The sequence below is a fragment of the Schistocerca serialis genome, chromosome 7, assembly GCF_023864345.2.
Source record: "Schistocerca serialis cubense isolate TAMUIC-IGC-003099 chromosome 7, iqSchSeri2.2, whole genome shotgun sequence".
In the NCBI taxonomy this organism is placed as follows: Eukaryota; Metazoa; Arthropoda; class Insecta; order Orthoptera; family Acrididae; genus Schistocerca; species Schistocerca serialis.
In genome coordinates this window covers 415,646,996-415,791,174 of record NC_064644.1, presented here as the reverse complement: position 1 = coordinate 415,791,174, position 144,179 = coordinate 415,646,996, and the positions used below count along the sequence as shown (strand labels likewise).

The following is a 144,179-nucleotide window of genomic DNA, read 5'->3' as shown; positions in this document are numbered from 1 at the left end:
ACCTAAATGCAGATGCCCATGGCCACTGCAAGACTCCTTGCTGTGGCCACAGAAGTGTCCATTTGGGTGTCTATCTGTAGGAGTGTGTGTACTATTGCTAGAAAAAGAAAGGACTTCTATACTTCTAAACACGTTATTAACCCTCTAGTTTTAAATGAACAGCAAGTTGTCTCCTTTACAGGATTTATGATCTGAAGGGTAAGAACACAGGTAACTTTTGCAAATGAAAACCATTTTTTGATGAAGAATTTCTGTTTACATTAACGAGTTAACTCTAACTTTGAATTAGCAGCAGTCCCGTAACTGCTGACACCAAATCAGAAAAAATTGAAACAAAAACACTTTATTCAAAAACTTTTCTTCTGTTACTAGTAGCCAACTTCTTTAATTGTTTATTCAGCTTTTAAATACACAGATGGTGAACATTACATTGTAAAACACTCAGGTAAAAATGCCAGAAAAATATCAGTCCTCTTCAAATGCAGAACAAATACTGACACACATCTATAGGTCTACGATGTATCCTTAAAAACACAAATTTATCAAAGCAAGTTCCATCTAATGGTTATGACAGTGAAATATTATGAAATCATAATATAAAATAAACTTTTATGATAGAATCCAATATTTAATCCAAAATCTCATTCATCACGTTAATACTTTGACTTTAAGGTGTTTATATTGAGACCATGAGATAGTTTCTGTCAACACTTTTACAGATAAAACATATTTTACATGGAATCAAACCTTTGATCATATGTGATGGCATCAAATCATCATACAAATTATTTGAATCACTATGCAGGATTTTTATATCAACAGAAAACTGTCCATCAGATAAGAATCAATAACAAATTTGAAGTTTGTCAAAATTACTTTTATATCTAAAACACTGACAATCTTTTGATTAAATGAAAACCAAACAGAAGTTTTGCCTTTACATTATGTGAAAACTAGTAATTTTCAACGAATTAGGTGACACTTTCAATCCTTTCACATAAAATTCAAACATTTTTAATCTGAGAGAAAACAGTGCATATATAAAATGAGCAGTCAAAGGATTCAGGCACTATATTCAGTTTTAAATGATAGAGTGCGTATTTTTACATAGCTGCAGTCCCAATAATTACCAGCTGTCCTAATTATTACTGCCTGGGACTGGAGGACTAAGCAAATGTAACAATTATATACAAGTGCTAAATAATATAATAAGACATACATATAAAAATAATAACAGTAAATTTCTTCATCCTTTATATACAAGAGTGATCACATATTTTATTAGGTGCATAGGAAATTTAAAATTTGTGCTTGAAGTTAACTTTCAGCAAATAATGAACGTTTACCTGCCCAACATCATATGCAATGTATCTGAAAAGTTGTTAAGAAAGAAAATAAGAAATCTTAACATTTCAAATCATAACTATAGTACACATCTGTATAACGCGTTACTGGAAATGCTCATTCACCTGTGCATTAGCAATACTGATTTACTACTATCTCATTTTTAAGTTTTATCTCAAACCATATAAGTCATTTTTCAAATGATGGGCTGAGGACAAATACTGCAGCAGAGATGACATCAAAAACTTCTTCAGAATACATCTTTCTTTCCACAGAGGGTTATCAGTTGTCGCGCACCCTCCTGACAGATTAGAAGCATCTGCTGGATTAGGACACAAACCTACACTCTTGCATAGAACTACAATTGAATTTTGACAGTTGAGATAGGCACTGACAGACAGAAGGAGTGGTGTGGGTTAACAACATATACCTGGAAAGACTCTGAAATAAGAGATTCATCCACAAAATGATTGTGACGTTCCTTCACAACTAATGTAAATGGAGTAACAAATGTTTTAAGATACATGGCTTAAAATACGTTTTAGCATCAGTTTGCATCACACATTTTGTAACCAACTTCTTTTTTTTGTGTGTGTGCAGTCTAGATGCGGCATATAAGCTGCCTGTCCATTATTTCCCTAAATTATCATGGATTGTTATGGGCTGTCAGCTACGGTCAAGATTCTGTCACTAAATATTACTAAGTGGTTTGGAAAAATGGACACAAACTTTTAGAGTATATAAAACAAGTATTCACATCCTGACAAGTCTGGCAAACTGAACATCAAAATGCAGACAGAGGTCTTTTCATTACGTTTCATACTTCGGTAACACCTTCATCCTACCATATAGGGCTTATGAACTTTCCAGGCAAGACAATGCATCAGATCAGACAAACATAAAAGAAATAAGTTGTATAATATAACATTAATGTTTAAAAAATAAGAACAGCACTGGGATATTTGTAGTGATTTTTCTCTGCCAAATAATAGTACTCTTATTTTATCAAACAAATAATTCAAAGCTATCAATGAAAACCAGTCAAAACTCCTTTGTGAGAAAAGCAATCTCTTCATCAGTTTCACTCAGTTCAGTGGCCTTTCGGCCAGCATCTGTGACTATTTGGCCTCCAGTTCTGAACCTCTTCTGTCTAGCTCTCTTGGCTTCTTTATTTTCTTCACGTTGCTTGTTCTTTAAAACCTCACCACACCAATATCAAGCATTGTGATAGTCCAGAACCATTCTCTTGTCAACAACAATCTTGAATACACTGCTAGCTTATTTCAGGCCATCATATACGTGACATATGACTAACAATGACTAGGTTTCTTCGTTGACTATCATACATTATTCATTAATGGAAAAAACATGCTCTACAAAGGCTTGACCATGGCTCAGAATGAGAACCTGCTGAAGGAAGCTATACAACTGTTGACAGGTGGTATCACTGTTCAATAAGTCTCTCCAAAAGTGATCAATTCTCATCTCAGTCCTCCTGTAGTTTGCACAGAGATCCCAAAATACATCCTTACCAAGAAGTTGCACAAATTCTTTCTCAACTTTATCACAGCCCTTAACACTTATTCAGTTCTGTAAAGAGAATTTCTGCAAGGCTTTCAAGATCCTAGCCTCGCTGGTTCTTGAGCTGCTATTTGTCACAATTAGATCACAAAAGCTTATGTATCTATAAATGCTGTACTTCAAAGGTAACTTTAGAAGGAGGTTTGAGCACATTTCAGTCAGAAAGTCCCTGCACTCAGTGCTGAAAGTTAAAATATCTTTGGCAGGCACTTTCACTTTTCTGAGCTCAGACCATACAGCGTGACCTAATTACATGTCTATTGTAGAACTAAGACCAGCTTTGTTTTCAAGTTTTATATCACACACAGATTTTGCAGCAGATAAATTTTCAGCGTTAACAACTAGCGACATCACATTAGCAAGTAGAGATAACAAAGCTCTGTACAGGAAAGGTGCCTTGGGGGCTGCACATTGGAATTCCCTCAAAAAGTGCATGACCTGTCCTGAAAAAAAAGGAAAAAAAAAATTTTGCTGGCAGCGGAGAATCTTTGAGGTACTTTAACATTGTTTGCCAGCTGCAAGAATCTATTTTAATCTTGTAGTTCTTTACGTTGTCCACATAAGTCTTTAGAAAGGGGATGATTTTTGCACACCAGTCGATGGCATCCTCATTTTCCACCTAGCGCATGAAGCAAATTATTTTAAGGAAGGGTGGATTTTCATTTTTATGAAATCTTTTATAATCAGCTCTTCTTGCAGGTATAGTCTTCAACACATTACAAATCGACCTCAGATAAGGTACAATGCCCAGTTAGTCTTTAAGGCTGCATTCTTTAAACTCTTATGAATTGTATGAAGACCACAAGATCCCATATCAATAAAAGGTGATGCACTGTCCCCGTGAACACTCTTCAGATCAAGATGCAAATCCTTCAAGAAAGCCCAACTGACATTAGGCCCATCCATTGATACCCATGACATGCTGGTAAAATTCAGATCAGAAGTTTCTATCTTAAAACCATCCAACATATTGGCAACAGTGATAGGACCTAAAAATGCATATGAAAAATAATGCATTTTAAATTGTTTGTTAACTTTGTGCCATTATCTGAGAGCAATATCCATTTCCTGCAACTCAGCCTCCTTGTTTAAGCTCTCATCAAGTAAGATTACAAAAGGAACATCCCCTTCAAGGTCTTAGAGGATATTTTTCCTAAAGTGGGAAGCTAGTCCATGAACAGTACTGTACAATATCTTGGTCCCCTCAAGCTCCATCTTACTAACTACATTATCGTTAGGGAACATGGCTGGAAACAAAGTAGTTTGCTTTCCTGTAGTAGAAAAGGACGCATGATTTTCAACAGTCTGCAAAGTTCACAATATTTCCACCCTTGTAACATTATCCTGAATCAGGTACTTTGAAATATGACTGTTAGTCAATGAAGTGTTAGTGGCTGTGGTGGAGGTGACAATATAACTGTTAGTGTTAGCTGATGCAGCCTTAGTGGCAGTGATGGAGGTGATACTGGGCTGCAACAGCAGGGAGGTCGACAAACCGACTGTCAACTGCAAGCTTCCCGACTCACAAATCATTATGATCTTATCAAGTGTAAGGGAGCATCTTCTTTATGCCCAGTTATCTCGCCAAATGACAAGGAACATGAACTGGGAGTACCAGCACCCTGAAAACAATCAAATAAGACGATGACATGAACCTTGTGATACTACATACCTGCCAATCTTTAAAATCCAAAAATTTGGAGATGTAGTTTAAAAAAAATAAGGAGGTACAAATGATCAAAAATCATGGCTCATTTTCAGTAGAATCTTGAAACAACTGATGTGAGCCTTTTCCTGTGACTTCAAAAAGCTGTATAATGGCTATAAAAATAAATAAAAACACTCGAACTAACCAAAGTGTCAATTCCATACCTGTTATCTGTAACGTAGTTCAACTGCAATAATAGGTTGGGATGTTTTTCGACCATTACTCCTACGATTGCGACATTTTTTGTTCTTGCAGAGCTGTATTTTTTCTCTATATTGCTAAAATGGTAACATCTTCCTGAACAGGTCACTCACATGATCAGTACCATTAACTGGCAAACTGTAAAAGACTTAAATAACTGTGTAAATAATTCTAACACCGAACTCAATTTTTTTGGATCAGCAAAGACAAGATATCTGTGTGGTGCAAAGAAGTGGCAATTGGCCCGAAATAAAGAAAAGTGTGCGGTCATTCATGTAAGAACTAAAAGAACCGGAAATTTCGGTTAGAAGATAAATCGCACATATCTCAAGACTGTCAACTAGGAATTACAATTACGAGCAACTTTAATTTGAAGGACCATATACATAATGTGTGGGGAAAGCAAACCAAAGACTGCACTTTGCTGGCAGAACACCCAGAAGATGCAGCAACTCAATTAAAGAAACTGCCTACACTACACATTGTGACAACACTCGCCTGCTTTATTTCTTCGTTGATCATCCTCAGTGTCGAGGTACTGGCTGAAAAAATAGGGGGTGGGAGTGCAGTACTGTCTACTTTAAATGATGTAGCTGACAGGTGCACATTTGTGTTTCACAATTATTTACTTCCACTATTCACAACCCCCCAATAATACACAGTTATATGGCCAGTGCACTGGTGCTTAACTTTCGATAAGCCTCATTAATAGCTTGCAGACAAACATCCACATACTGCTACAATAGCTTCCTGTTGAACATCTACGAGCAGTAAAAGCCTAACCACATAGTTCACATTTCTTGAACAATAAAAAAGGTACATAAAGAACAGACACTGCCATTGTTTTAACACACGGCCTAATTGTGTAACACTTATTTCACAGTTAAGTTGAAGCATTGTTGTTGTTCTAATCAACACAGGTTTCTCATCTGAAACTCAGCCGTGGATTGACTGTCTTGGGACCAAAAATTGGGCCCTTATACATCCTCACAATAATAGGTGCTGAAACAACACATTGTTCGAAGTTCAATTTACAGAAATTACAATTAAAACTTAACTCATTAAATTAACTGAATACATCGAAAAATTGGTTCTTTTTAACAGCTTCTTCTACTTCAAGAGTTTGTTTAAATGATGAAATTAACAGATATCATTACGCAAACAATACTTCTGACAAAACTGTTAATTACTTTGAAATTAATTAAGGGCTGGCTTTGCTAACAAGTTTTGAATAGAGCCAAATATATCCTTTAAGAATACTATTAGTTGTTCCTTCAAATATTTATAATTAGTACACAATTTATGTTTGTTTATACATTAACAATAGAATTTAAGTTACAAAACAATTACTGATTTCACCCTATAACAAAAGATACTAACTAGGAATAGTCTAAATGAATTAGAAAATCAATTACATACATAAAACTAGGCACAAAATTACATCTTGTGTTATATTCTTTAAAAAAAGAGGGCCAACCTTTCTCTTTTATGAAAATGCCGATTATACTGATGCGTGTTAATGAGAAATAGTCAAAAATGAAATTTAAGGAGGCAGATGGCAAAACAAGAGGGAAAGTAAAAATATCCCGGCTTGGTTTGTCACATCACCCCCTCGTTGGATTCACCAGATAGATATTGCAAATAGCTAACTGGGCAGTTCAATGACCACAGGTGACCCCAGACAGTGGGTTAAAAATCTACACACAAAAAATATTACATAAAAAATCTTATCAAAACTACAGTACATATGTTTTTTTCAAATTTATACTTATATGAACTGGCCATATGGGAATCCCCATATAACATATTTACATACAGCGTGTTGTACATTTACACAAAATATCTACAAGTTATACTTTTAACAAAAAATTAGGAGTCTCCATCATATGTGATGTCCTTTATGGGTAAGCAAAGATTACCTTTAAAGATACATATCATTTGATACAAGTACATAAACCCTCATGGGTTGCAAAAAAGCTTAATTACACAGCACATTGCAGTTCACTCTCAGGCACAAAAAATTCACTTGCTCAATGGTTAGTATTTTTCACAAGCACTTTCACATATTATCTCACCAAGTTGTCCATGCCTTCAACAGGTCCAAGTGGTAGTTTGCCAGGAAATGCACTACTATCAGTGCCCTTGGAGGTGGTTCTCCTCCGCCACAGTACATGAACAAATCAGATAAAATATCCTAGTTTATGTACACTTACACTTACTTCTAACTTAAGTCTAGGAAAAAATTGTTTAACACTAATGGCAAATGGTATACATTTCATCATATATAAATACATTACATAGTTCTCAAAACATTACAATAATTAGCACTAAATTTGACTATAGTTGAAAGGTGGTGACTCATGAAAGATTTGGGTCTCTTTCCCATTTGCAAACTAGCAAAAGCTCAAGATATGCAATAGCATAGATTTACTTATCATTACATTATGAAAAAAGAATAAGAGTCACCATTATGTAGCTTAATTACTATTCAAATCAAAATTAAGGGAATGGAAGTTGTACCAAATCATTGCCCCCACTTCCTACTCCACTCTGAGCACTATTCTCATTCAACCAGAAAATTAAATCCTCACAAAATGTTACTAAATAGTTGATCTGTCAGAATATTCAAGTCAGTCTAACACCACAGTTATCAGTTAATCAGCAAAATTACTGTTCTTTGTTCCAGTATTACCACTTTAAGCTGATAATTCCTCAGAACACAAACAGAAGTTTTCAGATAACCTATAGATATAATGATGCAGCATTATATTACTTGTACCTCACTAAAATATTGTTCTTTGTATTAAGCTCTTATTCCCAGCTGCAGTGTCGTGAATTGCACAATATGACAGTACCCAATGTTGCCTAGTTCAAAATTAGATTATCAATATAGTTACGTCACATTTATTTTTATACAGTTATCTTTTTCATTAAGCATGTCTGTCAGCTCCATTATTTTACTTACCTTTCTTACTTCCTTAGCTAGTGGAATGCAATCCCAAAAAATATCCCTACTGCAGAGACAGGCTCCCTAACCATTAACCCTGACATTATTCATTATTTTAAATATTTCATTATTGTTTCATTATGTAATAAATAAACACCTGCTCTGCTTACCTAATGCAAAACTGATTCTACTTAAAACACTCCACAGTGACAGATCCTTGTGCAAAGGCAAACTTAGCTCTCATTACTGAGTAGATGAAATGATCACTTAGAAAAACTTTTATTTCACCGTATTCCATCAAACTGCTTAAGATTCTAGCCTGAAGGGCAATATACATACAAACCTTGCTTATTCTTTCCACATATTATTCCACACAGATCTGTTTGAAGCTGTGATTCTTTAATGTTAGAAAAGGCTGTACCATGACACACTTCTATGGGTAGATAGTTATCTCAATACACTGATGGCATTGAACACGAACACTTCTATTATACCACCATTAATATTATGATCTAGTATTTATGGTGGTTTATACTGCATATTGCCTCTGCTGTTACACCATTGAGCTGATTACTTCAGATGTTAATTATCCTCTACATAAGCTGACACTTTTTATTTTGTTTACCTTACCTCTCTGTTTGACAGAAATTCTTTAATCACAGTACCATTTTACTTTCTTCCATCCTCTTATGATTGTATTATTTTATCACTAACACAACATGATATATATAAATAATACTAGAGAAACTTTTTCTAAAATATTTCTATACTAAAGTATCCTACTGTACAAATTTACCCGAAAATCGAAGACAGAATGTCTGTGATTGACTTACGAACTTCATATAGGACAGGAGAAGAGTCTGACTGCCTCAAGAAACATGAAAAATGAGACAGACAGCTGGGGTAAGCATTATCGCCATATAATGAATCCAACACAGAATCCGTTGAACCCCTGACTTGCTATTTGCACAAGAAATTAGTCCCAAATATTACATCAATGCTGAGATTTGGAATCATCAACAAATTTCACTCCCAACAGCTGTCCTGCCAATTCCACAGTTAATAGTACCTCTTGTTTCACACTCTTTGATAGCTTACCAGCAGCATCAATAATTTTTATTCCAGAAACATGCATCACTACTACACCCTCTGTGTTCTTAATACATTCAAAAAATGCCTGTGAAATGCCATTCAAATCACAACCACTGTCCAATAAACACTTAACATGTATACATTGTACACTAAATGATTAATGGAAAATCTCATATAAGATGTGAAACAAATACTAACAAAGAGATAGAGGGGCTGGCCAGTACTTACCTCAGCTCAGTACAGCCGATAGATACACATAAAACAGAACTGAAAATTTACATTCCTAGCTTTCGGAACTTTGTTCCTTCATCAGGGAGGAGAGAGGGGAAAAAAGGGAAGAAGGGAAAGTGGATTCAGTTACTCACAACCCAGGTTATGAAGCAACAGGGAAAGGTAAACAGGGAGGGTGGCAAGGATGGAGGCATGGTTGTCAGAGGGAAGCCAAAGATATTCTACTGTAAGTACTGTGCCAGCTTCAACCAAAGAGGATGCATACAGAAGTAAAGAGGTATATAGTATAAAGGTAAACACAACTACGTAGGATGAAAAGATGCGTGAATGGCTAAAGAGGAAAGGGAAAGAGGAGAAGACTGAAGAGTGAATGGGAGTGAGGTTGTTTAACGTAGGTTTAGTCCAGGGGGATGGCGGGATGAAAGGATGTGTTGGAGTGCAAGTTCCCATCTCCGCAGTTCAGAGGGACTGGTGTTGGGTGGGAGAAGCCAAATGGCACATACGGTGTAGCAGGTTCCTAGGTCCCTAGAATTATGCTGGAGGGCATGCTCCGCTACTGGGTATTGGGCATCTCCTAGGCGGACAGTTCGTCTGTGTCCGTTCATGCGCTCAGCCAGTTTGGTTGTTGTCATGCCGATGTAAAAGGCTGTGCAGTGCAGGCATGTCAGTTGATAAATGACATGTGTAGTTTCACACGTAGCCCTGCCTTGAATTGTGTATGTTTTACCAGTAGCGGGGCTGGAGTAGGTGGTTGTGGGCGGATGCATGGGGCAGGTTTTGCAGCGGGGTCGGTTACAGGGGTAGGAACCGCTGGGTAGAGAAGGTAGTCTGGGAATATAGTAGGGTTTAACAAGGATGTTACGGAGGTTAGGGGGGCGACGAAAGGCAACTCTGGGTGGTGTGGGGAGAATTTTGTCAAGGGATGATCTCATTTCAGGGGTTGACTTGAGAAAGTCATATCCCTGGCGGAGTAATTTGTTGATGTTTTCGAGGCCACGATAATATTGGGTGACAAGGGGGATACTTCTGTGTGGTCTGGGGGTAGGAACATTGTTGTTGGATGGGGAGGAATGTATTGCTCGGGAAATCTGTTTGTGGACAAGGTCTGCAGGATAGTTGCGGGAGAGGAAAGCACTGGTCAGGTTATTGGTGTAGTTGTTGAGGGATTCGTCACTGGAGCAGATACGTTTGCCACGAATACCTAGGCTGTAGGGAAGGGAGCGTTTGATGTGGAAAGGATGGCAGCTATCAAAGTGAAGGTACTGTTGTTTGTTTGTGGGTTTGATATGGACATAGGTGTGGATGTGAGCTTCAACAAGATGAAGGTCAACATCCAGGAAGGTGGCTTCACCTGGTCCTTCTCCAAAACCTGCACCATGCATCCGCCCACAACCACCTACTCCAGCCCCGCTACTGGTAAAACATACACAATTCAAGGCAGGGCTACGTGTGAAACTACACATGTCATTTATCAACTGACATGCCTGCACTGCACAGCCTTTTACATCGGCATGACAACAACCAAACTGGCTGAGCGCATGAACGGACACAGACGAACTGTCCGCCTAGGAGATGCCCAATACCCAGTAGCGGAGCATGCCCTCCAGCATAATTCTAGGGACCTAGGAACCTGCTACACCGTATGTGCCATTTGGCTTCTCCCACCCAACACCAGTCCCTCTGAACTGCGGAGATGGGAACTTGCACTCCAACACATCCTTTCATCCCGCCATCCCCCTGGACTAAACCTACGTTAAACAACCTCACTCCCATTCACTCTTCAGTCTTCTCCTCTTTCCCTTTCCTCTTTAGCCATTCACGCATCTTTTCATCCTACGTAGTTGTGTTTACCTTTATACTATATACCTCTTTACTTCTGTATGCATCCTCTTTGGTTGAAGCTGGCACAGTACTTACAGTAGAATATCTTTGGCTTCCCTCTGACAACCATGCCTCCATCCTTGCCACCCTCCCTGTTTACCTTTCCCTGTTGCTTCATAACCTGGGTTGTGAGTAACTGAATCCACTTTCCCTTCTTCCCTTTTTTCCCCTCTCTCCTCCCTGATGAAGGAACAAAGTTCCGAAAGCTAGGAATGTAAATTTTCAGTTCTGTTTTATGTGTATCTATCGGCTGTACTGAGCTGAGGTAAGTACTGGCCAGCTCCTCTATCTCTTTGTTAGTATACATTGTACACTTGCTGTTATTACAGGTTGACACACTTCCTTTTTACTTACCTCATTGCAATCATTATCGATAATAAATTTAAATACCCTATCTCATCACTACTGGATTCGTCACTGCTATCATCATTAGAATTACTATGTAAAACATTCTCAGTTTTCTTGCAGCATCAGTTCAGGATAAAATCTCGAGCTTTCGATGATAACCTCCATCGTCATCATCAGGAGCAACCGACTGTCATCACTGCTGCTGTGGTGGCGTTTTATAGCACACAGACGGCTTCTGATTGGTCGGCTTGTGATCGGTTGGCGAGTATGTACTGCTGTCACAGACGGTGTCAATGTGTGCACTGGTGACGCCACCGCTTCCGTTGGAACGTAAACCTTGGAAGGAATGTCTCTGCTGCTTCTCTGCATCGAGCACTCGTTTCCATGCACCACTCAGATAGGATCCGCTATCACGGTTAAAGTTCTTCTCGCTCATTCTTATTTCAACAGCCTCCTTAGTAACAGAAACCAGTATGTGGAGGCATGGGACAGAATTTTTGTTTCATCAAACAGTATTTTATGTTTGTTCATGAGGTTGTGCTCTGCAATTGCTGATTTCTCCAGTTCCCTATTTTTAAAATGGCATTGGTGTTCTGCACAGCAGTCAGAAACAGTACCATCAGTCTGACATATATAACTGCTTCCACACACACAGGGGATATTATAAATTCCAAGGACTCTGAGGCCGAGACTGTCCTTAACAGGGTGCATCATCTCCTTAATTTTCTTAGGAGGACGAGAAATCGGTCTTATACCCCGTCTACCCAGGACTCTTCCTGTTTTGCTCGACATAGCACCACAAAAAGGAAGAACTGCAATCAGTATTTCAACCTGTGAGTGTGCAGCATTTTCACGTTTCCTTTTTTTGGAGAATGCTGCCTTTGTATAGCGTGCACCATAGCCATTCTTTCGGAGCACGTACTTCAGATGGTTAATTTTGGACTTCAAGTGGTCCTTGTCAGAAACAGTTTTTGCTTTGTGTACCACAGTGTTCAAAACACCTCTCTTCTGAGCAGGATGATGGAAACTCTGTGCATTAAGGTATAAATCGATGTGTGTCAGCTTACGATATACAGAGTGGCCAAGACGCCCGTCCGCCTATCGTTGTACTAAAACATCTAAGAACGGCAGCCTTCCTCCTTTCTCCATCTCGACCGTGAACCGGTTGTTCGAATATATGCTGTTCATGTGTTCCATGAATTGTTCAAGAGCTTCTGCACCGTGTGGACAGACCATAAATGTATCGTCAACATAATGATAAAATAAGGATGGACAGAGGGGAGCCGAATTTAATGCACATTCCTCAAAATTCTCCATAAAAAAGTTAGCCAGTGATGGAGACAATGGAGAGCCCATCACCATACCATCCGTCATTTCATAAAATTTATTACCATACAAGAAGTAAGTGGTCATCATCACATGCTGGAACAACTTTATAGTTTCAGGAGGAAAAAGATTCACCAGCATTTTCAAAATGTCCTACACAGGAACCTTTGTAAACAGTGATACCACAATCAGGCTGACTAAAATGTCATTTGGATCAACTCTAATCTGTTTGATTTTCTCAATGAACATCTGGGAGTTTTTGATGTGATGTTCACACCAGCCAACTATAGGAGACATCAAATTTGTTAGGTATTTGGCTAGCTTGTAGGTAGGAGAACCAATTGCACTGACAATAGGTCTCAAGGGAACATTATCCTTGTGGATCTAGTCCGTACAACCTGGGAGGTCTAGTTGCTCGGGTTGGATTGTTTGGGGGAGGAGACCAGACAGCGAGGTCATCGGTCTCATTGCATTAGGGAAGGACGTCGGCCGCGCCCTTTCAAAGGAACCATCCCGGCATTTGCCTGGAGCGATATAGGGAAATCACGGAAAACCTAAATCAGGATGGCCGGACGCAGGATTGAACCGTTGTCCTCCCGAATGCGAGTCCAGTGTGCTATCACTGCGCCACCTCGCTCGGTCTAGGAGCTCGGACTCTGAGACTTTTCGTAACATCATCTGGCAGACCAGAATCCTTCAGTAGCTCCATGGTTTTTCTACTGTACGTCAAAGATTGATCCCGTTTTTCCTCCTGAAAGCATAAAGCTGTTCTGGCATATGATGACAACCATCTACTTCTTGTATGGTAATAAATTTTGTATGAACAGATGGTATGATGATGGACTCTCCATTGTGCGGGCTTTCAAATAATAAAGCACCTCCGACTCAGAGTTGCAATATTAAGAGTTTTGGCTGGTTTCATTGACTAGGGGCTGGGATACGTAGTTGCCGCATTACAGGCCAAATACTGCTGAGTCTACAGTATACGATAAGGATACACACATGAATCGAATGGTCGAAGGTTTCTATCACTCGGCAATTGCGAATTATGAAAATAACACATAAATTTATAACTGAAAGATTGCAATTAAATAAAATCTGCAGGTACTATCTTAATGACTTTAAATGATGGTCTAAATCATTAATGGAAAATCTCATATAAAGATGAGAAACAAACACTAACAAAGAGATAGAGGGGCTGGCCAGTACTTAACCTCAGCTCAGTACAGACGATAGATACACAAAACAGAACAGAAAATTTACATTCCTAGCTTTCGGAACTTTGTTCCTTCATCAGGGAGGAGAGAGAGGAAAAAAGGGAAGAAGGGAAAGTGGATTCAGTTACTCACAACCCAGGTTATAAAGCAACAGAGAAAGGTAAACAGGGAGGGTAGTAAGGATGGAGGCATGGTTGTCAGAGGGAAGCCAAAGATATTCTACTGTAAGTACTGTGCCAGCTTCAAACCAAAGAGGATGCATACAGAAGTAAAGAGGTATATAGTATAAAGATAAACACAACTATGTAAGAAGAAAAGATGCATGAATGGCTAAAGAGGAGAGGGAAAAAGGAGAAGACTGAAGAGTAAATGGGAGTGAGGTTGTTTAACGTAGGTTCAGTCCAGGGGGATGGCGGGATGAAAGGATGTGTTGGAGTGCAAGTTCCCATCTCCGCAGTTCCGAGGGACTGGTGTTGGGTGGGAGAAGCCAAATGGCATGTACGGTGTAGCAGGTTCCTAGGTCCCTAGAATTATGCTGGAGGGCATGCTCTGCTACTATGTATTGGACATCTCCTAGGCGGACAGTTCGTCTGTGCCCGTTCATGCGCTCACCCAGTATACTTGTCGTCATACCGATGTAAAAGGCTGTGAAGTGCGGGCATGTTAGCGGATAAATGGCATGTGTTGTTTCACATGTGGCCCTGCCTTGAATTGTGTATGTTTTATCAGTAGCGGGGCTGGACTAGGTGGTTGTGGGGGGATGCATGGGGCAGGTTTTGCAGCGGGGTCGGTTACAGGGGTAGGAACTGCTGGTCTGGGAATATTGTAGGGTTTGACAAGGATGTTACGGAGGTTAGGGGGTGTGACGAAAGGCAACTCTGGGTGGTGTGGGGAGAATATTGTCAAGGGATGATCTCATTTCAGGGCTCGACTTGAGAAAGTCATATCCCTGGCAGAGTAATTTGCTGATGTATTCGAGGCTAGGATAATATTGGGTGACAAGGGGGATGCTTCTGTGTGGTCTGGGTGTAGGAACATTGTTGTTGTATGGGGAGGAATGTATTGCTCGGGAGATCTGTTTGTGGATGAGGTCTGCAGGATAGTTGCGGGAGAGGAAAGCACTGGTCAGGTTATTGGTGTAATTGTTGAGGGATTCGTCACTGGTGACTTTTGAGAATGCGGTATATTTCTGCAAAACCTTTATTGGTGTCGATGGTCCAGCAATTAAATATAATATAAGTTGAATAACAGAGAAACAATAGATTCCAACTGCACATAATTAGTTATGAACAACAACATAGCTCGTGAGATATTCACTTCTAAACGCACACTACGTCTTCACTGCAGAAGCCACGGAAATCACACAAGAGCACAGGTCGGCACTCCGAAATATTTCTATCAACCGTGACCACGCACAAATTGCTCCACTGTCCAAGTTTTTCCACAGATTGTGCGCCTGTTGCGCCGTACTGTCCGCGTCCAGCACTCAGCCCCCTCTGTTCTGTCCCGTACCATCCATAACTGCCCACTGTTCAGCACTACCCGTGCCTCCTCTTCTGAACTTGCTTCCATCCAGCCTCCCCATTCACAAGCGCAGTGTTTGGCTAGAGCACTCGCGCCATGTCTTCAATCCAACGTACACTCACAAACACATTTAAACACATATGAAATACTGTAGTTACATTTAAATAAATTGAAATTAAATAAATATTCCTATGGCTGGACCACAAACATGCTCCAAAACACATTATTAGATACATAAACAAATTAAATAAATCTATACCAAAGGAATAGAACAAAAGGTAGGCCACTAGCCTAATGTCTCTGTGCTTTCTAAATATTTAACCAATTTCTTCATGAATAGCATATATTGGATGTAAATAAAGACATAGGTGAATAAATATGTTTATAAGCATGCTGCTACCGTTTTTTTTTTTTTTTTTTTTTTTTTTTTTGTGTGTAACTGTGGAATACTTAGGGCATGACGCGATCAACAGTAATCAGCCACTTTGACCTCCAATAACTCATGTACTATTCAAGTTACATGCCTGTAATTCATACCAATTTAGGTTTACACTAATAGCTTTCTAAAGACATGGCGATCGACAAAATTGGATGAAGTGTTTATATTTTGGAAACTCGTTACTGTGTGTTACTTGCATGATTTACAGTCAGATACTAAACTTTAAACTGATAAAGATATTGAAAATCTGATTGCACCATCAGAATCATCATGCAAATAATAGTAATGTACAAGTTTCTTTTTGAGGTACCACGATTCATCTGGTTACTATTAATTTCTATACAAACTGTGAAATGTCTGCCATGATGGTTTCACAAAACTGCCATCTTTAGCACTCCCGACGTGTCTCCTTCACTGACACAGCACCACTACGGAACCCCAGTCACACGGCTGATGGACCACGTGGTTTGACCGTTGTGCGGCATCACGCGGTTGCTAACAAGCCACGGCGTGCCCAGCGCCCCGAGCGGTGGCCACCAACTCTGAACTTAGAATATTTCCAGGGGACCACAACTCACCCGTTACCTCACACTTGTCTCCATCACTGGCTAACTTTTTTTATGGAGAATTTTGACGAATGTGCATTAAATTCGGGCTCCCCTCCATCCATCCTTATTTTTATCGTTATGTTGATGATACATTTATGGCCTCGCCACACAGCGCAGAAGCTCTCGAACAATTCATGGAACACATGAACAGCATACATCCGAACATCTGGTCCACTGTTGAGATGGAGAAGGAAGGAAGGCTGCCATTCTTAGATGTTTTAGTACAATGATAGGTGGACGGGTGTCTTGGCCACTCTGTATATCGTAAGCCGACGCATACCAATTTATACATTAATGCACAGAGTTTCCATCATCCTGCTCAAAAGAGAGCCGTTTTGAACACATTGGTATATAGAGCAAGAAATTGTTTCTGACAAGGACCACTTGAAGTTCGAAATTAACCATCTGAAGTATGTGCTCCGAAAGAATGGCTATGGTGCACGCTATAAAAGGCAGCATTCTCCAAAAAAAGGAAAATGCTGCACACTCACAGGATGAAACACCAATTGCGGTTCTTCCTTTTTGTGCCACTATATCCAGCAAAATAGGAAGAGTCCTGGGTAGACGGGTATAAGACTGATTTTTCGTCCTCGTAAGAAAATTAAGTCTCAGCCTCAGGGTCCCTGGAATTTATAATATACTCTGTGCGTGTGGAAGCAATTACATAGGTCAGACTGTTCGTATCTTTTCCAACCACTGTGAAGAACACCAACACCATATTAAAAATAGAGAACTGGAGAAATCGGCAATTGCGGAGCATAGGCTCACAAACATAAAATACTGTTAGATAAAACAAAAATGCTTCCACATGCTGGGATTCTGTTATTAAGGAGGCTGTTGAAATAAGAATGAGCAAGAAGAACTTTAAACATGATAGCGGATCCTATCTGAGCAGTGCATGGAAATGAGTGCTCGATGCAGAGAAATTCTCCTTCCATGGTTTACATTCCAACGGAAGCAGTGGTGCCACCAGCACATACACTGACACTGTCTGCGACAGCAGTACGTAATTGCCGACCAATCAGAAGCCGTCCACGGGCTATAAAATGCCACCACAGCAGCAGTGAAGACAGTCAGGTGTTCCTGATGATTATGATGGAGTCTATCATCGAAAGCTCGAGATTTTATCCCGAGCTGATGCAGCAAGAAAAACCGAGAATGTTTTACATATAAGTGCCATCGCAAAAGACTTCATTCTCATTACAACTACTGTCAGAATCAGACCCACTGTCACTTTCTCTATGCTTTAGATTTTGTACCTCTTCCACGTTTACCTCCATTTCAGTCAATTTTGAATCTACATTTTCATTTACTTTTACCGGTTTTTCTTCTACCACTACTGCACACTTGATTTCTACCTGTTTCTGAATCATTTATAATCTGATCAATTTGGTTCTCAAATTTAACCCTATTTTCAGCACACTGTTTCTCAAAAACCTCCACCTTCCTACTATTGTCATCACAAAGTTTCTCTCTCTCTTCTACACATTTACTACTCGATGTTAATTTCTCATTAGTATTATGTACTACTTTCTTTATACTATTTCCGAACCTCCTAACGTCTTCTTTCAAACTACTTTTCCAACCTACTAATGTCTTCTTTCGTACACATACTACTCATAATTTACCTTAACATCGCTTCAAATTTCCCAAAACGACTATTGTCCTGTGAATCAGTGCCCATTAAGTCTTTCTGTTTATTTAAAAACCTTACATCTTTGTTATAAATCACACTGTGTTGTTCATTAAGGCCATTCATTATGTATCACTTAATATAAAACAGCTCTGGCTGTGAAATTACCTTATTCTTATTCACACCCCTCAGTTCACTGCAGCATTGCAATCTTGATATGTCATCTACACACCTGTTGCAAGTTGTAATTTTCTCGGCGAGGCATCTTGTTTATCTCGGTCAGCTGTGTCCACCTGCATACCGCTTGGCTGCTCAATGTACTCAATGGCTGCTTCCATAGAACCCACTCGCTGATCGGCTCCTGTCCTACTGTGGTCACAAAACCCCAGCACTGATTGGTTGTTGCACCACTGCACTGTAAACCGGTATTGAGTTCACTGTTCAAATTTCACGAGTCCTTGTTTATTGTGGCTACCTACAATATTCCCCACGTCGGGGCAACATATGTGACGATGCTCACCTGCTTTATTTCTTCGTTGATCATCCTCAGTGTCAACGTACTGGCTGAAAAAATAGGGGGTGGGAGTGCAGTACTGTCTACTTTAAATGATGTAGCCGACAGGTGCACATCTGTGTTTCACAATTATTTACTTTCACTATTCACTACCCCCCAATAATACACAGTTATATAGTCAGTGCACTACTGCTTAACTTTTGATAAGCCTCATTGATAGGTTGAAGGCAAACATCCACATACTGCTACAATAGTTTCCTGTTGAACATCTACGAGCAGTAAAAGCCTAACCACATAGTTCACATTTCTTGAAGAATAAAAAGGTTCGAATGGAACAGACACTGTCGTTGTTTTAACACACGGCCTAATTGTGTAACACTTATTTCACAGTTAAGCTGAAGAATTGTTGTTGTTCTAGTCAACACTGGTTTCTCGTCCAAATCTCGGCCATGGACTGACTGTCTTGGGACCAAAAATCAGTCCCTTATACAGGGTTAGCAGAAAGTCTTGCCCTGATTATAAAATTTATAACAGAATAACCTTTTGATATAATAGGTTACATTTGATGCTGTTACATAGGTTAGTGTTACTAGTTGTTGTGACCAATAGATGGCGCTAGTGCTCTACAACACAAATGCTGTCTGTTAGGTCATGTTAGTTACTGGCAAAATGGCGTCGAAGCAGTAGAAAGCACAATGTGTGCTTTGGTTTAATGAAACAAAATCGCCCATCAGTGTTCAGTGTAAATTTTGGGCTTCTCATGGATGCAGCCCTCCTAGCGTTAAATCAATAAAGTGATGGTATGCAAAGTTTAACGAAACAGGCAGCCTTGAAGATCGTCCTCAAAGTGGCAGGCCTCGTGTGAGTCTTGCAACTGTTGATCGTGTTCGGCAATCATTTCAACTGGGTCCGTCAAAATCAACTGTTCAAGCATCACGTGAACTTCAAATACCGCAAGCAAGTGTGGTGAAGATTCTTCATGAAAGGCTTAGGTTGCATGCTTTACAAAGTGCAAATCGTGCAGGCCTTGCAACCGAATGATTTGCTGACACGTGCTGAATTTGCAACTGAGGTTCTCAACGGGATTGATAGCGCTAACAATTACTTAAATCACATATGCTTTACCGGTGAATCCACCTTTCATGTCAGTGGAATGGTAAAAAATGGTAAGTAGGCATAATGTCAGTATATGGGGTTCTGAGTCTCCACATGCTACTGTACAGTTACAGCGAGACAGCAAAAAAGTGAATGTTTGGTGTGGCCTCATGCATAACAAGGTTTCTGGACCATTTTACTTCACAGTATAATCCATTACCACTAAGATTTACTTAGACATTTTGCAACATTTCATTGCCCCACAATTAGAAGAATATCAACCATGGATAATCTTCCAGCAAGATGGAGCATTCCCTCCCCCCCCCCCCCCCAAAAGGGCTTTGCAGTGCGTTAATTCCTGGATGAAACATTTCCGGATCGGTGGATTGGAAGGAATGGCCCAACACACTGGCCATCCCGCTCTCCAGACATTACGCCCCTTGACTTTTTTTTCTGGGGCTATATCAAGGACAGAGTCTTCGTCACCCCAGTTGCTGACGTTGACGAACTGAAGGCTAGGATACAAGCTGCTGTGTGTACTGTGACAGAACACAGGTTACAAAACACCTGGCAGGAACTGGAATACCACCTCGACATTCTCCGAGCTATCAAGGAAGCACACGTTGAGGTTTACTAACATAAGTGGTCTTTAAAAAAAACTAGTAGCAGTAGCCTACTTAACTACATCAAATGTAAATTATTATGTCAAACAGTTATTCTGCATATATTTAAAAACAAAGATGATGTGACTTACCATACAAAAGCGCTGGCAGGTCGATAGAAACACAAACAGACACATACATACACACAAAATTCAAGCTTTCGCAACAAACTGTTGCCTCATCAGGAAAGAGGGAAGGAGAGGGAAAGACGAAAGGAAGTGGGTTTTAAGGGAGAGGGTAAGGAGTCATTCCAATCCAGGGAGCGGAAAGACTTACCTTAGGGGGAAAAAGGGACGGGTATACACTCGCACACACACACATATCCATCCACACATATACAGACACAAGCAGACATATTTAAAGACGTCTTTAAATATGTCTGCTTGTGTCTTGCACAATTGGCCAAACTACAAATCTCATCAAATACTGGAATAATTGGAAGGTGGGAGAAAAATTTGAAAACCACGAGTCTCCTGCGTAAATCAGGAGAGTTGGCAGGTATGTACTATCGGGGAAGAACAGTGGGCATCGCTAGGTGGATATGTCCAGTTTCAGAATGCATGTGCGACGATGAAGGGATTAATGAAATCAACCATCTCGTCTGCAGAGGAAGCTAGAAGAACAGAAACATTGAGAAAGCAGGGCAGTGAGGTGTACCTCGCCGATTCTCCCACTACATTGAAAAACCGGTGGCAAGTTTCAATAATGAATGCCATTCGAAAAGGACAAGTCACGTCAACCAGTGCAAGGGTATGTCGGTCACTTTTGAGTGCCACTCTGTTGGCAAGGTTTACCAGCTCGCCCGATGTTCCTGTTTTCCTTGCTTACATTTTAAAACATTTTTGGAATACCCTTTTAATGATCTAATGCATCACCAAAACGGCAGGGTAAAAAAAACAATGCAGTCATTAAAAATAAAATCCCATTAAGGTCAGCGAGATATTGTGCAGCCTTCAAGAGTCTATTCATCATTTAACCGTCGTAGCACCAAGGACTGGTGAAGGAGACAAGCATCTGCTGTCTTCTTGAGTGCAGCCATTGCCTTGGAGTGCTTAGCTCTTTCCACATGGCTAATTACAGCCACTTACCCATGTTTTTGAGAGTGGAAGACTTGCTGCATACTGTGCAAATGCCGTCAAACCTCCAATAATTTAGCCATTCATCACTGAATTTAACCTTGCTTTGTTTGACCATGATATACTACTAGAACACTGCGAGAGTTGTCACATGACTGAGGACAGAAAGTTGTTTGTCGACAACACTCCTCCAACAATTGACAGCTGGCGTACCTTCGAAAGAGAAATGCCACACAAAAAACAGATTTTCCTGACGAACCATGGATATTTCCAGCAGATTCTTTGATACCTGCAGCCCCTGCCCAGCATGACCTTGAGACTGTACCCACAGAATGCAAGAATAAAATATTCGCAGTGTCCCTCATGCCTCGCCTAAGTGGTCCGAGTTATCGAAACGAGATTTTGGCAAATGACAGCATGGAAATATTTCAGTATTTTTCTACATGATAATCATGTGGAATTTTCTTACCTACCGCATTATATGAGTAACTTCAGACTTAGCGGTGGAATGATGCAATTCTTTTAAGTCTCTGGTAGCTGCCAAAATGAGTATAAGTGTGGCTTTACAACAAGATAAGTTAAAAAATTATATATTTGCCTTTATACCAAAAACATAATTTTTCATAAATATTTGAACTGAATTGACTACATTTCCTCATTTAGTAAACCACTGTTTTAGGATTCTGTCACAACTGCAAGTTCAGTAGGATGTTGGTGAGATGACATTGTGCAAACTCCGGTTTGTTTTGTCAAAGAAAGTACATTTTAACAAGGAAACAAAAAAATGTAGCTTTTACTCGAAATTCATCACTTCTGAGTGAGTGGTTTTCAAGAGACAGCAAGTTTCAGTTGCTAAAAATAAATTAAGGGCTGGACCAATGAGTATATTGAAAAACATACAATTGTACCATGAAGCATGTTGTTTGTGAAAACTGACTCACGAACATTACACAAACATGAATGTAAAAAATAGTGTGTACAAAGAGACGGTTAAAAAATTTCTAGACAGTATTCTCACTGTGGACCAAAGTTTTGTTATAAAAACTAAGCTACAAACTTCTGAAATGAAGTTTCACAAAAAAAATTTTTGTTTGTGTGACCATATTGCCAGCAGCTGCTTAATTACACCTGAAGGTATTTTAAATCCATCTTTGCAGCTATGGTACAAGAAACAAAAGTGCCAAATGAGGAATTATCTTAAAAAACTAGCAAGCAGACAGCATTTCCTGATGTGAGCAAAAATGTTAAGCACTAACATCAACATCTTTACTAACGAACTATTTTTAGATGGAGAAAGCAAGCCAAATGGTATGTGTGTTTGATTTACACCACTGATATTATTTTATTTCAATAAAATTTGGTGACAAAAATACATATTTCCTTGGAGTTACAAGACAGATTTAAAATATCTTTACTGATTTCGGAAATAACCTCAGAAAATAGTAGACCTCTTGAAAGAAGTGTATGAACTGGTGAAGAGTTGTGTAAACCAACACTATAGGCAACTGCCAATAATATGTTGGTTCTACTATCCCGTTATTGTTGGTCATTACCTACTGTATTATGTCTATTATTTTAAAGGTATTGTGTGATTTTTCTTTCAAGGATTAATGAGTACATAGTGTACAAACTACCAGAACTGACACAATTTTGTTCTTATTATTGTCCCTACTTTCTAATATGTAAACTACTTTTGAAGTGTCAAAATGTACTAGAATAAATAAAATGTCTATAAAACACCACACTGTACAGCATACTTGTGGTGAGACAGTCGCAGTTCCTGAAATCCATTGCCTGGGGACTCTGGCCTGCCTAGGAGCACCTCTGTCCTGAGTTCACAGATAAACCACGAAAATATGCCACATTACCTCACACACAAACAGACCTGGCCTGCAGACAGATTAGTCACTAGATCCAGCAGGCAGGGCCAGCACATTAGTGGGAAACAACAGACTTCAGATCAGCAGGCCCGATCTGTTAGAGATACCCATAGAAATGGCCCGCAGTTTTAACCCATCGTGGAAATCCACTCACTGAATCACATACACTACATTGATGAAATGAGACTGCAATGATCAATCCATGCAACAGATAACTTGTGCAAATACTCTAAGAATCAATAATATTGAGGCTAGGTAGTAGCTCACCGTAAAGATGAACGCTGATCACAAATACAAAATTTCTGGAATTCATAACCATACTGATATTTAGATGTTGTCATTATTATGTAAGTGCAGTCCTGTGTCACATATTTAACAAATTCTTACATCAGGTATTTTCCCACTCCAATTAAAATACACATGCATAGAACCACTTTTCAAGAGGCGTGAGAAACTAACATAATAAATTACTTTCCTATATTCCTGATAACAAGCTTTTCTAGGAGAAACTGTTGTTCAGGAGAACTGTTGATCACCTGAACAGTCACAACATTCTCAGTCAACGTCAGTTTGGTTTCCACCAAGGCCTAACAATACATGATCCTATTTTCTGCTCCACCAATCACAGTCAGCAATCTCTTAATAGCAAATTGGCAACAGTTAGAATTGTGTGTGAATTATCGAATGCTGTCAACTGTGTAAACTATGAAATTCTGCTAAATAAAAAAAAAGCCTTCTATGAGTTAAGCAGAAAAGTGGGGACATGAGTTATGTCTAACTTAACATATAAAAAGTAGAGCGTAGCTATTACTGACATTTGTGGAAGTCCAGCTTTGCCTAATTGGGACACACTCAAACACTGAGAACCAAAAGCTTGACACGGGGGTCTCACTGTTTCTTAAATTTATAAATGTCTTCCCACATCTGTTCTACTGTAATGTTAAAACATCTTATTTTGCATTTTTTCAAAGTATTATGTCAAATGCAATTATTCTCTGCGGAAATTCAAGACATATTACTTCTGCATAAGAATCTGTAAATATACCCGTGTTAATCTATACAAAAAAGAATCTGCATGAAGTAAAAAGTAGAAATAATATTCACGGTCACAACACACGAAAAAATAAGTCCACACATATGTCATACCATAGACTATAAAAGACAATCAATAGCTGTGAGCTAATGGACCATAAACTATTTAATAAGCTTCCACAGAGGGTACAAGACCTTCCAGAGCATGCATTTAGGAAACTATTAAATAAATCACTTGTTGCCAATCCCTTTTATGAATTAAAAGAATTTTTTGACTGCAACATGCTAACAACTGACACCCTGTGTTGTTCTATTTATTAATGCAATGATTACACTGTATAAAAAATTGTCTGTTGCTGTAATGGCCTAATAACAATTAAATTATCTTATGTAGTGAGCAATTTCACCTCCTAGCTGACAGTGCTATTCTCTTAGTCTATAAAACAAGCAGCAGAAAACCTGGAAACTTCTGCTACTTGTATTTGATGATATCCTCAACTGGTTCAGTTGTAAATGACTCTCTCTGAATAAAAAAAAATTAAAAATGTACATTTTAAGTCACACAGAAAGAATATTAATTAACTAATTTTTCCGTGCAGGACTGGGTGTTGGAAAGAACAAGAGGACATCAATATGAAATGGACAATGAATACAGCATATGGACTCTGCTAAGATCTCGGGGGTGTAAACTGATAGCAAATGCCTAGCAATACCTAGATACAGCAAAAAGGCTTGATTTTGCAACATTGGCCTCACACATACTTGTATCAGCCACACATAAGGATGTTGCCAGCTTGGCTTAATTTGTACATTCCCATGCACTATTGTCTTATGGTATCAGATTTTCAGTTAATTAGCCTGCAGGGGATTTCATTGCTACAAGAGTGGTGTCCATCTGAAATTCTCTTGCATGAATCTGTTCTGGAAATGACCGATTTTCACAATGATACATCAACAGATCTTCTTCCTTGTATATTTCATTAATAAAATGTGTTACCTTTCAAAATCAATAATGCATATTATGGCCACAATACGAGGTCAAAACAAGACCTACATAGTTACCAGACTAACCTTGCCACTGTCAGAAAGGAGTAAATTACTGAGACACAAAAGTTTTCAATACACAACCCATAGATGTCAAAAGTGTTGTTCTTGAAACACCAAAATTGAAGAGCAACTTGAAAAAAATACCTGTTGCAAAACTGATTCTCCTCAGTTCGTTAATTTTTTTAGCACACATTAGCATGCGTATATGCAGTTTTAATGTATAGTTGGGATGTCTCCTTAATGCAGGTATAATTATTTTTTTTTATTTTAACAAATATGCCTTTGATTTTCTAGCATTACTATGATGAATGTCTTGTAGTGTATATGTAGATATTAATCCTACGTGTTATGTTAATACATCTTGCTTATTTTCATGTATTATGATATAACAGTAGTTGATATGAATACTATCCTATGAACTGTATAAAAAAAATTCATGATTGCAAAAATACTGACTTTTCCACATCCTGGCAACTCTTAACACTATTGGAATCAACGGAATTTGTAATAAAATAAGATTAATTTTTTAATTTTTTTTTTATGCTCCATTTTTTGACAGGGTTCTGCAGTTTCTTTCAAAGTTGTTGCTTCACACAGTTCTGTTCTGTTCTGTTTACACATTTATTTTGTATGTGCTTTACATATCTATGACTAGTGAACTACTCTCTGTACCATTTCTAATTTCTCATTTCCAAGTACAGCATCTTCTGTCACTAGAATTTACTGTTTATTATTCTCTCATCCTGCTCCAATGTATTTCATCTGACTCAAGATCCTCCATCATAATTGTACTTAATATCTTATTTGTCCGCTAAACACTTCCAACAAGATAAAAAACAAATTTTGGTTTTTGTAACTATCTGTGTGTAACTGTCTATGTCCCTGTTGCTAAGCAGAGAATGTTGCAGGCACAGCTGCAACACAAGCATCGAGTCGAGTCACGCTGTAGGACAATACCATTTTCAGCACCTTTCAACAGTTATTCTTCTCTGAAAAATGCAGAAGGGGAAAACCATTTTCACATTCACTCAGCTGGAAAACATGTAACTTACTGTGTATTACACTAAAAGAGAATTTACGCTAAGTAAATCCTGGCACAATATAGCTTAAAAATTTCCAAATTTATAAGGGTATTTGGAAAAAAATATTTCATGGATTATTCACAAACTAAAAGAAATACCCTCAAAATGAATGTTGATTACATGTGTGGTACATGGGGCTGACAAAAAACTATGGAACATAGGTTAAGAGCGGAGTGGGGCAGACACATCTCGACTGTCCTAAACAGATAATAAATACACCAGGACAAATATACTATCTGTATAAAAGTACAGCTTCTGTCTACATAGCACTACAACAAGATGGAAAAAAGAATCAGGATATCCTTCAGAGAATGTTCACCACTTGGGCCAACAAACACTGGGAAATATGCACAGACAATGGTTAAATGTTCACCACTTGGGCCAACACTGGGAAATATGCACAGACAATGGTTAAGTCGATCCTTACAGTAATTTTACATGCATATATAAATTATTTCCTCAGCATCTATATTTTTGATTATTTTCAACCTCTTTGTTCACAATGCTGCCCGAAGACTATTTAACTGCAGAAAGTTAATTCTGTTTTCTGTGTGAAATCTTGATTAATTCTATATCAACTGTTCAGTGTCATACATACTAGTAAAATACAAAATTTTTTTTCAAAGCCAAAATTACAAAAGAGCACTGGGAAAGCTGCAGGATTTAATGTTTGTATTAGTGTAACTGTATGCTCCTTTGCAAACATACGTTGGTACTTGGGTGTGCTGAATATACACTCTACATCATTAACGACTAACCATACAAAGAAACATAAATGTTGAAATTAGAAGCTCAGACAGAAGTTGTAAATGAAATATCAAGCACAATGTTAAGCTGAAATCACAAAAACAGAAAAAATTAAGATACACTTTAAAGAAGTGTTTGCATAAACATATGGAGTTCAGAGCACGTGTATTTCCAATGTAATGTGAAATTAATTCATGCCTCTGAAAGAAAACACGTTAGGGCATATAACACATTACCAACAAATCTACATGTAACGTATATTTAGAAGTACCAAAAATATTAAATCCAGTCCTATCTCACTTAACTGCAGAATGCTCAAGAAAGAATTTCCCCTGCCATGTTCTGTATTTCTAAATTTCCAAACACTCCAAAGAGTATGCAAGATGTGATAAACAAAACTAATGAACTTTTTGGAAAATGTAGGGTGTGATGTATTGGTAACCAGTTATGTATAAACAACACAAAAACAGAGGAAATTTATTTTAATCTGAAGGTACGGAAAGCAGAGAGTCACAGTGTCAAACTATTGGGACTAAAAATTGACCAAAGGCTCTCATGGGATGACCATATGAGCTATCTGACAGGCAAACTTACACTCATAATATGCTACTACGCATTCTTTCAATCACAGCTACAATACGGGATTCTGTTATGGGTTATTCACCAGGCACAAACTGTGTATTCAAATGGCAAAAAAGAAAGCAATTTGATGTATACGAGGATTGGTTCCAAGAGAAACCCGTAAGGGGCACTTCAGTATATTAAAATAATGACACTCCCCAGTCCCTATATAACAGCTTAATATACGTAAAAGAAAATATACAACAATTTAGACAGAGAAAGAATTTACATTTGCACTGCACTAGAAACACCTGCATGCTTGATATACCATATTCTAGGCTGTCACTGACTGACACACAACAGTCACAAACACCTAAGTCTCCAGTTATATAATAAACTGCCACAATCCATCAAAATCCTCAAAACCTATTTAAGGAGATATTAGGCACATGGCTCAAAAATAAATCATACTACTCAATTGAAGAATATCTTGGAAGTAACTTGGAAGGAATATATAAACAATGAAATAATGTAACTATCATTAACTAAATGTGTAAAATTGTATAATTAATTCTTGAATGTAAACTGTATAATGATTATTGCTGAAATTGGTTGATTAGTAAGAAGTTTATGTATATGTAAAATGATGATGTGAGTAAAATGTACAAATTACTAACTACTAAAACGATGTATGTATACATATAAGCATAATGTGTAATATAAAAATTAGTAATAACTACACTTTTATGAAATATGTATTTTGACAAAGCCAATTGCTTGGTAAACACGCTGAATGGCTAATAAATACATGAGTCCTTTCAAAAACAGGTTTGTATGCAATATTTAGTTATGTTATCTGCATAGTATAACAATTATTCAAAATTTCTTGGACCTGGTTTACCACAACATAATCACCCCAGTGTTTGCAAGGAACATGCAAGCATCATCATTATTACTGGCTACTGTTCTACAAAAAACTATTCCTGAACAGAGTTTAATTTCGATTTGTAATAGCTGCACACGGAAATGTCAAGTAATTTATTGCCTTCTGGTAGAAATCAGTGTTCAGCAATCTGCATTTACAGTTCATTGCAAGTGGATGATAAATAAATACCATATTTTGTTCTTTGATATCTATCCATTCGATTAAAACTATTGGGGATAATTGTTGTAAACTATAAGTACCCTTGTAAAAATTGTATGTTGGTTATTTTATTAAGTCCTCCAAACTACCTCTTAATCGAAATAAAAAAAATAGTTACATCTTACATTTCACACTTCTGCACAACACAGACACATTGCAGCATTCATACAATTCTAGTAACATAGACAAATGATAGGATGTACATTCCCTGCTGAGAAATGTACAAGTCACATCTGATTTAATAATTCTGTATATCAACTACAAGTGAAAAAATATTAAGAGCTAATTAGAAAACCTTGTTATATTCTAATACTTCATACAATTCAATGATTACAAAAATTATTTTCCTTGAATAGATAAATGAAAACAAAGCACTCACTCTGGAAGCTCTTATTACTAACACCAGATATGTTACAGCATATAAAAAGCAATACACTGGTTACTTTGTATAAAGGTTATTGGGCTACCTCTTTGGAAACAACATACAGCTATTACATTTTTGCTGATCATCAAGCTGCCTATTAATTAGTATATTTATTTTACAGGATTAATAGGTCTCTGTATTACTTGTTTGTAAACACTGATGAGTTAATTGTATAGTGGGGTAATCCGCCTACATCTTCTTCCTTTCTAAGTGAAGTGAAACAGTAAACTGAGCAGCTTTTTTCACTGATTCACTATTATATTGGATTCGGCGCTATCCAGTTTAGGACACTCAGGCATGTCTGAAACCCCAGAAAACATGAAGCGCTCACTGGAAATGCGCGTATCATTACAGGTGCATAGCCTCTGTACAATGATAAAATGTCGCCCTCTTTAGTCAGATTTGTCAAGGAGTCCTTCAGTCCTTTGAAACCCGAGCCAGGTGGGCATCCGCATTGTATCTTATCAACAATTATGCTCGCCGCTGAAAAGACAATACCTGCCATCCCACCTGCCACTATAGTCCTGAAAATACAAATGTCCGATCTTTTATGTTCTGGTACCATAAGATGCCGAAGGCCATCGTAAGTCATAAAATACAAACCAGTTAATGGTATTTCCTTGTAAAACACATGCCGCGAGCCGTCATAAACATTCCTTATTCCATTACGTTTTATAATTAACTGAAGAACTCCTTGAACATCAAATTTCTTTACTGAATTTCTCAATTCATTCAAAATATTATTATCATTTCTCAACGGGACGATGAGTGATTTAAGCAAACCCGAAAATGCGCCGGCAAGGAATAAACCAGGAAATGACAAGTCATCACTAGGTGTCTTCTGCAACAATCGTCTGCCCAGTCCATATCCAAAAAACGATAACGATGAAATTGAAGCGGCTGTTGTGAACCGTTTCTCGGATCCCCTGTATATTGTCTTAAGACTTTCGCTTCTGAAAGTTTTGACAAAATACGTGAACAACTCCGGCACGTTATTCACTGTTACCGGTACGCTTTCTGGAAGAGTTCTTATTCCCATCTCTAATGGATGATCTACAGCAACTGCACACATTCCACCGAAACCACCACACAGTAAGTATTTGACAGGACTGACTGCATTTTTTTCACTCATATTTTTATCAGTCTTCTCCGAATGACACTATATCTGAAACAATGTGAAGCAAACCACATGCATTGTACCTCCGATACTGTCAATCAACAGTGAACAGTAGCTAGCGGGCACGCCTACAAAGAGAATGCATAAACTCGCTGCGCCCTCCGTATTCCTAAATGTCAGAACGACACTTGAATTTATAGCTGTCTTGAGGAATTTTTTATTCTGTTGTCATACCTACTTCACTTGGGACTGAAATTTTCACATAAATCGAGAATGGGTTACAGATTATGGAAGAGTTGAATACACTCGACAATAATTTCCGTCTTCTATGGCGTCAAAATGCTGTAGGCCACATAGAACGGCCTTAAGGGATTCCAATTTCTCTAAAAACAATAACAAATATTTGTCGCAATTTATATCTTATTAGAACTCGAAATGGGAGCAGTCTAAAATCGTGTCCGTAAGACTCGTTTTCCATGTGCAACTAAAGTGACGCCATTTGAGCGCCACTCGAGCAGCGTCAGCAAAATTGCATGTGTAAACCCAGGAGTGTCGCTCTAATTGAACACTCGTACCACTGTAAAGATAAGTGAAATCAGTATTAGTGTCAGTGGTGTTGAGAAACAGCAGAAATCGTTAAAACCGAACAAAGCCCCATAGCCTGATGGATCCCTATCAGATTCTATACTGAATTTGCAGCCGACTTAGCCCTTCTTCGAACATTAACCTATAGTAGATCCCTCGTAGTTGGAAGGAAGAACAGGTTACACCCGTCTATAAGAAGTTTAGTAGAAATGATCCACAAAACTACCTTCCAATATTTTTGATATCGATCTGTTGTAGCAACTTAGAATATATTCTGAGCTCAAACATGCCCCAAGGAAGTGTATAGCGACTGTTGCTGTTCATTTTGTATATTAGTGACATTGCAGACTATATTAATGGTAACCTCAACCTTTTTGCAGACTTTGCAGTTATGTGTAATTAAGAACTGTCTGAAAGAAGCTACCTCAACATTCAGTCAGATCTTGAAACGATTTCAAAGTGGTGCAAAGACTGGCAGTTCAGTTGAAATATTCTGAAATGTAAAACTTTGCAATTCACAGAGCAAAAGAACGTAGTATTCTTTGACCATAATGTCTATGACTCACTGTTGGAGTCGGCCATTTCATGCAAATACATGGGATATGAAATGGAATGGTCACATAGGCTCAGCCGTGCGTAAAGTGTATGGTAGACTTCGGTTTATTGGTAGAATACTGGGGAAGTGCAATAAGTCTGCAAAGGAGATTGCTTACAAACCATTTCATGGAATCAGTTCTAGAACACTGCTCAAGTGTGTAGGAGCCATACCTAATAGGACCAACAGGTGATATTGAACATACACAGAAAAAGGTAGAACAAATGGTCACAGGTTTGTTTGACCTGCAAGAGATTGTTAAGAGTGACGCTGAAGAACCTGGACTGGCAGACTCTTGAAAATAGGCATAAAGTATCTCGAGAAAGTCTATTAATAAAGTTTTAAGTACTGGCGTTACATGATTACTCTTGGAATGTATTACAGCCTCCTACATATTGCTCACATAGGGATCGTGAGGACAAGCTTACGACAATTACAGCATGTACAGAGGCATTCAAACAATCATTCTTCCTGCACTCCATAAATGAAAGGAATGGAAAGAAACCCTAATATCTGGTACAATGGGATGAACCCTCTGGCGTGCATTTTGCAGTTGTTTGCAGAGTATGGACGTAGATGCAGATGTAGAGATACCTGTCCGCCACTCGAGAAATAGAGACCACGCGTAGAAGTGCATTCCTTCCAAGGCTCAATAGGAATCTCTTGCACTGTTTAGCATATGAAACACAGCTAGGCACTATGTCTGTTTCATTGTATAGAGTGTTGAGGTTATACTTCATGGCGATTTATATGCAGTAATGTCGTTTGGCTCCAAACAAAGCATGCTAAAATTTACAGACATAGAGAAGCCATAGGGAATGCCTTTTCTGAAGATTATTTGAATAAAAATTTGAGATGTGATGCACTGAGCGTCAAATATAGATAAAACGTCTCCAATCATATTACTCTAAGGACTATGTAGCGCTCTATATATAGGTTGATTCAAGTGCCCCTACCGATGTCGTTTAATGTAACCTGGCCTTCAAAAACAGCATGTGAGATTATCAGATTCTCTTGCTCGCTATGCACAGCGTCTTAGTCCCACAGAAAAAATTAACAGGACCATTTTTCTAGGAAAAATGGAAATGAGCGTGTGGCATCGTTGGCCGGGAGGCCCCTATCCGGGGAAGTTCGGCCACTAAGTGCAAGTCTTATTACAGTCGACGTCACATTGGGCGACTTGCGCACCGGTGATGTGGATGAAATGATGATGAGCACAACACAGTACCCAGTCCCCGAGCGGAGAAAATCTCCAGCCCGGTCGGGAATCGAACCCGGGGCATGCTTGCATGGGAGGTGAGCACGTTACCACCCAGATAAGCAGGCGAACTTATGTAGGAAATTTAATATAGTTAAATTTTTACTGGGTTGCGTTTTTGCTAGAAGGTGTTAGTTTTCGAGCTATTCAAAACAAACGTACAAAAGTCACCTTCAGGCGCACCACCACTGCCAAATTCAGCCGCCAACGGTCCGGATTTATAGTATATTGTTCATGGCACTGCCTACTACCACCGAACAAAAATTTACGACCTGACGAATTATTTCACACATTCGACCTTTTTTGGCCTTCACTTAATGGCCTTATTACGCCACCGGCTTAGTCGAGCACTTACAAAATGTAAAACTGAGGTTCGTGTAAATTTTACTTAACAGTTTTGTGAATTTTAACACTAAAAGAAACCGTTATTGTATTTATCAGACTTTCTGACTACGGAACTATTGTGCTAATAAAGATTAAGTTTGAATCGAATTGTAAACGTAATTATTTTTAGTGCAATGTTTACAAAAGTCGTTTTTCTTTCATTTCCCGCATGGACACCTTTAAATTAATAATGTTAACGAAATAGCCAACTGTGCTGGTGGCGTGACAACCCAACCAATAGAAACCAAAACATGTCGAATATCGGGAACAATTGATGTAGTCGGAAATTTTTGTTCAGTGTTAGTTGGGATCGAGTATGGACGTGAAGATGCCGCTTGAAGGTCACATTTGAATGTTTGTCTTGAATTACTCGAAAATCCTGGCCTCCAGGGCAAATATATCGCAGTACAGAATTTAACTACGTTGAATTTTCTGCAAGAAGGCCTAATATAGTCCCTGCTTTATACTTTAAATTGTTCCATCAGAATGTTCAGTCTCCTTCCAATAAACTGAATGAAATACAAATATTGTTAAATGATATGAGTGATATTTCTGTTTTACGCTTTACTGAGCACTGGCTAAATAAAGACATGATAGAACTAGCATACCTACCTCAGTTTAAATTAGCTGCCACATTTTGTAGAGAAGTACTCAGGCATAGTGGTAGCTGCATATATGTTCGAGAAGATATAGACTTCACTAACATAACCAAATTTGACAGCTTATCTAAAGAAAGAGACATAGAACTCTAAATAGTAGAACTGCCAACTAGCAATTCTGTAATCATCTGTGTATATAGGTCACCAGAGGGAGATAAAAAAGTTTTTTAGAATCATATGGGAGAGCTGTTAGAGGACTTCAACACCCTTAAAAAAATATTATCATATGTGGAGATTTCAATGTTGATTTCTCCAAACCCAGTAAATTTAAAGATGAAATCAAAGACTTACTGAAGTCCTTTAACCTAAAACCAACTATAACCAACCCAACTTGTATAACCACTACTTCTGCAACAACCATAGATCAGGTGTTTGTAAACACAGATAAATATATCTGCAACACACAGACTGCAAACACTGGTTTTAGTGATCACAATGCCCAAATACTAACAATCACCATTCCAGGAAACACAAAAGCCCAGAAAACTAGAACTATTGTGATGAAGTTTAATAGTGAAAACAGATTATTTTTGTTCTCTCTCGAGAAGAGAAATCTGGACTGATGTTTACAGTTCAAACAGCACAGATCACAAGTTTGATAAATTTATGGCCACATACAAACATTGTTTTGAAATAGCCTTTCCTAAACAAACGTCACTTACAAATTCTGTGCACAAACCAAATAAATGGGTCACAACAGGAATAAAAATATCATGCCAGAATAAAAGGAACTTATATGAATACTCAAAGCAAACCACAGATCCTTTATTTATCAACTACTTTAAACAATATAAACAAATACTTAGACAAGTTATAACAAAAGCAAAGAAAATGGAAAATGACAAACAAATAAAAAAATCCAGGAATAAGACTAAATCAACATGGAGTATCATAAAAAGAGAAACAGGTACTACATCATTAGCCCACAAAAATATAGAACTTCATGAAAACAACAATAAAATAAGCAACCCCACAGTAGTGGCTAATAAATTTAACAATTACTTTTCTAATGTTGCACACCACCTGATTACCAAACATTACAACTCACAACCAGACAGCAATACACTCCAGTCAGATACAAAAATTCTTACAGGAACCCTATTCATGTCTCCAACAACACCTGAGGAATTATCTGTCATTATAAAAAGTTTACGCAATAAGTATTTAGCAGGTACTGATGAAATACCAGATATTATCATCAAAGCAAGTGTAACATCTATCATAGAACCAGTAACAGATATTTTCAATTCATCATTCGTGAGTGGTATATTCCCGAAAAATCTGAAAATGGCAAAAGTGACACCAGTGTACAAGAAAGGGGACAAACATGAAGCTGCAAACTATAGACCTGTATCAGTATTGTCAGGCTTTGGTAAAATTCTTGAAAAACTATTTCTTAGGAGGCTGACCGGCTTTCTAAATAAAGAAAACATAATAAGTGATGCGCAACATGGATTCAGAACTGGCAGATCAACACAGCCAGCTATTTATACCTTCTTAAATGAAATTCTAACTGCAGTAGATAATAAGCAACATGTGTCTGGCATATTTCTTGACCTTAGTAAAGCCTTCGATGTAATTGATCATAATACTCTGTTGCAGAAGCTAGATAATTATGGAATACGAGGCCTGCCAAACAAGTGGATACATTCCTACCTTCATGACTGTCAACAGATCACACAAATAAAATACAAAGACATAAAAACACAAAAATTTGTAATTTTTACAGTAATGCACAAAACATTACATATGGAGTTCCTCAAGGGTCAGTCCTTGGGCCAATTCTTTTCATTCTTCATGTTAATGATTTGTCAGAAAAAATAACTAAAGGGACAACAGTACTTTTTGCAGATGACACAAATATCCTGATCAAATCACGTGATGAGGAAAGCCTACAAAAAACAGCTACAGGTATAATACAAAATTTGACACAATGGTTCAGAACAAACAAGCTAATAATAAATAATGAAAAAACAGTGACAGTCAATTTCTACAATTCACAGAAACTACATCCTGCAAGACCAATTTTTAAAATTGATGGAAAAACTGTCTCATCTGTGAGCGACACAAAATTTTTAGGTATACATATACAGCAAAACCTAAAATGGGAGACACATCTTAACCATGTAAATAAAAAGCTAAACACACTTACGTACGCAGTAAGAATCCTCGCACAAAATACAAGCCGTGCGTCTGTGATCACAATGTACCATGGCAGTATTCAGTCACTACTGATGTACAGCATTATCTTTTGGGGGAACTCCATAGGTACAAACAAAACATTTAGGCTACAGAAAAAGATTGTTAGAATAATAAACCATGCTAAGTACAGAGACTCCTGTAGACCAATATTTAAAAATCTCAGTATACTGCCTCGTTCTTGCTTATATATGTATGAAATATTAAATTTCACAAAAGGAAGTATTTTAAAAGATGGAAATATCTTCAAGTATAACTGTGATTACCACCCTCATGATACTAGGCAGAAGCATTACTTGCGTGTCAATACAGTAAGTACAAACATTTGTAAGAGAGGAGTGTATCATACTGGCATAATGCTGTACAATCACATGCCATCCTATTTGAAACATACGCAAAATTTACAAAAGTTTAAAGTGAAACTGAAACAGTACTTGCTTGACCACTGCTTCTATTCTGTTTCCGAGTTTTTAGAGTACCAGAAAAATGTAGTGTAATTGCTCAAATATTCTTAATAAGTCTATCATTTTATTTTATTACATTAAATTTGTCATGTATTGAATAATTTTTAATTATTTATCCTTTCAAAATAACAATGTGTATGATGATGTATATACTGTACCAACCTGACTTGTCCTACATCGTTTGTGCAAAACATGTACCTAAACACGATTTACAGGACCAATAAAGAAATACAAATACAAATTCATTATTTTTCTGTAGGGCTAATAATTCGCTTGTAGTGAGCGAGAGAATAGGAAATTCTCGCATGTGGTTTTTGAAGACCAGATATAACATTGCAGGCTGCATAAAACGACATCAGTAGAGGTAACTAAATCACCTTGTAGATGGGATACAGGATGTATAACAACACGATCTGTATCTGGATAAGCGCACAATTTATTCTCACAAAGATGGTACAACAGAGGTACATCCTCACAGCTTGAAGCTATTACTTGTATTACTTGAACGGTCTGTCGGAGATTGCTCATGCATGGTATCAGTCAATCGCCAGTAATACTGTTTACTGTCACAGAGTTGCCACAGAGCCCCCCTCCCCCAGTGGTACGGAGCACTGTGAGGGAATTTGTATAGTGTGTGAAAGGCGATGAGGCAATGTGGAGTCATAAAGGTTGTCCAGCTGCTGTGTGGATGCGATGGGCAATTTGTCATCTCCAGTGAAGCTGGCACAGGGAGGCAGTGTACGCCACTAAGTGTACATGAGATAGTCATGATGACAAGCCTGCATATGGGCTGCATGACTGCACGTTGGCATGATACACCCCAGATGTGGCAGAGAGGTAACTGAGGCTCGCCGGCCCGAGTGGCCGTGCGGTTCTAGGCGCTACAGTCTGGAACCGAGCGACCGCTATGGTCGCAGGTTCGAATCCTGCCTCAGGTATGGCTGTGTGTGATGTCCTTAGGTTAGTTATGTTTAATTAGTTCTAAGTTCTAGGCGACTGATGACCTCAGAAGTTAAGTCGCATAGTGCTCAGAGCCATTTGAACCATTTAACTGAGGCTCAATAGCACCAGTCAGGGTACATGATCTGAAGACAGCATGTGGAGAACCGTGATAGTGTGGAGACCATCAGCAGAGAAGCAGGAGGTGACAACAGCTGTATTAGTGTTGCGCAGTATCTTAACAGTTCTCTTCAAGGCTACTAATAGCGATGTCAGTGGTCAGACAGTCTGAATGTGGCCCCAACAAGGAGTTCATTGTCGATCAATGACGTTAAGGTCTTCAGGAAGAAAATTGTGAACAGCAAGGCGCAACTCCAAAGTTCTTCGCCAGGAGTGGATGAATCAACCAAAAGAATAGTGGATTGAGACTGGTAGGGATCAATTTTTCTTGTAAAACTTATTGCAGAGTCCATGCTGGCTTAAGATAATTGAGACACTGTGGCAGAGTTCCCATCTAACAGTACGTCAAAGCTATAGTCATCCTGTCAAATAACCTTGTGGGGACCTGAGTATAGGGGTTACAAGGCTTTCCACCATGGCAAACCACAATGCTGGTGAACCTGGACAAGAAAAGTGGCAGCTTAAAATGAGTTCTCAGTTTAGTAGGTTGCCACAGTGAGATCCATAGAGGAAAAACAGCAGTGCAGTTTGGCTCTGTATGTGGCATGAGGCCCAGAGGGAATGAATTTTTGCACAGTGCAGATGACACCTCGGCCAAAGCATGTGAACCCAAATCTGACCGGTCAGATTGATAGGCTCAGAAGTTAGCCCAGTTTGCATGTGACACCGAGTCAATAGCAAAATGACAGAGTAGGTTGTCCGATGCTCTCCATTGTTCAGCACTGTTGTTGATGGCTGGAGCACCATCATGAAGAGTGTCACTATCACTTTTGATAACCAGAAATGCATGAAGGGTGTTACGTATAACCCAGGTATTGTAGTATGAGAACTGCTATCCAGAAGTGTGAAATGAGGAGCAGAGTGGGGCATGACTGTGGCTCCACAATAACTGTAGATTTCCTGAACTGAATATGAACATGGTCTTTTTGATAGATCGCTGTTGTAGTGCTCTATTTGAGGTGGTATGTAGGGTGTACAATAACACAGTCCATATCTGGATAAGCGGACAATTTATTCTCACAAAGATAGCATAACAGAGATACAGCTGCACTGCTTGAAGGAATGACATGAATAATGTGCCAGAGATCACTCACACATGGTATGTCGATCACCAGTAATACTGTTATTGTCTTGGATTCCTGCAAATAAGCTATGTCATGAACATGGAAAAAAGCATACAAATTTATGAAGATTGGAGAATATTGTTGCTGTGGTGACTTAATAGCATAACAACAGAGGAGCCTGACATCTGAACAAAATAAAAGATGGGATAGATGGAACTGCTCAATATACTACTGGAAATTGAAACGGAGGATACTAATGGTATATATATATATATATATATATATATAAAAAAAAAAAAAAAAAAAAAAAAACTGAATTTGTAAATGCAGTCTGTGTTCTAGTAGATTCTGGTGTCTGCAACATTCCCAAATTTGTTGCATCTCAGGCTGTTTTTAGTCTGTTCATAACTTTCTCTGATTAAATTTGTGTAAGCAACTTTTGTATAAAATAAAAATTACTTATTGAGAGCAAATTAGCCTTTACACAATGACTAAGATCTCCATTAAGTACTGTTCAGTTTCAGGAATAATCACTGAAATGCTTTGTTCTGCAATGGGAAATAAATAGTTCGAACTCACATATAAGATGCCTATTATCAGCTAACAAAATGTTGTTGCCAGTCTTATCCCTGCAGTTTCCCAAGCAGAAAATCTAATATCTCACTGTGACCTGATATTTGCAAATAAAATATCACTTTCACTTTTATTTCCTGTACCTCTGTTATTTATATAGCTTTTTATCTACAGTTACCTTTATGTTTTCTTCTTATGTTGCTCGTTTATCGTAATAAATGGAGCTTAAACTCGTAAGCAAAGAATGGGATGCATAACAGACTCCTTGCACAATGAGGCAACATGTGGACTTGAGAACGCAAATGCGTAAGTGTATTCTTTCCACTAATTTTATTACAGGCACTTTTATTCCTGTGTGTCTGCGACTGTGGACAAGAAAAGAGCCATCGTGTGGACATACCCTTACAGAAAAAGAGAATTCATATGGAATGCCACTTCTAAAGATTATTTGAATAAAAATTTGAGATGTGGTACCCTTAGCACCAAGTATTAGTTAAAACATCTCCAATCATGTTACTGTAAACAATAACTAACTGCAAGTCTTGAAGTGGGAAAACAGAGAAGCAGCAGCCTTGCAAATCTATGAAAAATGTATCTGTATGGTATATGAAAACTGTGGACAAATAGTTATGCTGTGGCGACTTAATTGCATAACGACTGAGGAGCCTGATATCTGAACAAAAGAAATGATGGGGTAGTAGCTCCTCAACAAACTGCTATAAATTGAAGTGAAAGACACTGATAATGCAAAAAATACAGAATTGTGGCTTCTGCATCTGTGAAATTGCCGAATTTGTCAAGTTGAGAATGTTAATATACGTACAGCCTACCAAAATCTTTCTTGATTAATGCTGTGTTGACAATTTGTTTATGAAGTACGATACCAATGTCACATAATGACTAAGAACCTTTGTTAAGTCTTTCTCAATTCTGCAAATAATCATCCTCACCCAATGGTCCCATTGAATAATACCAACAATTATTCTTGATAATATAATGTCAATGGACAGAAAAAAATCTACTCACCAAGTGATGGCACGCACACACAAATGGATTTAACTTTCACAAGCTTTCAGGGCCAGTAGTTTCTTCTTCTGGTGGAAGAGTTGAAGGGGAAGGATGAGGGGTGAAGGAAAAAGACTGGAGAGGTTTAGGGAAAGGGGTACAGTTTAGAAAAGTCACCCAGAACTCCATATCAGGAGAGACATACCAGACAGGCATGCATGTTTTCTTTCCTTTTGCCCACAGTCTTAACCTCCCAACACAATAGCAGCAAAATGTCTTTGGCACCCATCCCTTGTCCTGGTCACCAAGTTTGATTTTAAGGTAAGCATGATAAGCTTTTTCCACAAAGTCTGCTATTTCTGCTTAAACATTGTACACTGAAGAGCCAAAGAAACTGGTACATGTGCCTAATATCATGTAGGGCCACCATGAGAATGCACAAGTGCTGCAACACAGCGTGGCATGGACTCTACTGATGTCTGAAGTAGTACTGGAGGAAACTGTCACCAAGAAACTCGCAGGGCTGCAGAGTAACAGGGGTGGAGATCTTTACTAAACAGCATGTTGCAAGGCATCCCAGATATGCTCAATAATGTTCTTGTCTGGGAGTTTGGTGGCCAGTGGAAGTGTTTAAACTCAGAAGAGTGTTTCTGGAGCCACTCTGTAGCAATTCTGGACATGTGGGTTGTCGCATTGTCCTGCCGGAATTACCTAAGTCTGTCAAAGTGTGCAACAGACACGAATGGATGCAGGTGATCAGACAGGATGCTTACATACGTGTCACCTGTCAGAGTCTTATCTGGATGTATCAGGGGTCCCATATCACTCCAACTGTTCACACCCCACACCATTAAAGAGCCTCCACCAGCTTGAACAGTCCCCTGCTGACATGCATGGTCCATGGATTCATGAGATTGTCTCCATATCCGTACACGTCCATCCAATCGATACAATTTGAAACGAGACTCATCCAACTAGGCAACATGTTGCCAGTCATCAACAGTCCAGTGTCGGTGTTGGCGGGCCCAGGTGAGGCATACCGCTTTGTGTCCTGCAGTCATCAAGGGTACACAAGTGGGCCTTCAGCTCCGAAAGTCCATATCAATGATGTTTCATTGAATGGATTAGCATTGAAATCTGCAGCAATTTGCAGAACGGTTGCACTTCTGTCATGATGAACAATTTTCTTCAATCGCAGAACGGTTGCACTTCTGTCATGATGAACAATTTTCTTCAATCGTCCTAGGTCCCACTCTTGCAGGATCTTTTTCCAGCCACAGCAATATCGAACATTTGATGTTTTACCGGGTTCCTAATATTCATGGTACACTATTGAAATGGTCATACAGGAAAATCCCCACTTCATCACTACATTGGAGATGCCGTGTCCCATCGCTCGTGCGAGTTCAAACTCACCTAAATCTTGATAACTTGCCATTATAGCAGCAGTAACCAATCTAACAACTGTGCCAGACACTTGTTGTCTTATGTAGGCACTGCCAAACGCAGCACCATATTCTGCTTGTTTACATATCTCTGTATTTGAATACACATGTGTGTAACAGTTTCTTTGGCATTTCAATGTATAATTTCTACAAATATAACAGAAAACATTTGGGTTCTTCACACGCTTGTATGCAGACATTGTCGTAACTACAAACATTAGTTGAACTGTTTTATTAACTCTGTCTTAAGTACACAGGATGATCACAATGTAGCACTGGAAATGCAGGCCTGTCATAAACACCACTTTCAAGGTCACACAATAACAGCTAATATCAACAAGTGTAACAGACTAAAGGTATACAAGACCATATTGACAAATTTCCTTCCAACAATATGCGTAACCTACAGGTATAGCAACATATCATTTAAGTGAAACTGTGGCAAAGCTTTACATGACAGGAAAAAACTGAAAGCAGATTTGGAATGAGCATAAAGATTTGAGGTACTATCACATAATAATTTTCAATCATCTGATACAATGCAGACTAGTGTTATCTCAGTCAGCTACTGGGTGCAGAATCTTAAAACCAGGATATGGATGAGAGTCCATTTGAGCCAACTTAAGCTAGGTAGTAACAGTGATGGTGAAATGAAAATGAGAAATCATAATGGTAAACTCCCCCCCCCCCCCCCCCCCCCACCCTTCCTGGTCTTGGTTTTGAGGGGGAAGGATGAGGCTGTCTGTGATTGATTGTCTAAGCTCTTGGGCCACACTATGCTCCCACCTCACTTGGAGGCAACAGTGTCATGATTCTGTGGAAATAAAGGAACACATATGACCCAGCTAAATGTGTCTGGATCCTGTCTTCTGCCTAGAATGCTCTATGACCACCTCCACCTTTGGCACAGATAACAGCAGTGATATGTCGTGGTATGGAAGCAGTGAGGTCTTGGCAGGTCACCAGAGGAACCTAGCACCACACCTGAACACAAAAGTCACCTAATTCCTACAAATTCCGTGATGGGGGGGGGGGGGATGAGCTTTGGCGCCACATTCAATCGCATCCCAGATATCTTCAATCGGGTTCAGACCTGCTGAGTTGGGTGTAATCACATCAATTTGAATTCGCCTCTGTGTTTCTCGAACCACTCCGTCACACGCTTGGCCTTGTGACATGGTTCGTTATCTTGTTGAAAAATGCCCCTGTTTGGAAACATTGTCATGAAGGGGTTATATGGTCTGCAACCGATGTAAGATACTCCTTGGCCGCCATGGTGTCTTGTACAAGTTCCGCTTGACCCAAGGATGGCTGTGTGAAGGTATGCCGAAGCATGATGGGGCCACTGCCAGCTTGTCTCCATCCCACAGTATAAGTATCAGAGAGCTGTTCACCTGGAAGATGACGTACTTGGGTCCTCCCATCGGCACAATGAAAAAGATATCGAGACTCATTAGACCATGCAGTGCTGTGCCACTGCACCAATGCAACACGTCCATTTCTATCGTAGTTGCTGATGTCGTGGTGTTAACATTGGCATATGCATGGGTCGTCGTCTGCCGAGGCCCATTGTTAGGAGTGTTCAGTGCACTGTGTATTCAGACAACTACTACTCCAGAATGAGATTTTCACTCTGCAGCGGAGTGTGCGCTGATATGAAACTCCCTAGCAGATTAAAACTGCGTGCCGGACCAAGACTCGAACTCTGGAAACATCCCCCAGGCTATGGCTAAGCCATGTCTCCGCAATATCCTTTCTTTCAGGAGTGCTAGTTCTGCAAGGTTCGCAGGAGAGCTTCTGTTAAGTTTGGAAGGTAGGAGACGAGGTACTGGCAGAAGTAAAGCTGTGAGGACGTGGCGTGAGTCGTGCTTGGGTAGCTCAGATGGTAGAGCACTTGCCCGTGAAAAGCAAAGGGTCCGAGTTCGACTCTCAGTTCGGCACACAGTTTTAATCTGCCAGGAAGTTTCAACTTCTACTCTGCCTGGCATTAAAGTCTGATGTTAGTTCCGCCACAGCTGAATACCTGCCGGCAAAAACATTGTAACCCTCGCTTTTCTAAGAAACTGGTTTGTCACATATAAAAGTTGTATGTGCCAAGAGTAAGGCATGTATGATGTTATGCTGGCAAACATGTACATTATGCGCCATTTTTCGTTTGTTTCCTACTTGTCGCGAGGTGCTCGGATGCAGAAACATTGTAAATGTGGAGCAGGAACGTTGTGTGATGTTAGGTCAGAGCATGTACGAAGATATAAATAGGGGACAGAAATGGAAAATTAAGTATAGTGAATGGAAGAGGAATGCGAAGAAACATAAATGGAATTCGGGGCAACCATATTTGGCCCACAATAGCAAACCAGTACCTGGGAAAATAACTGCTGAACAGGTGGGTGCATAAACGTTGTATGCTAATCTAACAATATTTCTGTGAAATGGGAGATTCCATACGTTATTCGCAAACATTATATTGTAATGCGCTGTCATAGCCTTTACCTTAGACGTTAATGTGGTCAACTATACTTACCATTACACCGTGCTCCTTTTATAGGTTGCTACCTGCAAATGTAGATACCAGTGTAAAACACTAAAAATGAAGGACAACAGAGAGCTGTTTCAAGAATTCTATGCTTTAGACTATAATGCACAAACCAGACATTTGGCTTCGTCATGCATTGAAATAGTAGACATCAAACGTAGGGAGACTGAGGAGACCATTTCGGGCAGACACTGCACATTCAGGGACTTTTTAAGAAGAGGAGCAGAAAAAAATTCAGGTATGTCAAAAAACGTTGTGCATGGTACATAGGATTACAGCTAGAGGTGTACAAATGCTCCAAGGAAAGATTAAATGTGGCGTGCCAATGGAGAAGACAGAAGGGGTAAGCATGTGAATCGTCCAAATAAGCTGCAGGACAGCTTGAAGGACGTGATAAGAAACCACACTGAAAGCTACCAAAACAAGAAAGCCACTACTCAAGACATAAGAATCAAAAGCTCTGCCTGAGATCAGATTTGAATATTTCTAAACTTTTCCGACTCTTTAAAGAAGATAATCCAACAGTGCAGTGCAATGAAAGAGCTTACAGAGAGATTTTCAGGGGACAATATAATTTTCGCTTTGGAGTACCACGTTCAGATTCATGTGAGTATTGTGACAGACTGTTCCTGCTGTTAGTTAACAGTAAAAAAGAAACAGAGAAAGAAAATCGACGAAGAAAGCAAACTGTGCCATTTACATGCGGAAGCAGCGTACTCAATGCTGGAGAAGTATACAGCAAAAGCTAAAGCAAACAAAACCTATGTTTTGATATGCACAGACCTCCAACAGGGGCCGTATTGCCCTACCCTTACCCATTCTGCAGTTTTCTATCAACGTCAGCTGTCAACCTACAATCAGGCAATACATAATGTTGGTGACAATAAGGTGTGGATGTGTGTATGGCTTGAAACTGTTGCTAAGCAGGGATCAGCAGAAATTACTTCGTGCCTTCTGAAGTATGTAACATCTACATTTTCAGTACTAAACCCATGTGAAGAAAGAACTTTAGTGGGTGGTCAGATCGACGCACAGGACAGAACACTGGCTGGAAAACTATTGTTTTGTATCAATATCTTCTGAACATGAAGTATTTCACCTCTGTGGAGCAAAAGTTTCTTATCACAGGACACAGCTTTTTGCCTTGTGACATAGATTTCGCATTAATTGAGAGAAATAAGAACTACTCTGTGTATGAACCATCTGAATGGGTTCAGGTAATAGCTACTGCACAACCAAACAACTCGTTTCTGTTGTTACATGGAGCAGGACAATTTTATTGATTTAAGTGGTATTGAAAAGCACGTCCACAAAGATCCAAAATGCAAAATAATGGATTATGTTTGGATGAAGATATCTTCAGACTCCCCAACAGTACCTCAGTGCTGAAAGAGCCATAACTACTTGCAGCCTTGGTACTCAGCAAACCACTCCAGGGGTAAAAATAGTATTACAGTTCTGCTGGTGGTGTTGAGCTTCAATGACCTACTTAGACTTTATGGTGATCCATTGCCTCTCTGCAAAAAAGAAAGCTTATCTGCTAGTTGTGCAGATATATTCCTGAAAAATACCCAGAGTTTTATGAGAACCTAAAGATAAAGCAAAGTCACAGTGTCACGATCGGTCACGCAAAACGTACGTTTGCAACAATACGTTGTGTGTGCTGTGAATAATCGTGTTACACAGTGCGAACTATTACTAATGTTTCATTTAAACTCCGTGTGCAGTATCGATTCTGTTTCATTATATTCTTGTGAAATGAAAATGTGAACGTTTATCACTGCAAAACCTTCTTTTGTAACAATATTTCCATCTTCAGTCAAACGCCCAGAAGTTCCGACATTGTATAATGCAAATTGCATTTATGCCTAATCAGAATAAAACCAATAAACAGTATTAGAGGTTAAATAATACCAGTGGTATAAACGTTGTAACTCACAAAAGTGTGCTACTCTCGTTAGAGTTACGTTTTTGCATGGATGCCGAACGAAAATCTGTAATATCTTGCTTTTCAGGACACGTATTGCCACAACTTGTGAACACATTAATCAGTAATGGACTCATTTCAAGTGATTGTGAATGCTATTTCTGCCATTCGTAAACCTATTGCATAGGTAATGGTTTTTGACCCTCCTGTACAATTTGTATTTTGAGGGTTACAACGTTTTTGCCGGCAGGTATTCAGTTTGCTGCCTGTCCTGTTTTACCAGTATGCCCAATCAACTATGTCAGACATCTGTAATGAGGGGGGCGACTATCCAACCCCATAATGTCTGGACATGGTTTCACCTCAGTTTCGCCATGTACTGAAGGCACTCACCACAGCCTTTCTTAAACACCCGACAAGTTGTGCAGTTTCCAAAATGCTCATGCCGAACCTCTGGACCATCACAATCTGCCCTCGATCAAACTCAGATACATTGCGTGCATTTCCCATTCTACACATGAAAGGTACTGTCATCTATACTATGTACACCATGTGAGAGAGAGACTAGTAGCCATTCCTTGCCAGGTGGTGATGCTGTCACCCGGATAATATCAGGTCAGTGGTCATAATGTTGTGGCTGATCAGTGTATGTGGTTATGGTGCTTGAAGCAAGTTATAAAAGATTAGAGGTAGCTTGTAATGCCTTGTGGCTGTGTCAGGTGATTGTATTGATCCAAAATTGAGTTTACGTAAGCTGCAAGTATTAAAATTCTACTTTAAGATAAAGTGTATTTCCTGTTAAAAATTTTTTTGTTGGGCATCCTGAACATAATGTTTAAGTTTTATTGTTGGTTCTTAAACTCGCCTAATTTAAATTGATTTTCACTTCAATATTGGCTACGTAAGTGTCAAGCAGGTTTCCTTTTAATTATGTTGAATGATTATTTGCCAATATATGTTTGTAATTTTTTAATACATGTGTGTTTTAGATTTTGCCTGTACCAGGCATAGGTTAATAAACTCTTAGAAGACAGTGGTCGACAAGCCCATAGAAGCAGTTTGTTTGAAGGCTATTCTATTCACTGTGCACCAATGTCATTGTCATTTGAAACTTTTGTAAACTATTCAGACTGTTATTTGTTGGTAATCTGTTGCTGAATAAATGCCTATAATTTGTGTGTGTTTCTCTAGGTTTGTGTCCATGTCTTTCCATGAATTGGGCGTGTTTAAAGTTTTTGTCCAGTAGCATGACAGATTGCTCAGGTACCAGCTACGAGAATATGTTATACCAATTGCTGAATGATCTAAAACACATGAAATATCATACACCGTAACTGTTCCGTAATGAGCATTATATCTGCAACACATGTTTATTAGTGACACAGGATCTACACTAGCTGGAATTTTATTTACCCATTTGCACATGTACACAAGTATTAATTTGAAGATGATGTGCAGCAGCACCAACTCACTTTTTATCTATAGTTTTTTCTGTGTTTATTGTGATGCTAAGAATTTTTGATTCGTATAGATGTAAGGTTATTTTCTCTGAGTGCAGAGGTGCTCCTTAGACTTACAAACTGCTGAATATCCCTACACTTTATGCATTTTAATACTATGAGATACATTTTGTGACGAGAGCATGATCAAACTTTTTAAACTGAATGAATAGTAAAATGTCAATGCTGTCCCATTGGTAAATGAAAACATTTAACAGATACAATACAATTTGTTTTGGGTACCATCTGAATACAATACAATTACATGCAAACATGTAATATACTAGACTGTTCACAAAGCAGACATAAGTAGTACACTCCCATAACAGACTACTCCACAACATGAATGGTAGTGTATTGCTGATGCAAAACGTTTAAGCAGAGGTTTTTCCTCTGCCGTTTTTGGTTGAGCATCTGTATTTTCTATTAACTCCAAAGGTGAAACTTCCTGGCAGATTAAAACTGTGTGCCTGACAGACTGGAACTCGGGGACCTTTGCCTTTCGCGGGCAAGTGCTTTACCAACTGAGCTACCCAAGCATGACTCACACCCCATCCTCAAAGCTTTACTTCTACCAGTGCCTCGTCTCCTACCTTCCAAACTTTACAGAAGCTCTCCTGCAGAGTGAAAATCTCATTCTGGAAACATCCCCCAGGCTGTGGCTAAGCCATGTCTCCGCAGTATCCTTTCTTTCAAGAGTGCTAGTTCTGCAAGGTTCGCAGAATGTGTGTCCAACACCAATCTTTGCTGAGAAAACTTCTAATAACATAAAAGCAGTGTAAAGCACCCAGTGGTAATGTCTGAACTAAGCCGCAGGTGAGCGAACAGTAAAATGTGGCTGTTTGCCAGATGGTTGTGCAAAGCACATTATTGAACATTCAAATGTACACACTAACACACACAAGTAAACAAGACATGGACATAACACTCTTCTTGTTGTTGTGATCTTCAGTCCTGAGACTGGTTTGATGCAGCTCTCCATAACACTCTTATGAATCCATTAACATTGACTTTTGTAAAGAAGCAGGATACTATCCCAATTTTAAAAAAGTTTCAGCTTCACCTAAATACAAACTGTACTTACGTATGAGGCAATGTCTAAGTCTCTCCCATTACATAAAATCAACTGAAACTGAGTCATTCCTATTGAGTACAGTATGAACATTCTAAATTCTCATTATCTATTGTTATAAAAGAAACATACTAATATTATATATGTATTCGTATATTTTCACTCACCACAGTAACACATTTTTTTCAAAAGACTACTGTCAAGATACAAATGTTTCATGAATCCCAGAGCTTTGGCACATATGCGAGTGGATAAAAGGATGAGAAGCAGTAAAAGTGCTGTGTGTACGCCATGGGGTGTACTGAGGGAAATACTGCCGGCTGACCTGTCATTACATGGGTGACATCACACAACCTGCATCTGACATCAATCCTCCACTGAGCTTGCGACCTACACTGAGTCACATACACAAATCAAATGTGTCTAAACTCTACTCTCAATCTTAGAACAATACTGTTGTTCACATGTCATTCTGACATATACCTGTCATCAAGCCTATGACAAGTACTAATGAATCATTCATTTATGGGACTGTTCTCGACAAACGTGCAAAAATATATGCATAAATTTTTCTTTTCTCTGTGTATGGGGAATCTATCACTTATATGAGTTGAAAGACATCTCACAATAAAGGAACAAACTGTTTAATAGTCATTCAAGGGGGTAATTTAAGACTTCCTTAATCCTCTTGCTGTGTATTTGTTTATGCTTATGTAAAGGAACAATGGCAGAGGTTAATATTATCTGTAGCAATAAAACGAAGGCACAATCTTCAATCCTTCTCCTTCAACCGCAGCGAGGAGATGCCTGGCTGTTTGTTTTTATCTTTAATCATCCCGATTTGTCATGTAAGCTTTGCTATCTGTAGTTCTGAATAATTTATAATATATGTAGATAATTTTCATTCAAAATGTGTTGGAAATCTTTATTAGCCTGAATATGTAGACCAGTGCTGTGATAATCATTGTGCTCCTACTTCCATTTTCAGCAGAGTGTGTGTGTGTGTGTGTGTGTGTGTGTGTGTGTGTGTGTGTGTGTGTGTGTGTGTGTGTGTGTGTGTACACGCAACACTTCAATGGGGCACTGATCCACCATTGGCGTGGTTTCATTGCTAATTTTCAGTTTTTGCCCCTTATCGAACAACCTCAACCCACAGTCATTCAAAGAAGCAGTCAGAATTTTAATCACGCAGCATACAGCTGTCACCAGATCATGATGTTAATTACGCACTCCGTCTTCAGGCCACGAGTGGCCTACCGGGACCATCCGACCGCTGTGTCATCCTCAGAGGAGGATGCAGATAGGAGGGGTGTGGAGCCAGCACACAGCTCTCCCAGTCGTTATGATGGTATTCTTGACCGAAGCCGCTACTATTTGGTCGAGTAGCTCCTCAATTGGCATCACGAGGCTGAGTGCACCCCGAAAAATGGCAACAGCACATGGCGGCCTGGATGGTCACCCATCCAAGTGCCGGCCACACCCGACATCGCTTAACTTCGGTTATCTCATGGGAACCAGTGTACCCACTGTGGCAAGGCTGTTGCCTCATGATAATTAGAATTTCCAAACATTCCATCAGTTTCCATTTTCAGTTGTGCTGCTTCCCAATCCAGGACAATTAAAAAACTTGCAACACTACAGTCCAGCAGCTGTTAGTACCATCATTCCTGATAGACAAGGTTGACTGTGAGCAGCACTGGACTACCTATTAGACGTGTACCGTGATGAAGAGTGGACACACAGACCATTGTAAAAAATTTTAACATATGCTTTACCTGTAGCAGTTTTTTTTTAATTGTTTCAAGAATTTTACAATTATACTGTAAACAGAAGAGCTAACTCGGTAGCAAATTCAGCATACAATCTGACAGGAATTCCATCGGGCCCAAGAGTTTTGTTTAATTTTAATGATTTCAGCTGTATGTCACTGTCAATCGCACTACTGTCTAAGTTCCTCATCTTGGTCGTGACACAATGATTAAATTGGGACTATAGTTCTGGATTTTCCTCTGTAAAGCAACATTTGAAAGCAATATTTAATATTTTTGCCTTTGTTTTGCTGCCTTCTATTTCTGTCAATTGCTGTCTCTTCTATTAATGTCTACACACTGACTTTGGTGCAATGAATAGCTTTGCCTCAAACAAGCTTCAAAGCTAAAATATAAGGTGCCCATATTCATTTTATACATAAAGTATGTGGAAACATAGCAGAGAGAGAGTTAAGTAAGAAGTAATTGTATAAAATCAGTCTAGCACTTCAATCTAACACTATCAAAAGGCTACATCCCTTACACCTACACACGAAAAACTTTCAACAAGAGAAGCCAGTATATTATTGTGACTAGTCCTACATCACGGGGGAGGGGGGGGGGGGGGGGGAGGAGGCAAAGCTACTGCTTTGAAATAATTATATAGTTGTTCAAATGACTAATCAGGTCATTGTATTTTTGGATTCCCAACAAATGTACCATGAATAACTGTGCAACATTGCACCTATTAGGGGGTATATGTGAAATATATCCGTGTCCATGAGTTTCTCCTTGTCATCAATATGCCCTACAAGTATTGTGTTTAATACAACTCTTTCTTACACATGCCAAAGAGATGACAATTTGAGTGAAATGGTTAAATTTGTGATGTTTGACATTGAAGGCCTAATGGATTTTACATATGCATTCACTGTGAATAGAAAGCCATGCCTATACTGATGCTATCTACAGGTCCATTCCACAAGAGCTTGAGCTTGGTATTATCTTTGGAATTAAGTGCCACAGAATCCTGTTATCAGAAGTGTTTCTACATTCTCTAGTGTTTCATGAGGCATGGTTTATGGATGTTCTTGAGATGCCTGCTCTCATTCACATCCTTAGTTGGCATATCCTACTAATCACCACCCATGCCAAATACTCTGACAACACACATGCAGTACAGTGCTGAAAAAAAATTAAGATGACTCATAAAAACCATTTGTTTTTCATTTCACAATGATTATTATTTATCATGCATTGAAAAGTGTTACATATTAATATAAAACTGTTTCTTGTATTTTATGGGTCCACCTTGGGCCTCATAGCCCAGTTTGACAAAGATCAAATCAGCTTCCTTGCACTTCTCCATAGGAACTTCATTCTACAGCATGTTGTTGTTGTTGTTGTTGTTGTTTTGGTCTTCAGTCCTGAGACTGGTTTGATGCAGCTCTCCATGCTACTCTATCCTGTGCAAGCTTCTTCATCTCCCAGTACCTACTGCAACCTACATCCTTCTGAATCTGCTTAGTGTATTCATCTCTTGGTCTCCCCCTATGATTTTTACCCTCCACGCTGCCCTCCAATACTAAATTGGTGATCCCTTGATGCCTCAGAACATGTCCTACCAACTGATCCCTTCTTCTGGTCAAGTTGTGCCATAAACTTCTCTTCTCCCCAATCCTATTCAATACTTCCTCATTAGTTTCTACAGCATATGGACTGCCAATCTCAAGTCATACAAGTTCTTGAGGTTTGCGTCTGACAAGACAATTGTCCATAGCGTTCCACAAGTTTTCAATTGAACTGAGATCAGAGCTACATGGCAGCCATGGAAGCAGCTCAATGTCTATTCCAAGACCATTCCTTTATGACAAATGGTGCATCTCTTGCTGAAAAATCAAGCTGTCACCTCCCAAACTGATTCAGAAGGTGTAAAACATGAGTGTTGCCAAAATAAAGTTAAAGCAGAATATTCAAAAATGCTGGAAAAAATTAGCCATTTTAAGTACCAAGAAACCCTAAAAATAGGTAATACAAAAGTAATTTTCTTGTAATGTGCTGCAGTCCTATGATTATCCACTTTTGAGCTAGACCACTCCCTACATCAAAATTAAGTGATCGTCATTTTTGAAAATATAATTTTTTTTTCAAAACATTTAACTATGAACACAGAATAAAACAAATTTGATACGAAGTAAGTTTATGGGCAGCACTGAGATAAGTGCTGTTAGGTGGTGGTCTTAGTTTTTTTCCAGCACTATATGAATTCCAAATGAAACTTTCCTGGTCTGTATTCTCAGTATAATACCTTGTTAACATCATACAAATACAATAAAAATCTATAAAAATGTGTATTCCATGTTAGAGATTCCGATGTTTTCAACTTTACACAATAAAACATAACATATGACCAAGGAGGTACTTTTTATTTACATGATGTGATTTTTTTTTTCCTCAAATGGTGCTTCATCACTCCAACTGCCAGTAACAGCACATACAAAATACAGTATTTCAGCTTTTTGAAATTATTGGTTAAGATATAGACATTTTCAGCCTATCTTACAACTTATGCTAACTGAGTACATGAACATAAGAGAAAAAATTTCTGAAAAAGTGTGAAAAGTGTGCACGCACGCATGCACACACGCACCAGTCTTTTTACTGAATTATATCTTCTGGTGTTCAGAAGATTTTTCACAACAATAGTAATAGAACACTGAAATAAAAAACCACATTTTTCACACACTGATTATCCATCTTTTTCAATTTTACTTAAAAGCATCTGTATGCGACCTGCCATAACAGGTTGACCACGTGCAGTTTTTAAGGACAGTTTTTTAAAATTTTCAGTGCGTTTATTTTTGTACTGTTTTAATCTTTCCTGTTTCTGCATCAACTGTTGCTCTACCATTTTCACCTTAGCCTCTTTTTCTCGTTGTTTCTCCTCAAATGTTTGTAATGCTCGTTTAAAGGCACTTGCTTTATGCTTCTTTAGAGATAGAGTACTTGAGTCCCTGAAACAATCATTATTACATTAAATTAGTACTCCTGTACAATGGTAATACCTTTTGTTTAACAAAAGGAGACAGTGCAACAAAGAATGGGGAGAAAAGGGGTGAGTGAGGGAGGGAGGGAGGGGGGGGGGGGGGAGAGAGAGAGAGAGAGAGAGAGAGAGAGAGAGAGAGAGAGAGAGAGAGATACCCTTCACAACAGAACAAGTGTTATCACAATGCAAATGAAAAAACAATCTGGAAAAGTAAATAAAAGTATATCTCCTCCCCCCCCCCCCCACACACAAACACCACAAAAAAACAGAGGCTCATACACATATGCTCCTATTCTGGATGAGTCCCACTGTTCTGCTCAGAAGGATTTCCATGTGAATGGTTTCTAAGAAGGCAGGTGTGTAATTAAGCTGCTGGTCACATTGACACCCATACCTGCCCACCAGTGCATTTAGACATACATGTCTGGCACTACACATTTTTGGCATGCTGCTGTTGTGCACACTCCTGCAGATTCTTCTCATCAGTAACCTACAGCATATACCCTGATTATAGCGGATCGCCACTACTGGACCAAGGATTTTGCGACAGTCTATAAATATCAATATGCTTTAAGGACAAATGTATGTGGAAAGTGACATCGTAACATAAATGAGACACCCAAATATAAATTAGAATTTAAAGACTGCAGGCTATGGCGAACTGTTTTACATACCAGTTTTTCTCAAAGCAAACCACAACTGTTGCAGGGGGAGGGGGGGAATAAAAAATATTACAAACTTAGGGACTCATTTAGAAAAGTAATGAAGAATGTTTGTGACAGTAAGCAAAGTGGCAGATCTTTCAATGACATTTATCGACAAGCTTTGAGGTACTACAATTTGCTTTTATTTGGTGTGGAACAAAAGTTGCCAAGTGCAACTTGGTCTAAAATAGATGTTTCTGTGTGTATGAATAAGATGTTAATGACTGAGGATGATGAGAATGGAACTGACCAAGAGGTTACTAGTTTTGGCGGTAGTCAATACAATGGCAATGTGAACAAGTTAAAAAATTTCTGTCACCCTTCCTTCCAATACAAAATGTGTCTTATAAACTTCGGAACTGTCTTTTGCTCTTACAGTTTGATATCTTGACACAGTAGAATGCAAGCTATCGTTCTATTCCACCAGTCACCCTCACATAATGTATAGTTTACATCATGACTATTCAATGCTGAAGCAGAAATTTAGCCTTTACATCCATCTACATAAAAAAAATAATTAAAAAAAATTGTGCAACACACAGATCAAAATGACAATTTATCTGATAAACTGCATTGTTTGTATATTTATAGACATGGGTAACACACACACACACACACACACACACACACACACACGGACTGGCTGCTGTGCTCAGCAGCCAGAGAATGATCATTTGTGTGTACACGCGTGTGCACATGTGTGTATGTAGTCTATTTCCAATGCAAGTCTTGTTGGCCGAAAGATTACTTTCTCATAGTCTTATTGCGCCTAACTACGACTCATCATCGCTACTATATGGTGAGTAGCAACTATCCTTTTCATAATACTGTCAATGTTATATGCTGTAGTCTATATAGCGTGGGTGGTTGTTCTTGTCTTCAGTCCGAAGACAAGAATAACTACAATGGGATGCATTTATAATTTTGTGTTAGACTGTATAGTGCTTATGTGTAGTTTAGTTTTGTGACCGCATGGTTTGGTCCTGTTTTTCTATTGCAGAATTTTATAGAGATGTATTAATGTTACGATATATTTTGCACCAAAGATATCAGTTTGTGTGTATTGTTTTCTGTGGTTTAGGTGATTTGAGCAATCATTCTTTGTTTATTGATATTATGGGTGATAACTTAGTAAAATGTATAAAATACAATTAGTATAAAATTGTATGTATTTTTTAAGAAGCTGCTCCATCTTTGGATGAAGACTTTTGTAAAATTTTCCTTTTTACGCCTGCTTGTTTAGAATTTTACCAAGGTCTTTTCTTCATGAGAGTAAAGATTTCTATTTCCTGAAGCAGTATTTTTCTTTATCAGCTATGTATAGAATGGATGTGCCATTGTGCTGTGTGTCATCTTGTGACACTGTTCTCTCAGATGTGTACTGAATGCTGATGGGTTACTTCCACTGTGCATGTATTCTTACAATCTTTGTTTCAGATTCCTTCCTGTCTTCCCGTCGTATATTTTACACAGTTTTTACATTTTAATTTATAAACTCCAGGTATGAAAAATAATGTGTGTCGTTCTGGTGAAAGGTACATGCATGCTCTTATTGTGTTCTCTGATCTGAAATAGATTTTTAACATATTGACTGCTGTGTGGTCGGCAGTGGCCAAAGCAGACATCACTGCTCCGCCGCGGGCTACTGGCAATCAACATGTAAATTTTTCTTTTTGCAGGACATGCTGGATTTTGTCTGATCTTTGACAACACAATGGTAAGACAATGTATTTGTCTTTTTTAATTTTCGCTAATTAGGTGTAATTTTTACTTATATTACACTATGACGATTGTTTACAACAAATACATAAATGTCTACACAGCTAAACACTGTCTCAAGCTCGTAAGTTTCATGATAGGTCTAAGTCCAGGTTTGAAATCCAGTCACATGCTTCTGCAGACAAATTGCAAAGGTCTTCCACTGCCCCTTCAAAAGCTCCGAGGGAACATTCAAATGTTATGTACTATTTGTTGCTCACCGACAAAGTCAGATTCAGGAGGGCACTTCCAGCCCCATTGGGACAGGAATGCTCCAAGTCTGCCACAATCAGTACTGATACGATTCAGTATGCATCAGTTTTCAGCTTAGATGAAAACTTGGTAGTCACTCACAGGGACTGTTGACTGGTTAATGATATAACACTGAAGGTTGCTCCTGCAATTGACTGCTCCAGGTTTACGTGTGTGCGCGCGGGTGTGTGTGTGTGTGTGTGTGTGTGTGTGTGTGTGTGTTTTTTTTTTTGTTTTAGGGCGCAAAACTGCTATGGTCATTAGCGCCCGGTCCGTGACTTAGGAAACGGTAAAAAACCGAAAATGGAAACCAGCAGCAATGGGAACGAAAGTCATAAAATTGGAGAAACGAAAGGCAGAAGGAAAGCTTAAAAATCCTCTACAGAAAGGGGTTGGTTGTCACCAAAAAGAGCTTCAAATGACTGACGTCATCTCACTGGCACTAATAAACTCGCTAACGCGATCGGCTGAGCGCGTGTCATCTGCTAAAATCGACGATATATCAGGCGATAGCTGTAGACGGGAGCGTAACGGATTAAAATAGGGGAACTCAATTAAAAGGGGTCTTACCGTCCACAGCTGAGAGCAGTGGGGACAGAGTGGGGGAGGATCGCCGCTTAAAAGATGTCGAGAGCTAAAAAGACAGTGCCCTATCCGGAGTCTAGTTAAAATTACCTCCTCCCGACGACGTGTTCAGGAGGAAGAGGTCCAAGCACAAGGAAGAGCTTTCACGTCCCGCAATTTATTATGGGGAAGAGTCGACCAATGCTTTTTTTTTTTTTGTGGTTTTAGGGCGCACAACTTCAATGGTCATTAGCGCCCTGACTACGTTAAGAATGCACAACAACTAAAAGGGAAAACACGATAAAAGACAGACTGACAGGCATAGGATTAAAAAACAGTATCATCAAATGTCCTTAGAGAGGTTTGTCAAATTGATAAAACGAAGAACGTGAGCAGCTGCTCGTGGGTCATCCGCTAAAATGGCATCTAGAGTGCATGGCAGGTTAAGATCAAGACGCAGTGTGTTAAAATCCGGACAGGACATTAAAATGTGGCGGACCGTCAGCAATTGCCCACATGGGCAGAACGGCGCTGGCGCAGCCGTCAGCAGATGGCGATGGCTGAACCGGCAGTGTCCAATGCGTAACCGGGCCAAAAGACCTCCTCCCGCCAAGAAGGGCGGGAGGTGGACGTCCAAGCCGCGGGAAGAGGTTTCAAGGCCCGAAGCTTGTTGTCTGTAAGTGCAGCGCAATCGGCATGCCACAGCGATAAAATGCGCTGACAAATTACCCTGCCACAATCCGACGAAGGGACACAACAAGAAGCTGTCCGAGGCTGGAGGACCGCAGTCTTGGCCGCGGCATCTGCAGCTTCGTTCCCAGGGATACCGACATGGCCAGGGACCCACATAAAGCTAACCGGAGAACCGACGTCCACCAGCTGCTGAAGAAAGCGTTGGATCCGGTGCACGAAAGGGTGAACCGGATACGGATCACTGAGGCTCTGGATGGCGCGCAGGGAATCGGAGCAGATGACAAGCAGAATGTCGGTGGCGGCAGATGTAAAGAACAGCCTGGTAGAGGGCAAAGAGCTCAGCTGTGAAGACCGAACAATGGCCATGGAGCCGGTATTTGAAACTTCGTGCCCCGACAATAAAAGAACAACCGACCCCGTCATTGGTCTTAGAGTCATCTGTATAAATGAAGGTCATATTAATGAACTTCGAACGAAGTTCGACAAAACGGGAGCGGTATACCGAACCGGGGTAACCTCCTTTGGGAGCGAGCTGAAGTCAAGGTGAACGCGAACCTGAGCCTGGAGCCAAGGTGGCGTGTGGCTCTCGCCCACTCGAAAGGTTGCAGGTAGGGAAAAATTAAGGTGTTGAAGGAGGCGACGGAAGCGAACTCCAGGGGGTAGCAGGGCGGAGACATACAACCCATATTGACGGTCGAGAGAGTCGTCAAAAAAGGAACGATAAGACGGGTGGTCGGGCATTGACAGTAGCCGACAGGCATACCGACAAAGCAGTATATCGCGCCGGTAGGTGAGTGGCAATTCGCCAGCGTCAGCATGAAGACACTCTACGGGACTAGTATAAAATGCTCCGATCGCAAGTCGTAAACCCCGATGTTGTATGGAGTTGAGGCGGCGTAAGATGGATGGCCGTGCAGAGGAGTATACGAAGCTCCCATAATCCAGCTTGGAGCGGACGATCGACCGATATAGACGAAGCAGGACGGTTCGATCTGCTCCCCACGACATACCACTGAGAACACTGAGGACATTTAAAGAACGGGTACAACAGGCAACCAAATGTGACACATGTGGAGACCAGCTAAGTTTCCTGTCAAATGTAAGACCTAAAAATTTTGTTGTCTCCACGATTGGGAGAGCAACGGGGCCAAGTCGTAAGGATGGTGGGAGAAACTCTTTGTAGCGCCAGAAGTTAATACAGACCGTCTTCTCGGCAGAAAAACGGAAGCCATTGGCGACACTCCAGGAGTAAAGACGGTCAAGAGAACGCTGAAGACAGCGCTCCAGGACACGTGTACACTGCGCGCTGCAATAGATGGTAAAATCGTCCACGAAAAGGGAGCCTGATACATCAGCTGGGAGGCAATCCATTATTGGATTGATCGCGATGGTGAAGAGAGCGACGCTCAAAACTGAGCCCTGTGGCACCCCATTCTCCTGGCGAAAGGTGTCTGACAGGACAGAACCCACACGTACCCTGAACTGTCGATCCATTAAAAAGGAACGAATAAAAAGAGGGAGGCGACCGCGAAGGCCCCATGTATGCATGGTGCGGAGAATGCCCGCCCTCCAACAGGTGTCGTAAGCCTTCTCCAAATCAAAGAACACAGCCGCAGTCGGGCGCTTCCGCAAGAAGTTGTTCATAATGAAGGTCGACAAGGTAACCAGATGGTCAACAGCAGAGCGGCGCCTACGAAATCCACATTGTACATTGGTAAGTAGGCGTTGAGACTCGAGCAGCCAAACCAATCGAGAGTTAACCATTCGCTCCATCACTTTACAGACACAGCTGGTAAGCGAGATGGGTTGATAACTGGAAGGCAAGTGCTTGTCCTTCTCCGGCTTAGGAATCGGGACAACAATAGACTCGCGGCAGCATGCGGGAACATGTCCCTCAATCCAGATGCAATTGTAAGTACGAAGAAGAAAACCTTTACCCGCAGGAGAAAGGTTCTGCAGCATCTGAATATGAATAGAATCAGGCCCTGGAGCGGAGGACCGTGATCGGCCAAGTGCTTTTTCGAGTTCCCGCATGGTGAATGGGGCATTATAACTTTCACGATTCGAGGAGCGGAAGTTAGGTGGCCTAGCCTCCTCTGCCTGTTTGCGGGGGAGGAAGGCAGGGTGGTAATGAACGGAGCTCGAAACCTCGGCGAAAAAGCGCCCGAAGGCATTGGAGACATCCTCAGGGGCCACAAGGACGTCATTCGCGACCGTCAAGCCAGAAACTGGTGAGTGGACCTTAGTGCCAGATAGCCGGCGCAGGCTACCCCAGACAACAGAAGGAGTAAAACTGTTGAAGGTGCTTGTGAAAGCAGCCCAGCTGGCTTTCTTGCTTTCTTTAATAATACGATGACACTGTGCACGTAATCGTTTATAATTGATACAATTCGCCACTGTAGGGTGGCATTTAAAGGTGCGTAAAGCACGTCGACGAGCACGTAAAGCATCTCTACATGCTGCGGTCCACCAGGGGACCAGTACGCGACGTGGAGAAGAAGTAGGGTGAGGGATGGAATATTCAGCAGCAGCGAGAATGACTTCCGTGAGGTGTGCGACCTGACGATCGCAGCTTGTGAAGGTTTGATCCTGAAAGGTCGCCCTGGAAGAGAAGAGCCCCCAGTCTGCTTTGGAGATGGTCCAACTAGATGAGCACGGAGAGGGGGTATGCTGCAGGAGATGGATAACACACGGGAAGTGGTCGCTCGAATATGTATCAGAAAGTGCATACCACTCAAACCGGCATGCAAGTTGGGGAGTACATATAGAGAGGTCTAAATGGGAATAGGTGTGAGATGTGTCCGAGAGAAAAGTAGGGGCGCCAGTATTGAGGCAGACAAGATTGAGCTGGTTGAAAAGGTCTGCTAACAGGGAGCCCCTCGGGCAGGATGCTGGAGAGCCCCAAAGGGGATGGTGGGCATTGAAGTCTCCAGTCAACAAAAATGGTGCAGGTAGCTGAGCAATAAGTTGCATCATGTCTGCCCTGGTAACGGCAGATGACGATGCAGTGTAAACGGTACAAATGGAAAATGTAAAAGTGGGGAGAGTAATGCGGATGGCAACTGCCTGCAGGCCGGTGTGCAACGTGATGGGATCGTAGTAAATATCATCCCGGACCAGCAACATAACCCCTCCATGAGCCGGGATACCTACCACAGGGGGTAGGTCAAAACGCACAGAGGTGTAGTGTGCCAAAGCAATTTGATCGCATGGGCATAGTTTCGTTTCCTGGAGGGCTACGACGAGCGGACGGTGCAAGCAGAGCAACAACTTCAAGTCCTCTCGGTTGGAGCGAATGCTGCGAATATTCCAGTGAATAAGTGCCATCGTAAGAAGAAAAGGAAGATGAAAGAAGGGGTCACCTCGAAGGCCGCTGAGGGCCTGGCTTCGAGTGAGCACTGCCGCCGCTATCAGTAGGCGGACAGTCATCGTCCATTGGGTCTATAGGTTCATCGGCCATCTTGGGAAGATGGCCGGGAGGGGGAGCTTCCTCCGCCGGTGAACGGCCAGATGTTCGGCTACCAGCGGTGCGGCCAGGCGAAACAGATGACGACCTGGGGCGGCAACCGCTGGGTGGCGCAGGAGAAGAAATGCGCCGTGGCGGAGAAGGAGAACTGTGCTTCCTATGAGCCTTCTTGGAAGGACGTTTGGTGGAAGTACCGGTCGAAGGCTGGGAGGTCGAGGTACGTAGGAAGTCTGCACAGGACGGTTCCTTCTTGAAGGCCCGTGCATCTGACTTCTGGGTCTTCGTCTTAGCAGAAGCTGATGAAGGGGCTGGTGTCTGTGGGGTGATGGGAGGAAGAGGAGACGTCGACCGCGCGATCTTAGCACTGGCCGAACGGACGACCGTGGTGCTGAAGGTCAGATCGCATGTCTGGGTTGCCACCTCTCTGGGAGTCCGAGGAGAGGCGAGGACAGTACTGTATTTCCCCGCTGGGAGCAGCGTGGGCTTCCTACTAGCCAATAGCTCGGGAGCAGCTGAGGTGGACACTTTCTCTTTGACCCGAATTTCTTGGATACAGCGTTCTTCCTTGTAAACAGGACAGTCGCGGGAGGATGCGGCATGGTCACCCTGACAGTTCACACAACGAGGAGACGGAGGTGGACAGTCACCCTCATGGGCGTCCCTGCCACAAGTGACACATTTAGCCGCATTGGAACAAGACTGTCGAGTGTGATTGAAACGCTGACACTGGTAGCAGCGCGTAGGTGTCGGGTCATAGGGGCGAACAGAAATAACCTCGTAGCCCGCCTTGATGCGCGATGGCAGCTTAACACTATCGAAGGTCAAGAAAAGTGTCCGGGTCGGTACAAGGTCATTGTTGACCTTTTTCATGACCCTATGGATAGCCGTCACGCCCTGCTCAGCGAGGAAAGATTGAATCTCCTCGTCAGTCAATCCGTCGAGGGAGCTAGTATAGACTACACCACGAGACGAATTCAAAGTTCGGTGAGCCTCCACCCGGACAGGGAACGTGTACAGGAGTGTGGCCCGAAGCAGTTTTTGTGCCTGAAAGGCGCTCTCAGTTTCTAGTAATAAGGTACCGTTACGCAACCTGGTACAAGATTTGACAGATCCGGCTATGGCATCTACGCCCTTCTGGATAACGAAAGGGTTGACAGAGGAAAAATCCTTTCCGTCCTCAGATCGAGAAACGACGAGGAACTGTGGGGCAGGCGGTAGTACTTTTGCCACTGGGGGCTGGTCATGTTTCCGTTTGTGGGCAGAAGTCGAGAGAGATGGAGTGAAATCCATTGTGAAGGAATCCCCCATGATTGCCAGCGTCTCCGATGGCGCGCTCCTTCCTTATGGGGACCCTCTCAGAGGGCACTCCCGCCTTAGGTGAATGTTTACACCTCAGGTCACACCTCCCGAGAAACAGACGGAGGGACCAATCGGCATGGTCAGAAGGTATCAGCTCAGGCAATCACCCCTCCCTGGGCCTGGCCTTTACCAGGGGGTACGTGCGTGCCTTACATGTCTACCCAGGGCGGGGAATTACACGTTACCCCGTCACCGGCTACGCGTGCGAACACATGGGTCGGCCTTCAGGCACGCACAGGGAGGAAGGAAGAAGAGGAAAAAGAAGAGAGAGAGGGAGAAAAAGGACAGACTGTCTCAAACGCCGAGGTGGAGACCAGAGAAGGCAAGGAGGAGGAGGAGGCAACGAGGAGGAGGAGGAGGCAACGAGGAGGAGGAGGAGGAGGAGGAGGCAACGAGGAGGAGGAGGAGGAGGAGGAGGCAACGAGGAGGAGGAGGAGGAGGAGGAGGCAACGAGGAGGAGGAGGAGGAGGAGGAGGCAACGAGGAGGAGGAGGAGGAGGCAACGAGGAGGAGGAGGAGGAGGAGGCAACGAGGAGGAGGAGGAGGAGGCAACGAGGAGGAGGAGGAGGAGGCAACGAGGAGGAGGAGGAGGCAACGAGGAGGAGGAGGAGGAGGCAACGAGGAGGAGGAGGAGGAGGCAACGAGGAGGAGGAGGAGGAGGCAACGAGGAGGAGGAGGAGGAGGCAACGAGGAGGAGGAGGAGGCAACGAGAAGGAGGAGGCAACGAGAAGGAGGAGGCAAGGAGAAGGAGGCAAGGAGAAGAAGACAAGGAGAAGAAGACAAGGGAAAGAAGACAAGGGAAAGAAGACAAGGGAAAGAGTAAGGAAGACAGTGAAGTGGAGAAGAGCAAAGAAAGGAACCAACCAAAGGAAGGAAGAAACGAGAAGTGAAAAAGCAAAATGACCGCAAATAGAGGTCGTGGAACCGTCCGTCTCCGGACGCAGGCGCTAACGACCCCCTTGAGGGGGTGGGACTCCTTTTAGTCGCCTCTTACGACAGGCAGGAATACCTCGGGCCTATTCTAATCCCCGGACCCGCAGGGGGGGTCGACCAATGTGCGTGCCATAAATGAAGAACACGACGACATAAAACGCTCCGTAGATCAGCAAAGGGAGTCGATCGAATAGCTGGCCGAAGAAGAGAGACTGCAGCCTTGGCTGCAATATCGGCCGCCTCATTTCCACAGATACCAATGTGTCCTGGGAGCCAGAGTAACGCCACCGAGACGCCCCCCAGGTGGAGCAAGTGCAGACAGTCCTGAATCCGGTGGACCAGAGGGTGCACAGGGTAAAGAGCTTGGAGACTGAGGAGAGAGCTGAGAGAATCTGAGCAGATAACGTACTGTATCCGCTGATGGCGGCGGATGTAGTGGACAGCCTGGAGAACAGCGTAAAGCTCCGCAGTACAAACCAAACACTGGTCGGGAAGCTGAAAGTGATTTGGGGTGTCGCCAACAATATAGGCACTCTGTACACCTAACAATGTTTTCGAGCCGTTGGTGTAAATAAATGTGGCTTCCGTCATTTGTGCACATAGAACAGCAAATGCCCGACGATAAACAAGTGAAGGGGTACCTTCCTTGGGAAATCGACAAAGGTCACAGAGCAGGCAGATCCGGGGACGGAGCCAAGGCGGTGCTGTACCCCAAGTTGTCAAGAAAGTTTTACGAAAGCGGAAGGAAAGAGAATGGAGCAGTTGACGGAAGCGGACTCCCGGTGGTAGTAGGGAGGAGGGACGGCCTGCGTATCCTACATCAAAGGAGGTGTTGAAAAAAATGTCATGGGCTGGATTAGCAGGCATGGAAGACAGATGGCTAGCATAACGACTCAGAAGGACTGCTCGCCGATTGGACAGCGGAGGTTCAGCAGTCTCAGCATAAAGGCTTTCCACAGGGCTGGTGTAAAAAGCTCCAGACACTAAACGTAATCCACGGTGGTGGATAGAGTCGAGACGCCGAAGAATAGACGGCCGAGCAGAGGAGTAGACTATTCCATAGTCCAATTTCGAGTGAACTAAGGCACGATAGAGGCGGAGAAGGACCACTCGGTCCGCTCCCCAGGAGGTACCATTCAGGACACGGAGGGTGTTGAGGGATCGCAGACAGCGAGCCGAAAGATAGGAAACATGGGAGGACCAGCACAGTTTTCTGTCAAACATAAGACCCAAGAATTTAGCGACGTCTGAAAATGGAAGGTTGACAGGACCTAGATGTAAGGAGGGCGGAAGAAACTCCTTACGTCGCCAAAAACTGACACAAACGGTCTTACTGGGAGAAAAACGGAAGCCGGTTTCGATGCTCCAAGAGTGGAGGGGATAGAGACATCCTTGAAGACGACGTTCAAGAAGGCTGGTCCGTTGAGAGCTGTAGTAGATCGCAAAATCATCCACAAAGAGGGTGCCCGAGACATCAGGAAGGAGACAATCCATAATTGGATATATGGCAATGGCAATCAGTACAACACTCAGCACGGAGCCCTGGGGTACCCCGTTTTCTTGGGAGAAAGTGCGGGAGAGAGTAGTGTTCACCCGCACCCTAAATTTGCGCTCTGCCATAAATTCGCGAAGAAAAAGGGGCAGCCGACCTCGAAAGCCCCAAGAGAACAGTGTGCGGAGGATGCCTGTCCTCCAACAGGTATCGTATGCTCTCTCCAGATCAAAAAATATTGCTACTGTTTGGCGTTTCCAGAGAAAATTGTTCATGATATAAGTGGAGAGAGCAACAAGATGGTCAACTGCAGAACGATGCTTTCGGAATCCGCATTGGGCAGGTGTTAAAAGACTGCAGGATTCCAGCCACAAAGCTAAACGGTAATTCACCATATGCTCCAAAACCTTACAGACACTACTCGTGAGAGAAATGGGGCGATAGCTAGAGGGGAGATGTTTGTCCTTTTCAGGTTTCGGAACAGGAATGACGATAGCTTCCCGCCATCGTCTGGGAAAGGTACTGTCGGTCCAAATTCGATTATAAAGGCGAAGGAGGTAACGCAGACTATGGGTTGATAAATGCAGCAACATTTGGACATGGATACCATCCGGTCCTGGGGTGGAGGAGCGAGAAGAAGAGAGTGCATGTTGTAGTTCCCGCATGGAGAAAACAGTATTGTAGCTTTCGCGATTTTGAGAGGAGAAAGCAAGATGTCACACTTCTACTGCACGTTTCTTCGGGAGAAATGCTGGCGGGTAATTTGAAGAGCTCGAAATCTCAGTAAAGTGCTGACCCAATGAGTTAGAAATTGCGACGGGGTCCACTAATGTATCATGCACGACGGTGAGCCCAGAGACCGGGGAGAAACTAGGCGCGCCTGAGAACCGTCGAAGCCGACTCCAGACTTCCGAGGAGGGAGAGAAGGTGTTAAATGAGCTAATAAAGAATTTCCAGCTTGCCTTCTTGCTATCGCGGATGACACAACGGCATCGCGCACGGAACTGCTTATAGCGGATACAGTTGGCCAAAGTAGGATGGTGGCGGAAAACGCGGAGAGCACGTCACCGCTCACGTATTGCGTCACGGCATGCCTCGTTCCACCAAGGAACTGGGGGGCGCCAGGGCAATTCGGAGGTGCATGGTACTGAACGTTCCACAGCTGTAAGAATAACGTCGGTAATGTGTTTGACCTCATCGTCGATGCTGGGAAAGTGACGGTCATCGAATGTTGCTAGAGACGAAAAAAGTGTCCAATCTGCTTGGGCAAACTTTCAGCATTGCGGGCGCATATATGGCAGTTGAGGCTGCAGTCTAAGGACGCATGGAAAGTGGTCACTCAAGTGTGTATCATCAAGGGCGAACCATTCAAAGCGCCGAGCTAGCGGAACAGTACCGACCGCAAGGTCCAAACGAGATAAATTTGTCGTGGAGGCAGACAAAAATGTAGGGACCCCAGTGTTGAGGCAAACCAGATCCGCTTGGTGGAAGACGTCTAGCAATAGTGAGCCACGTGGACAGGGATATGGAGATCCCCAAAGCGGGTGGTGGGCATTGAAGTCCCCAACCAGCAAATAGGGGGGTGGAAGCTGACCAAGAAGATGAAGGAGATCAGCTCATGCCATTGGTGTGGACGATGGAATATATACAGTACAAAGAGAGAACGTGTATCCAGAAAGGGAAAGACGGACGGCAACAGCTTGGAAGGAAGTGTTTAAGTGGATTGGGTGATAATGGAGAGTATCACGGAGAAGAATCACGGGTCCTCCACGGGCTGGAGTGCCTGCAACAGAGGGGAGATCATATCGGACAGACTGAAAATGAGGGAGAACAAAGCAGTCATGGGGATGCAGCTTTGTTTCCTGAAGACAGAAGATGACCGGCGAGTAGGATCGTATGAGGACCGACAATTCATCCCGATTGGCTCGAATGCCGCGGATATTCCAGTGGATAATGGACATAGGGTGAACAGAAAATGGAGGAATGTGACTAAGGTCACTGTCAACTCAACGACTGCTCAGAGCTTGCGACCGACAGCATGGAATGGCATTCAGCCGAAGGCAGAAGATCCTGATCCATAGGTTGTTCAGGAGCAGCTCCTGCCACCAGTGATCGGCCGGTTGATCGGCCGCCAGCAGTGCGCCTCGGCGACACAGAAGACGGCCGAGGGCGATTTCCGCCAGGTGGTGCTGCTGTAGATGGGACACGCCTTGGCGGAGAAGGAGATGAACTGGGTTTCTTTGTAGCCTTCTTGGAAGGATGATGTTTAGATGAAGGAGGAACCGATGGGTGTGAAGTTGGGGTACGTAAAAATCTTCACGAGTATGCTCTTTTTTCGAAGTCTTGGTGTCTGACTTTTGGGCTCGAGATTTAGCAGAACCCGATGAAGGGTGAGCCATAGAGTGGGCAGGCGAAAGGGGTGAGGTTGAACGGGCGATCTTTGCGCTGGCCGATCTGACGAATGAGACTAAAGGTGAGGTCGCACGTCTGCGTGGCCGCCACCTTTGTTGGCCGAGGAGAAGCAAGGACAGTGCTGTATTTTCCTGTCTGAGGCACGGTGGGCTGTTGACTGGCAAATAATTTTCGAGCAGCAAAGGTCGACACGTTTTCCTTCACTCTGATTTCCTGGATGAGCTTTTCGTCCTTAAAAACGGGGCAATCTCGAGAGGAAGCAGCGTGGTCACCCATACAGTTAATGCAGCGAGGGGATGGAAGAGGACAAGCACCCTCATGGGCATCCTTGCCACACGTAACACATTTGGCCGGATTGGAACAGGACTGGCTGGTGTGATTGAACCGCTGACACCGATAGCAACGCGTAGGGTTTGGGACGTAAGGGCGAACGGAAATTATCTCATAGCCTGCTTTGATTTTGGATGGGAGTTGAACTTTGTCAAATGTCAAGAAGACAGTGCGGGTTGGAATGATGTTCGTGTCAACCCTTTTCATAACTCTATGAACAGCCGTTACGCCCTGGTCAGACAGGTAGTGCTGAATTTCTTCATCAGACAATCCATCGAGGGAGCGTGTATAAACAACTCCACACGAGGAATTTAAGGTACAGTGTGGTTCCACCCGGACAGGGAAGGTGTGGAGCAGAGACGTACGCAGCAATTTTTGTGCCTGGAGGGCACTGACTGTTTCTAACAACAGGGTGCCATTCCATAATTTGGAACAAGACTTTACAGGACCTGCAATTGCGTCGACACCTTTCTGAATAATGAAAGGGTTGACCATGGAGAACTCGTGACCTTCGTCAGACCGAGAAACAACAAGGAACTGTGGCAACGATGGAAGAACTGTCTGTGGCTGAGACTCAGTGAACTTATGCTTGTGAGCAGACATAGTGGAAGGTGAGGAAACCATTGCGGAAGAATCCCCCATGATTACCGGCGTCTCCGATGGCGCGCTCCTCCCTTGTGGGGGCCCTCTCTGAGGGCACTCCCGCCTTAGGTGATTGTTCACACCTCAGGTCACACCTCCCGACAAATGGACGGAGGGACCAATCGGCACTTTCAGAAGGTATCAGCTCGGGTAATCACTCCTCCCTGGGCCTGGCCGTTACCAGGGGGTACGTACGTGTCCTACCTGTCTACCCGTGGCAGGGAATTACGCGTTACCCCGTCACCGGCTACGCATGGAAATGCGTGGGTCGGCCTTCAGACACGCACAGGGAGGAAAAAAGAGAAGGGGAAAGGAAAGAAGAGGGGTCTCAAACGCCACAGCGGAGAAAAGGGCAAAGAGATGAGGGAAGGAAAAGAGAAGGACAGAGGAAGGACGAAGACTTGCAAGTGTAAAAAGGAAGGAATTTGTAACAGTTTCGACCGTCCGTCTCCGGACGTAGGCACAAACCATACTCCCAGAGGGGGAGAAAGGGAAGGAAAGAGCCAGAGGTGAGGGGGGCGGCGAAGATGGGGGACGGGGAAGGATGCGGAAAGGGAAGGTATGCAGCCCGGAAAGGAAGGAGGGCCATATTAGCTCGGGGTCCCGTGCTCGCTACACACGTATCCACAAAAGAGTTGTGGACCCCCTTGTGTGTGTGTGTGTGTGTGTGTGTGTGTGTGTGTGTGCACACGCGATTTCGGGCATTTTCTAAAGAACAGACATCATGCAGAATCCGCAGCTGCGATACATATCCTGCAAATTGAAACTGTAGGGAGCAGAAAGAAAAGGAAGGGGAAGCAACTGGTATCAGCTGAATCAGGACTTTATTTGGAATCTGCGTTGAGTGAAAATGTTTGCTGGACCAGGACTTGAACCCACGATCTCCAGCTTGCTAGGCAGTTGCGTTAACCACAGCACAATCCAGAAAAGTCTTTATTGCAAATACACAGACTATCTAGGCACACTACATGGCAGACCCATATTCCCACCTAGTGACACATATCTGTAGTCACCGTCCACGTCCTCTGTGCTTGTTAATTTAGATTCCTGCCTGGGGTCAAACGATATTGTGCATCAGCAATGGAGGTCGTGGATTCGTCGCCCACTGAGGTGTATGCGAACCACAATCATTAGCCATGACCTGGGCCACTTATGCGGGAGGTGTACCACCGTGGTTGGGAAAAGATTAAATGTACACCTCGCCGCTCTAAACTGGCACACAGCTCACTGACTGCAAAAGAAGGTTCCTGTGAAATATGATACCCTGGAACACATTTAAGCTCTTATGGGGCGTGATGGTTACAGTAACATCACATAGCTTGTCACAAGCAAGTACCTCCCGTGACTGGGCAGAGGATGCTATTTTGATCAAGACTGACCCAGATCTCATTTTGGACAAACCCTCCACCTCCCCAAACTTGTCCTCTAAATGCTCAACACAAAACAGACTTCGTCACGAAAGATTCTCCATCAGCTCTCGAACATACAAGGTACCAGGGCAAATAAGATCTGCTGCCATCCTTAGCCTAACGTTCCTCACACGGTGTGGCCAGGGAGGGGATCATACTTCTGTGCATAGAATTGAGCTCGTGAACGCTTACGAGACTGCTGGCATTTCACCACCAGCAAGAGATGACTGACTACGCTTCATCGCTTGTCATCCACCCTGATGCCACCCACTCCGACCAGGGGCCCTCCCCACGGGTGCCACCCAGCCGCAGCAAAGGCCCCCTGGCAGGATGGCCACTGCTGGGAGTCCCGATGCCCCAGTGGGCATACGTGGGGAGTTAACGGCGTAGGCATCAGCAGAGCAATCCGCGTGTGGTCAGGGGGCTACAACCAACGGGGTACACGGTGGCCCTACCACAACGGACTGGTTACCGTGCCGGATATCAGGTGCTACAAAGTCTACAGTCATCGTCGACACAGAAAGCGACACTGCACAGTGCAAAACGCACCCAGAAAGGTGTCCTCGCTCAAGGGACGGAGAATGAGAGGGACTGCAATGATACGATGAGGAAGTGGGCTAAAGATCTCAATGGACACAATGCACCACGCAAGGTACTCTTCCCCAATTGGCTCGCTCTTTGAGAAAATTTTGAAGAACGGATGTCGAACCCTACAGGGGACCATCACATAAAGGCCGAAACGTGTGAAACTCATATTAGTCGGCTCTTAAGACAGGTAGGAATACATCGGGCCTATTCTTACCCCCAGACATGCTGGGGCTCACGCTACAAATCATCTGGCTTGGAACTATTTTTTAATTAACTGATTTGCAACAGTCTCCCGTGTCACTGAGGTGCCAACTGCAGCCCAAATTGCTGTTGCAGACAAAGTACAATGTGCAACAGCAATACGCCAAATACAACAGTCTTCCTTCTGGGCAGTGCCATACGGACGTCCTGCGCCCGGTCCTCTCGCGAGCACCGCTTCCCGGACCACCGCTGCCAACAATCGTGTACAGTGGGTACGTTTCTGCCGAATCTATCTGCAATATCGTGGACGATCAGCCAGCTTCTCGTAGTGCTATTACACAATTGTGTTCAAACCCAGTGAGCTGTCGATAATGGCATCTTCTAGTGTTAAAGGCATTCTTTTCTATCATCATCTAACTATGCCCTATCGCAAAGGTATCTAACAGTCACAACAGTTACAGCGCATATTTAAAGCATACGTGATTTGCATCCTCATAGTGGCACTACTAGCACCACTCTTCTGTGAATGGTGCATAATTTGAATGTATGTTATCTTTCACATGTAGAAACACGCCTACCAACTTTCATTTATCTCACACAACTACTTCTTGGTGTTGGGAATCTATCAGTGTAAATTAAGGGAAAGTAGAATATTCATAACAGAAGTAAGATTTGAAGGCAACATCCCCCACACTAGACTAGTTCCATCTGTCACCTAGGACTTATACCTGTGAGTAATTTTTGCACCAGTTCCCAGGTGATGCTCCGATTAAGTATGTTGTTGTTGTGGTCTTCAGTCCTGAGACTGGTTTAGTGCAGCTCTCGACATTACTCTATTCTGTGCAAGCCTCCATCTCCCAGTACTTACCGCAACCTACATCCTTCTGAATCTGCTTAATCTATTCATCTCTTGGTCTCCCTCCACGATTTTTACCCTCCACACTGCCCTCCAATGCTAAATTGGTGATCCCTTGATGCCTCAGAACATGTACTACCAACCGGTCCCTTCTTCTTGTCAAGTTGTGCCACAAACTCCTCTTCTTCCCAATTCTGTTCAATACCTCTTCATTAGTTATGTGATCTACCCATCTAATCTTCAGCATTCTTCTGTAGCACCACATTTCGAAAGCTTCTATTCTCTTCTTGTCCAAACTATTTATTGTCCATGTTTCACTTCCATACATGGCTACACTCCATACAAATACTTTCAGAAACAACTTCCTGACATTTAAATCTATACTCGATGTTAACAAATTTCTCTTCTTCAGAAACACTTTCCTTGCCATTGCCAGTCTACATTTTATATCCTCTCTACTTCGACCATCATCAGTTATTTTGCTCCCCAAATAGCAAAACTCCTTTACTACTTTAAGTGTCTCATTTCCTAACCTAATTCCCTCAGCATCAGCCAATTTAATTCAACTACATTCCATTATCCTTGTTTTGCTTTTGTTGATGTTCATCTTATACCCTCCTTTCGAGACACTATCCATTCCGTTCAACTGCTATTCCAAGTCCTTTGCTGTCTCTGACAGAATTACAATGTCATCGGCGAACCTCAAAGTTTTTATTTCTTTTCCATGGATTTTAATACCTACTCCGAATTTTTCCTTTTGTTTCCTTTACTGCTTACTCAATATACAGATTGAATAACATCGAGGAGTGGCTTCAACCCTGTCTCACTCCCTTCCCAACCACTGCTTCCCTTTCGTGCCCCTCAACTCTTAACTGCCATCTGGTATAAATTTTAATATTTGCACTTAATCTTATTCAGCGAGTTCAATGTTCTTGATGAACAGCTCTCTTTATACGACATCCTCTTCCCCTTCTATATTATAGCCTTCATGCTCATTTCCATTGTATAGTGTCTCTTTACATACACACACACACACACACACACACACACACACACACACACACACACACCATTTTTTCTCCCCTTTGCTTAATAATGGCTTTCCATGAATCATGCTCTGGACGGCAGTCACCACGTTCCACACCCCAGAACGTGACCCTTGTGTTTGTGTTGCTGAATGCTGATAGACGTGCGAGTGTTTGGTGGCTAGCGGATGAGCTAAATATGCTATGTGGGACTGTGTTTAACATCATCATTACCGATGGTTTCAGTATGTGCAACGGGTGTTCCAAATTGGTTCAAAAAGTGTTCAGTGACGACCGGAAGCGCAACCATTTGGAGATTCTGACAGAACTTGTTGAATGGCTGGAAAGAGACCAAGGTTTTTCAGATAACGCCCTCGCTGCCAATGAGACATGGTTTTCTGGGTACAACCCAGAAACGAATTGACAAAGGTCAGAGTGGCACACTCCCATGTCTCCCAAGCCGAATACAGCAAGAATGGGGAAATAAAAAATGAAAACCATGATAGCATAAAGCTTGATCCATTCGGAGTTTGTATGGCAAGGAACAACTGAATGCAGTCACTACCTCAGAGAATTAAAAAATTACTAGCAGATCACACAAAGCACATGCCCACTTCAATGTGGATGCTGCATCAGGACAATGCGCTGTGCCACGCCACTGTTGATTCGGGAGTTCTTAGCAAAGTGAAACTTGTCAATGCTGCCGCAGCCACCGTACAGTCTCGATACGGCACCATCAGTCTCCTTCCTGCTTCCATGTATTAAAACCAAGGTAAAGGGGCATCACTTTGATACCACTGACGACATCCAAAAGTCAAAATACATGCCATAAAGAAATTTCCTGTCACCACTTTCCAGGAAGCATACCAGGTATGAGGGTATTGCTTGAAGCAGTGTAATGCTGCTCAAGGCAGCTACTTTGAAGAATTTTAATATATTGTACAATTTGGATCAATAGATTTTGAACTTCTTTATGATCACACCTTTAATACTAATGGAGTTCTAGCTTGCCTGCAAAACACCTTCCCAAAGGTAAGGGAAGAAAGCGCCTGCCAGAGTACAGACAAGCCAATGACAAAACCCAAAGGGAGGTCTGCTCTAAAATAATACCTATCTATCAAGCCAATATAATGAGCCATAAAATTTTAGGAATGTTTTGACACTGTAACTGCATACATCTATGATCTCAATGTATATGCAGGGAAACAAACAAGGCAATGTCTTCCAGTGATAAACATCCTAGGGGAAAGGGTTGTTTTAGTTCTGGCAGAAAAAATCAAAACTGCATGTGTCATTTGTTTTTGACAGATTTTTAACTATTATCAAGTTGCTCAATACCACCAGATTTCCATCAGTGGGTACAGCTATTCGTTCCAGAAAAGATGTGCTGAAATTTCAAGGGAAATTGAAAAAGAGAACCCGATTTATTTTTTTTTTTTTTTTTTTACAAAGCATCATGAAACAACAACAACTAAGTGGCAAGATTAAAGAAGTTATTGTTCGTTGGAGTTGTCACGATGCTACAATATAAAATGCTCATCGCAAACAAAGATGGAAGCAAGCTGGAGGTAGATTGCACAGGCATAATTTGTTTCTACAACAATTACACGTGCTGGTGGAACTCCTGACAAATGCTCAAGAAAATGTGAAACAATGTATTTTATAAGTTACATGTGCTTTCTGCTGTGAACACATGGATTTTGCATAAGGAAAATACAAGGTGAGAACTCAAATCACTGTAATTTGTTGTTTCACTCGCCAAAAAACTGGTGGGGGCCAGAAAACTAAATAGCCATCTCAAATGAAAGATATATGGCAACAAGTCATCAAAAACAGCAAAGCTAATTCTAAATGTAGATAGCCACTTGCCAATTGAAGGTACTAGAAGGAGATGATGCACAAAATGTGCCAAGAAGAAAACTAATAAGTGGACAAAAACAGTTTGAATTATGTCTCAAATACCTTTTTGCAAAAAATGCTTCACATCCTATGACACACGTTGTAACCTTTTCCTACATGCATGTGCTATAAACTTTATAAAAATTAAACTTTCGCACATTCAGTCGTTTCTCTCATGTCATGTCTAGATTACCAGTGGGACATTTATGTCCCAACCCTCAAAATTTCCCTCTCCCCCAACAAATACCTACGATTGTGCACAACTGACTTACCATTCATATGAAGAAACTAACACTGAAACAACAAAAACAGTAAATGGTAGTGTAAGGGTTAAGGTCTGTAACCCAACTGCCATGCCATGCCATGCCATGCCATACCGCCTCCCCCCCTCCTCTCAGTGACTACGAATCGGTCTGCACGCTATCACCATAGGAGTGATGCTGCAGGCCACTAGCTGTAAAAGATCACTTCATGCAGAAATCAGGCATTTCAGCAGGAGAACGCGATTACGGAAATTGTGCCCTGTTTTGTCCCTATAAAACACACTTATACAATGAATTATACATTTACCACTTGATAAAAAAGGCAAATAATTAGTCATATAAGAGCACGACACATTTTGATAGTATAAATGGTGAAAGATTTGAAAATAACTAGAATGTAATGAATATTCATGAAAAATGACAACAGCATAACTGATACTCCCATGATTAACTACGGGCTAAGGATCATGAATGAAAAAAAATCTATAGACTGTGATGTATATTAAATGCATCACACCTGTTAGCTGTTTGTGAAGAGACTCCCGGGACGTTGTCTTCGCTGCTTCGGTGGTTTCGACGCTTATCGGCCGGATGGACGTAATTTTTCCCAGGATCTTCTTTTCGAAGTTGTTTATAGTACTTCCGTAACGCTGTCTTCTGTTTCTTCTCTTCCCACTTCTCGACTACAGATTAAATTATTTTAAGGCGATACAACCTACATGTTCACGGGGCGGAACAAAAGCAACTATCTTACACTTCTCAAGACCTTGCTGTTAGAACATAACGACCCAACTAACTTACCTTTAAGTTTCTTGTTGAAGGTTTCTTGTCGCCATTTGTTTTTCATGTACTTTTTAATATCACCCTTTCGACGACACTCACTTTCGGGAGCAGATGACTCGACATTTTGCCTCATGATTTTGAGGAATATGAAATAAATTTTCACTTCAGTTCAGATATACACTCGATGAAGCATAGTGTGTTCATATTACGTTACGTTGCCTCGCCTTTGCAGTTGTTACTTGTAAGTAACTGAGAACCTGCCATACTTCACTCACACTAGTTCAGTTGTAAACACCACGGATAACCACGTGTTTAAAACCAAAGTTAATCAACATCTGCCCGCGATAGGTTAAGCCCGGTCCACACGCAACGATCTGTCTGCGCAGACATCGGCGCAGATGTCTGTACATGCAAAAGATCGCTGCAAATGTGGTGTGTTCACACGACACAAACCTCAATCTACTACTCGCCCGCCATCTGTCGGTGTAGAAAAGAAATATCAGTGGCAAGCGACTACGCTCCCCGAAAACGTCAAAATTTAATTCAGTTATTTTGAAAAATAGAAATGGAGGAAGTTCTGTTGTGGTCTGTGTTCGCAACTTGTGTTGCAAAAAACATTCAGACCAACCGCAGGAAACAGAGAAAGCGGTCAAAATGGTGCAGACAGTGGCTGCTAAAGCGAAAGCAGTTTTGTCACGTAAATTTACTGCGAGAGTTGCAGGGCGAACCTGTTTTGTTTTACATAACCTCGTGTTCCATTTCCTCGCACATTGGCACTCCAATTTCATCTTCAATTGTACTCCTGCTTGGTCTTGGCGTTTCTTGATCACTAAGAAAGCCAAGTAGATCAAAATACCATAACGTTGGCTGGTATACTTGATCTACTCGTACACCAGATCTTCTAGATTTCTGAACTTTGGATAACTCTTTTCGGTAAACAGTTCGCTGACAGACTAATTTACTTGACTTGCCTTCATGAACTCATCTTTCAGGAAAGCGTAAATAGCTTCACGTGTGTTGGGTATTATTTCACTCAATGCTTGTTTCGATATTGCAGATGAAAATTCCAAATCATTGTAGCTCCTTCCTGTTGCTAGGAATCTTAATGTTACTGCCAGGCGTTCATGAGGAGAAATTTCCCTTCTCATACAAGTATTTTTCTCATAATATGAGGGGTTACATGCTTTAAGAGATAATTATAAGTTTCGACATCCATCCGCAAATAATTTCGCCAGTTCGCAACGAAATTATTTTTTTATTACCGTTTCTCTGTTTGCCGAGGCGCCAACTGCCCGCAATTTTTCAATTAGAGCATTGTATGCTGCTGTCTTTTTGTCTCGGTCACTATATTCTTTACTTTTAATCTTCCACAAACATGGGTGGTTTCTGTATATTTCAATGAATTCACTTACAAACTCTCGAGAACACTGACGAGTATCAGCCATTTTAATGCCCTGTGCACACAAATACAAACACTAGACTGAGCAAACAGCTGTTTCGCGCCAGATTTGCGACGATCTCCTGTCCACACGCTCCAACTTGTCTGCGCAGATGTGGTTTGAACCGACAGATTTGAGAGGTTTCGCTCAAACCTCCAACTCCAACTTCCAGGTTTGCACACACCTCAGGTTGGTGCAAATCTTCTGTTCACACGCAACGATCTGTCTGCGCAGATGTGATGTGCGCAGACATTTGCGCAGACAGATCGTTGCGTGTGGACGGGCCTTAAGGGGAGTTAGATCAGAATTTTTTTCACATTTTCGAATTTTTATCTCATTATAAAATTTTTAGTCCACGGCCGCCTGGCGGCCGTGGATAGTCGGCCAGCGGTTTAAATTTGATTCAAGGAATTTTTCATTGGAAAAAGTTTGTCCACGACTAAAAACATTAAGACAGTACAAAAGCATTGAATACTAATAGCGTACCTGGAATTAAATTTTTAATCAGCGACATACTGAAAAAATCAAAGAAATGAGAAACATTAATTGGAAAAAAATGTTTCAACGCCAATGTATAAATAAATAAATTAAAAAAATTAAATAGAAAGATTAAGAGTTTGACCGTCTTTTTAGGCTGAGCTACTTGTCAATATACATTCTGCAATGATTTTTATATAAATGATTAGTCGATCATTAGCTATTAATATAATAGGCGAATGCATTTACACCACAGTCTCCTCGTTGAAGGAGGTGGTGTTTGTACTCATATGCAGAGGCATTATACACAGTACGGGCAGTTCACGGGGAAATCCACAGAAACCATCCCATGAAGTAGTATTCTGTTCCATAAAATGTCACATTTTGGCAAGTCTGAACTAACTGCGAATGACTGTCTATTTTTATTTAGTTCTCGCCATACTATGTTGATGCGAGACAAATGACAGCAAGGACAAGAATGATGGAAAACTGGGCTTCATGGCTAACTCCTCTGCCAAAGTGGAACTATAGGGAGAAACCAGAAAAATCTGTAACTGAGCCAGTGAGAGAGTGCTTAGGTTATAAGTCCTGCATATTCACCATCTTGCTACTTCCCTTGATATCCTCGCACCCGCTGCCATATACACACATGCTTCGTCTGTCTGGAAAATGAAGCTGATTTTTTTTTTTAAAAAAAGCAATATTTATATAAATCAAACTATATGTATTGCTTTAGAAAAGCATGTTTATTTAGGCCATATATAAATTTTTTATATTATCTTATACACACACGCGCACCTGGTTTAAATGTAAATGTTACGAGAAATAGAAATAAAATTCTCCGTAATACATGATTCATCATTCTGGAGAAACTTGTATCAACTTCTTTTCAGCTTTCTCCTAATATAAAAATTGGTAGTTGTCGATAGCTTCGGTATCGGATGCTATTGAGCGATGTCAAAGAGTATCGTAGATAGTAGAAATCACCGAGTGAAATTACAATTCCAGAACAGAAGAGAGTTCTGCTGAAAGTAGATTAAGATAGTGTGTAAAAATATACATTGCAGGTATGTGCTGTAAAATTTGTGTATAAAAATATGCACTTAAAACATGTGCTCCAGTAGCATATTTCTAGTACATTGCACTCCTTATTTGGAATTGTGTTTGGCATCGAAGACATATGCTAAATTTGCAGGAATTTGTTATTGAGAATATAAATGAATAACGGTATAATAAAACATAATTATTTGCCTGTGTTTGTACCTGTTAACGACTAAGCTAGAGCGAGGAATTTTACTTTAAAGTATTTCGGTGCTTCATAGGTGGTAGAAAGGTCGCGTATGTAGCGTACAGCAGCCACATTGTTCACTGTAAATAAATGCTTTCTGAATTACAGAACTAATTGTTTGCATCCTGTTAAAATACTCAATCCTGCACTGCCATCCCAACTCCACACCATAAACCAAATCAGCTGTCTTGTACACACTCTAACAGTTATGTTGTAATTGAAATATTGTCTCAGTCTTGTGGTGTGGTCCACCAGAATTGTCCACATTGGCTGTGTTATTATTGAGTTTAAACTAAGCCCTGACCTTTTCCATGAATTTCTTGTGTTGATGTTGATACTGACTTTAATTCTCTTTTCACTTTAAGAAAAGTGTCATACCAGTTGTTGACATGTATGGTAAATACTGTGTGGCAGAGTCAGAAATGCTAACTAGGCGAAAGTAGGGGGACAGGTCACGTAAGAAAAAAAAAATGAGAACTGTAATGAGAAGACTCAATCAGTAATTTAATCGTCCATGTGTTAACTGATTTTAATGTAACTAGGCCTGTCACAGAAGAATTTCAAAGTATCATGTAACTGCTAAAAGAATGAATCATCAGTCACAAATGCCTTGCAAAGAAGTGTTATCTTCAATTCTGTTTGATAATACATGCCTTAGACTATCCTTGCTGTTAACAAAAGAAAATGCATTTTCAGAATACACAAAATGAAGTCAAAGACACCTGTTAGCATAATATTGTGAGAAACGTGTACTATCTATCAATAGACTTGTCATATGACTTCTAATCACGCTTTCAGGTCCACTTTATCATCAGTATTAGCAATTTATTTATGCAGAATCATTTTAGTAGGAAATCAGATTGGTCAGCTTAATGCAAGGAGAACACAGGGTAATTCATTTTTACATACACTTGAATACCCACATGCTTAATGGAGGGAAGATGTGTCTGGTTATCAGCTGTGGACTTGGTGAAGGAATCATCCCAATATTTGATGCAAATAACAGTGTAGAAAACAAGTTTAAAGATGTATGAACATAACTACTTTTCAGAAACAAAAAATAACTGTTAAAGTGTTTCAGTACAGCTCATGATATACATACATGTTTTCGTGACAGCTTCAAATGGTATTTGGAAATTTAATTTTCTGATAAAATAAATTAATGGGATCATGTCTTCAGAACAGATGCAGCAAAGGCAATAGGGTGTTTCAAGAGTTTTGTTTGATTCGCATGGCCAGGAGGTATTGATAGTGTACATATTTGATCTTTTGCATCTAATGAAGAGCATTAGATAGCAGTATGAATGACATGTTGTTTGGGATTTTATTAATAGACCTACTTTTTATTGCACGTGTTTCATCCCAAACGTTTTATGCATTGTTTGGCTTTTTGCTTCCTTGTTTGCTGAGGCTCCTTATATGATTACATTGTGAATTGACTATTGACTATTTGCTGCATTTATAAAAAAAATGTAAGATATACCAGCATTATCAATTCCTTAAAAAAACTGAAGTGTTTCTCACATACTTTGTTTATTAATATTGTAATTCCTCAGATCTTCCTGTTGTAACTGTGTAACAGGTTCTCAGAATGCAGCTCATTGGAAGTAATTGGGTGATACAGCATTTCAGTGTCCCTCATGTATTGCAGTGCTGAGTGGATTGTCTGTCAGTATACCATCAGCCCTCTCCCTTCCCTTTCATGCTGTGTTGATGTCAGTAAGTATTACGTTTGCTCCTCAGCATCTACTATGAATTTAACTGTTTTTTTGTGTGTGTGTGGTCAGTTCCCACAAAGCATCCCAGTTCAGCAGTGTGAGAAATAAACTGAATGTGGATCACCTGGGATCCCGTTTGTTTAATACACACATGAAATACAGGCAGGACACATGGCACTGAACTGAATATATGCAATCCAGTCTCATTAGTGTGACCACTGCCTATGTTCAATGTCAACATGTAACCCATCACAGATATCGGGTGCTGCACTAGCATGTCAGGGTGAAAAACAGTGCAGTTGCCATGTAGCAGAAATGGAGGAATTTATCTGACTTCCAAAAGAGCATGATCGTTGGCTTTTGGAGGGGGAGGGGGTAGAAACATTTCCGAAATGGTAAAGTTTGTAAACTGTTCATGCCATAATGGCGATATCAAAAACCAGTGCTGAGGCAACTGTGTTGCATCAAGGGCCATAGGTGGTGGGTGAACGACTGCTGTGGAGATGTGTACGGGTGAATAAACATGCAATTGTTGAACTGCTGACTACCCAAATGAACAAAGATCCTACCAATAGTCTCCTCCATGACTGTTCACTGAACATTGCTGTGTGCGGGCCTCCGCAACAGGCACTGGCTCAATGCACCCATGCTAACTGCTAACTTGCTAACGAATGCTGGAATTTGTATGCCAGTACCACAACTGGATATCTGTTGAGTGGCGTCAGGTGGCCTATTCAGATGAATCTCATTGTATGCTGGTTTGAACTGAAAGCAAACACCCCGCAACAATGGTCAGAAGGGCCTATGCTGGAGGACGGAATGTTAAGGTCTGGGTAAAGTTTTGTGGCATTCCCTGGTGATCTCACTGTTCTGGAATGGATCAATTATTGGGGCCATGACCACCTCCTACGTGCAGTTTGTCTTTCCTCGGATTGTGGCATCTACTAGCAGGACACTGCAATGTGTCGCATAGCTTACAGTGTACTTGTATGGTTTAAAGAGCACCAGGATGAATTTATCGTATTCCTCCAACCACCAAACTCCCCATATTTAAACCTATTCTACAATCTGTAGGACTACCTTTGTCAGGCATTCCATGCCATGGATCCTCAGTTGAGAGATATAATGCAGATGGCCACAACACTGGAGACGACATAGCTCCACACCCCTGTTAGCATATACCAAAACCTCATCGACTCTCTTCATGCACATCTCACAGCGTTCCGAGTTGTAAAATGTGATTATTCAGAATTTTGACAAGTGGTCACAACAATGTGACTGGACAGTGTAGAATACAATCATTGCCACAATGAAAAGTGAGGCTGCCAGTGGGTGTGAATTTTCAGTCTATCATGGATATGTGACAAGACAGTTCATAAGAACATGGTGCACACCAGTTACTTTCATCCAGCTGCATTCCAGAACTTTTAGCTACTAGTGTAAGTCTTCTCTGATGATACACACTCAATTTAAAATTTCACTTTCAGACTCAACAGAAGCTTAGTTTTCAAATGCCAGTTTAGTTTACAAAAAGCACTCAAGGCCATTTTTATGGTTTTTTTCACCTCATATTGTGTACAGAAACACTTCCATTTTGCCTATGACTGTGACATTACAGTATTTTCTTTACAGTTTGTTTGACACGGGTTATTACGGTCTTATTATCATTGGTTTTCAAGCCCATTTTCATACTTGTTTAATAAGTTATTCCAGCTGTTGCAGTTTTACCTATAGGCTACTAGAAGTGGTACAAGTGCACTCTGTGTCGGATTTTCCATTGCATGCTGTTGTAGATAAGTTAGCATGATGAATGATGGTACATCAGTACGACAATACTTAACTCAAATGTAGATAGCCAATGTGATTCTCATTTGTAATTTCATTTGCTTCATGGATGAAGTCAACATTTATTTCCTGTCACATACAGCAGTTTAGTAAGCTGATATTTTGTGTCACTCACAGGAATTTAAGCTGTGCTCTTAGGTTCCTGCTTAACCATACTGTCAGAAACAGCAACATATTCGCCGTATACAGCCACAGATTACGTGACAAGCAAGACTATAAATATGACTGCTGCTCACTTTACTCACAGAAATTTAAGCTGTGCTATTGAGTACCCATATAACCACAACCTTGGAAATCATGATGTATTTGGGGAAAAAAGTCAAGTATTTGTACCACAATTTAAGCTGTGCTATTAGGTTCCAACCTAATCGTACTCACGGAAATAGTGACAGTTCCGGGAAAAATAATCAAATATTTGTGGCAACCACAATTATGAAATTGAGCGACTCTCATTGGCTGCAGTATATTTCGCCTGATTGACTACAACCAATGGTAGTGAATTGCAAACTGCAGCGTTTAATGGTAATGTGCTGACACTGTAAGGGCACATTAGTCCTAGAGGTAAATAGTACACTGTTTATTAACAATTGCCCAGTGATAAATGAGAACTCTGACCACAATGGTCAAATAGCAGCAATGGCCCATATGACACCTGAGTCATTTGTTGACTAGAAAGACTTTGACTATCCAGTAAGTAGTTTTAAAAAGCATTCAGAGGATGTTGTGGTGATTTATTTAATGTGTTAGATGCCACTTGTAATTTTATTAGATAAAGGACCTCTTCACTTGTGTAATTGCCTCCCAGTGAGAACTTTGAAATATGGTAGCAGTACAGGATTGCGTAAACCACTGGTTACAAAGATTATTTAAATAGAATCCTGTAAGCAAAGAAAATTATTTACTGTTTTCGTGTTATTAGCAATACTATTATTCAATTTTAAGAAACAATATTAAAATGTTTATGTTCAAAAGTAGCAGTCTTGAGAATAAAGTTTATACCATATGGTGCTCAGTCAAGGTGGTAACTGGAAGTGTTGAGAATCGGGATGATTGTCATTGCAGAAAATTAATAAATGATGTGTACATCATACACGTGACATAGTTTTTAACAGTCAGAATTTTAATTGAGAAATTTAGAGTAGTTGGCTCAAAAAACTGCTCGTGTTGAAAAAGTTTGAAGCTTAATATTAAAAGCTTTTTATTTTTCTTAAAAAAAAAGGTTGGCCATTGTGGTAGTTTGTGTATTAGTTTATTACTTGTGCGCACAATTTTTCCAATGTGCTTTGTTTGTAGGCCTACACTATTGTTAAAGCTTATGAAGAAGAAAGAATAATGAGCATATCTTAAAAGGGATTGCTAGTAAGTCAGGATTTGGATTTCATAGGTTTCATACAGGTGGTTTTGCTGAGTGTGCCACCTGTAAATTCATCTCTCAGGTAGTAAAATATTTAACTGACGGGATATAAAACCTTGAAGTAGCTTGTCATCTTGGGAGCGAGTGGGCCAAGGTGTTGGTCCGCTCCAACCAATCCATAGTCCTGAAATGTCTGTGTCACATATTAGCACACATTGTGACGAAAGTGTGCTGGTTTACCATCGTGCATGAACTACATTTGTATTAAACTTCCTGGCAGATTAAAACTGTGTGCCGGATCGAGACTCGAACTCGGGACTTTCGCCTTTCGCGGGCAAGTGCTCTACTGACTGAGCTACCCAAGCACGACTCAGGCCCCATCCTCACAGCTGTAATTCCGCCAGTACCTCGTCTCCTACCTTCCAAACTTCACAGAAGCTCTCCTGCGAACCTTGCAGAACTAGCACTCCTGGAAGAAAGGATATAGCGGAGACATGGCTTAGCCACAGCGTGGGGGATGTTTCTAGAAGGTAGGAGACGAGGTACTGGCGGAATTAAAGCTGTGAGGACGGGGCGTGAGTCGTGCTTAGGTAGCTCAGTCGGTAGAGCACTTGCCTGCGAAAGGCAAAGGTCCCGAGTTCGAGTCTCGGTCCGGCACACAGTTTTAATCTGCCACGAAGTTTCATATCAGCGCACACTCCGCTGTAGAGAGGAATTTTCATTCTACATTCGTATTCTTTGATGCAGTGGCACAATCTCCAACAAGGTGGACATTATATTAATGAGAAAGTCCAGATAATGCACACCAGTCAACCTTTGTGGTAGCACGCATGGCCCTATTAATCTATTGTTAAGTATGCTGCCCATATGTTGATTGCGAATCAGTGTTGATGCCCTCTTTCCTGGAATTGCTTGGGGATTATTTCTGACCATACATGCTGGTTGTGGAAATTCACTACACCATCTCTTGTGAACCCTGCCTCATCGGTAAATAAAATCTTTGATATGAACTGTGGATTGCAGCACACTTCTGCAACAGCCATTGACAGAACCGTTGTCTTCCATGATGATCCTGTGGTCTTTGGGCCTGAACGCAGTGTAGATGATATGTGTACAGCAATTGTTCATGAAGTATCCCCCAGGTGAGAGAGAGAGAGAGAGAGAGAGAGAGAGAGAGAGAGAGACACGCACATTCTACTGCTGCCAATTGTCGCACACTGGTCCCAGGGGTTTCTTACATCAAACATAGCACACGCTGCTCCATGTCAGGCATGCTGACTGTGCGGAGCCTTCCACTGTCAATCTTCTGAGGTGCAGGGGTACTTGTTTCGCTCAGACGTTAGGAAAGCCTGCTGGACAGCTTATCAGAGGGCACACTGCGCTTTGGATATTTTCCAACGTAAAGGGCACAGGCTTGCAGGCTTCATCCATTTGCTAAATCATAGCAGAATATCTTATCTGCTATTTCGCTTGTCGAGTAGTAGGCTTCTATTGCTAATAAGTGGCAGGAAAGAGAAAATGTAAATGTACTACACCATTTGTATGTACAAACAGTGCAATAACAGTAAACACATAAGTAAATCTGCATTTGGAAGAAGGTACACACCATGACATGTCCCCAAGGTTGACGGTACTGTACACTAAGGGACATAAACACAATGAAAACTGTGTACAGCATTACTCAAACCACACAACTGACTGCATACCACGTAGGTAAAGTACTGTGAGTAAGGCATCGTAATACTATGCTGTCACATTTGAGAGATCGCAAATGCAGCAGCTGTGCTAATATCTGCAACCAGGCATTCCGCAGCCCTTCTTTTAAACACATGTTTATCTTGGAAAGTATGCATTTCCAGACCCATTTTTATTGAACTTGAACACCCAGTATATACAAGGGACATCCAGTCATTAGATAAGTCGATGTAGGAAAGAAAACTAGGTTTTTAAAAAATTATACTTGCAATACTTTTCAACATACCCTCACCAATATTAATACATTTGACCAATGAACCAGTTTTTTTAACCTGATACAAACAAGTCTTTGACGTGTTTATTTTAGCAACTTCCCCACAATCCTTTAATCACCACATTGTCACAGAACTTTTTCCCACATAATGCCTGCTTGAGTGGGCCAAACAGATGAAAATCAGAGGGTGCCAAATCTGGACCGTAAGGAGAGTGAGGTAGTATTTTCCAACCCATTTTTTCAATGGTTTCTTGAGTCAGATGGGCCTCGTGAGGACAAGCATTGTTGTGCAGCAATATCAGGCATTTTCTTTGAGAAAAACAACATTTTTCTCCTGTTGCTCACTTTACCTTGTTGATCAGTATGTCTGAGTAGCAGATACTGTTTATTGTACACTGATTTTCCAAATAATCAGGAAAGATGACACCTTGAGCACCCCTAAAGACAGTCAATATGACTTTTCCCTCTGGTTCTTGAGTTCTGAATTTCTTTTGGATAGGTTCCATTCCATGCTTTGCTTTAGACTGAGCCCAAGCTCCAGTATGTTAAAAGCTTGTTCACAAAAGGATCACCTTCCATTTCATAGTGTTCTTTCAAGTCTGTACACTTTTCTACAATGCACGCCGTGGTGGCTTGTGTGCATCAATGATACAGTTAGCTGTACCATAGGTACAACCACAACGGTGGGGTATCTGTTGACAGGCCAGACAAATGTGTGGTTCCTGAAGAGGGGAAGCAGCCTTTTCAGTAGTTGCAGGGGCAACAGTGTGCATGATTGGCTCACCTGGCCTGTAACATTACCCAACACGGCCTTGCTGTACTGGTACTTTGAAGAGATTAAAGCAAGGGGAACTAGAGCTGTTACTTTTTTACCAAGGACTTGAAGCTCTACTGTATGGTCAAAATATAAATGACATTCTCTAGAGTAAAATATTTGGAAGGTAAAATAGTCATCATCAGGAGAAATGAAACCGGATCTGCAGAGAGTATTATGAGATTAAAGATAATTAAGAGAGAAAAAATGTTATTTTGATGGGGAATGGGATTTGATAGTAGGAAAAGGAAGAGAAGGAAAAATAATAAGTGAATATGGACTGGGGAAAGGAATGAAACAGGGACTCACCTTCTAGAATTTTGCACAGAGTGCATTTTAATCATAACTAACACTTGATGAAGAATTGTGAAAGAGTGTTGTATACACGGAAGAGACCTGGAGACACTGGAAGCTTTCAGATGGATTACATAATAGTAAGACAGATTTTGGAACCATATTTTAAACTGTAAGACATTTCCAGTGGCAGCTCTATGCTAGGACCATACTCTGTTGGTTATGAACTGTAGATTAAAACTGAGGGAATGGCGAAAAGGAAGGAAGTTGAGGAGATGGGACCTGGATAAGTTGAAAGAACCATATGTTGTCGAGAGCTTCAGAGTGAGAATTAGGCAAAAATTAACTACAGCAAAGGAAAGGAATACAGTAGAAGACAAATGGGTGGCTTTGAGAGATCAAATAGTGAAGGCAGGAGAGTAACTGATCCAAAGAGAAGATACAAAAATGAAGATGGTGAAAAGGAATACAGGCATGTAAAAACTGAGAGTGACAGGAAGTACAAAATGGCTAAGAAAGAACAGTTAGAGAAAAAATGTAAGGGTATAGAAGCATATACCACTAAGGCAAAGATAGATACCACCTTTAGGAAACTTAGAAACATTTGGTGAGCAAGGGAAGCAGGTGTATGAATATTAGCTCAGATGGAAAACCTGTACTAAGCAAAGAGGGGAAAATTGGAAGGGGTGTGTGTGTGTGTGTGTGTGTGTGTGTGTGTGTGTGTGGTGGCGGGGGGGGGGGGGGGTTGATTTATATAGAGGAACTATACAATGGAAATGAGCTTGAAGGCAATAATATAGAAAGGGAAGAGGATGTCGATGAAGATGGATGGGAGATACAATACACTATGAGAAAAGTTTTATACAGCACTGAAAGAACCAAGTCAAAGCAAGGCCCCTGGAGTAGATGACATTTCATCAGAACTACTGATATCCTTGGGAGAACCAGCCTTTACAAAACTATTCCGCATGGTGTGCAAGATGTATGTGATAAACAAATTACCCTCGGACTTCAATGTATAATAATTCCAAAGAAAGCAGTTGCTGACTGGTGTGAATATTACTGAACTATCAGTTTAATGAGTCATGTTTGCAAAATACTGACATGAATTTTTTAGAGAAGAATGAAAAACTTGTAGAAGCAAACCTCGGTGATGATCAGTTTAGATTACAGAGGAATGAAGGAACGCATAAGGCAATACTTACTGTATGAGTTCTCTTAAGAGAGATGAAGGTCAGTCATAAACTAACGCCTCCTTTTTTTTCCAAGTGCAACTGTGTAGGCTGTAAATCACAACATTGATGACTAATTTATGACTTTTCAAGCTATTGACACACGGAAGTTTTCACAGCCTCCTCATCTTCAAGGTAAATCCCATTATGAGCTTCTTTTAGTGGCCCGAACAGATGGAAGTCTGATTGTGCCAGTTCAGGGCTGTATGGGGATGAGAATAGTCTTCCCATCCAGCTTTCACAACCTATTCAGTTGTGTGATGCCTGGTGTGTGGTCTTGCATTGTCATGCATAAGATGATCTGCCATAGCTTGTGTTGGTGGAACTCCCTGAGGACGTGCTTAAAGCTGTTATGGGTTCTGACATATCGGGCAGAATTTATTGTTCATCCCTGCTCCAAAAAATCAATCATAATCACACTATCTGCATCTCAGAATGCTGTAGCCATAACTTTCCATGTCATTTGTGCACTTTTGAAGTTTTTCTTCTTCTGTGAGTTTCCATAATGCCGTTTCTTTGACTGCCTCTTTGGTTAAAAAAAAAAACAAACCCATGTTTTGTCTCTAGTCACACTTTCTTCCAGGAGCTCCTCTCCTTCCAAATGGAAGTGCCAGAAGAATTTTTCATGTCCCTTTATTCTGGTCAGCTAACATTCTTGATAACCAAGTTGCATGAACATTTAGTATCACAGTTTTTGGTTATTCGACATCATAAGTGTTCACTGCCGAGGGAGGTAATGCAGAGCTAATCATCTGCAGTCACTCTGCGTTCTCCACGAATGATGCCCTTGACTTGCTGAATGGTGGAGTTGTTGCAATCACTGGCCTGCTGCTGCGAATTTTGTCAGCCAACAGTGTTCTCCCTTCAGCTTCACTGTAGCAATGAACTCACCATCTGACAGTGCTGATATCCACTGTTGCAGCACCATATACATTTTTCATCCTTTCATGACTGTGGATGGGCATTTCACCATCTGCATTCAAGAATTCTGTCACAGAATACTGCCTAATAAAAACATTGATGATTGCCACTTTGTAAGTGAATGAAGTACTGGCATCTGTTGATGCAGAAAGATACCATTGCAGTGGGTTGGAGAAGCTGCTTTGCAGAATAGTGCCAAATTCAAATTTTTCACTTAACAGACCTTATTTATGGAGAAAGGGAGCATTACTGTACTTTGACTGACCCTCGTAGGTTAAGGAAAGGTAAACCTACATTCATAGTATTTGTAGGCCTAGAGAAAGCTTTTGGAAATGTTTACTGGAATACACTTGTTGAAATTCTGAAGGTAGCAATAGTAAAAGGCTGTTTACTACTTTTACAGAAACCAGATGGTAGGTAGAAGATTAGAGGAGCTTGAAAGGAAAGCACTGGTTGAGAAGGGCTGAAACTAGATTGTAGCCTATCCCCAATGTTAGTCAATCTGCATGCTGAGCAAGCGGTAAAGGAAACCAATGAAATATTTGGAGAAGGAATTAAAGTTCACGGAGAAGAAATAAGAGCTTTGAGGCTTGCCGATGATGTAGTTCTGTTGGAGGCAGCAAAGAACTTGGAAGAGCAGTTGAATGGAATGGACAGTGTCTAGAAAGGAGGATATAAGACAAACATCAGCAAAAGCATAGCTTGTGTTAGATGAACTCACTGAGGGCGTGCTTAAAGCTGTTTGAGGGTTCTGACATATTGGGCAGAATTAATGGAATATAGTTGAATGAGGCAATGGTTAGGGAACTGGATTTGGAAATAAGATGCTAAAAGTACAAGATAATTTTTGCTTTTTTAGCAGGAATAACTGTTGGTGGCCAAAGTAGAGAGTATATAAAATGTAGACTGGCAATTGGGATAAAAAAAATTTGAGGAAGAGAAATTTGTTAACATTGAATATAGATTTAAGTTTTATCAGTCTTTTGTGAAAGTATTTGTTTGGAGAGTAGTGGAGTGTATGGAAGTGAAAAGTGGGTGATACAATTCAGATAAGAAAAGATCAAAAGCTCCTGAAGTGTGGCGCTACAGAAGAATGCTGAATATTAGATGAGTAGATAATGTAACTAATGAGGTGATACTGAATAGAAATGGGGAGAAAAGAAATTTCCTTCACAACTTGACAAAAAGAAGGGTTTGGTTGATGGGATATGTTCTGAGTCATTAAGGAATCATCAAGTTAGCGTTGGAGGGAAGTTTTGGGGATAAAAATTGTAGAGGGAGACTAAGAGATGAGTACAGGAAGCAGGCTTAGAAGATGGAGATTGCAGTAGTTATTCAGAGGTGAAGAGGCTTGCATAGGAAGACTAGCATGGAGAACTGCATCAAACAAGTCTTTTGACGGAAGACCAAAGCAGCAAAGAACACACTTTGAGACTTATTTCCTTGTGTTGTGTTAACTCTTTCAGGACCCACCTTGCACTTGTTTTGTTGTGCTGAAGTTCATTACTGATAACTTTATGAACTATGGCAAGACTTACTGTAACTGCTATGTGCTGAGTCACAGACTGCTCTACTTGTATACAGCTCTACAAACCACTGGTGCTGCCCTGTGTAGATTACAGGAGTCTCACATACGACTTGACATCATCTTTGACATTGCAGATGCTGGACCCGCTATACCGTTATGGGGTACGACTGACAACTGATGCCTCTCAGACTAGCCCCATGGTCAGCCTCCTAACAGAGGCAGGGGTTCTATTGTTGCAGGTTCTACGACAACAACAATTGATCGCTTATGCGTTACAAATCCACTGCTCCTTGGAGCACGCGTACTAACGTCCCCTCTTTCCAAAAATGGAGATCCATCTCTCACAATGGTGGACCAGGTCTGCAGTTATGATCACCACTTGCATCCAGCCCCCTTTTTTTCCCCCTGAACTCCAGCTTTCCCCTCTCTCTGGGCTCACTAATGTACATGGTGCATCCCCTGTCCACAGCTCTGTCTCGATCTATAACAAGGTCCCGAAGACTTGGTCCGTCTTGAAGTCCTCTGCCGTTAATTCTTCTCCATTTGTTTACGTGCCATATAGCTGTTTACTACATCTAAATGCATCCCCTACAAACTACAATGAAGTGGACGGCAGAAGGCATTTCTCATTGTACAGTGTACTGAGCAAAATGATGCAGTGCTGAGACTCTGGACTTGCATTTGAGAGTACAGCAGCTCAAACCTCAACCTGGGCATCTGGATTTGTTTTCTGTGGTTTCTATAAATCTCTTAAAGCAAGTGCTGGAATGGTTCTTTTGAAAATGACATGACAAATTTGCTTTTACAATTCCAATTTGTGCCCAGTCTTCATGGACCTCATCGTTGATAGAAAGTTAAATCCTTATCTTCATTGCTTTGGACCCTGTATTAGGAATTCTTCTTATTCACTTTGGATATGAAGTGCTGGAAGAATGGATTTTTTCATGACACTGTGCAACTATAATTAATCTGATCTCGTCTTCATGGTCCATTGGGTAGTGATGAATAGATGTCTGTAGTATACTCTTAGGTTCCTCATTTAATTATGGTTGTATAAACTTTGTAAGTAAGCTTTTGCAGAATAATCTACCAGTTCAAGTTTTTCAGCATTTATGTGATGCCCTTCCATGGTTCAAACCAAATTGTGATAATTTGTGTTGGCCTTCTTAGTGTACATTCAGTATCCCCTGTTGGTCTTTGGTGTCTCTGAAAGTCTCCTAGTAGACTACAATTGTACCAGTGAACTAAAGACTGCTACCTGTTCTATCTACAACTGAATGTGTGTGATCATTTCATTTTACAATCCACAAATTGTTACATATAAATATTGCTGCGAGGTGCCAGTCTTTGTACTACTGTAACATCTTATCTAGATGTGCTTGATTGTACTCTGTAACTGTTACGTGCATAACCTATGTTTAGCCCCCCCCCCCCCCCTCCCCAACACACACACACACACACACACACACACACTAGGAACAAACAATATTTCTGCAATTCATGGCTTGATCCAACTTGGATACAGAAAGGTTTACGGTGATTGTGTGGTGTTGGTGGTGTTGTTCCCAAATTACCTTATGTACAGCTGTGTACTTTTAATGTACAACACATCATTATGTGTACAGTCTAGACACTGTATACATATAATAGCTTATACAGCAAATACATCACTAGTTGGCTATCCTGCACTGATTAAAAAAAAAAATCCTGCCATATAAATATTAGTCCACATGCTACTAAATTGAAGTTGCCAAGAAATAGTACAAAGCATTGGAAACATGATCGTTTGTGAGTACATTATGTCTCCATGTAAAAAAAATTGCAGATTTTGAACTTTCCTATAATAGTAAGCTTCATTTACTATGTTACCAGCCTTTAATACAAAATGTATGTATGACTACATATCTTAAAATTGACACCTCTGATTTTATAATTGTTAGCATACAGAATATAGCGCATTTAAAGACATCAGAAACAATTACGTTCATTGCACAAAGGCCATTCGAGTTAAGGCTACCCATCACTTTGGATGTAATTCACAAAATTTTGAAAATCAGACTTCAGGTCCATTTTTATTTCGATACGTATCGAACATTACTTTCAACAGTATTAGGAAAATGATAGATTACTACTCACTGTAAAGGTGATACATTGCGTTGAGTTGCAGACAGGCACAACGAAAATACTGTTACATGTTTAGCTTTTGCCAATGCTTCCTTCAGAAAGGGAAACGTACTCATTCAGGCAAGCAAGCACATCTCATGCTCACAGGAATGCAACTGTCACATTGAGCAGCAATCTGGAGTGGGGCGGGGAAAGGAGAGGGATAACAGGGTATGGGTGGGGGAGTCACTGGATCGCAGAATCCTCTGTGTGAGGGGCCCAATAGGTGGGCCAGTTGTGTGCCTCAAGAAGAGATATTAGCAGTGTAAGGAGGGGGGGAGGAGATAAAGTCCTGGTGCTGCTTGTCTGTTCTGCCCACTGACTCCACTGCTTTCATATCGGAGTATTCCTGATGTATTTTTGCTGTCATGTCTCGTGCAGAGTTCATTTGGAAACAACTATCCCAGTTGCCAAAATCAATTTTTCTCTAATATTCATTGGCTGTTTAATGACCAAATTCCAGTTCCTATTGGCATTGCACAGCATCTTTGTCTGTTCAAAAATAAATATATGGCCTTCCTTGATGCTTTGCTTTGCCACAGTGGATTTGTCAGTCTGGCTGAGGTGAAAGCTCGTAAGTGTTTAAACAGTGCTAAAAGATGTAATGCTGGATATGGCTGATGTACTGCATGCCACACTCTCAACTAGTGCTGTATGTGCCAGGTTCCCACAGCAAAGTAGGTCTTTGATACAGCTATGAATCTCTCAGTACTGTTCAGGAGCTTTTACCTCAACCAAATCAACAAGTCTACTGAGGCATAGCACAGCATCAACGAAGGCCACATGTTTGTTTCTGAACAAAGGTGGTGTGTAACACCATCGGCTTCTGGGATTCAATCATCAAAGAGGCAATGGAAATAAGAGCACATGGTGATCTTGTCAACTGGGACAAGGGTTTTCAACTGGGAGACGTTAGGTTCACTGCGGTGATACCTGTCTATGACGCACCTGTGCCCAATTTTGACCATTTGGCAGCCTAACGACTTTTGTGGTCCTATAGAGTCTGAGTGCAATGGGCCTTTCATGGCATGAAGCTCACATCCGGTACAGCTACTTGCTGCCATAACTAAATCATTCTCAGAAATAATATGCGGATACTGTTTTCAGTACCCAATTACTTAAAAGCATGGAGGGGGGGGGGGGGGGGGGAGGGGGAATGCATAGCTAACCAGGTTATGTACATTTCAGGAATACTACTGCGAATGCTCAATCATTGTGTGTGCCTTCTTAGTTTTTTACAGAACTGGCCAGTTCAAGAATGCTCAGAACGTATGATTGTTTCACAATCTTTCTCGTCTTATGTTCCCAGAACTACTTCATGTATTGGCTGGTGGCCTGCCTTGGCTTTACATTACCCTCCTAGGGTTATTGTTGGACAAGAAATTTAGCAGTATTGATCATTAACCTGAGATGTTCGCTGACCTGTATGGAGTCTTCTGTGATATTAAGTTTTCTCAAATCCCTTCTTGTCTTTTCCAGCCATCCCATGTTATTCTCTTAAAATAAAATTGCAAATAAAATTAAATATACTCCTTTGCACCATTGTCATTCAGTCTATAAATATGACCTTAAATCGTTAATCTCCTCTTCCCTGTTGTGTCTATGATTGTTTCTACGTCTCTGTATGAATCTTCATTTCTCCTGTTGAGCCAGTTACCATCTTTATTCTTTTGTAGTCCTAAAATTTTTCTGCGAATTTTCCTTTCTTTCTTTCCCAGTTCTGTTTGTTTATCATATTTACTCAGTATTAGGCATTCAGATACATGTAGTGTTTCTGTGTAATTACTATTGTGTAGTGTTTAATTTTTACCTAGAACAATACTGATCTTTTTATTATATAGGTTTTGGGGGAGTTTGTGTGCTAATTCCATTTTCTTTGATCTTTTTTTTATTTGTGGTGTTTTCTAATCCATTTTATTGTATCCATTCTCCCAAATACATAAACTTATTAAATCATTTGATGTTACCATGTTGTCTTTCTAATTATTTTTCTCTGTTCCATTTCTGTTCAATGTATTGTTTTCTCATACGGTATTTGTAATCTGGTTTTAGCTGCAGTTTTGTGAAGTGTTTCTATCGTTATCTTTTAATCTGTTTTGTCCTTCAGATTATTGCAATATCATCAGAAAAAGTGTGACATTTCATCTCAAATCTTCCTGTCCTTGTCCCAGATGGATTCCTTCGATGTGTCTCTCTTGTAGTTCTGTATCCCACTCTCTCATAACCTTGCCTGTGACCAGATGGAAAAGAATCGCTGAGAGCCCGTCACCCTGTGCATCTCCTGTGTGAATTCTGAAGGGTTCAGACACTTCTAGGAATTTAACTTTTGAAGTTGTTTCTGTTGGACTAATCGTGTTTTTGTCGATACCTGCTTGTTCCAGTGCTAGGAATACTGTCTGTCTTGGTACAGAATCATAGGTTTTTTTTTTTTTTTTTTTTTTTTTTTTTTTTTTTTTTTTTTTTTTTTTTAATAAAAATATGCCTGGGTTTGATCTACTTTTTTCTGAATGCTACTTGGTACTCACCAGTTGTGTGTTCTGCTTGGTGTTCTATGTTATGCAGTAGATCTTTGGATATAATTTTGTAGGTGACTGGAAGAAGAGATATGCCTTGGTAATTGGTGGTGTTTGTCCCTCCTCCTTTCTTGTGTTGCGGATGGATTATGCCTTGTTTGCAATCTTCTGTAATTTTTCCTTTCTCTTACCAATCTTTAATAACCTCATAAATGGTTTCAGCTGCCCACTTCCGTTCCAGTTTCCAGATCTCGGATAGTATCCTATCTTTAACTGGCACTCTGTTGTTTTCCTGCCAGCCAGTGTATTGTTCAGTTTGATACAGTGATTGTGGTTCTGAAGGTGTATTTTCTATTTGAGACTGTCTGAAAAAATAATCTCTGTGTTGTTTCCTTGCAGTTTAGAAGAGTTTTGAAATATTTTTGTTGTAACTCAAAGTTCTTGTTATTAGTAATCAATTTCCCTGTTAAATCTTTAATGCGAAGACTGGTCTACTTGTACAATTGGTATTAATAAATGGAAATATTTTTAAACATAGCACGCTAGGGATAAGTCACTTCTTGCCTCACTCTTATTTGATTTGACAAGTTTGGTGACTTCATTTTAATTGGTTTCTTTATTCACTTGAGGACCATATACATTACATAATGTTGTCTAGTTATTTACACAAAATTATATGTCATTTCCACACCATAATAATTAATGCGTGAGTGGTACTACCATAAAACTCTTCTAAAACTATAAATTGACGGTAAATACAGTGTCTCATTGTAATTGTGGTGTCCATTCTTGCGCACAAATCTAAGCAACAACTTGGGTGTTCAAATGGTACATTAAGTTGTGATTTTGGGAACTTTTCCTGCTTTTTCTTTCTTCGAAATTGAGAACCTACCAACTTCATATGCATCATTGACATATGTGCTATGAAAAGTACTTAACAGTAAGCTCTCCCTAAGGTTAGAGTATGCTGGTTGTGTGGAATATGTTCTAATTTACAAATGATAGAGCACAGCAATCAGTCGTCTTTTTCTTGCAGGCTTTATTCGGCAAATCCAGATTTCGGCTAGTGCCTAGCCATTACCAGTGCACCATTTCATAGTATCAATGCATGTTCTAGTATGTCAGTCCCCTATTGTTTGGGCTTCTATCACAGTTCTTTCAAGACTACTCTTGAAAGACTCTGCATGATGAGTGACATGAGCAAAAATATGTCAAGAATGCTCTGACGTGAAAGTAGCAGAGCCAGCAGGCAGAATAGACAGGCAGCACCAGGACCTGATGCCTGAACCCCACGACATCTCCTCCAGGGACATGCGCTTAGTCCACCCACTGGGCTCTCGGTAGAGGAGACTGTGTTCCAGCGGCTATAAGGGAATGAACGAGACCTACAACCAACACTTTTCCTGAAGATAACAAGTAGGAAGCTTGTCAAAACACTGCGACAACATAGTGCCATGACTCTGCTGATACCATGAGAAGATTTTGTCAGTGTAGTTCTCTGAAAAAGATCCAGTTCATTATAATAATGAGATTACATAATTGCTTGCATAAATTATACTGTGGTTAGTATTGTGTGGACATAGTTGTTTATGGCAACACTAAAAGATTAATCATGCCTCCAAAATGTCTACATTTCTTATGTAGAATAAAGAATGTCCCAGTTCTCAATGTGCCCTGCCTCCCATCTGTGACAACTGTGGAGAGCACCATTTGTCTTGCTTGCCTGGTTGCAGGATTCTCCAGAAAGAAAGGAAAATCATGGAGTACAAGACCCTGGACTGACTGACCTACACTGAGGCTAAGAGAAAATTTGAACGCCTGCATCCTGTGCATATGACATTGTCTTACGCCGCCGCTACAACAGTTCTGACACTACTGGCTCTGCTAACCCCAGTTACCTTTCAGAACTGGAAGACTGTACCTGCCCCCTTGATTGTGGGGGCCACTTCCCTCCCTGTTGCTCTTGCACCAACTACTTCAGCAGCAACACTCTCCCAACCATCAGGGACGTCCGTCCCAACTTCTAAGCCGGAGAAGCGTACAACTTCTTCAGCTGCTCGTGCTACGAAAGGGTCCCTTGGGTCACTCGCTTCCCAGGTGTCTGCTAGTGGGAAAGATGATACCTGCCAGTGGCTGAAGAGCCCAAAAGCAGCTGGTCGCAGGGCGTCACGCTCATCCTCAGTCCCGGAGACTGAATCAGTGATGTCTTCCCAGCCAGGGAAACCCAAGGAACAATGAGAGAAAACCATAAAGGAGGTCCTCAAGACCAAGGGAATTGTGGTGGCACCCACACCACTGCTACCTCCAAGCTCTGTGTCTGTGAATGAGGTGGGGATTCTGGCGTCCATTGAGGACATAGATCTTGGCGGACCCTCAGACAAAATGGATATAAACTGCTCAGGCAAAAAGTCGGTGGCAGCAGGTGACCCTGAGGTGTAAACTGCCTCATTGAATGTTCCGTGCCTTCTCATTCTAACGGTGAAGTCATCCTCCAGTGGAATTGCGGTGGTTTTTTCCACTGCCTGGCTAAGCTACAGCAACTGTTAAGCTTTACACCTGCTATCTGCATTGCCCTCCAGGAAACCTGGTTCCCAGCAATATGGACCCCTGCCCTCCGCGGCTATAAGGGATATTACAGGAACCATAGCGACTATAATTGAGTGTCAGGTGGAGTTTGCGTTTATTTCCTAAACTCAGTCTGTAGTGAACATGTGCCCCTTCAAACCCCTCTTGAAGCTGTGACTGTCAGAATAAGGTCGGCGCAGGAAGTAACTGTCTCCAACACATGTCTTCCTCCAGATGGTGTAGTATCTCTGAATGTATTAGCTGCACTGATTGATTAACTCCCTAAACCTTTCCTGCTTTTGGGAGATTTTAATGTCCATAACGCCTTGTGTGGTGGCACTGTGCTTACTGGCCGAGGCAGAGATGTCAAAACTTTAGTGTCTCAGGTCGACCTTTTCCTCTTAAATACTGGGGCTGCCACACATTTCATTGTGACTCGAGGTAGTTACTCGGCCATTGATTTATCAGTTTGCAGCCCAGGACTTCTCCCATCTATACACTGGAGAGCACACGAGGACCTGTGTGGTAGTGACCACTTCCTCATCTTCCTGTCACTGCCCTGGCATCGAGTCCATGGACGCCTGCCCAGATGGGCTTTAAACAAGGCGGACTGGGAAACTTTCACCTCTGCTGTCACCGTTGAATCTCCTCCACATGGGAACATCGATGTGATGGTTGAGCAGGTGACTACAACAATCGTTTCTGTGACAGAAAACACGATCCCTCGCTCTTTGGGGTGCCTCCGGTGAAAGACAGTCCATTGGTGGTCGCCGGAAGTCACTGATGCAACTAAGGAGCGTTGGCGAGCTCTACAGCGACATAAGCGGTACCTTTCCCTGGAGTGCCTCATGGGCTTTAAACAGCTCCGTGCTTGTGTTTGCCAACTTATCAAATGATGGAAGCAGGAGTGTTGGGAGAGAGATGTCTCGACCATTGGGTGCCATATGTCACCTTACCAGGTCTGGGCAAAGATCAAACGTGTTGTCAGGTACCAACCCAAACAGCTGTTCCCGGTGTCTACATAAATTGCGTGTTATCTACCAACGCAAACGCGATTGCCGAGCACTTTGCTCGAGCATCTGTGTCAGAGAACTACCCCCCAGCCTTTCGCACTCTCAAGTGGCGGCTGGAAGGGAAACTCCTCTTGTTTACTACACATTACAGTGAATCCTATAATGCCCCATTTACGTAGTGGGAGCTCCTCAGTGCCCTTGCACATTGCCCCGACACAGCTCCTGTACGAGATCGGATCCACAGTCAGATGATTAAACATCTCTCATCTGACTACAAGTGACATCTCCTCGTCATCTTCAACCAGATCTGGTGCGATGGAGTTTTTTCATCCCAATGGTGGGAGAGCACCAGGTAAAATCTCACTTGATATGGATAGCTATCGGTCCATCGGCCGCACAAACATTCTTTGTAATCTGCTGGAACGTATGGTGTGTTGGTGGTTGGGTTGGGTCTTGGTCATGTGGCCTACTGGGTCCATGTCAGGGTCGCTCTACCACTGATAATCTTGTGTATCTAGAGTCTGCCATCCAAACAGCCTTTTCCAGATGCCAGCACTTGGTTGCCATCTTTTTTTATTTACGAAAAGCATATGACACGACCTGGTGACATCATATCCTTACCACATAATACAAATGGGGTCTCTGAGGCTCACTCTTGATTTTTATCCTGAATTTCCTGTTGCTTCGTACTTTCTGTGTCCAAGTTGGTGCCTCCAATAGTCCCCCCCATATCCAGGAGAATGGGGTCCCGCAGGGCTCTGTATTGAGTGTCTCTATTTTTAGTGGCCGTTAATGGTCTAGCAGCAGCTGTAGGGCCGTCCGTCTCACCTTCCCTGTACACAGACAACTTCTGCATTTCATACTGCTCCACCAGTACTGGTGTTGCTGATCGGCACCTGTAGGGAGCCATCCCCAATGTGCAGTCATGGGCTCTAGCCCATGGTTTCCAGTTTTTGGCCGCAAAGTCATATGTTATGCACTTCTGTCAGCGTCGTACCATTCATCCAGAACCAGAACTTTACGATAATGACAATCCACTCACTGTATAAGACATATCGATTCTTAGGACTGGTTTTCAATGCCAGATTGATTTGGATACCTCACCTTCGTCAGCTTAAGCGGAAGTGCTGGCAGCACCTCAATACCCTCTGGTGCCTGAGCAACACTGGGGGTGCAGATCGCTCTACGCTGCTGCAGCTCTACAGAGCCCTTGTTCAATCCTGCCTTATGGTTCGGCGGCACCCTAAGCATTGCATTTACTCGACCCAGTGCACCACTGTTGGGTTCATCTAGCGACAGGAGCTTTTAGGACGAGTCCGGTGACCAGTGTCCTTGTGGAAGCCAGAGTGCCTCCATTCCAGGTTAGGCATGCTCAACTGCTGGCCAGTTGCATAGCACATATTCTTAGTTCTCCTGTGCATCCGAATCACAGGCTCCTTTTCCCACCCACGGCGGTTCGTCTGCTGAATCGGCGGCCCAGGTCAGGGCTTCCAATTGCAGTTGGTGTTCGATCCCTTCTTTCTGAACTGGAGTCCTTGCCTTTACCACCTACAATTGAGATCCATTCGCGTACAACTCCATGGTGTACACCTAGGCCGCAGCTTCGCCTGGACGCCCGATGGCTGTAGTATTTTGATTGCCGAGCTGGTGGCTATATCTCGTGCTCTTGAGCACATCCGTTCATGCCCCGAGGAATAGTTTGTTGTATGTACCGACTCCTTGAGCAGCCTACAACCTATCTACCAGTGATACCCTCGCCATCCTTTGGTGGCGTCCATCCCGGAGTCCATCTATGCCTAGGACCCGTCCCGTCATTCAGTGGTGTTTGTGTGGACCCCAGGACACGTTGGCATCCCAGGCAACAAACTTGCTGACAAGCTGGATAAACAGGCTGCGCGGAAACCGCTTCTGGAGATGGGCATTTCTGAACCTGACCTGCGTTCTGTCTTCCACCGCAGTGTTTTTCGGCTTTGGGAGACGGAATGTCATAATAGCATGCGCAACAAACTGCGTGTCATTAAGGAGACTGTGAATGTGTGGAAGTCTTCCATGCAGGCCTTTTGCAGGGAATCAGTTGTCCTGTGCCGGCTCCGCATTGATGACGCTTGGGCGACCCACAGTTACCTCTTGCGCCATGAAGACCCACCTCAGTGTCTTTGTGGTGCCCAGTTGTCAATGGCCCATATTCTGGTGCTCTGTCCCACTTTGACAGCCCAGCGACGAAATCTTGAGTTACCGGACTCGTTGCTGCTCATTTTATCTGACAATGCCTCATTGGCTGATTTAGTTTTACGTTTTATTCATGAGGGTGGGTTTTATCATTTGATCTAAGTTTTAGCACATGTCCTTTGTCCCTCTGTGTCCTCCACCCTAGTTCTTTTAGGGTGGAGGTTTTAATATGTTGCAGATCGGCTGGCTTTTCCTTTTTATTCTTGTGGTCGGCAGCACTTGTGGCGTTGTTTTATTAGGAACAAGGGACCAATGATCTCGTAGTTTGGTCCCTTCCCCCCCCCCCCCCCCCCCCTCAACCACGCCTCTCACACCCCCCCCCCCCCCCCCTCTTGTAAACAGACAAACCAACCAACCAACTGTTGGATGAGAAACGGGGCATTCCTTTGCAGCTGATTCTTCGGAGTGGAGAGAGGATTGAGTGTGTGTTGGAATATGACACAGGAAATCTGTTTGCGGATTAGTCTGAAGGATAGTGCCTACCTGTGAAGGCCTTTGTGAGAGCATCTGTGTATGGAGCAAGGAAATTTTTTGTCCCCGGTTGGCCAGGCTGTATGGGAAGGATTTTTTGGTGTGGAAGGGATGGCAGCTGTTGAAATGCAGATACTGTTAGTAGTTCGTGAATTTAATGTGGATAGAGGTGTGAATGGAGCCATCAGAGAAGTGGAGGTCAACATCCAGGAAGGTGGCATGCTGAGTTGTGAGGAGGACCAGGTGAAGCGGATGGGGGAGATGTTAAGGTTGTGAAGTAATGAGGATAGTGTGTTCTGGTCCTGAGTCCAGATTGTGAAGATATTGTCAATGAACCTGAACCAGCCTAGGGGTTTGGGTCTGTGCTACACTAGGAACATTCCATAGATGACCCATTGGCCATTGGATTGGCATAGAAGGGTGCCATGCATTTGCCAATGGCTGTGCCACAGACTTTTTTGTGTACCTTTTTTATACCTTCGTATGAGCCATTGGAGATCCCATCCACACCTCTGCCCACATTTCACCCACCAACTACAGTGAGCAGCTATCTACCCTTTTCATAATTATTGATATTCTACTATGTTAATTATTTCTTGATGTTGGACTTTTTTCTTGTCAGCGTATGAATGAATGATTTTAATCCTATAAAGAACTTGAAACACACTGAACTTTACTTCCTCAGCCAGTATTTTTATCTCTTTTTTCCAGTGGATGAATCGATAGGTGTGTGTAGGACAGTTTCAAATAATCTGGGCAACACTGTTTGTATAGGGAAGGTATTGCAAAATATTCAAATACAGAGCAAGTAAATAACTATTGACAACATAAAAGGAAAGAGTAATAGGTAACACTTGTACGTGTTTGGTCATTAAGCTGTTTTTATTAATAATATTTCTTCAGCTACAAAATTTAGAAAAAAATACAAAATTCTCTTTGTTTAATAGAATCAGGGCTTTCAGATGTTATTTTAACCCTGAGACAGCTTTTGGCGGGTCATATACGTAACTATGTGTGCTTTTCCTGCGTCTTAAATTTACCATTGTCTCCAGTCAAGTGTGTCATACTTTTGTCTCTAAAGACTATAAAAATGCAACTTGTAAAAGAATTTTGCTGTGTTATGTACATACAATATATGGACTCAGTAACAGGAAGAAAAAATTATATTGGTATTATTTATGGTATCGAAGAAGGTGGAGGTATTTCTGTCTTGTGTTTCAAGCTTTATTGGTCTTTGGAAGCACTTTTTTTGACAGGATGCAATAGTGATGTAGCAAAGACACAGTATATTGCATTAAAAATTGAAACTTTTTGTCAGAGAGAGTTGCTGTACCATTATTGGTCTTATATTTCAGTTACGCATTATGGATGCTGCCAGGAAGAACAATGACTGCTACTTCTACTACTACTCTACCTGTTTGAAGGTAAAACAAAACGTTTATTAATATTATTTGAAAGATGAATGTTATTACTGCTGTGGTAAATTCAGTAATATATTATAAACAATAGAGGGTATGAAGTATGGTGTTGAATAGGGCGGGTGAAATAAAATAGAGTTGGGGAAACACATTTAAGACCGAAGCAAAATTAACTCATGTTAGTGAACAGGAGAACTGCGCATTACACAAAAATGTTTGAGAAAGTAACAGGACCAGACATGTTTAGTAACCATTATTTATCAGAAAAATCAGCATCAGTACTTTGAAGAGCTGCAGCAAAACACTGAAAATACAATTGCTGCTATCTCTCTGGCAGAGCTGCTACACATTCCTTGCAGTTCGATAAATCTGCATCAATGATGCCATTTCTAGCATCTTTTGTGGTTGTTTATGAACAAGTGTCAATCTTGTGTCAGTCTTATTGTAAATATTTTTCGGGCCAGTTTTACTTTTGAGCACAGTGCATACATGTGTGCATGTGTTGGTTTCCATTGAGTGTCACCCACATATTATTATGTTATGTATAAAAAGGAATCTGAAGCAAGGTGTTGACTTTTACGTGATATCTGCAAACATTTCGTATCTTGGACCTCTATTTCCATGTTGAAGTAAAATATAGCTTATTATCAAGTCTGATTTGTAATATAGCTCTATGTCATTTTGTGAAATAATATTTGGAATTTTTTGTTGATTATAATGTAAATTGTTTGGGCAACTTATTTTGCTGTGTCTGCGACTGACTGTATCACTTTTTTATTCTTCCAGACTGTCATTGTGCCATCATGATTTTCAAAAGTGTTCTATACAAATGTGAGGTTACTCTAGATGTAGCATGTGAGCTGATACAGTACTTAAGGCAATGGACTCACATTTTATAGTATGGTGACAGTTCAAATCGCTTCCTGCCGTCCAGAAGTGTATTTTCCTTCGTTCTCCTATGGTTTGATGCAAATTCTGGGTCAGGTTCTTTGAAATGGATGTGGATGATTTCTTTCTTTTTCCTTCACAACCCAAACTTGTGCTCCAGTCCCAATACCTCGTTTTCAGTATGTTAAACCTTGATCTTTCTCTTGTCTTGATGCAGACAGATTTGGTATCTGTCTCGGGACAGAATTATGACTCATCAAAGACCATAACAGATCTCCAGCCATGCATTAGGATTTCATTTTGTTGATGAGATGTTTATGAGCGTAAAGGCCATTGTATGGTGTTAGTTTTAATTGGTTGTCACGGATCCTTAGCTTGTTTTCAGCGCTTGTTGTAAGTGCTATAAGTGAATTGCCTTCTGTCACATATTCTGACAGCTTCTGAGCAAGAGATAATGATTTTGAATGCCACAGGGATTGGTAAAGGCCCTTTCTGGTTTCTGACTTGCATAAGTTATCTTCCTGTGATAACAAAGTGAGGCAGCACTGTGGTTAGTGCACCAGATTTGAATACAGGGCGACGATGGTGGTCAAATCCCCATCTGGCCATCCAGATTTAGGTTTTCTGTGATTTTTCTAATTTGCTGAAGGCAAAAGCCAGTATGATTTTCTTCCCCATCCTTCATTAATCTGAGTTTGTGCTCTGACCCTAATGATTGCATTGTTGACAGGACATTAGATGCTAGTCTACCTTCCTTTAACTGCCAATGCCTTTAAAGGCTCAGATGAAAGCTGAAGATACCTATAAAAGGTTCACAGCTAATTTAAGTCTTTACATCACAGCATCTCATATTATGCAATTTGAAACAAACAGCAATGACCTTTTAGCACCAGAAGTAGACAGTCATAATTAACTCTAATAGTCCTGATTTATTTATTTACTTATTTATTCAGAATTGACTTAAGTTGTAACACAATTTTAGGTATGCATTTTTTTTAGTGTTTACAAAAACTGGCGGAGTTCCAGAAGGACATAAAGACAGTAGGACAACTTTTTGTGAAGTTTAAGACTCAGGGCAGTTTATATGTTGAAGTACTGTTATTTTCAAATAAATGTAATTAAATTTGAGTTTTGGGTTAAAACAACTTATAAATACAATAAACAAACAAAATAATCTTACAAACATGTTTTATGCAACTGTAAGATAACATAAAAAGGAACAAACATAAAGGGAACATCACATTTTAGACACATTGTCATAGTCTTTTTGTGGCAATTTTGACATTTCAGTTGCGTCTTCTTTTTGTTTTCTTGTCCGATGGTAATTCGGCAACATCATGTTGCCTTCCATCAAATCGAGACTCTTGTCTTGCCCTCTTGCTAGGACGCCCTCTAGTATTGCAGTGACAGTTTGGTGATGTAATGTCAGATGATCTGTGGCTTCTACATTGTCCTTGTAAAGATCCCAGGCATTTTGCTGTGCATTGTCTATGAAATGCGCAATGATGGAAAATATCACTTTTCCTCTTGTAGAGCATCTATACAGGGATACATTTTGATCAGCTCAATCTCTGCCCCCATATGAGCATTGTAGGAATGTAATAGGTTAAGCTGAAGTATGCTAATCCTTTTCTTTTGTTCCCTGGAAAATCTTGCTATGGAACACAATGGTTGAACTCTGTAAGAGTTGATGGTTACATTAACAACGTCATTGTCTTTCCAACGGACAGTGGAAATTCCTCATGCTGGGCCAAAACAAAGTACCCTTTTTTCTTTTATCATTTTATCTGCGTATAACAGAGTACAATTCTTAACTCGTTTCCACAAGTTGCTTCCACACCCCTGTCCTTTAGGTTATTTAGCTGTTGAACACTGGTAAAGAGGTTTTCAAAGAAAATTCAGCATGGAACATGTGGAATGGACTGGTCCACTTACATCATTACCACATCATAGCCCATACCTTGGTTTCATAATCCTTACTACACATGCCAGCTTGGTGATAGAGTTAGTCAAATAATATATTCACCGGTGATGCCTCCACACCAGAATTTTAATCCACATCAGATTGGTTTCCCTTTTATGAATATTTGCACCTGTGACTCCCAAAGTACGGGACTGTCGATTCATTGACAGAATGGTGCCGCACATTAGGTGCAAATTGCTTGAATCTCTCTCTCAGCATACACACTAACGGTCCCAAAAGATCAGATTTCTGTAAATTATCATTGTCACATACTAACAGATTGGAAAACGCAAAGTGAAATTGATCCCTGGACACAGCATTTTCTGTGAGGTCATTGTGATTGTCTCTATCTGATTGCTAGTAGATTTTTCTGCGTGACACTGTTACGTAACCACTTAGCAGAAATATTGCAATAAACACCAACATCTCTTCTTCTGAACAGTCTTTCAGCTGCACACTGATTTGTGTAAGTGACCAACATTTGAAGCACTTCTTTGTCACAAAACTGTTGGAAATATTCAAGCAGTGTTCGCCTTTTCTTCATGTCAATTGCGCATTTTAGAAACCATTCGGGTGTTGGATTACCTATTTCCCCAGTTTTCCCATTATATTTCATGGGATTTTGAACTTTTTCCTTTGATAGCCTTGTTTGTTTGTTGTACTGCTGGAGGGTCCTGGAAACTCTTCAGAGATTAAGGATTGTTTTTGTGCTGTGTTGACAAGATTACAGTTGCCAGAAATGTCCAAATCACAAAGTGCAGTAGCATAGAGTTGGCTTGCTGGTAATTTGTGTACACTTGGATTTTCTTTGGCACCTGAGTCTTTATCTGTTATGTCATAAGTAATATTTAGAGGAGTGTGTAATGTTACAGCCATGCCACTAATAGTATTTCATGATAATTTGTTTCTAAGATGTCCAAAAGTTCCTTCAGATTACATTGTTTTCTGTGAATTTAAAATGACAACATATCACCCTGACATCCTTCTGGGAGGGCGGTTCTGAATTACAATTGACAAAACCTTTCAATTGTAATATAAAACTCTAAATAATATAGTTTATTCCATTAGCTCAGTCAATTCATCCTTGGTAAAATTGGACTTATTTTCAAGGCACAGTTTCTCAATAACTGTGAACTATAGCGTCAAAATGACTGTGGCAGTGCATTGGTGACTCAATGCACTTCATTTAAATACGTGTCACTATCTGTTGCAACAGTGTGTTATTCATGGAAATCAGTAACTTCAATGCTAAATGATGTCATCCTTACGGAAGGATGTCAGGCTTACCTGGGTTAAGTGCAGTATGTATAAGGGGCAATCAAGAAGTTCCCATTCAAAGGCTGTGTAGTCCAGAATCAGTATACCAACTAGGCAAAATTACCATGAGCATTGATTCAATCATTCCACCGGTGCACCAGGTTGAAATGCCCATTTGATAAAACACTGTATTCTGCTGTGTGAAGAATCTGTAACTGTGTGCTGCACATCCTCGTTGGACAGGAATTGTCAACCTAGAAAATCAAAATTGGACTTGAACACTTCCCTTGACCTATATAGGTCAACAGTAACTACCGATACCACACTATAAATCTCAATACTTTCACCACCACCACCACACTTAATCCTACCACAAAAAAAGACACCTAGAAAATCGAAATTGGGATCCAACACTTCCCTTGACCTATATAGGTCAACAGCAACTAACGATACCAAACCAGCCATAGCCACAACCACACCTTGCAATCAAGCACTTCCCTAAAGTCATATAAGTCAACAACAAAGCAAAATACCAAATCACCAATACAAACAACCATAAGTTATCCATACGACATCTCCACATATAGCCTGGCGCAAGACGCTGGAAATTTTAAGTCTCATTTCTTCACGACACACTGAACACTTCACGACTTCAGCAAACAGGCCGAATAGCTGAAAAAATTTTATTAGAGACAACGCACTGTCCCCCACCATCGCCGACAACCGAAAACTGTTGACCTTGTCAGTCATATCCATACCTACCAAAGGCATAAAAAAAGCAATTTACTAAAATTCACACATGACAAACAGAAAAAAAAACTACAATAACGCCGGCATAACAAAATCAGAATCGTTAACTCACTGAAAAATATTTCGCTGAAAGCACAGTCACCACCAATACCACACACGTGCAGTGCTCCCACACAAATGAACCGCATATGCCACATAACACGCTACCCACAAACACAACACCAGAGAGAACAACCGACCGCAACAATACGCCACCTATAAACATGCTACACACACAAATTAAACCAAAAACATCACCTAACACACAACATATAAACACACCACCAGAGAGCACCACCGATCACATAAAAACGACACCTACAAACACGCCACTCCCACAAACTAAGCTACGCACCGTCAAGACGTCACACACCACAACAGCCTTACATCACGGGCCATTCCGACAGGTGGAATTGGACATTTCCGTTGACCCAAACAAACCATTTTGATGGAAAATTAAAAAATGCCTCCATCAGCCATTCTTTCTACAAGTTATCTGAATATTTAGATTCAGGGATCGAAAAATTTTGTTAGCTATGTGGCATGTAGCAATATATGTACAATAAAGCTGAATGACAAGTAATAATGCTCCACAAATAGGACTCAGTATTTGTAGATGTAAAAATATTCTTTTCAAAAAATACCTTCCTAATCAAGTAACTTCTTTTTATTGGGATAATTTTGGGAAAGTGTAGCTCATTTATAAAAGAGATGATATATAGAATGTTAGTGTGACCCATCTTTTAGTACTACTCAAGTGTTTGGGTTCCCCACCAGGTCATATTAAAGGAAGAGATTGTAACATTTCAGATGCATTCTTGGCACTGGTAGGTTCAATCAGCACACAAGAATTACAGTATTACGGAGATTTTTCATGAATTCAAATGGGGATCCCTAGAGCAAAGGTGACTGTCGTAGCATGAGATGATATTATTGTGTACACTTCGTTGAAGGTGTAATCAGGTTTAGAAAAAGAAACCATATTGATTTATTTGCCCACAGGGATACATGGCAAGGGTTGCCAGGAGAGTGAGATAAGAAAACTCTAGTAGCCACAGACCCATTTCGAAAGAGAAGGGAAAATTCAAAGACGAAGGAACGAAGCCATTTACTATCTGCTCTAGGCATTGGCTCAGACAGGGGGAGAGATTTTTTCAGGCATGGCTTGGAGAGCCCTCAGTAATACCTGTCAGGTGATGTGACATGAATTGATTGGCAAGGCGGCTCTTCTAACAACAATTCAGCCTATTCCAGGGGAACCGGTTGAATGTTGTTGCATTAGCTGAAAGGTGATGGACGAAATAGGCGGACTCTTTGTAAAATCTAAATAAAAAAATCACTCATGTTTGGTACCTGGGGGCATCTTGTGTATCTCCTCCCCTCTCCCTGAAAGAGTTCATCACGGGTGAACTCTACAGTGTCAATGGGGTCATAAATATGGGGAAAACAATATTTGGTTTTCATTTAACAGTGCAATATTTTAATTTCATTTAACAATTCACACCTTGGAACGTGAGTACAATTGTTACATCACCGTATGGTGACTAAAATTGCCAACATAGGAATGTGACAGTGGCAGCTTTGCAAAGGTAGTAGAAACTGGTTTCAGATAGCTTTGGGGAGTACAAGCAACTGAAACATTCATATGACAAGGATTAGGATTTAACATAAAAATCACTACATGTTTACAGATCAGGGTTTATTAATAATAATAATAATAATAATAATAATAATAATAATAATAATAGTAAAGGAAGTGAGTGATTGATTTCTATTGCTTTTAGAGGAGGTGGTGGTTACAATGTAGTTTGTAATAGAGTAGAAGTTGTATGACGTTCAAAGGCCTCATCAGACTGCAGTTGATCTGTTTTAGAATGACATGAGCACACAGTGCCCAGCATCGTTATGGTGATAGGTAACTGCCAGGGTGGCATCAATTGTTTGCCAACCTGACAATAAGACAGATTTAAATCACAGAACAGAATATTGAAACATGGTTGTCAGTTTTTCCCCCCTCGCCACCTTTAAGTATCGTCACAATCTAATTGACCCAATAAAAGTTAAACAAATTGAAAATATATTAATGTGTGGAAGGTGCCAAGTCAACTACTTGGTTAAATCCTTCAGAGCATCAGCCAGGATAAAATTAAATAGGTTTGACTAAGAAAACTATAAAATGAAAGCTGCAAAACGTGACACTTCTCATTGTATTGCTATGTCTTGTAAACAAATGATAAATCATTTACAGCAAACACTTAAAGGGCGGTTCCTTTGATCCAAATTTATATGATTCCAAAAGCAAGGTAATTAAGTCTAAATGAACCGAATAAAGAGATGTTTGAAAATCACAAAAGTATGCAATTCATAAGACAAATACACAATAATAGTTTTAATGAATGTGAGATTACAAAGTTACAGTTTGTGACAGTGGGAAAATAAAATTTGTCACAACTTTTGCACTTTAACTTGGTTGAAGAATGTGGTCAACTGTAGTGGCTGCATGTGTTTCTACTATATAACTTGCATGTGAAACATTAGTACGTAGCCACACTCAGTATTAGAATAGCAAGCAGTGTGGAAGTCACTGCTGGAACAATTACATTAAGTAAAATTTGATAGACTGCCATAATATGTGCGGCAGCTCAATCCAGTGATTTTTGTTGGCGTTCCTGTGCCAGTGACTAATCCAAGGAGTTGAAAAATTCAGTGCAGTTAGTAACCGGAAGAACTGATAGGGTAGGATGTGCACAGAGAGAGAAGTTAAATCTGAGATGAATGACAGAATGGTTAGATTGTGACGCCCAAAGTTTCTTTCAGCTGCGCAGAGAACCGAAGTTCAGCTGCCATAGTTTAACACTATTCACATTGTGCTGTCATCCACTGTTTCACTCTCCAGAAAGTACAACTGTTTCAATCAACTGTTCTTTTGCAGCACTTCTTTGCAAAACTATAATTTTGTTTCTTGCAAATTTGCTTTGTCACATTGACTGTTGATGTTGCTGTATGTTTCATTCTTTTTGATGTTTAATGCCATTCCATGATGTTCTTATAATTTCTGCCATCATTTCACTTTTATGGTAATATCATTTATTTGATTCACCATTCAAAAACTCTGTTCTGGTTTTGCCCCTCTGTTCAACAATAGGTATTGTCCTGCCCGTTGTAAACATGTACCTTTGGTTCTTTCTTGATCGTGATTTTAATTTTAGTAGTAGTCTCAGTTTATCCTCCTCTGTGACTTCTTCACTAAAGATTGTCTAGTTGCAATCGCCACATTTAAGGGCTATAATTGGAGCATGGAAGTATTAAATACTGGATGGTCATGTACAAACTGGTACAATATGCCCACCATTAGAAATAATAAAAAATTCTTCACACACAGCAGTTATATCAGACACAGTTATTATACTGAAACTTTCTCTTTTACGCAATATAAGTTCATCTGTATACACTCTTTCCCAATACACTCACCTTATAGATTCTTGTGTTCAACATCAGACAGAAATATTAAATTGTATGACCGCTGTTTCTGAGAAATTTGCATCAACTGACTCTACTACTCAATAATTAGCATATTCCAAAGAAATTGCAATAAAGCAGAGATACCTTACACTTTGCACAGCTTCGTTGGGCTCTCCGGGTTGGTGTGAGGTTTCTTTTAAGGAAATCAAAAGCAAAGTTTTACAAAAACAACCTTGCTCCACACCCATCCCTCCCTCTGCACATTCTTTCCTCTCCTCTACCTTCCTTCCTCATATTCCCACCTTCCAATTGCTTACTCGGACTTGTGCCAATGTTTGAATTTTGTCAATATGGAACTGTAGACAGTCTGTTTACATAAACAGCAAAGTTTTACAGGTAAATTCTAATTTGTACCTGCAACTTTTTCAAGTTTGGTATTATCAATGGTACTCTGATTTTTCTTCAGACATCGTATTGAGGGATTCTCTTGTCTTTTGTTTGTTCCAATTAAGTCCCACAATTTGTCGCCCATCTTACCACTAAATACTTAAAATGAGCATTACATAAGATAAATATTTAGTTCTACTCATAGTGCTGTTGATAAAATGTGCAGATACATCATGTTTAACTGGGAACTTTGGACTGTGTTGTGATGTAGTAGTTAACATAGCTGGCTCCTGACACAGATTCCTGATGGCCACCTCGGATTTTTTTGTGGTGCAAAATGTCCTGTCTTGTTACACAAGTTGAGAAGCAACCTAAATAACTATGCCACAAAATTTAATACAATTAGATAAATAGATACAGAAATGTACAGCCACTGGCTCCAGAAGCTTGCACATTTCCTTAGCTTTTGTATGTGTTTCTCCCGCCTCCACTTGATTAGCAGATTTTTTTTAATCCATCCAATTATATTTTCAAAACTTGATTAATTTCATTGATATATAAGCAAGAGAATTAACACACAAGCAGCCAAAGTGGGAATACTATCGAAAGGGTGGGTGCTGCTCAACACTTAAGTGTCATCAGTTATGTAGCTGTGTTTGTGGTACCAGTTAGTAGCACTTTTATTTATGCCATTTTGGTTTTTCATGGTGTCAGTCTGTCATTGTGCTGTGATGCCTATTGGCAAGCTGATGGAGTCTTCATATAGATAATCCTTGAAATAGAATAAAGCCATATTGACAATTGAATTATGTAAGTATTTTTTGTAATTCCTAAGAAAAAAGGCATATAAAATACTTATTCACTGGACTTCTAACCGAATTTGTAAATTACTTGCAGGGAGACGGTTGTCTTTTTCGACATGAGCCATCAGCCTTGGGTTGTGAGACAGTTTGCACATACTGGCAGCAAGGCAAGTGTTTGAACCAGCACTGCAACTTCAGGCATATGGAACTAAGGGTAAGATACAAAAACAATATAATACTTCCACTTGGATGTTCATTGTTACTTCATAATCATTTTCTGCTTGTAGTGCTTTTTTTTTTTAACCCATGGTGGTTAGTAACTTTTATTACTCCTTATTTTTGAAGACTATGGTAGGTGAGCAGTTTATTCCCAACTTTCGCATATTCTATTGAATTAGGATGATAAGATGGGGAGCTTTTGCAGTATTTCCTCAGGGATCAGTGTGTTATTGCAATGAATGTGATAGTTTTTTCGGTATATTGCATAAACTAAATTTGCATCTTGTACAGTTTCATTTAATACATACAATTCCAAGGACTGTGAAGTAATTAACTTACTCATTCCTTCAGAAGGGTGAAATTTTTTATACTAATTTGCTAATTATTTCATGCGTGCATTAACTGTGAACTCACCTGTGTGTAAATCAGAGTTCTTCCTCTACACTTAAATGTAGACATTGATTCTTTTGCTAGTATTGTAAACACAAACTGTAGGGACACTTTTTGTCTGATGTGTACTATTGTACATAAAATCTATTCTTAGGGTGCAGTACATTTTCATTGTTGGTATTAAGTTACAATTAACTTCCTCATTTTGGGCAGCTGCATGTCTCATTCACAGGGAACTTTAATACAGTTTTCTTCATTTGGTGCAGAGTATCTAAATATGTAATTAAACAACAAAAATAGTCAGTTATTGGTAATATAATATAAACAGATAGATAAAAAATCTACTCACCAAGCGGTGGCAGGGGAACACACACACACACACACACACACACACACACACACACACACACAGGATTTAACTATTACAAGCTTTTGGAGCCAGTGGTTCCTTCTTCTGGCAGGAAGGGGAAGGAAGAGGGGTGAAGAAAAAGGCCTGGAGAGGTTTACGGAAAGGGGTACAGTTCAGAAAAGCCACCCAGAACCCCAGATCAGAGTAGATTTACCAGACGAGACGAGAAAGAAACACTGATTGTTGGGGACTGCACCGGATGAGATTTGAGAACCTGAGAGCTTAAAGGTGGAAGACAGGGTAATATACAAGATAGAGATTACTACTAAAACTACACATGTGAGTTAATAGGAGTGAAAAGCTAAATGTGTTGTATGTAACAGAGGTGGGAGGCGGGACAACGAAAAATAGACGAGTCGGAAAATGAAAGATGTAGGAAACTAAAATAGAGTGAAGAAAGGAGTAGTTACTGTGAATAAATGCTGAGACGAAAGGATTTAACGTAAATTAAGGCCAGGTGGGTGGTGAGAACCAAAGACATGTTGTAGTGCTAGTTCCCACGTGCGGAATTCTGAGAAATTGATGTCTGGAGGAAGAATCCAGATGGCGCATGTGGTGAAACAGGCACCGAGGTCATGACTGTCACGTTGTACAGCATGCTCTGCAATAGGATATTCTGTGTTGACTGTATACACCCTCTGCCAATGCCCTTTCATCCTGACTGACAACTGGGCGGTAGTCATGCCAATGTAAAAGGCCTAACACTGTTTACATAACAGCTAGTATATGACAGGTGTTGTTTCCCAGGTGGCTCTCCCTTTGATAGTATATTTTTGCCAGTTACAAGGCTGGAATAGGTGTTGGTAGGAGGGCAAGTCTTGCAGCGGGGATGGTCACAGGGGTAGGAGCCATAGGATAGGGAGATGGGTGCAGAAGCAGCATAGGATCTGACAAGAATGTTACGAAGATTGGGAGGACGATGAAAAGCTTCTCTAGGTGTGGTGGGCAAAATCTCGTACAGAAAGAATCTCTTTTCAGGCTATGATTTTAGGAAGTCATGGCCATGTTGAAGTAGCTGATTGATACCTTCCTGACCAGGATAATACTGGGTGACAAGTGGTGTGTTCCGAAGTTGTTTTTTTGGAGGGATCAGCAATACCAAGATTGGATGTGATGGCACAGCAAATCTGCTTTTGAAGTAGGCTTTTGGAATAATTAGGTCCTTCCTGAAGTGAGAGTGATGGTGTATTGCTGTAAAGAGCCTGCATCTGAAAAAATGTTTGTCTTGAATGCCAAGGCTGTATGGGAGGTAAGGCTTGCATGGAAAGGGTGGCAACTGTCAAAATGTAAGTACTTTTGTTTGTTGGTAGGTTTGATGTGGACGGAAGTGTGTAGCTAGCCTTCGTTGAGGATGAGATCAGCCTCTCCATGAGTCCATACAGCGAAGGTGTCATCAATGTATCTGAACCAAACCAGGGGCTGAAGGCTTATGGATCCCAGGAAAGCCCCCTCCAAGCAACCCATGAAAAGTCTGGCATAGGAAGGACCCATCCTGGTTCCCATGACTGTACCCTGATCTGTTTGTATGTCTGACCCTCAAAGGTGAAGTAGTTGTTTGTAAGTATAAAGTTGAGTAAGGTGAGTAAGAAGGATTTCATACGTTTGGAATCAGGTGTGGGCTGACTGAGGAACTGTTAAGCAGCAGACAGACCATGTACATGGAGTACGTTGGTATAGAGAGAGGATGGGTCAATGGTGAGAAGCAAGGTGTGATGGGAGTGGGACAGGCATAGATATCAGACGATCTAGAAAATGGTTGGTATATTTGATGTAGGAGGGAAGTCTTTGTACTATGGGTTGCATGTGCTGATCAGATATACGTTTGGTCGGTGCTTTGAAGCCAGCAACTATAAGATGGCCAGGATGATTGGGTTTGTGGATCTTAGGAACAAGGTAATAGGTTGAGGTGCATGGTTTGGGTGGGGTAATAAAATTTCTATGGATTGAGGTGTAAGTCCTTGTGAGGAGCCTAATGCTTTTTAGGAAGGACTGCAGGTCAGTTTGAATCACAAGGATGGGATCTCTATGGCAGCTGCTGTGAGTACAGGAGTTTACTCCTGTCGGTCAAGTGCCACAGTGGTAGATCCATTGTCTGCCCAGGAGGATAATGATGTAATCATCAGCTTTTAGGGATTGTAGAGCCTGGAGTTCTGCAGAGAACAAGTTAAGGTCATGTTGTAGAAACCTGGGGAAGGGTCGTGAAGCAATGCTGGATGTGAGGAATTTTTGGAAGGCTTGTAAGGCATGATTTTGAGACAGTGGTGGTGGATCAAGTTGGAATCACGATTCGTATTTTTCACAGCAGGTTTCAATACCTGATTTGCTGTTAGAAATGTTTTGGGATTGGATTGCAAAGTGATATTTCCAGTTGACATTATGTGTAAAGGAAAGTAGGTTCTTCACCAAAGAAGCATGGTGAAATGCAGGTTTAGGGCTGAAAGTAAGACCCTTGGATAATACAGATAATTCAGGGGGGGGGGGGGGTGGATGCTTTGGATGAGAGGTTGTGGCATTGTACAGTTGTGACTGGTTCTTGTGATTATGAGTTATTACAGGTCAGGGAAGCTGTGGTGAAGGCTGTGGGATGTTAACGAGGTTGGCCAAACTTGGTCTGTGGGAGTGGGAAAGGAGTGGTGGTTGATGGTGTCACTGTTTGGGGAGCTGCAGAGGGGCAGGAAGGGGAACACCACTGTTGAGAGGGTGGGATAGCTTCCTGAGAGGTGAAGTCTGGCATGTCATTGCAGTCTGAAGTTGGCTTGGAGGATGATACCCTCCAAGGAAACATGAGGGCAGATAATTGCAGGATTTTGTAGTAGAGAAGTCTGATGGCGAGGAAACTGGCATGTGAGGCATATAGGTCCCAGATTAGTTGGTCAGTTCAAGAGACTGCTGTATTTGAAACTGTAAAAGAGGCTGGTGTAGAGTAGGATTACATCCAGAAAAAGGGACTTTCAGTGTTAGGAAGTAACTCAAGGGACAAGTGGGTTTCAAGAAACATAATGTGGGACCTTAGTTTTGATAGTGCAAAAGCATGTTTTCGAAGAAACAGCTACACACTTCCATCCACATGAAATCTACTAACAAACAACAGTACTTACATTTTAACAGTTGCCACCCTTTCCATGTCAAACCTAACCTCCAATACAGCCTTGGCATTTGAGGCAAACTTATTGGTTTGGATGCAGACTCTTTACAGCAGTGCACCCTCACTCCAGCCTTCATTGAATGTAATCATCCCAACAGCCTACTTCAAAAGCACATTTCCTGGGCCATCACATCCAATCTTGGTACTGCTGACCCCTCCGAAAAACAACTTCGGAACACACCACAGTATTATCCTGGTCTTGAATGTATCATTCAACCACTTTGACAAGGCCATGACTTCCTAAAATCATGGCCTGAAAAGAGATCCTTTCTGTCTGAGATTTTGTCCACCACATCTAGAGTATCTTTTCATTGCCCTCCCAATCTTCACAACATCCTTGTTAGACCGAATGCTCCTTCTGCACCCATCTTCCTACCCTATGGCTCCTACACCTGTGACCATCCCCGCTGCAAGACTTGCCCTGTGCACCCTCATACAACCACATATTCCAGCCCTGTAACTGGCAAAGCATATACTATCAAAGGGAGAGCCACCTGCGAAATGACGCATGTCATATACCAGCTGTTACGTAAACACCGTTCAGACTTTTACATTGGCATGACTACCACTCAGATATCAGTCAGGATGAATGGGCATCGGCAGAGGGTGTATACAGGGAACACACAATATCCTGTTGCAGAGCATGCTGTACAACATGACAGTCATGACCTCGGTAACTGTTTTACCACTCGTCCCATCTAGATTCTTCCCCCAGACACCAATATCTCAGAACTCCGCAGGTAGGAACTAGGCACACAACATTTCCTTGGTTCTCACCACCCACCTGGCCTTAATTTACGTTAATTCCTTCCGTCTCGGCATTTATTCACAGTAACTACTCCTTGGACCTTGCCGTTGGTGGGGAGGCTTGTGTCCCTCAGTGATACAAATAGCCGTACCTTAGGTACAACCATGACGGAGGAGTATCTGTTGAGGGGCCAGACAAACATATGGTTCCTGAAGAGGGGCAGCAGCCTTTTCAGTAGTCGTAGGGGCAACAGTCTGAATGATTGACTGATCTGGCCTTGTAACATATACCAAAACAGCCTTGCTGTGCTGATACTGTGAACAGCTGAAAGTGAGGGGGAACTGTAGCTGTAATTTTTCCTGAGGGCATGCAGCTTTATTGTACGGTTAAATGATGGCGGCGTCCTCTTGGGTAAAATGTTCGAGAAATAATAAAGTCCCCCATTCAGATCTCCGGGTGGGGAATACTCAGGAGGACATCGTTATAAGGAGAAACAAAACTGGCGTTCTACGGATTGGAGCACGGAATGTCAGATCCCTTAATCGGGCGGGTAGGTTAGAAAATTTAAAAAGGGAAATGGATAGGCTAAAGTTGGATATAGTGGGAATTAGCGAAGTTCGGTGGCAGGAGGAACAAAACCTTTGGTCAGGTAAATACAGGGTTATAAATACAAAATCAAACAGGGGTAATGCAGGAGTAGGTTTAATAATGAATAAGAAAATAGGAGTGCAGGTCAGCTACTATGAACAGCATAGTAAACAAATTATTGTAGCGAAGATAATCACAAAGCCCATGCCTAACACACTTGTACAGATTTATATGCCAACTACCTCCGCAGATGACAAAGAGATTGAAGAAATGTATGATGAGATAAAAGAAATTACTCAGATAGTGAAGGAAGATGAAAATTTAATAGTCACGGGTTATTGGAATTCAATAGTAGGAAAGGGAAGCGAAGGAAATATAGTAGGTGAATATGGAATGGGGGTAAGAAATGAAAGAGGAAGCCACCTGGTAGAATTTTGCACAGAGCATAACTTAAACATAGCTAACACTTGTTTTAAGAATCGTGAAAGAAGGCTGTATACTTGGAAGAGGCCTAGAGACTGGAAGGTTTCATATAAATTATACAATGGTAAGACAGAGATTTAGGAACCAGGTTTTAAATTGTAAGACATTTCCAGGGACAGATGTGGACTCGGACCACGATCTGAGAGTTTCAGAGAGAACAATTGACAAGAACGGGAAAGGAGTACAGTAGAAGAAGAAAGGGTAGCTTTGAGAGATGAAATAGTGAAGGCAGCAGAGGATCAAGTAGGTAAGAAGACGAGGTCTAGTAGAGATCCTTGAATAACAGAAGAGATATTGAATTTAAGTGATGAAAGGAGAAAATATAAAAATGCAGTAATTGAAGCAGGCAAAAAGGAATACAAATGTCTCAAAAATGAGATCAACAGGAAGTGCAAAATGGCTAAGCAGGGATGGCTAGAGGACAAATGTAAGGATGTAGAGGCATATGTCACTATGGGGTAAGATAGATACTGACTACAGCAAAATTAAAGAGACCTTTGGAGAAAAGAGAACCACTTGTATGAATATCAAGAGCTCAGATGGAAACCCAGTTCTAACAAAATAGGGAAAGCAGAAAGGTGGAAGGAGTATATAGAGGATCCATACAAGGGCGATGAACTTGAGGACAATATTATGGAAATGTAAGAGGATGTAGATGAAGATGATATGGAAGATATGATACTGCGTGAAGAGTTTGACAGAGCACTGAAAGACCTGAGTCGAAACAAGGCCCCCGGAGTAGACAACGTTCCATTAGAACTACTGACAGCCTTGGGAGAGCCAGTCCTGACAAAACTCTACCATCTGGTGAGCAAGATGTATGAGAGGGACGAAATACCCCCAGACTTCAAGAAGAATATAATAATGCCAATCCCAAAAAAAGCAGGCATTGACAGATATGAAAATTACCGAAGTATCCGTTTAATAAGTCACAGCTGCAAATTACTGACACGAATTCTTGGCAGACAAATGGAAAAACTGGCAGAAGCTGATCTTGGGGAAGGTCAGTTCGGATTCCGTAGAAATGTTGGAACACTTGAGGCAACAGAGACCATACAACTTATCTTAGAAGATAGATTAAGGAAAGGCAAACCTACATTTCTAGCATTCCAAGTTTTTGACAATGTTGACAGGAATACTCTCTTTCAAATTCTGAAGGTGGCACGGGTCAAACACAGCGAGTGAAAGACTATTTACAATTTGTGCAGAAACGAGACGGCAGTTATAAGAATCGAGGGGCATGAAAGGGAGGCGGTGGTTGGGAAGGGAATGAGACAGGGTTGTAGCCTAACCCCGATATTATTCAATTTGTATATTGAGTAAGAAGTAAAGGAAAAAAAAGAAAAAATTGCAGCAGGAATTAAAATCCATGGAGCAGAAATAAAAACTTTGAGGTTCACCGATGACATTGTAATTCTGTCAGAGACAGCAAAAGATCTTGAAGAGCTGTTGAACGGAATGGACAGTGTCTTGAAAGGAGGATATAAAATGAATATCCACAAAAGCAAAACAAGGCTAATCGAATGTAGTCAAATTAAATCGGGTGATGCTGAGGGAATTAGATTAGGAAATGAGACACTTAAAGTAGTAAAGGAGTTTTGCTATTTGGGGAGCAAAATAACTGATGATGGTCGAAGTAGAAAGGATATAAAATGTAGACTGGCAATGGCAAGGAAAGCGTTTCTGAAGAAGAGAAATTTATTAACATTGAGTATAGATTTAAACGTCAGGAAAACTTTTCTGAAAGTATTTGTATGGAGTGTAGCCATGTATGGAAGTGAAACATGGGTGATAAATGGTATAGACAAGAAGAGAATAGAAGCTTTCGAAATGTGAAGGGATCGGTTGGTAGGACATGTTCTGAGGCATCAAGGGATCACCAATTTAGTATTGGAGTGCAGCGTGGAGGGTAAAAATCGTAGAGGGAGACCAAGAGATGAATACACTAAGCAAATTCAGAAAGATGTAGGCTGCAGTAGGTACTGGGAGATGAAGAAGCTTGCACAGGATAGAGTAGCATGGAGAACTGCATCAAACCAGTCTTTGGGCTGAAGACCACAACAACAAAAACTACTCCTTTCTTCACTCCATTTTAGTTTCCAACATCTTTCATTTTCTGACTCTTCTATTTTTTGCTGTCCTCCCTCCCACCTCTGTTACATACAATGAACTTCACTCTTATTAACTCGTGTGTTGTTTTAGCAGTAATCTCTATCTTGTGTATTACCCTGTCTTCCACCTTTAAGCTTTCAGGTTTTCAAATCTCGTACGGTGCAGTCCCCAACAATCAGTCTTTCCTTCTCATCCTGTGTGATAAGTCTCCCCTAGCCCAACGTTCTGGGTGACTTTTCTGAACTGTAGAGTAGATGTTATGTCTGTCCATTTATATTACATATGTAATAAGAGTTGTTTCTGGTTTGGTTACTCCTAGTATATAAACATTTGTGCTACTAGATTAAAGGTTTTGCTGGTATAATGTTTTTTGTGTTCTAAGTTTTTACTTTGTTATAAAGACACAGAAGAGCACAGTTTTAAGTTAGTTATGCACAGTAGATCATATTGCGTGTTTCAATAAAAATATCTGTAATTTTATATTGGCTAATAAAAAGTAAATAAAATTGTTACAGAAAAATCGTAAATTAATTCCCTGCTACTGGGAGAACCAACCAGGTGGTTGCCGCAAACCACATTGCCCATTTATGCACGAGAAACCACGTGACTCCGCTGGAACTATACCTGAGAAGGTGAATAAAGAAGGTAAGACTATTTTAGTAGATGACTAAAGCAACCAGTTTTAATTATGTCACATACAATTCTATGAAATAACTGGAATGTAAGTCTATCATTTATCTGCAATGAGCAGGTGAAGTGTAAATTTAAAAGCAATACAAGTAATGTCGGTCATGCTCTCTTTTGCAACTGCATAAAGTGTTGTTTGCACCAAAAGTATTTCACTACCATCAGTGGACAGATTTTTGGCTCCTTACATTATTTCCATGTGTATAGTGTTAGGAGCCAGACTGACAACTTACGATGCTTTTAAACAAAGCAAAACACTTTTGGCGCAAATAAGGCTTTTAACAGTCTCACACACTACATAACCCCTTTATTATTTGTAAAACTGTGACAAAGTGTTAGAAATAATCTTTTGTAAGACAGTGTATGTCATAATTGTAGACAACCGCTAACCAAATAAAGTGACCAAGCAATCAATAATAAGTGGCAATATTCTTGGTGTGTGTAGCTATAAAATTGTACAGTTATTTGTTATATAAAGATGTCAACTTGTCACATGGGGCAACAAATCTGCTAGCTATTTTCTTAATCAACAGTTGGCGTAAAAGTCAGAATATTATCTATTAATTGTAACGTAACCACCATCAGGTTGCTCATCCTGATAGAAACACGGTCTTCTTAACACCAACTAGTTCCTCGCCCATTGGTCAGTAAATTACAGTGTGCCAGATGAATGTTTAATGTTCCAGTTTGGAAACTGTTTAAAATTTAAGTAGACACACATTCCATAGCCGTTAGTCGTGGAAAAATGCCATTGTGTGTAATGCAATTAATGGGCAGATCATTGGGTAAGTGGCATTCCTGTTCAGTTTACGCTTTCTTTACCATAAAAGTTGTACAGAAGAAACAGTTCTGTCTTGACAGAGCAACTTGGGATAGGAGTTGAGCAGTGCATTTTCCTCAAGAAGTAATTAAATTTAAATCTACAGCCTGCAATCGAGATGCAGATTTATCATTTTCTTAAATTACTCAGTGGAATTTCAGGTCTGTAGTCCCTTTGAAAAGTTCACAATCATTTTCTGCCACAATCCTTGTGCAGTCTAAGTGTTATCTGGTTTATGCTGTCTGTCCTTCTGCTGTTTGTGAGGTATTGACTATTTATGTATAACCTTAATTCTTGTAGCTATGGAAACCATACCTTTCTGAATCAGTACTGGATTCACTGTCTGATAGTAGGGAACGGTGGAAATCTAGAGAACCGGTATTTGAGCCAACTGCAGAAGGAATCTACTGTAGTCAATGTACATTTGGTGTAAGGTCCACAAAGATAAGATGAGAGAAATTAGGGCTCATACTGACAAGGGGAGGCCACCAATTGTGAAATTCAGATTCGATTCATACTGCGCATAATAAAAGCTCATGGCCAGAGGTGTAATGTGGCAAAGCACCAAGATGCACTTCTCAGCCGTTGTCGAGAAAATCGACATTAACTGTCGCTGCGCTGCCGCTGCAGGGAAATACTCTCTACGATTAATAATTTTCTACAGCGTCGTGGCGCAGTGGTAAGCGCTCGGGTTCGTAATCTGAAGGTCGCCGGATCGAATCCCGCGCCATGCAACTTTTTTTTATTATTTGTTTTTTTTGTAATTCAAATGTATACACACACACACGCGCGCACACACACACACACACACACACACACACACACACACACACACACACACACACACATTATATATAATTCCCGGCAATCAGTTGCAACAATTATGCATATAATAAGTTGTTGAAAGTCGTTTGTCGTGGAAAAATAATACTTGAAATGAAATACAATATCACAAATAATATTCAAGTGGATACAATTTATTGAAAAGTTCGGTATACACTCGCACATCATGAACAATTAGTGACCAGAAGTAGCTGGAGTATCGCACAAACCAGAGTGATAGTTATCATAGAAACATGGAAAACAGAAAACAGCACGACATCGAGCACATCTGATAAACGATGCATTTTTACAAGAACAATTGTTTTTTAAATTACCTTTTGGGAAACACACCTGATTGACATTCTGAAAAATTGTTCTATCGTTCGTCAGGTTTGATGCATACCACGCGTATCATATCATATCGGCAAAAATCGGAGAAGACAATTGGTGGTGGACGATGGATTGGATTTTTATACAATTGTCTCTGGAGTTGATGTCACGGTTTCGCTCGATTAAAAAAGCACAATTTTGAAGGCGCTTGATCAAATTTTTTTACCTGCCGGTAAAAATACACATCACACGGTTGGACGAGAGGAGTGCACTTTGGAGGAATGACTTTTATAGTGCATGTTGGTGACTTCTTATCGTCCTGGAACATCTCATCGTATAACGCCGAGTTTGTTTGCCCACCCCAAGAGTCAATCAGAAGGAGAAACTCTTTCTTTTGTACGTATGGTTGCAAAGCATTACGCAAGAAGTCCATGAACAAACCCGTTGTTAGTTTACCGGATTTGGAGGATGTAATAACAACGTTGGTATACTTCTTGGCATACTCGTTGACTGTCTTCTGTACTCTGGGTCCAAACGTACCTGTGGACTCTTGGAGGCATACGAAAACACAAGGCAAGACTCGTCCAGACATCGTGAGTGAATATTGTGCCGTATACGAATGCGTCACCTTGTTCATGTCGTGTCGGGTTGCCAGGACAGCCTTTGACCCTTTTTCGGCGAGAGTTCTGTTGAACGTGGACTGGTACTGGCGCCCTGACAAACAAAATATAAAAATATAGTTTATATAAGAAATATACGAAATCTGTGTTGTCAATCATATATCAGATTATCATATTCTATCATCATGTCATATGACATTTGTGAACAGCTCTTTACGTACCTGTTTGATCAGTATTAATTACGAAATCTTTGTCGAAGTTAGTTATCAACGTTCGCGTCTGGATCCGAAATGTGTCCGCTGCAGCCAAAATTTCGTCTTGGGTAGCCGTCTCTTTCTGGGAAACAAATTTTGTGATTTTCGATTGCCGAATACCATGCTTCTTTTTAAATTCGGTGACCCATGTTTTTGAAGCTTTGAAGTTGAAATCTGGGAACTGACTTGCAGCGCCCAAGACCCACTGCTGCAGATTTCTGGTAGTAACTTGCTGGAAGTTTTGTCGAGCTTCTACGAAGTGATCATGCACCCATGAATCGATGGTACTATTTATCAAATTTGCTACCGCCACGTTTGATTTGCTCTTCCCACATGGATAAATAGCCCATATTTGTCAAACGAGAGCACCCCTTTTTTTGTAGAGTTTTGAGACTCCAGCCTGGATGTTCTTTGGCCAGATTTACAGCTCTAATTTTGTAATCCAGAGAAATATAATCGTACCCTTTTTTTTTCTTCTCGTCCGGCTCGTATTCGTCTGATGATTCTTTGGCAATGGGACTCGTTTCAGTGACTTTGTAGGCATTATTATCATCGATTTCATTAATGTCTATCAGTTCCTCATCATGAACGAGGGTTTTTTCGGCGAGCATTTGCAGCGTATTCTGGAACATTTCTTCCCCAATTACCATGGCTTCTTCGTTGATTGATGATGACGGTTCTGCTGCGATGCGATTACTGTTATGAAGGAGGCTTTCAAAATACACCAACGCATCTTTCAATTGTTGTTTCTCCACTTCACTGTGTATAGAATCTTCTTCGATCACATCACTTTCATGCGAAGGGCCCGGATCGCTCTCCAATTGTGCCATCTCCATTTTTCCATTTGTTTAACGGGATGTACCAAAGCTCTCACGTACGCACTGATTTTCGATGATGTTATAAGTTGCACTAGGGACCGCATCTACCTTTTTTCAAAGTTAGCAGGCAACTACGCTGTTATGCGGCGGCTCGTTTTGGCCCATTCAACATCTGTCCTTCAAGTGCAACGAGCGAGTAACGGAGTTTATATTTCATACCTGCCACAGAAAATTTGTGTTTGTGGGGTCTCTATTCTAATTCGAACGTTTGACTTACAATATACGTATTCGTTTCGGAATATCGTTTCTACGTCCTCTTTCAACAACTTATTATATGCATAATTGTTGCAACTGATTGCCGGGAATTGTATATAATGTGTGTGTGTGTGTGTGTGTGTGTGTGTGTGTGTGTGTGTGTGTGTGTGTGTGTGTGTACATTTGAATTACAAAAAAACAAATAATAAAAAAAGTTTCATGGCGCAGGATTTGATCCGGCGACCTTCGGATTACGAACCCAAGCCCTTACCGCTGCGCCACGGCGCTGTAGAAAATTATTAATCGTAGAGAGTATTTCACCGCAGCGGCAGCGTAGCGTCAGTTAATGTCAATTTTCTCGACAACGGCTGAGAAGTGCATCTTGGTGCTTTGCCACATTACACCTCTGGCCATGAGCTTTTGTTATGCGCAGTATGAATCGAATCTGAATTTCACAATTGGCGGCCTCCCCTTGTGAGTCTTGTAGACAGTCGTTTTTCACTTGCTCTGTTTGTGGGTGGAAGAGAAAAGGAAGTGGCTAGTAGTGGTATGTGGTGACCTTCACCATGCACTGTACAGTGTCTTGTCAATTATGTATCTACATGTAGATGCAACATAATTTTCATTGTAGCTTGTTGTGCTCTACATATGTGATGTTATTTTTGAAATATTCCCTGTATAATTGTAAGATTTAACATCCAGGAATGTTAATCTAATCACTAGTACCTTCAACATAAAGTTAGCACATACCTTTGGAATGTCCGTTGTTTTTGTTGAGTAGTCCTAAAAACTTCATTTACAAAAAAAAAAGGCAGAAAAATAGAAAGGCAGTCACTCATTTGAAGTTAGCCGACGTGTGATGCATCAACGCATATATGACAGCAAAGGCACATTACTTTTTTTCTAATTTATCTACACACACTCACAGGAGCAGCCACACAGACTTGTATAAATTCTAGTTGATTTTTTTTTAAATTCATTTTTATTGTTATTTTTAGGGTTCTGTGTCTCAGTCTATAAAAACTGAACCCTTATAAGATCACTTTGTTGTCTTTGTTGAAATATATGCCACATACTAATTTCTATGGTTCCTTGCCACGGCTAAAAAATTGAAGCTTCTCAGTCAATGCAATCAAAAGATATGGCCATTTGCATCACATATTTTGATACAATCTCATTCATGAAAACCTATAGCTTACAATACAAGTAAAGGAAGAAACCAGAAATTGTTAATTTGTAATTATATCACACACAAAAAATTTTTTGTTCATTTGTTTTCCAAATATTTGTCTGTCCATCTGTCTGTTAGGACCCTTTTTTCTCAGGGATGGGTAGATGTATCAGTTGAAATTTATCAATATTGTTACATTCTATCCTGGATTTTCCAAGTTGAAATTTGTCACACAATAAGGTCTGTACTCCCTTGGTGGTGTAAAATGTTTAAGCTTCCAAGTCAGTACAGTCAAAAGACATGACCATTTATGTCACGTATTTTGATACTTGCAAACTCACACATCAAAACCTGTAGGGTACTTCCCATTGACCTAGAAACATGAAATTTGGCAAGAAGGAAGGTTTCACAGTACACCTAATGGAAAAAAACCTGAAAATGGTTAATTTGTATTTATATCGTATGAAGATTCTTTTTTTATATTTTATTTTATTTATTTATTTATTTATTTTTTTTTTTTTTTTATTTGATATCTGTCTGTTAGTTCATCCGTTAAATACCCGTTTTCTCGATAACTGGTAGACATATCAAATTCAAGTGTATGCCAGGCACTAAGGGCTATGTTTTGCCCATGGTGTAAAAAGTTTAAGCTCCTAAGTCAATTAACTCAAAAAGATATGGCCAATTACCTAATATATTTTGATAATCGCAAACTCACTCATCAAAACATACAGGCACTTCCCATTGACCTAGAATCATAAAATTTGCAAGCAGCAAGCTTTCACAGTGAAATTAAGGAAAAAAATCTGAAAATAATTAATTTGCAGTTATATCATATGAAAAAATATTTTTTTGCCATTTGTTATGTGTCTGTCTGTCTAGACCCCTTTTTCTTAGGAATGGTTACACGTATGAAGTTGAAATTTATGTCATCATATACTAAGGTCTATTGTCCTTTTGTGGCGTAAAATATTTAAGCTTCTACGTCAGTACAATCAAAAGATATGGTCTTTTATGTCATATATTTTGTTACCTTACCAGTATCGATAGCAATAACAAGATAATTAGCGGATATTGCTTATAATGTAATATTATTCTTCCAGCAGTTGTATATTAGAAATGGCTAAAAGGAAGGAAGGAACAAAAGTAATTTAAGATGCTGAAAGGCATTCTTCAGGTTGGATTTTCAAAAGATTTGTGCCCAATTCTATATTCTGCATAGGTGCTTAAAAGTGATTCAGGCCTTTGAAGCCTAAAATCCTAAAGTGAATTGAGCTGGCTCTGGATAATTACACAAACTCCAGTAAAAGAAATTTGACAAATAGAAGGGCAGATAATATCATATATGCCAACTTTAGGGTTTGTTTGAGAACTATACCTAATGATCAAAAATTGACTCGGCGACACACGAGCTTTTCGCATTACTGATGTGTAGAAACAGAGGAAGGAGGAGGACAGCTGAATGCCATTTACGTGTGTGTGTGTGTGTGTGTGTGTGTGTGTGTGTGTGTGTGTGTGTGTACATTGACATGAGTAAGGACAAGATCACTGGTGGAGGGGTGGCCAGTGCACTGTCTAGGCCCACAATGTCATTAACAAAGAAACTAATGGAGCAGATACTGTGAAAGCTAGACTGATGCACCAGACATTACTAAGAACTTTGATATTAATCACTGAACTCCAAACAAAGACTCCCACTGTTAGTTGCAGCACCATAAAATGTATGCTAAAAGGTGTGTCAGAAGAGCAGGAACATAAGCAAATGGAGAAATTTTGTCAACTTTCATTTACTAACAATATGAGGAGTTATTTCTTGGCTTTTACAATAAAATGGTTAGTATTTCATGCAAGTTCCAATTGGAGACAAAGCAAAGCTCAAGATGTTCTTTGACCATGTGCCCCTGTATTCTGTAAAAACTACTAGGGAGATACATATTTGTGCCTCATACAGTGTTTTGACAGAGTGAAGTATGACCTTTGAGTCATGGTTTATTTTAAAACAATCGTAAATTGTTGCTGAACTGAAAAATAAACAGATTCATTGTGGCAGTGCCTTGTCAGCTGAAGAAAATACTATTATTAAGAAATCTATTTCAGAAAGATTTGCTGCTAAAATAGGTTCAAACAGATGTCTTTGGTAAAGAAAAGAATGTATGTAGCTAGTGCGGTATAATATGTTTACGTAGCTGAACACAAATGATTAAAATATCCATCCCCTTACAGGATAATATTATATTTACTAATCAGAATTTGTGGAAAATAATTTAATGTACATGAAAGATATTAATGTAGGTGTAGGATTACTCTTTCCAGTCTATGGATGATACATCATATTGTAACGGTATTGTATGGATGTTCTCCAAATATTAGTGCTGTGTGATGTTATTGATTTGATTAACAAGGAAGCAAGGAAGGAAATTTTTCTTAGAACTAACATATAGTATGTTCCTCTTGGGGAAAAACATGAAGTGCTTCTGTGTGTCTAATGGATGTCAGTTTTAACACTGTGTTACATTCTGCCATAAGACTTTATGAACTGATTTGGAATTTAATGCAGAGCATTTATTTGTCTGTAATCTAGCAGAAATAGTCCTGCTGCCTCCACTCCGACTACAAAAAATTCTTCCGCAACAAAGGTTTAACTTATTTACCTTATTGCATGTCCATTGTGTAAGCACAGTTCAACACACTTGAACGTGGAGATGGGCTCTGGAGTTAAGAGAGACCACTAAATCAGAAATTCAAGAGTAATCTGATCTGTGCATTGCAGAGAGTGGAACATGTTTCACCTCTAATTGGAAAACTTAAAGTTCTTAGCTTGCCCCATCTGCTTTTCAGTGATATTTGATAGTAAATAAAAAACAATGTTATTAACGGTAAAATTTATAAACATCTAACAATGGTTCTAAATCTGACTTCTTTTCTGTTTGGCAAAATCCAGAATGCAATAATGACAATATTATGAAAAGGATAGTTGCTGCTCATTATGTACTGGAGATGCTGAATTACAGAGAGGTGTGGAAAAACAAACTGTCGACAAAGCTTTTGGCCAAACAGCCCTTCGTGAGAGTAGACAAAACACACACACACACACACACACACACACACACACACACATGACAATCTTTGGCTGCCAAGGCCAGACTGTGAGCAGCAGCACATGATAGGGAGAAGCAACTGGGTGGTGGTGGTGGTGGTGGTGGTGGTGGTTGTGGTGGTAAGAAGGAAGCTGGAGTAGGGAGGGGGAAGGATAGCAGGGAAGGGTGGGGGACGGTAAAGTGCTACTACTGGGAGCATACAGGAACGAGTTGGGGAGAGGATAGCGCAGCAAGGTGCAGCTGGGAGGATAGGCTCAAAGGGGAGGGGGAGCAGAAAAGGAGAGAAGTAAAATGCTGTATCTCACCCTCCAATACATCACTATTAAATTTTTCTTAGTGTCTTCATTAGTTTCAAAAGCTTAATGAGGTGTAAGATATACGAAAGAAAAACTTTTTATTTATCTTCATTTTCTCTTGTTGTTGTTGGCTCCACTTCTTGCATCCAGTTGCTGTTGGTTCCACTTCTTGCATCTAGGGGTACATTCTTGTGGCTGAAAGTTTGAGTTAATGTTGTGGGTTCCTGATGACTAAATAACTGATGAAGTTGTGCCTGTATATTTCTTGAATTTTATTCTTTGTCACATTTTTAAATATCACACCATCTTAACAATGTCCACTTAATATTCAAAATTACATTATTAGTGTTGATCATATAAATACATCTGTCTCCATCAGAGGCATGCACACTACTACTTTGCATTCTGCAGTACTCAATTGTTCCAAAAAGTTTACAAAGCGAAAGAGTTTACAAATTTTCTCGACAAAAGAAGCATCTTTGCTAAAATTTATCATTATCTATAAATGAATCCAGAAATAAATTTAACAATTCACATTAGTTAGTCCAATTAATAAAATGACTTTTAAGTATGCCAGAATTTCTTATTTCAAATATTTCTAAAACAAGAATAATTTGAACTGTACGTACAGAGTACTAACAAAATAATTTCTTTTTATGCATTTTAGCCTGAAATATAATACATCGTATACAAAATGAAATGAAATTCTTTCAGTGAAACAGCCATGAATGTTCAGCTATACAGGAATAGATAGTATACATAGTATCAGTTATTTATATGTAAAAAAAGGTAATGTTAGAGGAGGGTGTCCCATTACAGTGTGTAGTTGAAACAGCGGGCTGTGTAGTGCTGGAATGGGAACAGGGAAGGTGGCAGGTGGGTAAGGACAATGACTAACAAAAGTTGAGCCAGGAGGTTTACGGGAATGTAGGATATATTGTAGGGAGAGTTCCCATGTGCACAATTCAGAAAAGCTGGTGTTATTGGAAAGGATCCAGATGGCACAGACTATGAAGCAGTCATTAAAATGAAGAATGTCATGTTCAGCAGTGTGCTTAGCAAATGGATGGTCCCGCTGTTTCTTCCCCACAGTTTGTCGATGGGCGGACAGCTTGTTGGTTGTCATGCCACATCGAATGCAGCATGGTGGTTGCAACTTAGGTTGTAGACCAGACGATTGGTTTCACAGGTAGCCTTGCCTTTGATGGGATAGGTGATGCTTGTGACTGGAATGAAGTAGGTGGTGGTGGGAGGATGTATGGTACAGGTCTTGCATCTAGGTCTGTTACAGGCATACGAGCCATGAGGCAAGGCTTTGGGAGCAAAGGTTGTGTGGGTATGGACAAGGATATTGTGTAGGTTTGGTGAGCGGCAGAATACCACTATGGAAGGGGTGGGAAGGATATTGGGTAGGACAAGGTACTCGAAACCCTAGCAGAGAATTTAGTTGCTCCATTCCTGGATGGTACTAAGTCACGAGAGGAGTGCTCCTGTGTGGCCGGACAGTGGGACTTTCGGAGGTGATGGAGGACTGGAGAAATAAGGCTCAGGAGACCTGATTTTGTCTTAGATTGGGAGTGTAATTACGCTCTGTGAAGACCTCAGTGAGACCCTTGATGTTTTTCGAGAGGGACTGCTTGTCCCTACAGATGCAATAGCCATGGGTGGCTAGGTTTTATGGAAGGGCCTTCTTGGTATGGAGTGGGTGGCAGCTGTTGAAGTGAAGGTATTGGTGGTGGTTTGTAGGTTTGACATGGATGGATGTACTGAAGTAGCTATCTTTGAGGCAGAGATTAACATAGAGGAAGGTGGCTTGTTGAGTTGAAGCAAATGGAGGAGATGATGATGATGAGGTTCTGGAGGAATGTGGATAGGATGTCCTCAACATCGATCCAGATCACAAAGATGTCATCAATGAATGTGAGCCAGGTGAGGGGTTTGGGATTCTGAGTGATTAGAAAAGATTCCTCTAGATGGTCCATGACTAGGTTGGCATAGGATGGTGCCAAGCTGGTGCCCATAGCTATTCCCCAGATTTGTTTGTAGGTGATGCCTTCAGAGGAGAAGTAATTGTGGGTGAGGATATAGTTGGTCATGGAACCAAGGAAGGGGGTTGTAGGTCTGGAATCCGCCAGGCATTGAGAAAGGTCGTGTGCAATAGTGGCAAGGCCATGGGCTTTAGGGATGTAGTGTAAAGCGAGATAGCATAATTAGCGATGAACAGGGCACCATGTGGTAAAGGAACAGGAACTGTGGAAAGGCGGTGGAGGATGTGGTTATCTTTTATATAGGAGGGTAAGTTGTGCATAATAGGCTGAAGAAGGCGTTCGTCTACAAGAGCAGAGATTCTCTCAGGAAGTGCACAGTAACTGGTCACAATGGCACACCCTGGATGATTCCATGGAAGTGTGTTGAAGGTAGGAGTGCAGGGAGTGATAGGGGTGAGGGGGGGGGGGGTGAGAGAGAGAGAGAGAGAGAGAGAGAGAGAGTGGTTTGGGGATGGGTCTAGGGATTTGAGGAGATACTGGAGATTCTGTTGGATTTATGGAATGGGGTCACTGTAGCAGGGTTTGTAGGGGGATGAACAATGGTGGAACCTTTTTAAGCAGGTAGGATTTTAATGTCGGGATCAGTTTTTAGGTGGTGGATTGTGTTTCTCTCTGTGGATGTAAGGTTAGCTTGCATGTTGAGGGATTTGGGGAATGGTGTTGATGCAGGGTTAGAGGTTAAGAAATTCTGGGAAGTTAAGAGGGGTGGTTTGGGGGCAGTGGGGGTGGATCACGGTTGGAGGGAGGAGTGAACTCTCAGGCAGGGTTCAACATTGATCTTTGGTTGCATTATGTACAAGGTAAGCTGCAACCATTATGCTGCACTCTATGTGAGCATGACAGCCAAGAAGCTGTCTGTCTCCATGAATGGCCACTGAAAACTGTCACCAAGAAACAGCTGGACCACTCAGTTGCTGGCACACTGCCCAACGTGATGTTCTTCATTTCCTACACAGCCCTCTGTTCCACCAATGCATGGACAGTCATTTTCCTTCTCTCCTTTTCTGCTTTTCTGCCCCCTTCCCTCCCCCTCCTCCCCTCTGTCTAATTTGCCAACAGCACAAAGCTGCCATACCCTCACCCCACTTCCTCCATGTATGCTCCCACAAGCATCACTTTACCATGCTCCACCCCTACCGTGCTATCCCTCCCCTTCCCCACTCCAGCCTCCTCATTACCCCCACCATCATACAGTGCTGCTTCCAGACTGGCCTTGGCAGCCAGAGACTGTGGTCATGCGTGTGCGAGATTCATTTGCGTTAGTGAGTGTGTGGATGTTGTCCGTTCTGATGCAGGTCTGTTTGACAGTTTTTTTCTTTTCTGTTAGTATTGTATTTTTATTTAAAGTTGAGTGTGAACAGCAGTTTTGATTGTTTAAGTTGTAATTGTGCATCATTCTATTCTTCATTATTAGAGTACAGTGGACTCTTGTTAGCACATTTTTGAAAGGACCACAAATTTTGAACCTCATAAACAGGGAAATGTGTTACCAAACAATACCTAATTCAATAATGATTTGATTCTTCTGTCAATGTAAATATGGAATTAAGGGTACTATATTTGGGGTAATGTGCAGTCTCATAACACCACATTTCCTGATGTGCTATTTCTGTAAATTATTATTCAGAATGTCCCATTTTTGAGAAAACTTTCAGAATATCACGCCCAGAAACACTCTAAGTTACATGTTACTATAAAAGAACCAAAAATGTGTTAAATATGGGGACATTGGCTAAATCTGATGTAGCAGATGTGTACCCTTCTACCATCAGCCAGTTGGAATGCAGGAAGGTCATGTGGTACGAGAGCTTAACCTCTAGCATCCAAAATACATAAAAAGGCATGTGATGTAGGAAAAATAAATTTTACCCTAAAATTACAATTTTTATTATTTTTCTCAAAACAAACAAAACTTTTTTCATTTAGTGTGTCTCCACACTACAGATAATTGACTAAGGGTTGTCATTTCAACAATCTATCAGTATATTGTACATCTTTTATTGCTTAACTACACTGTAACACAGCAGGATAGAGTGCAAAGTCCTGTCTGTAAAAAGGTTTGGAAAAAATTCAACAGTTTATTGTTGATTTTGTCATGTTATTAATATTGTATTGTCTATCTCAATTAATAAAGTCCATCACTTCTTCATCGACTTCAAAAATCGAAACATAATGCTTAAGTGTGTCCATTGCATTCAGTAGCTTTTAACATTGTAAGAAATGCTCTGGTTCATCCTCATCTTCACTTTTTCTTGTTCCTTTTCCATCTGTTCTTGCAAGACACTGTCAGTTTTCATGGGCTGACAGACAGCAAAACCTTCCTCACATCCAGTATATTCATCAAAACTAAGTTAGTTAGTGTTTTCTTGTTGCTACATTATTTGCTGCTGTTGTTCAGCTACAGTTCCTACATTTTCTGGCACAGTGTCTTCTGAAAGTGTCTAATGAAAGCCAGTCTTCTTGAAGCAGTTAGAGATTGTGCTTTCTGGTATAGAATCCCAAGCACTTACAAAATGCATAGCATACAAGGTCGTAACCTTTTTCATCATAGTATCTTGATAGGTCAGCATCTTATTTATGAGAACCTTTTGTATTTTTGTTTCAGGCATTTTATAATGCATTGGTAAAGTGGCTGAAGGTAGCTTGTAGAATTGGGAGAAAAAACTCTACTTTTTATCATATGCAGATACAGTGTATTTCAGGTATGCACTGCACACCGGTCAATAAATAGGTGTGTTTTCCTATTTATAACACACAACCTTGCATCCCATGCATCTAAGAATTGTTCGATGTAACTGTTGTTACCTGTGCGTTCATGTTAGGCATACACTTACATAGAAATGATCACACATTTTAAAGCATCGTAGACTCTTTGCCTTTCCAATTATTAGTGGCTCCAACTTTCATGTTTCACATTCATTATAACATAATACAACAGCCTCTCTTTGCTAAGTTTTCCGCCATGGCATTTTTCACTTCTGAACTCATTTTTGTCACACAGAAGGTGAAAAAATAAGACAGTTCCATCTGCATTAAAAACATCATTGGGGCTGTAGTTTTCTGTGATTGGGAATAGTATTTTTCCTTGACTGACCTGTATCAGTATGTACTCTTCCAGCCTCACATCAAAGACATTTATACACTAAACAGTGTCCATTCGTGAACATTTTGCTGCAACCATTAGATACTCTGAAATCTGGGAGCCCCAACTTCAGTGTCAAATATATTGCTTTAGCATGAACCACAGTACTATCAGTTGGAATATTCGAACCATGAACTTGTTCTATCCTCTTCAGTAGCATGTTTTCCAGGTCTGGAAATTAATTGTTATACATTTGCTTTCCTTTGCCATTTTTCCTCCTTACAAACCTAATGTTTTAATTATTTTTCTTTTGCTCGCAATTTTATGTAATGTTGATGGAGGAATGTTCAGTTTTTGAACAATACGAACACACTTCATGTGTGTGTGTTTGTTCACTTCCTGAATAGTGTTAGACTTTTCTTCATTTGTAAACTATCTCACTGTCTTTTAATAAATGACGTACCAGTACACTGTTTTTAACACAACCAAAATCACAAACTGAGAGTCAGTCAAAAGATAATCACAAACAAAGAACACCAGCATCTGAGTTACACGCTATACAGTTTACTGTTTGGCCACTACCGACGTCTTGAAGTCATCAAAGCGACTGCTAACCTGTACAAACTACTTCCACACATCATTTATACCATAGCAAATGATCTGTGAGACTTGCAAATTTGCCAGCACTGTCTCTCTGTCCATTTCTGCACTCCACAGCTGCAAATTTCCTACTCCCGCCACTCTTGGCAGTAAAAGTTGTGGCAGCTACCCCAGCATTTGTATGTACTAAGAAGGTAGGGAGAATGTACAAACGAGTCTTTCAATGTGTGTTTACTGCAGTTGGGACTGGGAGTTCCAAAAATTGACATACTGTGTGGGATACATGGTAGTGAGGAATGTACTAACAAGATTGTACTGTATTTGCTAGTGTAAAGGACAGTACTACAAGCAACTTGGCCCTCCTCAAGTGTGGTGGCAGGCAGGTGCGTATTTGAGAGATGATATGGTTTCTGCCACATATCTTATTGCCTCTCTCCTCATACTCATTTCTCTTATTTTTATTGCCATTTCCAGTGCAAAATTTTTTATATTGGTATCCTTATACATTATTTAAGTAACAATGCTGCCAACTGTACCATTCAGATTTTCCCCTCTGACAATGTCTTCGCTGGAGACAAAATCTCCTTTCAAAAATCCATCACAGCCATTAGAAGTTATTTATGGGTTACCCTTGAAGAAAGATAGGCAACGGCCTTGCCGCAGTGGGTACACCAGTTCCCGTCAGATCACCGAAGTTAAGCACTGTCAGGCATGGCCGGCACTTGGATGGGTGACCATCTGGCCGCCATGCGCTGTTGCCACTTTTCGGGGTGCACTCGGCCTCGTGATGCCAAGTGAGGAGCTACTCAATCGAATAGTAGCGGCTCCGGTCAAAGAAAACCATCATAACAACCGGGAGAGCGGTGTGCTGACCACACGCCCCTCCTATCCGCATCCTCAGTTGAGGATGACACGGCGGTCGGATGGTCCTGGTGGGCCACTTGGGGCCTGAAGACGGAGTGCTTGAAGAAAGATGAGCAACTTCCTGTCATGTTCTTCTTGACACTTGTTTTAAAGTAGTGTCAAGTTGCTATGTCATATGTTTATCTCAATCACTAGTGATGAACCTGTTTTACAGATTACATGATTTTTATATTTGAAGTGCTAGAAAGTTATCCCGTTTATGAGACAATATATTCAAATCCTTATTTTTTAGTGAATCTCAAATCAGTGAAGGTTGATTGTTTAAACAATCAAATTTTCACAAAGTTGTGTGAAAGGAATATTGGGATCTACAATGAGGTCATTAGAAAGAGGGCACAAACTTAGTTTGAGGAAGGACGGAATAGGAAGTCAGCTGTGTCTTTTTCAAAGGTATCTTCTCTTGGCATTTGCCTTAACTTGTTTAGGGCGAACATGAAAAGCTTAAATGTGGATGGTTTTGTGTGATTCAAACAACAAGTGTCTTGCCACAGCTGATGTGTGGTATGACGGAGGGAAAAAATATAACCATGTTGGTTTTTTAATAAAAAAAATTTCAGAAAAGCTATTACATTGGTATATTCTAGTGGCTTTCAGCAATGCTTTGGGTATTCTGAAGTTAGGTGAAGTAGAGGAAGTAGCATTGAAAGATTGTGTGCCCTGTAGGTGATCGTTGAAAAAATTATGATAATATCATGTAGAGCAGCAGATTCTTCCATAAAGTTAATATTATGTAATCAACTCAAATGGGGTATACAGTGCTTGTAATGGAATAGGAGTCACTTAAGTCTTGCAGATAGGTACATAATTCCATATTTCCGAAATCATTTACACAATTTCTATCGATATGATTTGGTGAGAGTCAGTTTGCAAGTTATGTATACATCATTTTTTGTGTGTATGGCTACAGATTTACCATTCACATATTATTAAAAACAAATATGAACATATTTGTCTAACACTAATAGTGTTAGTCTTGAAATGCACTTAACTTTTAGAGTAAAGTAAAAGTCTTTGACTCCTACATGCATGTTCTATTATGACAATGAAAATTCGTGGATGGAGACAATAAACAAAAACTAATTCAGCTGCAAGTGAGTGCCTGCCTTTATAAATTTGTGTTTATTGTATCAGATATTATGCAAGTTTTTAATTAAAATTTGTCTATAGAGTAAGTAGTTTTGCCAGAAGAATGTTATTGGGCAAATGATGAACATTTTTTAATTGCATTTTGATCACCTTTTTGCACAACTGACAACTGTGTAGGAAGTAATGAGGGCCACTTATTTCTTTTAATGTTGTAAATATGAACATTGTCACTAGTCTCAAATTGTGCTCAATGATGTGTTTCAGTAAATGCAAGTGTACTCCTTCAAATGATGACTAGGAATTGACTATGAGTGAACATTACATATTATTTTCAATGGTCACTCTTTGCTGCCTGTCCCCCGCTCCCCTTCTCTGTCATAGTGACATGGTGCCATTGAAAGTACTTTTGTAATAGCAAGTAGTGACCTACCCCAGCTGGTGCACAGCTAAGTATCTACAGCAGGGCGAGCTGTCCGATGTAGCAGTAATAGCAAGTGGAAATGTACAAAGCTAGTGACCTATTCCAGCTCTGTGCAGCTAAGTACCTCCAGGTGGGCCAGTTGTCCAATGTAGCAATAATTTTGTTTACGAGCCACTGCGTACGTTGCCACCCAGTTCACCCAACTGCACTGCTGGTTTCGCTTGAGCTACATTTTCTGTGAGATACGTCCCAGTTGTCTTTTGTTTCACACTCCTTAAACATTCACTCTATACAAAAAAAAAAGTGTTCTCATCAAATTAATATCTGATACATCATGTAACACAGGTCCCTTAGGAAATGTGGTAGTTTGTGTTGGCTTTGTGCTGCAGTTGGGCAGTCTTTGCCTTTCTCTTGTGCCCACAAACCTCCCTTGTGAATGAGTCTGTCTGTTAGTGAAAACCGTATTAAAATCCCTATATTATTTTCTCAGATTATCCTGAGATATAGAAAAAAAATGTGGTGAGGGAACTTAAATTTATATATGTATTGATAAGGTAAGCCGTTTATTAATTGTGTCTGAAGGTAAAAATTATGTGAAGATGAGAATTCACTGAAATTAGCAATTTGAAAAGTGCTGTATTTCTTCCAATAAAGATTTTCGCGGCATAGATGCTCGGACCTTGAAGAGCTTGTAGAGAACTTGAACGTACTTCATTCTTAGTTTATTAAAAATTTATTTGCACAGAATGACTTCAGTCATTTGAAGTAATCATTAACAATTTCTTCTGTTGCTATATCTCTGAGAAGCTTAATTGTAAGATTTGTGTCTTCTAGAAAAATTAACATCTTCGCTTTATATGTGAAGGGTAGGTCATTCACACATGTAAGGGACTGTGGTGATGATAATATTGATGTCCTTTCATATGGTCCACAGCACCCGGTGAAGTGAGCACTGGCTATAGCAACAATGACCGCCTTGGAGGAGTCCTGCCCACAACAACAGAAGCAGATGCATCATCTTTGGGCGCTGGACGTGGTCGCAGGCCTGTTGTTCCATTACAACAGCAGCAGCCAGGAAGTGCAAGTGACAGTGTTGCTGGATACGGAAGTCCACCTGTTGATCCTCTTGTAGTCAACTTTGAGGAAGGTATGCGGCTCTATTAGACTGTCCGCAATTAACATCTTGATTTTGAGAATACATCCTTCAGTTTTCAACAGTTGAATCTTGAGTGCCAGCACTTGATGTTCTCTGTGTTTTCTTCAGAGGGTTAGTGTTTCTTAATTCTTGTGAGAATCAATCATCTTGGTTCTTGATAAACATGGTTGTATTTTTCACCTATGGTGTAGGGAGAAGTGTTGTTTGAATTACATTTTTATAAGTGGCATAGATCTATGTTCCACATAGTAAGGCAGACTATTTTTGATTTTCTGTTTGGCTTTTCCGTCCCATGCTTATTTATCTCTATTTGTCTGTCTGTGTGTGTACTTGGGGGGGGGAGATTGTGTTTCTGACATTACACAGTTATTTGCTCATCATGTTTGTGTCTGCCTGTTGAGTGTAGTTTTTCCATGTGTGTTTGTGTTTGTGTGTGTGTGTGTGTGTGTGTGTGTGTGTGTGTGTGTGTGTGTGTGTGTGCGTGGGGGGGGGGAGACATTTTTTCAGTCCACATGTAAAAGCATTTATATTTCTGAGTTATTTGATGTTATTATGTTACAGTATTACTGGTCTCTGTAATACTTGTGTGTAGATTAAAATGTTGGATCTTCTGTTATTTGTCTCCAAACTTGGACATGATCCGTGTTTCAGAAGTGACATCATTTTAATCTTAACACTGCTGTCATGCTGAGTTATTACATAATTATTATAACATAAAGCAATGAAGTCATGAATTAAATTTTTTTGAGTAATTATTATAACATGATATGTATCTAATTATAAATGTGTTATTTTGACATTGTAAGAGTATATGTTTATCAGATCTTTTATTTCTTTTTGTTTAATTGTGTTTCTAATATGTTTGAAATGTTATGAAAGCTTGATTATTTGCTTTAGGAGAACATAGTTAATTCTTTCGATCATACCGTATTTTTCCTCAATTATTCAAGTAATTTTGCTCATTTACCATGGCAATAAGTATGTGCTTTGACAAGACTGGTTGTTAATTTTTTTACAGAACTAATTGCAAATGATATTCAGTTGTGGGTATGGTCCTTTTCTTCTTATTTTTTTATCAGACTACTGCACTGGTACTATTAGTTGCAGCATGTTGGACAAATATGTTTAGAAATGAGAACTCGTTTATATTCAGACTAAACGATTCGGACTGTTATCCTGTGCATTTCTTCTTTGTGCAATTCAGTAATACCAATGCAGCCAGGATATTTTGCCAAGTTCCTGCAGTACACAATACTAATATTCTGAAAATTTCTCAGACTTGAGTGCTGTTTGCTGGGGGGGGGAAATAGATCTGTGACTCTTAATACTCAGGAAATGCCTTCCTATTGGATTGTGATTTTGAATTATTACACGTAATATTGTGAAATCGTTGAGTCAGCTTCATTGTTAATTATTATGTTAAAATTCAATATCCATATACCATGTTACAGTTGTATTACTCCATTTTGTTTAGAAACAGATCTGCAAGGCACTGTTAACAGCAATTGAAAAAATAAAATAGCAGAATAATAAGTTTTCATGATTGTTACAGTAAAAGTGGAATGATTCATTGAACATAAAAGTAATACAGCTGATATTAACAACAATCCTGTATTACATATTGATCCCATGAGTTTCACTCTAGATTATGTCTTTGTTAGCTATCTTTAATCGGTGTGCAGAACTGTTGCTGCTTAGTTGTTAAAATATTAATTTCTGCTGCTATCCACTTCAGTTTATTTGGGTCTTTTAATGACTTAGTGCACATATTTGTGAGAATTCATTTTCTTCATGAATCTTGTACTTGAGTAGTAACTACAAAACTGAGAAGTATGAAACTGCTCTATGGCAGTGAACTATCCTGAAGCATATTAACGTAGAGTATGCTTATATTATTATCTTTTGTAATGTGAGAGTTCATAATGAAATTGCCTATTCATTAACATGTCATATTGTAAGTAGAGATGAATGTTTATTGTATTTCCTGGTGGTGAGAACTGACTTAATAACCAAAGTACGCCACAGTGATATTAATTTGTACAACTAACGTATAATACCCAGTCTCTTTAGTTGTGTGCAATAATTTATAAATGTTTATTAGAAAAGTGCTAGCATATACTGATGTTCTCACCTGTCTGTCTGTGGTGCATGTGTATGCAGAAAGCTACAATGCCACAATGTGTGCTTTTGATTATTATTAATTACTGAATTTAGGGAGTGGAAAGATATTTATATTGCATTGTGGGGTCAATACACAATATTAAAATATGACTAGAATTTGTGATTCCTGGTTCTGTGTTGCATTTTACTTATCACCTTGTGGTATAGGTTAGGTTGTTGTGTTCAACCTTCATCCTTCTTAATATGTACTAATCATCAAAATTTGTCAATTTGAAGACTCTATTTATTGTGACATCTCCATCTGAAAATTTTGCAATAATGGTCTTTTTATGAGATTTCATGTGTATATAAAGTTGCTGCTTCTGTAGCTGCAGAGTACTGCCATTTTAGTGCAGGCACTATTATTCCATTTGGCTGCTTCATTTATTCAGATTTTATTGTATAGTTTAAAATGGAACACAATTTATGAATAACGTTTCTTTGTTTTTCATTACTATGGAAAGTAATACTGCGACTGTATTGTTTTGATCTTCAATATTATTCAGTTTTTATTTATTGCTGAGCAGAAATTGTGTACCAGTCCTGCTGCAGCAGGAAATATATATAATAAGTGACAAATAAACATGTTTACAAAAACTGTATGTATGAAATAATTGCTGATCTGCAAGAATGCCACCAAAGTAGTAAAATAAAGCCATTTCTTATCTAATGATTGATTTTGGCAATATCGCCTCTCCAAAAGAGAGAAAAATCTTTTCAGATGAAAAGTTCAAAATTTCAGATTTTGGCTAATATATTGCTATTGTGCGTGTTCTTGCAGAGTCAGACAATGAAAGTGTTCCTACCACGACCCCTACCAAGAAGCCACAGAGGAAGGTGCATGTTAAGACCCTGGAGGAGATCAGACTAGAACGTATCCAGGCTGAGTCTGCTGCGTTCTATGGCTACGGAGACGATGGAGGAGGGAGTGCGCCACAAGCTCCGAGTGACCTGCGTTCCAAGATATCTCGCAGGACTGAAGGTGCGTCAGATCCTTCCACGTTTAGAGTGCTCACTCTTGAAGAGATACGACGTGGTCGACGAGGAGTGACTGAGGAGGAAACAGAGAGCAGTGAAGCAGGTAGCAGTGAGGTGCAGTATAAGAGGTTAGCAGATTTCGAGAGGACTTCTGCCCCTCCAAAAAAACTTAGGAGGAAACCTCCACCCAGGGCACCACCAGATGTTATTACCCATTCTGGTGTTGTCAAACTAAAAAGACGTAGAGATTCCGAAGTAACAACGTCGTCTGGTTTGGGAATGCCAGACAGTACAACGAGAGATCTGAAAGCCAATGGTGTGTCACGTGAGAATTTTCGTGGTGAATGCCCCCCACTTTCAATGTTCAAAGAAATGACAGCAGAGGAAGATGAAGATGAACTGCTGGAAACTGATGAAGAGACTGATGGTACAGTAGCAGCAAATGAGATTTCAACATATGATGATGTTGTCCTTGATGACATCGATGAGTTACTTAACGTGTGAGCTGTGTATTCTCTATACAAATTGTGGCCTTATAAGTGTGTCTGATGTGGAACAGTTTATCACAGTTCTTGATACCGCAAAAGATATCACATTCCATTTGTATAGTGTGAAAAGAGGAATGAGCCACATGTTCACATTTCATTTTTAAAGACCAGTTGTTAATTAATTTAATTGTTTGTGTACATGTACACATGTGTATGTATGGAAGTTTGTGTGGGGGGGGGGGGGGGGGGGGGGAGCGTCAAAGTAAAATAACGTGCAGCATAATGTGTGAATTACAGTTCTTCAGGTGTATAATTCACAAGTTTACATCTGTGTAAAAATTTGTTATCTCTTGTTGGTATATTATTTGTTTATCACTGTCAAATTGATTTACGTATTTAAAAATTGTACACTATTTTTTTCCCTTGCAGTGAATGCATGGAATGTTTACAGTGTTTTCATTGTCCCAGTCTATTATTTTTTTCTATTAAGACAGGTTGGAGAAAATGTTTCACAAGAAAAGGGTCTTTAATTAAGATGTGTGTTGTTGACCTTTATTATAGGTCACAAAGTGGCGAACTTCTAATTAACGTATGATCATTATTTGTATTCTGTTCTTGTTAAGTTAGTAAAGTATAGTGAACTGTGATTATTTCATGTTACATTCATGAAATCATTTGATCCTTACCATGTTTATGTATGATGATACATAATTACAAAAGGGTTGAATTTACAGAAATTAACTAGAGACTGTGCCCCAGGAATCGGTGTTTTCTGCCCCTTATGCTAAGTGCATGTACTTTGTGCTTGCCGAAGATACCACTTGAGCAGTAGTAGAACAATACATATCATGTGTTTGTTGTGGAATAATTTTTTAAAAAATTATTGCCTGTTCGAGAAGAAGATTCCTTGGTTGTTCCATCATTGTTGTATGTCACGATGATGTCCCTAGCTGTAATATACACTTATGAAACTGCTTCTGGTCAAGACAGTGAGGCACACCGTGAAAAGGAGCTCTTGATACTCAATTTGCAAACAGTGTTGGCACTGTTGAAGTAAGTCTCATGAATATTGTCAAAGTGTCACAAACACACTTGAAATTTTATCTTTGCAGAGTGGTTGTTGTGCAAGACCTCACTTATCCTGGCATAATCAAGTGCAATTCATTCTGTAAAACACTCCTTAATAAACTGACCAATCACACTGTTCTCATATTAGGCATAATAATATACAAAAGGCCCAACTGAAGTATGCAGCTGTTGCACTTGCTTCCTCTTCAGGTAACCCTCATTGTGTGATGTGATGTAGCAAATTTTGGAATATAGTGTTGGCAACAGCAGATACAGGTTTTCTGTGGTTTCCCTAAATGGACTGAGATAATTGCCAGAACGTTTCCACTAAAAGGACCTGGCCAGATCCATTTCCCATCATTGTCAGACTTTCTTTTGTTTTGTGATTCATCTGAACCCTTTCACAAAGAAAAATAAACACTTTCCGTAATATACAGAATGTGCAGCTTACAAGGAAGATTTGGGCACAATTTTGGGGGAACATTTTAGCACATGTACTGTTCAAAAAATGAGTGAGATTGCTTACATTAAAATAAAACTGTATTACCCTTTGTATTTGTAAATAAAATAAATTGAGAGTTACTTTCATTGTTAGAAAAATAACACTGTCAGCGTCCTATTGCTCACATTGTAAGACAAATAAGGTATGAATATAAAAGGCAGTGTGGTAGCAGATCAAAGTATGAATCTGAAGATGCTTAGCTTATAACTAAAGATATTGTTTAGTTTGTAACTAAGGAGTCAGCACTGCTAAAGATATCATGTTAGATGTGGGAAACATTACAAAGTTTATATATATAATTACATAAAGTCCTGAATGGAACAAAAACAGTTGA

At 40.6% G+C, this 144,179-nt stretch overlaps 2 protein-coding genes and 1 pseudogene across 3 annotated transcripts; 2 read left to right on the top strand and 1 right to left on the bottom strand.

The window, feature by feature from the left end:
* Positions 1-53,000: 53,000 nt before the first annotated feature.
* Positions 53,001-75,589, bottom strand: LOC126412749 (uncharacterized). The gene is made up of 3 exons (XM_050082494.1): positions 75,286-75,589; positions 75,002-75,167; positions 53,001-53,607 (listed from the first exon to the last, which is right to left on the bottom strand). The coding sequence occupies exons 1-3, from the start codon at positions 75,398-75,400 to the stop codon at positions 53,343-53,345; spliced, it is 546 nt and encodes a 181-aa protein (XP_049938451.1). The 5' UTR covers positions 75,401-75,589; the 3' UTR covers positions 53,001-53,342.
* Positions 75,590-78,111: 2,522 nt separating this feature from the next.
* Positions 78,112-142,517, top strand: LOC126412291 (zinc finger CCCH domain-containing protein 11A-like). Of its 2 annotated transcripts, XM_050081803.1 has the most exons (7): positions 78,130-78,250; positions 80,054-80,190; positions 102,456-102,524; positions 112,162-112,281; positions 120,677-120,806; positions 138,428-138,640; positions 141,591-142,517. In XM_050081803.1, the coding sequence occupies exons 2-7, from the start codon at positions 80,185-80,187 to the stop codon at positions 142,289-142,291; spliced, it is 1,239 nt and encodes a 412-aa protein (XP_049937760.1). In that variant the 5' UTR covers positions 78,130-78,250; positions 80,054-80,184; the 3' UTR covers positions 142,292-142,517. The 2 variants fall into 2 exon arrangements, with proteins under 2 accessions (XP_049937761.1, XP_049937760.1); XM_050081804.1 differs by lacking the exon at positions 80,054-80,190 and having other exon boundaries at positions 78,112-78,250.
* On the top strand, positions 135,707-135,823 carry LOC126413645 (5S ribosomal RNA; annotated as a pseudogene).
* Positions 142,518-144,179: the final 1,662 nt, after the last annotated feature.

Excerpts from the sequence above, each read along its gene's own strand:
- LOC126412291 (XM_050081803.1), top strand. Across the intron at positions 112,282-120,676 it reads TCAGGCATATGGAACTAAGG|AAAAATCGTAAATTAATTCC; the intron begins GTAAGATACAAA and ends AAATTGTTACAG. Across the intron at positions 120,807-138,427 it reads TGAGAAGGTGAATAAAGAAG|CACCCGGTGAAGTGAGCACT; the intron begins GTAAGACTATTT and ends TATGGTCCACAG.
- LOC126412749 (XM_050082494.1), bottom strand. The coding sequence starts at position 75,400 with ATGAGGCAAAATGTCGAGTCATCTGCTCCCGAAAGTGAGTGTCGTCGA. Across the intron at positions 75,168-75,285 it reads CTTCAACAAGAAACTTAAAG|TCGAGAAGTGGGAAGAGAAG; the intron begins GTAAGTTAGTTG and ends TTTAATCTGTAG. Across the intron at positions 53,608-75,001 it reads TCTTCACAAACAGCTAACAG|GGACTCAAGTACTCTATCTC; the intron begins GTGTGATGCATT and ends TGATTGTTTCAG.